Source organism: Mytilus edulis, chromosome 9 (genome assembly GCF_963676685.1).
Source record: "Mytilus edulis chromosome 9, xbMytEdul2.2, whole genome shotgun sequence".
Classification (NCBI taxonomy): Eukaryota; Metazoa; Mollusca; class Bivalvia; order Mytilida; family Mytilidae; genus Mytilus; species Mytilus edulis.
In genome coordinates, this window is record NC_092352.1 from 14,397,761 (window position 1) to 14,534,490 (window position 136,730).

Here is a 136,730-nt window from a genome sequence, read left to right on the forward strand (position 1 = left end):
CTAATCGAATGGCAAAATCAAAGGATAAAACACATCAAACGAACTGGCAACAACTGTCATATTCCTAGTTCAAGTTTAAAGTTTTCAAATATAATTCGGTTGGTGGTTGATTTAGTTCAAGGTTTTTAGTATAATTCGGTGAATATTTTTAAAATATTATAAAGATCAATGCCGTTTTATCTTCGTTTCAGTGCAAATATAACCAGTGTATCATTTAAGTTTTTAACATCAATAATGACTTTCTATGTTATGTTACAATTACATTGTTTGAAATAGTAATATCTCTACCGACAATAGTATAAATCATTCATAATTTAACTCGATGTAACTGTATACTTTACGGTAATCTTACTATCTTGTGCAATGTCATACCACTTCTAATACCCATTTGCGCCAAAGTGGCGTTCAATATGATATCGTTGATGTCATATTTAAAATTTTTAGCATCATTTATAAGATGTCGTGCTGTAATTATGTTTATTTATATAAGTTTCGGATTTATTTGCCCCAGATTTTGCCTTTGTGTGAGAAATTTCATGAATTTATTAATTACATTCATATTAACGGGAAAATGTTAACCCTGGGTTTTATGGGTCAATGTTTTATATCTTCATTTGTCGATGTACGTTTCGTTAACGGATTCCTCGTTTGTGTACTTAAATTCGGGTTTCCGGCGGAGTATGCAGAACCTGCTCCACCTGTGACACCCTTCGTATTCGTCATAAAATTCTAATTAGTCTAAATCGGTAGGTCACATTCGGGTAAAAGAGTACGGCATATTGGTTACAACATAACGTAAGGGTACCCAAATTGCACCGAGTACCCAAATTGCACCTATTCAGAAAAAATAGCAACGGAAATCTTACAAGATTTTGTAGAGACTAAACAATTTGTATTTTTATGATTTGATACTATGCACGTCTTTCAACATAGGTAAACATATTTAGATAAACACAAAACGTTCACAGTATTTATCAACAGATGGACTGTTTACTGAAAAGGCAAAATGTACGAAAACGTCACCATGCGACGTCATCAAAACGTCATCTTTTTTAAAATTAGCAAATACAATATATTATAAGTATCCATTTCGTAAAATATGAAGAGTAAACATGGACTAATATCCAATTGTTCAAAATATTTGAATAAATTAAACAGAAGCTCGGTTATTAGACTTTTGACGATGTGAATTTAAGCATGGATGCAATTTGGGTACTCCTCATTACAGAATCATGGATAGTTTGGAGGTTGATTCAAACCCATTTTTTTATGACTCAATATGGATTAAAAATCAAACTGGTGTACCTATACAATAAAGAAGGATAGGGCTACAAAATAAACACAGTATGGACATTTTTTTCTTGATCATAACAAAACGTAGGTGAAAAAACTGTCAAAATAGGTGCAATTTGGGTACCGTCACGTTAGGAGCATTAATGTCGTCACCTGTAAAGTAGATATTCCATAACTTTTAATCAACTCGTTATAGCGGCCGTTACGAATGGATTATTTCAATTTCGTCACTTGGTAATCCTGATTTAATTACTTCCTACTTAGCAGCTACCTTCTATCAAGGAAATGAGATAAGAAATATATGCCCTGGTATATCGTATCAACTTAGAGATATATACGTCGTATGCAGGCTCTACTGGAATGATACTACATAGAAATAGAAAGTTCACAATTGGAAAGCTGAAATTATCTCTTTTGTCGTAAAATTTTGATTTCAACCTACCCTGATAGTCAATTTCTAGAAGTCAAGATATGAGGAAGACTTAACTGTTGTTGTTGTACCCTTTATCTCAACTTTGATGGGATAGTAACATACTAACCGAAGTTTGAATTATTTAGTGGAAAACATCATCTATATAGCGGAAAGTATAGTTCAAGGATATTGCATACTTCTTTTTTAATTCCTCAGACGTTTCTTTATAGCCTCATGGGAATAAAGGAACTAGTCGGCAAGATAAATGGCACATTTTTTTCCCATGGAAATGCCGATTGTCTGTTGAAAACACGTCCTCCAAACGTAACGAATATGCTGTCTATCAAGAAATCTAGCATCTTGATAACGATGGTTTCAGAAAAATTGTTATTTGCATCAGAGTGAAATTTGAAAAGTAGGATTTATTCCTCCCGAGAACAAGATACTTGTAGAATCGCATTCATAACAGTGTGGCTGTGGACATTAATTGATTGGCGCACTTTAATATCCCAATATGGGACATATTAGATGAACGTTCGTCAATAACGCCCATTGCTCAAGACGTCCTAAGTATAGACATTTTTAAAAACCGTGGGGTCACCAAAGGTTCTCAACGCCTAAATAAAATAATTCGAAATACTAATCAGAAGAATTTGTGTTTTGATTTATATTGATTAATTAAAGGCAGTTGCTATTTGTCCGGCCAATACAATGCGCATGTCACTATTTGTGTGTGCGTGTAATATTATCTTCAGCAGCACCAGGGGCTAGCAAATGTTTGTTATCTTTATTGTTAGGGCCCAATCTTGTTACTGGTAATTGAAATTGTTGTTTTCTTCATATATCTATTATATAATAGTCATTATCTATTCCATATTTATTACTTCATCTATGACTTAACATTGTAAGAACAGAGAAGAAATTAGTTGTAAAACAAACTCGGGTCGTGTTTGACTTTTGCATTTTTTTTTATATATTTTATTACTCCACCGTGGCTTTTTATAATCCTATGTCCACTTTTGTTAACCTCAATACCCGTGTTGCGTTAGTGGTTTGTGTAATGTTGGCAACAATTTACTTCATGACTTTTTTCAATCTTCCTGCTAAGGGTTGATACAGAAGGACGCATCAAATTTTAAAAAAATTGTATTTTTCAAGGTAGGCTTTATCGAAATTGAAAAGTAGAAAAACCACAAAAAAATATCACAATTGGAAAGGTCTGCTTTGAATTTGTGATTTTGAGAAGTCATGTGAGTTATCCTTACTGCTTCATTTACTACTTCATTCTATTGGTTTTGAAAGTGTCAGCGAGGTAATTGTTGGTAATTAAACAATAGTTTGAAATATGTTCAGAAGATATGTTTCAATTAAAGTCTTTTGTATTTCGTAGCTAATAGACATGGTCCAACTTTAAATATGTCCTGAAGACATTATAGTTTTCCAAAGTTCCCTTTTTTCTCTCCTTTATCACATCAAACTGATTTTGACAAAGCCCGCATTTGAAGCAAGAATTTTTCAACGTATCCATTGTTTTATTTTTTTACAGCACTAATAGACTTTTCTTCCCCGAGGGTATCATCAGCTCAGTAGTCAGTTCTTTGGTACTGACATGATTTAACAAATCTTTCTAAAATTGTCCGTTTATAAATTTTGAAATTTTAATGAGGCTAAGGTGTCAACTTCCATGCAATGTTGACCTTAGATTTTGCTATCTTTTAAGTCCTTTTTGGTTATATAGCTCTTCGGATGTTTTGTTTCTTGGTTTTCAAATTTTTGGCTTTCAGCGTTCAAAATTTTAAGCCTGTTATCTCTTATGAGGATATAATATTAGTGACACTACTTTGAGTTGAAACTTTAACAAGCTGTTGCTGATTTACATAATTGTACATGAGTGTTATTCATTATTTTGATTTTATGTATTAAAAATAAGGCATCATTAATATGCCGCTGTCCAAAAGTCGATTAAACACACAAAAAAAAGTAAAGTATTTTATTTATGTTGTCATGCATATAATAGGTTTAAAATAGGTTACTTTTCTCGTTTGAATTGTTTTACATTGTCTTATCGGGGCCTTTTATAGCTGACTATGCGGTATGGGCTTTGCTCATTGTTGAAGGCCGTACGGTGATCTATAGTTGTTAATGTCTGTGTCATTTTGGTCTTTTGTGGATAGTTGTCTCATTGGCAATCATACTACATCTTCTTTCTTATATTACAAGTATTTTCCTTAACGGATGAGTATTCAAAACAGAACAGTTATTCTACACATAACGCTATCCCTCGTGTATGTATTGCCTTATTTTCATAATTGTTTTACCGTTTTTAAATTTCGGATTTATTTTGGCCTTCAAACTGTTTTGATTCGAGCACTACTTATGGGTCTTATTTGAACAAACATACGCCTAGAGTACCAGATTATAAACCTGTTTCTTTATGAGTTTTTACAACAACAGGATAGATGCAAAGCGATTTTTAGCAGAGTAATGCAAAATTAATGACAGTTTTCCGGGAAATTAACATTGGCGTGAATATTTTTGCTAAACAATTCTTTGTATAAAATATTCTTTACTTTCAACAAAATCTCAATTGGCGAGGGGTGTCATTTAGAGTCAGGAAATAAGGTGAAAACAGTTGAAATTTGTAAAAAATGGATGGAAATGAAATATTTTCCTATTTTGGGCTAATATCTTTATAAATATGTGACAGATATACTTTATTTTCTTATTTTTCTTTTAACTATCCTACATTTAGCCATTAACATTTGATAATTAAAGGAGGTTTGAAAATTTTCGAATGATTCAACATTTTAGACATAAGATTTACAGAAATTACTATAACAAGGATATTCTGTTCAGCAACGATGCACTGATTATTAGGTAATATCAACAGGGAACATTCGAAACCATTTCTTTTCTAAACAAAGGAAACAACAACATTATCAAAATAGATTAAAAACATAAAAAAAAATCAAATGTAAAGTCATGTGATGTGCTAAAGTAGCAATGCACATATTATTGTTAGGACCATTTGATTGATGTCGGTGTTGAAATGAATGAATATCAATAATGTGGTCATTTTTATGAATTTCCTGTTTACAAAACATTGAATTGTTGGAAAAACTAAGGATTTTCTTATCCCAGGCATATATTACCTTAGCATTAATTGGCACAACTTTTTGGAATTTTGGATCCTAATGCTCTTCAACTTTGTACTTTAAATATGAGCGTCATTGATGAGTCTTTTGTAGACGAAACGCGCGCCTGGCGTACTAAATTATAATCCTGGTACCTTTGATAACTATATCTTAGGTATGTCAATGACCGTGCTTCAAAACCAGGTTTAATCCCCCTTTTTTCTACATAAGCAAATGTCTTAACCAAGTGAGGAATATGTACGTCAGTTGTTTTCATTCGTTTGATGTTTTTGATAATTGATATGGGACTTTCCATTTTAAATTTCTCTTGGAGTTCGATATTTTCTTATCTTTTTTTTTTTATTTTTTAATGTATTTTGTGTCACACCTCAGATTTCGTGGCAAACCCGATTAATCTAAGAAATTGAAAATGCAGAAACATTTTTTTCTAACAACACAGAACAATATGTAGATTGCTTACAGAACGACTTTTTGTGGATAAATCATTTAAAAGAATAGAAATAATCTTTATTTTGAAAACTTAGTTCACATAAAATGTCATATTAAATGTGTTGTTGTTGATTTATTAGTGCTGATTTCTAAAATGCAAATTTCATTTCTAGAAACTTACTGAATACATTTTTTTTTAAATGACATATCACTTGATTTCAAAGGAGTAACACGGCGGCTGTCGCATGTGGAGCACGATCTGTTTATCCTGCCTGTGCAACTGAAATGCTGTTGTTTGTCTGTTTTTTAGCCATGAAGTTGTCAGTTTATTTTCGACTTATGAGTTTAATTACTAATTTGGTATTTTTTTTTATCTTGAAAAGGGTCTTAGTTTTATTTCAGAATTCTTCATATTTTCTTCATATGTTTGTTCTAAATGCACAAAACATTTGCTTTCTCGAAAGCTAATATGAACAGCAATATTTGTTTTTCTCTTGATTTGGATATGCCAGTTTCAAAAGAGGAACACTTTATCAATATTTACACTATAACAGACGACTTTCGTTCTCTATTATTAATTTTCCTTTTTCAGACAATGTGTGAGTCCTTCTATAGTTTAATTATTTCCTAACTCGTTCTCTTATTCGTATCTGCATGTACGTTTTTGATTACAATGACGTTATATGTGCTTGACTGATATTTTAGTTCAAGTGATAGATTGTGTCGCAACAAGTTACTTAAACTTTAGCTTTCTGCGTTGTTTATGTTTCGTTTGTATATCTACAAATATTTGTCTTTTTTTGTCATGGTATTGTCAGTTTATTGTCGACAAATGCAATTGAGTGTCCCTTAAGTATCTTTGATGTCTTGATGTATATTTATCTTATTGTCGATTTCACCTAATCTCATTATTCTCATATGAGTTATGATACAAAGGCAAATGTATATTATAGTTTAAATATAATCCGTGAAACATAAGAAAACAATGAAACAATTGAAACAACATTCATTTGAATATAAACTGTTTGTTACTTCAACGTCACAATTGATTTAAAAAATGAATGAAATTAAGTTTTACAACAAACATACCAGCCGGCGCGACGTGTATTTCGGGAATAACTTTAACAAGGAACGTTCGAAACTTAAAGTTAAGAGAACCAAATCCTTATACCGTGTGAAGACATTCAAACTGGAAAGAGTCGTCAATCATTTAAATAACTAATTTGTTCAGTAATTCTTCAGCAAAGCGTGCCATTTCATTCAAACATTCACACTGTGCTTTGTATATATGCAGGTTGACGATTTTATTCAGGGTGTATGTGTGAAGTAGATTGACCTCTGGAATAAAGAACACAGGCATACTCTGATTTTCAACACAGAAAAGCATTCTTCTAGTTATTTTGTATGCCCAAGCGGTTGCTGAATCCCCATCCGGTTCAACAGTTGAGTGTTCATTTGAATTGTATTGATCTAAATAAATTTCTAGTTCGTAGAGAAAGCATGATTTCAACATGTATGTAGTAAGATATTCTACGCTTGGTTCATCGTCATCGTCTTTGTCCCAAACAGTTGGGAAATATTCGGATTTGTGTAATGCTTTCACCAGAATGTACCCTTTTCGTATTGACGGTGTCATGCTTCTTATGATATCGGCCTCGACGTCTGCTGTCGATATTCTGAGAAGTATATTCCAATCTCTAAACACCTCCGAGGCAGGAGTTTTGAACACAACTGAATAATTTGGTTCCAAATGTAACTGATTCATTAAATTGTTGTGCAAGTTTATGGTTTTTGGTAGCCATTTTGTTGGTTCTACAACAGGAACAATGTCTACAGATATATCAAGATCCTTAAATGATTTACCAGTCCATCGAAAATTTATATTAGAAATCGAACCTTTGTGTAGATCAAGAAAGGATTTCAGATAAAGATTTGTACTTGTAAGAACATCATTATTCAACAAAGCCAAGTTTATGGCTGAATACAAGCTTCTGACGACCTTCATGCTATCGATGAAGCCATTTTCATCCACGTATTTTTGTAACAGCTTACTATTTGCACCACCTTTTAGCTTGAGTTTAACAAAACCTTTCGGAAAATCGGGAAGCTCTATTGGCTCTACGTGTTCACTAAATTTTAGTAGATGCCATTTGATATCAAATTCGTCATTTTGTCCTATCTTTGTTCCTTCTTTTCTACTTCCTGACAGTGTAACATTACATTCAAGAATAGGGTTTGTCATTTTCACATACTGAGCTAGGCTTTTCATAATATTTTCAATAGATAATGCAATATCATGGTTTTCATCAGTGTAATAGTATAACCCCATGTCACAAGAATCGCGAATTAAACCAGCAAATTTGCCAAAAGCGTCCTTATGGTCTTGTAAATGTAATTTCCATTCACTGATATTTAGTTCATTATCACAACATTTTAATATATTCAAGAAAGGGCACCCGCCAAATATGTTTTCTTTGCATATACATTCTCTGTTTTCAAACTTGTTATCCGTCATACGCTCATGTGTATGTTGCACATGGATAATGTTATATGGTTCTTCTTCGGGCATATTCTGACTTTTACCGAAAGCCTGAAGACAGACTCCAAGGTCGCTTGCACTTGCACCTGCAGACTTATAAGTTTTATATGGAGTAATCAGTTGATATAACATATATTCATAATTAAGGAATTTTGCATAATCTATTGGATTTCTACCGTCTGAATTTTCAACGACAGGATCGAATCCTCTGTTTAAAAGCATTGAAAATGAACCATTATCCTGATACCATATCGCCCAATGAAAAAACGTAGAGCCAAAATTATCCTGGATGTTGACAATACTAGAACAATGTGTTTCCAATATAATCTCTAAAATTTCAGGATGTTTACTCGCTATGTGACATGATGTTTCTCCTGTTTTCGCTTTAGCAGTTGGATCTGCGCCAAGTTTCAATAATATCTCAACTAGATGCTTTCTCCCCTTTTGAACAGCATAGTGTAAAGGTGTCAAACTTTGGAGATTTGTCTCGTTTACATTTAATCCTCGATTAACAAGAAACTTGACAATTTGGATTATTTCGTTATCTCTTGATTCGAGTTCATCGTCTTCAGCGTTTTCGATTGGGTCATCTGGAGGTGACATAATCATATGAAGTACAGTGGATCCCATTTTATCCCTTTTCCTAAAATCCATCCCTTTCTTTAGCAGGTGTTGTACATGATTCAGTTGGACCTTGTCGGAAAACATTATCTGATGGAGTAAACTTTGTCCAAAACCATCCTCCATGTTTACATCCAGTCCATATTTCATTAGACAATCAATTGATTCTTTGAAACCTTCATAACTTGGATTTTCTGACAAATAATGAAGTGCTGATTCATCATAAATATTTACGTCATATGGGTGTGCTCCGTTTTCTAATAAAAAATATATTGCTTGGTCACAACATACTGATGCAGCATAAATAAGCGGTGTCATTTTGGTTAAATCTTTACTATTCACAGATGCACCCGCTGTAATAATCGCTGCAAAAAATCTACGCAATTATGATTTTCACTTTTAGATGACTGTTCTTCTTCAGAAGGATGAATGACATGTATAAAGTGAATCGGACATTTCCCTTCCGGATTAGGAGATAAAACATCTTTGGAGAGTTCAAGCAGTCTACTGATTCTTGTATAACACCTACCCTCTCCAATCGTTGTACAGTCTTTAAAAAGACTCAAGAGAGCATTTTCACCCGACACGTTGCAAAAGTTCACGTCTGCTCCATGATCAATTAAAAGTTCAAATATCTTAATATCGACATCGTCGTAGAGAGCCATGAATAACGGAGTTTTACCATCTTTATCTGGAATATTAGGATCGGCCCCATGTCGAAACAAGATGTTTACTATTTCTATTTCGTTATTACATACGGCAACATACAGAGGTGTCGTATCCAATCCAGATCTATTTTCGGCGTGATTTACATTTGCCCCGTCATCTAATAACTTACTCACGTCTTTTCTTCTTCCTTCCACAACTGCATTAATAAGGCTACACTCCTTACTTTGCATGGTAATTTAATTTTAATTCAGCTTCTCAAATCTAAAAATAGAAATTTAAATATTTATAAGAGAAAAAGTACTGAATTATATATAATGAGTCTTAATACCTTTAATAAAAGTATCATGTCAAACTTTGTTATTTTACTGAAGAAATTGTTTTTGACCTCATGCATAAATTAGTTCAGTCATTTGTAATATGAAATAGAATTCAATTCTAAAAACTTATATCGCAAAGCTTATGTTTGTTACCTACATTCGTTTTCATCATCTATTTAGTAGATAAGAACATCGATGAAATACAGGGAAAACGGTACTATTTATTCTGTCATAGGCGACAATATTAACATTTTCTAAATTTACCACTTTTTAAGATAAAAACCTGGTTAAACAGTTATATGTTGTGTAAGTACTTTATTATTCTGTTTTAAAAATTAAAGCCAAATAGTATCATGACCAACTTCCAACGGAGTTTGTTTATGTTATCCATGCCCACCGTCATTTTGCACCAAATTAATGAGATTTTGCAAGTCTTTTCGAATAATTCTCTTGAAAATATTTCAATAGGTTTCAAAATGTATATGGTAAATATACACATTGCAGTTATTCATAGATGAATAAAAAATATATTGTACCCTTACATCCAATCACAGCGCTCCTAATTTGACTTCCTTCACCTGCCTTGGGTACACAAAAGGCCTATAGCTAATGCTGGGAAAATTTAATACTACCGTTTTCCCTACAATCAGTATGTCGTTTAAAAGAAAATAGTAGGAAAATATTACGGGAACATTAAAAACTCAGTAGTGAAAAACTGACAATGTCATGACAATTAACGAAAACCTCAGACGAAAACGCCGAAAGGATCCACAACTACATGAAAACTTAAAATCTAGCAAAACGAACCCCGCCAAAATCCAGGGTTGAACACAGAGTGATCTGCAAGGGTAGACTGTCCTTGTTCCGATAATTCTTATTCATTGATGTCGCAGTCGAGGATTTTTTTTCTCAAGAGGACGGAATTGTTTGTACGGCAATTTGAACATATTCGTCGTATTATCTAATATTCTATAACGGCCAAACAGGTCGTGATGTCATTCGGAAAACTTTCGAAGCGATGACTTCAAATTCAAAATTTGGAACGCTTGGTTAAATAACTTACTAATGAGTCTATCAAGAAAATCATTATAGGAAACACAAGCTGGAATATCGTATCAACTGGGAGATTTATACTTCATATGCAGACGCTGATGCAATCTTGGCTCTTGCTACATAGAAATGGAAAGTTCACAATGGGGAAGCTTAAATCATCCCTTTTGTGGAAAAGTTTTGTTCTTAATAGTTATCAAAAGTACCAGGATAATAATTTAGTTCGCCAGACGCGCGTTTCGTCTACATAAGACTCATCCGTGACGCTCATATCAAAATAGTTATAAAGCCAAACTAGTACACAGTTGAAGAGCATTCAGGTTCCAAAATTCCAAAAAGCTGTGCCAAATACGGCTAAGGTAATCTATTCCTGGGACAGGAAAATCCTATCCTAATTGTCAATTTTGTATATGTATATGTAAGTCAAGATATAAGTAAAAAATCTTTCGATTTAGACATATAAGGCATAGATTCCCATATACTAGTTGTAGATGATTAAATACATAACCGAGACACCCAAAATTACATAAACAGAAAATACACTAGAGATACACACTCATAAAAAACAAGATACTCATAATTACTATAAGGACTGTAATATTTCATAAAAAAAAGATTTCATGCTTATGATTTGTACACCAGAAGCGCGTATCGTATTCATATGACTCATAAGTGACGCTAGAATCAAAACAGTCGGAATGCCAAATCAAGTACGGAGTTGAAGAGCATTAAAAAAAAAGTAATAAGAATGTGTTTTAGGACACGATGCACCCGCTCAAGCTTTGCAATTTTCAGAGTAAAAAAGGAGTATAACTCAAAAGGGGTAAACGACTCATTTTCCGAACTTTGTCTGTATGGTGTGGTTCTTGGCATTGTGTAAAAGTTTAATTAAATTTGGATCAAACAAACTTTTGTTAGAATGCGGAACCTAAACAATTAGCAATTTCCCAAGTTATAAAGGGCATAACTCTAGAACTGTAAATGACTTACTGGCCAAATTTACACTTTGTCTGTGTGTAATGGTTCTTAATATTGTGTATGAGTTTCATAAAATTCGTTTTTAAAAATTATCTTCAAAACTTTCATACTTAGACAGAAAATATTGTAAAGGCAAACATAATAATAAATCTTGTAACATTTGGTCAGATAAGGTGAAAACAGTTCTGAATGAGCCTGGTATAATTAAGACTAAGTGTAATCTATTTTAAAACTCATATATATTGGTTCACACAAAATAAAAATAAAATGGATCACTTACAGTTAAAATAATAAAGCATGCAAACCAAGAGTTTAAATGCCTTGCTTGCAAACTTTGTTTGGTTGTTTGCTTAGGCATTGTAATTAAGATTGACGCCTAATTTCAATGGGAAGGTGGAGTATAACAGTCTGTTTACTAAACACAAAGATTTTATTGGTCAATGAATATCAAAATTGTTACACTATAATATCCATTGTCCAATCAACTCTTTTTTATATAGTAAACAAACTGTTACTCCACCTCTCCATTTCATTTAGGTGTTAATCTTAATTACAATGCCTGAGCAAACAACCAAACAGAGTTGGTAAGCAACTTGAGGCATTTAAACTCTTGGTTTGCATGCTTTATTAGTTTAACTGTAATACTAACTAGGCGAGTATTACTGTTCATGAATACTTATATATAAGGAAAAGTTTACATGAATTGAGCAAATACTATATGAAGTATGTTCGTGAGACAAACTTTGTTCTTCAAACATAACATAGAATGAAAATAAGACTTTGTAAATGTTATGTGTCCGTAACGCTTTTCTAGAATTTTATCTTCAACTGGAATGTCCAAACCTTAAATATTTGAAAGCCGATGATGAATAAAAATGTAAATACATGAGGAGCTTTTATGGACCATAGGGACCTTAATCTATTAGCCCAAACCACATAAGTCAACTCTGCATGAGGATGTTGAAACATCCTAGTGGGTAAATGATTTGAAATTGGACACCGGAAAAAATAAGAAAGGTGTGTTATTAAAAAGGGGCATAAGATACCAGGGGGACATTCAAATTCATAAATCTAAAATAAACTGACAACGCGATGGTTAAAAAAGAAAAAGACAAACAAACAAACAATAGTTAACAAAACACAAAACACCGAAAATTAATGAAGCCACACGAAACCCACCAACAACCAGGAGTGATAGCAGGTGTTCCGGGAGGATAAGCAGATCCTATGTCATTAGTATGAGCCAGTGATATCCTCTGTGAATACAAGTATTCCGCCTTCAGCGATACAGACTTGTTGCCGAAAATCGTTGGTTTTCTACTGGCACTAGAACATGAAAAAACACATATATATAAAGTTGATGGGTTAGTAAAATGTAAAATAACAAAAATACCATCGAACTCGGAGGAAGTTTCAAAACAGAAAGTTGCTTATAAAATGCCACAATCAAAAGCTTAAACACATCAAACGAATATAAAACAAATGTCATATTCGATGCGCTTATCTTAATAAACCTTCATAAGGCAAGCTTAAATCAAATAATTTTAAATCTATAGATGATTAGATATTCGAGTAATTACAAAATAATTGAGCTATATGACAAATAGTTATCAAAGGTACCAGGATTATAATTTAGTACGCCAGACGCGCGTTTCGTCTACATAAGACTCATCAGTGACGCTCATATCAAAATATTTATAAAGCCAAACAAGTACGAAGTTGAAGATCAGAAACAGAACACACAAATCAAGCTCAACTTTGAATGAGGAAGTTTTAGGATATTTATATTAGTATGTTTTGAATTTTTTAAACAGACATATAAATTACTAACTTACCAAACTGTTTGAACAGTATAAGGGAAGTTCCTGGTTTATTGAATGGTTGATTTACTTCTGTTGTTTAATTCAATGGCAGAATGTCAAGATTACCTGTACAGTTTAAACTGCTTTATACATAGTACGTACTATATATATAGATTAGAGGAAGTGAATTCATGAAATACTATTATATAAGAGAATGAAAATTGGAGGACACTTGAACAAGATGTTTTGAGCTAGATGTGCACTTGCTTATCTGCTAATAAAAGTAAAATCACAAAAATACTGAACTCCGAGGAAAATTCAAAACGGAAAGTCCCTTATCAAATAGCAAAATCAAATGATAAAACACATCAAACGAATAGACAACTGTCATATTCCTGACTGAGGGGGGGGGGGGCCTCCTGACTTGCTACAGGCATTTTCATATGTAGAAAATGGTGGATTGAACCTGGTTTTATAGCGCTAAACCTCTCACTTGTATGACAGTCGCATTAAATTCCATGATATTTACAACGATGCGTGAATAAACCAGACATAATAGGTCACATTGTCATAATATGGGTATACATACCAAAATGTGAACAAATAATGAAAACATATGATCAGCAAAATAAGTTCTACAAATAAACTCATCATAGATACCAGGACTTAAATTTTACAATTACGCCAGACGCGCGTCTACAAAAGACTCATCAGTAACGCTCGAATAAAAAATATAAAAAAGGCCAAATAAATTACGAAGTTGACGAGCATTGAGGACCAAATATTCCTTAAAGTTTTGCCAAATACAGCTAAGGTAATCTATTCCTGAGGTAGAAAAGCCTTAGTATTTCAAAAATTCAAAGTTTTGTCAACAGTTTATTTATTATTATGAACATATCAATGATAACTCAAATCAACACAGAAGTGCCGACTACTGGGCTGGTGATACCCTCGGGGAAATAAATCTCCACCAGCAGTGGCATCGACCAAGTGGTTGTAAATAAACTCATCAAAGATACCAGGAATAAAATTTTACACTTACGCCAGACGCGAGTTTCGTCTACAAAAGACTCGTCAGTGACGCTCGAATCAAACAAAAATTAAAAGGCCAAATAAATTACGGAGTTGAAGAGCATTGAGGACCAAATATTCCTTTAAGTTTTGCCAAATACAGCTAAGGTAATCTATTCCTGAGGTAGAAAAGCCTTAGTATTTCAAAAATTCAAAGTTTTGTTAACAGTTTATTTATTATTATGAACATATCAATGATAACTCAAATCAACACAGAAGTGCTGACTTCTGGGCTGGTGATACCCTCGGGGAAATAAATCTCCACCAGCAGTGGCATCGACCCAGTGGTTGTAAATAAACTCATCATAGATACCAGGACTAAAATTTCACACTTACGCTAGATGCGGGTTTAGTCTAGGCTAGGCTTAGGGAGGGACAAATCATAGTTTGTAAATAAAATAAATTCGATTCAAACAAACGATTTTCTGTAACTGACATTATCAATTACCTTGATTGACTACACATTCGTTACGTTTTATGGCGTGTTTTCAACAAGCAATATGCATTCTAATACCAATTGTGCTACTCTTCTTTTACCTATATGGGGCTGCTTCATACATGAATTTCTTAGGAAGAAAGAACAGAAGTTAGCAGTAGCCTTTTTCTTCACTCTCTTCTATAAAGTTGATGTTCTCTCACTTAATTTGGTGACTATATTGAACGCATCTATCCCGTCAGGCTTGAGATAAAGGATGCAACAGAGACAGTTAAGCCTGTCTCATGCTTTGGCTAATATCTGGAAATTGAGAATGAGGGTCTGCTGAAAACAAAAGTTCATGACAATTGAGATGATATAACCTTCCCAATTGTGCACTTTCCATTTATATGCAGCAACAATGTAACAGAACCTGCATACGGAGTATACATTTTATTTGATACCGTTTACGATATTCCTGATCTTCAATTGTGGCAACCACAATCCTGAGGTCACATATGTTTTTGTGGTGGTCATATTGTTATGTCTCTAGTTTTCTATGCTGCAATTTGTTTACTGTTGTTTGTTATTTGATCGGGTTTGATGTTTTGCATGTTAAATTTGTTAAATTTGAGGATGGGAATATGTCAAATAGCCAACAACCCGACCAAAGAGGAGACAACAGCCGAGGTTGTATATTTTTTGGTGGGTTTGAACTATACCCCTACTGGAAAATTGTCATTTTCGGTGTATCTTCGATCATAATACGACCTTGAGAGGTTAACATTGATCAAACTGTGTTTATTTGTCATTCGTGTAAAACCTTATAGTTACAACAGTCCATCCATACTGGCTGGAAGTAAATGTGACTCGAGTGTCTTTCTGAGAAATTAGTATTGGCAAGCTAGGTCTGCCTAAATGTACGTTTTTACAGATTTCTGACAAATGTGTGACCTAGATTTAAGACCAGATTTCTTTTGGTCCTACTTTACCTCCTGGTGTTCCTGTACCATCTATACATGTATTTAGGATAATAAATAATACCTACAGCTCATACTGGAAATGTTGGCTATCAAAAGACTCCCATCCCACCTGATTTTGGCTGCTTTTCACATGTTTCTGATTTTGAACAATAAACATGCTAATAAAGTTGACATATTTTAATATACACACGTCTGATAAGAGTTATGAACTAGGAATTTCATGGTTCGTGTCCATGCTGTCAAGACAGTTCTGCTGGGGCAGTTTTAAACTAGAGGCTTCAAGGAGCCTGTGTCGCTCACCTGATATTTGTGTTTACAATTGATACATGAAATAATGCAAGCATTATACTTTTGCTTTAGTTTCAGAGTTATAAGCCAAAAACTGCATTACTAGTATACCCTTATGTTCTATTTTAGCCATGTTTGCCATGTAGGTTGGCAGGCAGGTTCATCAGGCACATTTTTTAAACTAAATACCCCTATGATGATTGTGACCAAATTCGGTTAAATTTGTCTCAGTAGTTTCAGAGGAGAAGATTTTTGTTAAGGATTACAAAAATTTACAAAACTTGTTAAAAATTTACTTTTAAGGGCAATAACTCCTTAAGGGATCAATTGACAATTTTGATCATGTTGACTTATTTGTAGGTCTTACTTTGCTAAACTTTATTGCTGTTACAGTTTATCTCTTTCTATAATAATATTCAAGATAATAAGCAAAAACTTTAAAATTTCCTTAAAATTGCCAATTCAGGGACATCAACCCATCAACAGGTTTTCTGGTTTGTATGAAAATTTTAGAGCAGATAGATCATGACCTGAGTAATGATTTTATCCTAGTCAGCTATCCTGTAAATGCTTTGGTTTCAGAGATATAAACAAAGATCTACATTTTACCCCTATGTTCTTTTTTAAGCCATGGTGGGCAGGTTGTCAGACACATTGTTTTTTGAAATAGATACCCTCATGATTATTGTTGGCAAGTTTGATTAATTTTGGCCCAGTATTTATTGAGAAGATTATTGTAAAAGTTAGCAGATGACAACAACGTACGACGGACACCAAAGGTGATGAGTAAAGCTCACTTGGCCTATTAGGCCAGGTGACCTAAAAGTATGTTGGGTTATACAAGCCATCAAAGAATGGTGGTCTCCTAACAATTCTACAGGTGGGATTGTGGGAGAATGGGCTAATGCCCCCAATGCACCATTTGCCTGTGTCAGGGGCAGACAACAAACAATAGCAGAAGGTTATTGTCAATACAGGTAGGTATTAAATATCTTGAAATTTACGAACCATTTTGTTCAAAATATTATGGATTTAAATCAATATACTGTTACTCAACCATATGCAAGATTGAGACATAATGTATAACCCATATCTATCTTCCAAGAATTTTTTTTTTGATTATCTGTGTCACTAGGTTGCTATCTCATTGACATATACCCAAAACCTCCTTAAATGTTTATTTATTTTTCTTGACAATATTGATATCACAAATTTTAGCTATGTATATTATTCCAAATCATTCATTCTTTGTAACAGTATAAAAGATAAAATAGCAGTAAATAATCTGTTGATAAAATGTCAACTTCAAAGATAACAAAAAAATATTCAAAATGTAAAGTAAAAAAAAATATATAGAAAATTTATTTCAAATAAATAGACACCAATACACCTTATTGCTATTTGTACACCATTACTGGACATCATAAAGGTTCCCGTAAAATGTTGACGTCACAATAGAAAAGTCTGACACCTCAAACAGAAAGTGATTGCTGTATGATGTCAATAGTTTAAGTGTCGTAGATTATCTGGTCAAGCTTTGCAGATTCCCAAATAGCTATATGGTCTGTTAAATACTTCCTTGAAGTCCCAGTAGGGTGTAACAAGAGGTGCATGTGCAATCAATATAAGTCCTAAGCTTTTGTAAACTAAGCAAAGTCTACATCAAAGTCGTTTCTTAAAATCTTCAATCATTGTCCTCCAAGTTCCATCGGTCCAATTGTTTAGGCGTAGTTTATCTCCTTTAACTTTCATATTTTGGTTATTTGGGGCAGTAAACACGACATGTTTCCATGAAGGATTATTCATTGCACCTAAAAACATAAAAATCAAATAAATTTAATCTGTTAATATCTAAAAGTTTTTAAATGGTGAAAGCAATCAATAAAAGATCAAAGGGACATGTATTGGTGGCTTACTGTTTGTATGAATATAATCATATAGTGACCTCTTCTTTCTTTTTTTAAATGTGGGAATATGATGTTATTTTTTCTGGAATATTTTTCATTGTCTTCAGTTTAATAAACAAAAAGAAATTGAGAAGATTTTCCACTTTTCAGTATTACAATTAACATGTATAATATCAAATTCTATTACTGCTGAATATAAAGATTTCTATATTTTTGACAAAATCTTTTCATACATAACACAAAACCATCTCCATTTGTAAAAATTAATTGGTATTTTTTAATGAGCATATTGTTGTGGAAGAAATAGACTAAACATAAAAGAGACATCAAACTCAAATAAACTTCTACCCGTATAAATAATGGTTTACTTTTACAAATTGTGACTTGGATGGAAATTTGTCTCATTAGCACTCATACCACATCTTCTTATATCTAGATAAAAACTCAGGTTGTATCACTATGTGACTTTGTAAAAAGAATCTGGAAATACTGAAATGTGTTCTTTTTGTTTGATATTCTGTAGGTACGGGTGCCTTTTCTTTAAACGAGTACATTTGTAAAATCCAAGATCAATAGAAAAGCAAGTTGGTGTAATAATTCAATAACATTGTATATGTAACAGCAATGAGAAACTATGAACAAGCAAACCCCTCACAGTATATCAAATTAAACCTATCAAATGCAAAAAAAAACAAAAAAAAGGCAAACAAACCACACATTGTTCATCAAAATAAAACCAAAAGAGTGATTGTATTCTTAACAAAACCATCTTGAGACAACTATCCATGAGAGAACAGATGATGAGGATGTAAATAACTGTAAAAGTCACCATACAGCTTTCAACCATGAGGGGCCTGATGGGTTATATTCGTTCTTCATGATCGGTGCATTTTTGCTATCGTGATCCTTTTTTCTACAGATTTTTATTTCTTATATTTTTCGTCATCCGTGATGATGGAAATTTATTTTCGGTGAATCTTGATTGACAAAAAAATCAACTTGTGAATAGTGATGAGACCCCCCCCCCATCAGGCCCCTCAACCATGATAAATAAACTATTTAACATTTGATAAGCTTTAAAAGGTACATTCATGAAAAATGTAATTTTGACAACCAAAAATAAAGCTGAGAATAAAAAAATTCAAACAATATGTTCTTATAAATATCAACCAATTAAAAGCTGAGAACATTGAACCAAACCATATTTTTCATTGTTTATTTAAGTTAACCAATGAAAACTTAGAACATCCACATGTCAGTAAGAATTATTTCCAGAAAGGTATATGTCCTCACATAATATTGAGAAGAAATAAATTAATCAGGTTAGTTGAGGGTTGTGCTTACATGTTTCACCCCACCACACTCTGTATGTATGTGTCTGTCCCAAGTCAGGAGCCTGTATTTCAGTGGTTGTCATTTGTTGATGATTGACATATTTTGTTTTTCATTCATTTTTTGTACATAAATAAGGCCTTAAGTTTTCTCGTTTTATTTGTTTTACATTTGTCATTTCAGGGCCTTTTTATAGCTGACTATGCGGTATGGGCTTTGCTCATTGTTGTAGGCTGTACAGAGACCTATAGTTGTGTCATTTGGTCTCTTGTGGAGAGTTGTCTCATTGGCAATCATACTACATCTTCTTTTTTATATGTATAGAGATCGATGAAGCAGAACTTACCTGTTATATGGATCTTGTCATCAATCAAAATATCTCCATTAATCATAGTTTTATCTCTCGTTAAAATCAGTCTATTTATCCAATCTGGTCCTAAATGTTTCTCTACCCATTCATACTGTAAATGTAAGACTTTGTTAGGTCAAGTTAGTCTTTAATCTTTTTCATATATTGATTTGATGAACGGGGGTCTCCTTTAGCTTTTCTGTTAGGGTTAAACCTCAAACCATCATTAATGCTGTGTAAACAATAATGAATCAATTATTATCATCAATTTTTGATTTGAATAACTTTATATTTTTGACTTTTTTGCTACAAATTTAAATATGTAGAGGATTTGTAGTATGGCCCAGTATAGTAAAGGAAAACCCCAGAAAATTCAGTCATGCATGAAAAAAGCATTATACTCACTTTTTCTGGTGCACTGTACTTGTACTGAAATAGTGGACTAGAACAAATGAAAACTTCAACACTGAAAAATAATTTCAAGTAATAAATTCTCAATTCTTGTAACAGTCCAGATTTTTCTTCCAGAATTATCAACCGTTCTTTGACAAATTCACTCAATATAGAAAGCCACCAGGATTTCTTTACCTCAGCCAGTATAAAGTTGTTGATAGGAGTTCAGTAAAGAGTGTTTAAAGGTATCAGTCTTGCTTCACCATTGGATTTCTACATGATGTGTTTTTTTTGCAATTTCATTAAAAATTCATGAATATGGAAATTTTGCCCATGAACATGGTGGGTTTGCCTTTTTACTTGTAATAATTTGTAACCCTCTTGGTATCATCTTATTTTTTTAAGTTGTATATTTTAAGCAACTTTAATTAAAGATAAATCTATTTTATCTGACAAAATATTACTTGTATTAAATTTTATTTTCAGATAAAGCTCAGGCATAGATTTATTTGACAGAAATTATAAAAAGGGAGTATAATCAAAACTTTCACTAAGATAAAATAAATGCTGAGTTTTCACTCAGAAAAAATAAATGCTGAGTAACAAAGTTTGAACAGCATGATCTTCAAATCCATTCCCAGATCTCATCTATAAAAAGTGACTGGAAAATATATCAAACTAGCATTTTTTCAGAATTACAACATATTTTTATTAACATTGGCTAAATCTCATAAAAAAGTTGCCTCATTTTTTAATTTGTAAATCACATATACCTTTCAAAGTGTAGTCAAAGAAGATGTTGGCTGTACATCAATGAGACAGTAAATATATACATCAGATATAAAACAGAGAAGGCTTTATTTCTTACCCTTCCATTTCTGCCATTTCCTTGACAGCATCACATCCACCTTCTATTTCTGGTAAATCACGGAAAAAGTGTTCACTCCTGTAAATCTTCTTTAATTCAAGCTATAAACAAATAAAATATTTGTTAGTCCTCTTAACAGACTTTCAAGATGCACTTGTAATTATTCTTTATGAGATTAAATTTAATGCATTAATTTCACCTATATGTATTATCTTCCTTTTGAATGTGTCAACAGAATATTTCATTTATGTACAATTTCATCATAAACTACTGCAAAACCTGTGACTCTGATGATAAATTTATTCTGTAATTTAGTACATGTACCGAAGTTAACAAAATATCGACACTTGGATGTCCACAGATGAAATTGTTCAATTGTTGTAACTACAATCCTAACCATTTTTCCCTAAATCAGACTTATCACAGAGTTTGTACTAACATGAGCCACACAATGACTGACAACGTGTGGAGCAGGATCTGCTTGTTCTTCTGGAGCAACTGATATCAACCCCAGTTTTTGTTGGGGTTCATGTGGTTCAATCTTTAATTTTCTATGCTATGTTTTGTGGAGCTGTTGTTAGTCTGTTTGTCTTTTCCTTTTTTTAACCAGGTCGTTGTCGGTCTGTTTTAAATTATGAGTTTTAACTTAAGGTCCCTTTTTTATCTTTCACCTCATTTATACTGACTATTTTTCACCATTGAAGCAACATATAAGATAAAATGAGAAAATGGTTTTTATTTCTTAATACAGGGATCACTCACTCTAACACTATCATCTGTAAAATTCAATTTATCATACTGATCAGCAATATAAAATGTGTTTCTCTTCTCTACTGGAATATATGGTTCATTAGGATATTTTTCTCTAAACTTGATCACGAAATGCTTTTCAAATGCTGCCAATGTCTCATCAAGATCTATCAAAACCATCAACGTTCTTTGTGCCATACTTCCTATTCCTCTCCTTGCTGCCATTGTTTACTATCTGAGACTAGTCTTAGTTACTATGAATTATCAAAAAGTGTCAGTCTGAAAATATAGGTGTACAGTAAAAAGGCATTGCTACATCTTTAGGATCTCTATCAAAAAAATACTTTGAATCTTCTGTGAATACTTTAAATTTTGTTATTGTTTTTTTTTTATTCTCTGTGCTATTATTTCAAATCATTTCATATGTAATGGCTGTCACCACATGTTCATGTATCTGTCCAAAGTTAGCAACCTCGTAAATGGTTTTTTTTCTATAGGTGATAATTGGTGGATTTTAATAATATGATGAATTGGATATTTATCTTTTAGGGTTAGTCTGGATTGGATGATTCTGTAAAATTGTAAAACAATGAATCAGCATAATTGTTCTCAAAACCCTACACTTCATAGCCTTAAAGCAGCAAACCCTGTACAGTATTGTAAGCTAAACGAGGCCTTATTCATTGTGAGAAGAGGACATGGCTAACAGTGTGCCTTCTATCCAAATTAATTCAGACATCAAATGTTAGTGTGTCTTGATAAAAGAGAAGTGGAAGAATACAAAGGAGCATTATAGTTGATGACAAACTGATAAAGCCATGTAAAAAAAAAGAAAAACAACCAAATCCCAGAAATCAAGTGCTTGTAAGCACTGAATGGTAAAGATTGCTTTAATTTATCAGTTGGAAGAAAAATTTAATATTGCATTGGTTGTAGATGTTTTAACAGCAATTCTAGACAAAGGAAGATAACTCCATTTTTTTTTTAAAGATGACTTTAACAATGGCATCATTTATATTCTTAGAACAGGTATAAAATTCATGCCCTTTATAGCTTGTTGTTCGGTGTGAGCCAAGGCTCCGTGTTGAAAGCCGTACATTAACCTATAATGGTTTACTTTTTTTTAAACTGTTATTTGGATAGAAAGTTGTCTCATAGGCACTCACACCACATCTTCCTATATCTACCTAACAAAAGTTATGTAATTTTCATGACAAGTGTAACATCATTTTGTGCCTTGAATATCTGAGCATATATTACATTGTTAAATTTCTGGAAATGTTCATGGACAGGATATATAAAATATTATGATCAATACACTATAATATGTGTATCAATAAGGTTGTGATAAGTCTTGGAAGAATTGATATCAAGTCAATCCCATAAGGTTTTGATTGAATTTCATGCAATCTTTACCTTTAAAATTATGACATAGAAAAGAAAAGACTAAGCAACAGACCCACAAAAAAAACAAAAAAACTCTGGTATATTTGTATAGATTATCGGGTTTTCTACACATTGATATCGTTAAATATCAGAGCGAGCCACAATGCGAACCTTTTTGGCGAGTGAGCGTAGCGAACGAGCTAAAAAGTTTCACATTGTGTCGACCGGCTGATATTTTACGATATCTATACGTAGAAAATCCGATTATCTGTTTATCGTTCTATTAATGGTATTTTTTCCTCTCCCTAAGACAGTTTTAAGCTTGACGAAAGCAAGCTTGATAACTTCTCCTCTCGCATTGTGACGTCGCTGATAACTTCTCCTCTCACATTGTGACGTCGCTGATAATGCCTGGTCTCGTTTTGAAGTCTTGATACGAGAATTACTGAGCGACAGAGCAGGGTGATATAGGCGTAGGGAAGGACGATAATAAGATTTATTGGGATAAAAGACAACTTCAGAATAGCAAAATAATGAAACTTTGAGACCAAATGTCATTTCCCAAAAATGCAATTAGAGCAAATTGAGTTAATCATATTAAAATAAATAGGTAATAAAAAATTAGAAATTATGTGTTTTTGGTTTTTTGATCTTTAAATCCTGATCCATTATCTCTATTTTTCCAGATTTTCTCTTTGGAGTAGTATCAGTAATGCCCCAACCTTATAGAATAATAGGTTATGCAATTGTGATAGTTGTGGTTTTACCATCAATATAGTTTTAGTAACAAATGTGAATTTAACTAAGTTTCTGGGCTCAAAGTTATCAGAATTTTCTCAGAATTCTTACCTGTGTTTAGTTTTATCTCATTTCATTAGTTACAAAGGTTTTAGGTTCACATTTGTTTAAAGTCTTTAAGTTTTTATTCATTTTATACTCAACTGATTTTACCTTCAAACCAGAAGTGGGATTTAGCTTGTGCAGAAGCACAAACTTTTAGTAACCTAATTTCATTGGTATATTGATAATTATTTCAGTCAATCAGAGCATGATATGTTAAAAATTTTCAAAGTCTTTCAGGAAGATAGTTATTTCATATCCTAAAAGCTAGGTATTTTACAAAGTAAAACCTATGAACTGTAAAGGGTTCATTCAAGTTAAAAAGGTCATACTTTTTTTACCATATAAGTCTGTATATTCCTTATATTCATTGGTACATTTTGTACATGTCTAAAGGCGACAGGTATGTTACCCAATGGAATTGTATTCAATTCTAGTTTTTGATACCATTTACTTAGATTAGTATTAGAGAGGACTGTTTCAATCCATTATGTTGGTATTCAAACTTGAGCAATTTTGTGGTCTATAAAGAGTTTTCTTTTTTTTTTGTTAGATGACTTTTTGTTAGGACGATTTTATAGATGGCACTGGCTACAGTTACATGGAAATGTAACAATAATAAAAATATTATTGTTACATTGGAGACTAATTGCCGGAATGCAAAGTTGGGTAAGGAACCGATTAATTATGAATGTAACAATAATTATTGAGGCTACGGTTACATTGCATTATTGTTACATGAAAAACAGCAATGTACGCTAGATTTATTAAACTTAAATCTTCTATTTAGTTTTGTTGCTTAATTCATTCAGGTCTACTAAATAATACTTGTTATAATAATAAATATTATTATTCAACAAATGGTGTTTAAATAGTTTTAGGTATTAATGGATTTGATGTTCTTAAAGATACTAGGCAATATAGGAAAGGTGTACCGACATAAGTAGTCTCTAAACACATTAGCTCCAAATGGAGCTTTCGTTAGTTCTTAAAGATACTACTTCAAATTAGTAGTGCCAAAGGCAAAAAATATAGTTCAATGGTTTGTTGTTGAAAACTCAGGCTGAGAAAACTGTTCACTTTTAAGTATTTAACTGCACACCTACTCGTATTACTGTCATTATACTTTGAACAAAAGATGAAGAGATTCCTATTACCAATTCTGTTTGGGTGAAAAATTTAAAACTTGCATGGGATGCGTTTGAAACGAAACTGAAACAATATCAAGACACAAATTTCATACCGCTATACAACGCACTTACCAAAAATTGGTACATCAAAAAGTTTGCTGACTGTGAACTAACACTGTGAACTTCTGTATACATGTATAAAATTGAGAATGGAAATGGGAAATGTATCAAAGCGACAACAACCCGAACATAGAGAGACAACAGCCGAAGGTCACCAATGGGTCTTCAATGTAGTGAGAAACTCCCACACCCGTCAGAGGCGTCCTTCAGCTGGTCCCTAAACAAATATGTATACGAGTTCGGTGATAATGGACGTCATACTAAACTCTGAATTATACACAAGAAACTAACATTAAAAATCATACAAGACAAACAAAGGCCATGCAAAGGCACCTGACTTGAGAAAGGCGCAAAATTGCAGCGGGGTTAAACATGTTTATGACATCTCAACCCTCCCCTATACCTCCAGCCAATGCATAAAAAACAAACGCACAACACTACGCATAGTAAAACTCAGTTTAAGAGATGCCTAGTCCGATTTCAGAATCCATGGAGGACGTACTATAAAAAAATCAAAAATTGTATGTTATACTTGTATGTATTGTAAATATAAGATAATGTCTTCAACTTTTATTATTTAGTACATATTACTAGTCCCATCGAATATTGCTGTTTTTCATGAAACAATAACGCAATGTAACCGTAGCCTCAATAATTATTGTTACATTGGTAATTAATCGGTTCCTTATCCAACCATGCATTCCGGCATTTAGTCCCCAATGTAACAATAATATTTTTATTATTGTTACATTTCCATGTAACTGTAGCCAGTGCTTGCTTTATAGATACTTCCAGTAGGTCAATTGTCAAATCCTGGTTTCAAAGTTAGATAAATAAAATAAATAAGTATAACTTGTTTGATATTGTAAGCTGATTAAATTTTGTAATTTGTTATAATAAAAGTTGTGCTTTAAAATCTTTGTTTTTCAAAGCCTATACAAGCATCTGATGATCTGAGAGATACGAACCAGGACAGGTACTTACCAGGACAGGTACTTTACTACACGGTCCAGGACTAGTCCCAATCGAACCCCACAGTATACTGGGACCTGTTCCTGTTACACAATGATCTAATAAATGCAGAGATGTGTTTTGTGCAGTTGCTTGAGGATTTCAAGACTCAGGCTCTATACAAATTAAAACAGGCTTTCAAGTTTTTTGAAATAGTTGTTTTTTAGCTTCATTAAAATTCCTAAGTTTATAAAGATGTCAGACGTTTGTTCTATTTTGGAAGAAAGATCCTTTATACATCAACCTATTTTAAGTATATTAAATAGTTCATATTGTTTCACTTGCTTTATGAACATGTATATAGAATAGAATAGAATAGAATAGAATATATATATACCATCTAACGTCCCATAGACTGTCGTTCTATTTAATGACCTATTTGTTTATTACCGCTTAAGATCATAAACAATTGACATGCATTAATTTTGATATGATTTCCACTCATTTAGTTTGTAGAAAAAAAACATTTTGAAATTTGGAATTTCAGATATTATTTTTAAATGTATATTTACAAGTCATAAGGCTTTTTAAGAAAAAAATAGATATTATCTTATTGTTGTAAGCGACAACTGAACATTGGTGAAAAATCCTGCTTCTAGAAAAATATAACAGACTATGGCCTCAGTCTTAGAGCAGTATGTCAATACAGTACAGAACCTGTCTTCCCAAGGTATAAGAAATAATTATTTCAGCATTAAAAATTAAATTCAATCAACTAGTGTAGACAAATCTTACAGTTACATGACATTTGAACCCCATCTCCTAAAATAAATGAAAAAAAATCATCATTTTACTCTGTCTTGTTGAGTGGGTCCGGGGTAATTCCGTACACTTTCGGTCCTAAATGAATATCATTTGGTTCCCTGTTTGATACAACAAAGTTCAAGAAGGAAACCGGTAACTAGATTATTCGTAGATTGTAGACGTGTATGACTTTTTCTTTAGCAATCAACAAAAAATACCAAGAATGACTAAATCGTACTGAAAAGTCACAGTAGGGTAAATACGTACGCATGTCGTGTATCTTCGTACACCATGATGTGTAATTCCGTACAATTATATTACATCGATATAATTCAAAATACTGTTTCTCTTTGGAAAGAGCTTTCCTGATTTTTGTCGAGCCTTCGACTTTAGTCGAAAAAGCGAGACTAAGCGATCCTACATTCCATCGGCGGCGGCGGCGTCCACAAATATTCACTCTGTGTTTAAAGTTTTTGAAATTTTAATAACTTTCTTAAACTATACTGAATTTCTACCAAACTTGGACAGAAGCTTGTTTATGATCATAAGAAAGTATCCAGAAGTAAATTTTGTAAAAATAAAATTCCATTTTTTTCCGTATTTTACTTATAAATGGACTTAGTTTTTCTGCGAGGAAACATTACATTCACTCTGGTTAAAGTTTTTAAAATTTTAATAACTTTCATAAACTATCCTTGATTTGTACCAAACTTGGACAGAAGCTTGTTTATGATCATAAGATACATTTGTAGTATCACGAAGAAAAATTTGAAAAAAAAAATTTCCACTTTTCCGTATTTTACTTATAAATGGACTTAGTTTTTTTGCCAGAAACAAAACATTCACTCTGTCATGTCTGTGGTTTAAATTTTTAAAATTTTTATAATGTTCTTAAACTATCCTGGATTTCTACCAAACTTAGACAAAAGCTTGTTTCTGATCATAATCACTTTTTCCGTATTTTACTTATAAATGGACTTAGTTTTTCTTCCAGTTAACATTACATACAGTCTGCAGTTAAAGTTTATAAAACATTTATTAGATTCATAAACTATCCTGGATTTTTTTTTACCAAACTTGGAAGCTTCTTTCAATCAAAAGACAGTATCGAGAGGGAAATTTTTATTGATGTTTTTCCTCATTATTGTTGAGTCTGCGATTAACAACAAAAGTAGGCGAGACACTGGGTTCCGTGGAACCCTTACAATTTTTTTTTTAAAATAGAACTTTTTCCAAAACTCAATCGGCAGTGAATATGGATAAAATTAAAAGCTTTATTGCATATTATTTATAAATTAAAAAAAATGCAGGCATGGAATTGGATCATACAACGTTTTTTTTCTTATAAAAAGTTAAATCAACTTTGTTGACCTCTAGTTGTTAACTTATAGCTTGGTTTATCTACTTTAGGGCAGCAATATGATCGTGAATAGTCTTTACAGGAACTCCATATTTCATGGAAGATTTTCTTAGTGACATATTGTTGTGTTTGACATCATTTACAGCTTTTTGCAAACTTTCAGTGGTATAGCTTTTACGTTTTAGGAGAGTTTTCCTTTTTTTGGCATAACTGAAAAAAGAGAAGACAAAAGTTAAAGAAATTGATAAATATTTTATTAATTACAATTATCTCAAAGAAAAAGTATGTTTAGTCAGACCAGGACTGGTATTCAAACTCATCAGTTGTTTCTAAAAGTGTCCTCAAATTTTCAAGATACGGATGTATTCCTACAGGTAAGTTTGATAATTGATGATGATGAACCAAACTTCGCACTTAATAAGTTAATGGTAGTTCTCCTACTTCATATGATGATAACCATTTTTTAACAACATTCAATGCAATATTTCCAATGGTTTTATCGGAAAGCTAATGTACAATGCAATCAACCACAAAGTATTGCTTGACTTCATGAAACATTGGCATGTCTAGTTTCATAAGCTGCCATGCAATTAGGGAGGAGTAGTTGTTATGTATACCAATATCTCTGTTCATTAAATATATGACAACTGAATGTTGATTCATAACTGAAAAATATAAAGAATGGTTTCTTTTTTTACAATTTATTTCGTTCTACGAATATTGTTGATGCCAGTTAACTTTGTATCTTTTTTTTTTTTAATTTGCTTCTCTTATTTCAGTTCTGTTTTAATTGATAGACAAGTACAGAAATCGTTACTCACCTTTCCCACTTCACCCGCTTATTACTATACACAGGGTCAAATTTTGTAACATCATTTCACGGTGAAATAAAACAACGTGAAGATAGTGTCTGTATTTATGTTTATTTTTTGCGTAAAGTTCACTGGTAAAAGCAAAGGTTAGTAATATATAACGTTTCATTTTATAACATGATATTTCATATATCTGAAAACTGAAGTGTACGATATTAGACTACTTGCATTTTAATGTAAAATATCACAAAGGGTAATACCGTACACCCACTCCTAGTCATATTTTTGGGAAACATCTTCACAAATACTACATAAAACAGTATATGTCAATTGTAAAATATTCAGGGCATTCATTTGCCATCAATTTTCTTAAATTTAGATGCAAGTAAAAAATTCTTACCTTTAAATATCGAAACTTGGTTACTAGCAAAATCTGGTGACTTTTTCCACAAGACTAGCTTTCAAAAAAACCTGCAAATCAAACTTTCCGATCAATCGTGATGCGTATATATTCTGTGGCCATTTTAACTTTAAAGCTTAAAAAAATAAGGTCGTAAATATTTAATTATCTATATACAACACTAAAACACACTTTATTAATCTTATTTATTATAAAAACAACAGAAAAACAATATGTACGGTATTAACCCGACTGTACGAAATTACCCGGACCGACTCTACCATATTAAAACTAATCATGAATATTTTACATTTAACAAACTTTAAATGATGTTGTTTGTCAGTTGGAAGAATTTTTTTCAATTTCTTTGGTAGTTTTAAGTGTATATATAGTCCAAATAATTATTATGCCTTGAACTGCAGTTCTTTTACAATTGTACATTTACATTATACTTCTACCATATATATACATTTAGTGACTGCCTTCAACAAATTGAATATCATTTCATTGGAGGAAACTTACAACAAGACAGAAATTTATATATACAAAATTAAGGAATACAGGAAAATGAAAAATGCTATGTATATTATAAAGTTTGATGTAATAGTTGAGGTAACATAGATGCTTAGAAATTGAAGATTTGAACATGTTAAAAGATTCAGCAGGGTTTTTACTAAGGCGAGTCCTTGAGTCCTGGACTCGTGAAAATTTGTCAAAACTTGCGAGTCCAACATTGTCCAAAGATGCATCAAGATTGAAATATTTTTCTATAAACTGAACAAGTGTAAAGCAAAATTATATCTGGGTGAAATTTGATCCGGAGGAAAAAATGTCATAGTAGTTGTTGTTATTTTTTTATCCAGAGGAAACTTATTTCCCTGGGATATGTTTTCCTTTGCTGTGGAATTCTATCTGGGAAGTTAACTTATTAAATAGATGATAGTTATTAGAAAAAAAAACTTAATCTTTACAATACAAATACTATGAAATAATAATCAGTGATACAATGTAATACAAATGTAATGTATTTGAATTTATAGAGCTAAAATGTTACAAATTATCATTGAAAAAATTTCAAATGTCCAGTGATTTCCTGCATGCCATCTAGCTAAAAATTAATTATTTAGATAAAAGAAAGGTTTTATAGTACAAAAGTTATTGAATTTGAACCAAACAGACTACCAAGCATGCAAAGCAAAATTTATTTCAATCTGATTTTAATTTGACTTAAATGAAACAAGTTTTATCTGATGATGTAACTTTTTTAATAGAAATTGTCTAAATATGGTTAATCATCAGATTGTAGTTATAAAGATAATCTTGAACTTATCAATTTTAATCTTTTCTGTCCCTTCAGAATACTAAAACAATTACAAGAATGATTCTATTTGTGTTACATTGCCGATATAACGAAATCAGGTAATAGATGATATTACTGGCCATGCAGACACCAGAGATTCCACTGTATATGATTTTTCTGATTTTTATTATTTGGACTTGTGTTGCTTTGGGGAGAGAAGTTTTGCCCCAAAAAGGACATGAAGGATGCATATGGCTGTTATATGATTATATTAATATTGTTATTTCTTGAAAATATGAACTTTGTTGCATATATTTGGGATAGTTTTGTTGAATTTAAATTTGGAATAATAAAAAAAGTAAGTGGGCTTTGAATTAATATTGTATATTTCAATCAACTTTTTATTTTAAAACTCGCACATAGTGTTGTACTTTACACTCATAGTCAAACACTAAAACACATAGATGTGGTGTTTCCCATTCTTAACAAATTTAATTTACTTCTGTTGTAGGAAATTTTTCTCAGCTGTGTGAATTCATTGGAAAAAGTGCAGATGCCCTAACCAAAAATGCAAGTCATTTGGACAATGTGTTAGCAACATTAGATATTCAGCAACATTCTCTAGGAATTTTGGGTATTTTGTAAGTAAACATATTCAGATTTCTTTTGTTTATTTTGTTAAATGATTTTTTACTGTCAGTAACACCACAAAAGACAGATAAAGATGTTCAATATAACAATTTTAACCAGTTAAAAATTGGTACCACCGCAGTTATTTTCTTACTACATGTAACATAACAAAAATAGATACATTTCTTTTAAATAAATTAAAGATCTGACATACAAACCTTTAAAAGAAGTTTATTTCTACGGTTCATATGGATGTTTTTATTTTACTTATGCAGGTATCAATGAGAAAGAATACTTTTCCATCTTTAGTTGTATCTAAAAATGTATAACAAATATGTTTAACAAAAAGGAAACTGGTCACAAAGAGGATACTATTTCATATATTTATATCATTATTTCTCAACAAACCAAATGACATTGGTGTAGAGATAATTTCTGATTATTGATGTAATTTCTGTTGAATTGTCCTACATTAACCATAATGTAATACCCAATGATGTATTGTTTCAGATGTGTTAAGTACAGTTTACCAAATATACCAGATTTTGAGATTTTATTTATACAGACTCAGGAATTCATCCATAATTGTAATGGAGAGCATGTCAGATATGCCACAGACAGTTGTAAGTTTATACAACAAAATAATCTTTATTAAGACATAGTTGCCAATCTCTGACAGTGTCTGAGCTACCATTGAAGCAACAACACACTTGGCATGCTCAAATGAAATGACCAAAAACAAAATTCATAAAAAATCATAACAGTCAAATTTTTTGCCTTGCTACTATTGGCAACTTTGGTGTGCACATCATTATAAGTCTACCTACAACACTGTCTGACAATGACAAATCAAGTCAAAAAGCGTGTGAAAACATGTGACATAAATACAGACTTTTTAATATGAACATTGGCATGACACGGGTTATGTTCTTCTCATATATGTTATGATGGTATGATACTAAACCCCTAACAGGAAGGATTGTGCCTACATTTTTTATGGATTGTTTCAAACTATTGATTAAAGTTGCTTAACTCTGAGGCTATTATACTAATTTCAATATATTATGGCCCAGCTTAATAACTTTTATATTTTTTTATGAGAAACACTGAATTTCATACACAAGATAATTTTTAATTAAATTGTAATAATGATATATTATAATTTCTTTACATTTTCTAAAATAATTTTTTTTTTTAGTGCTAGATATTTAGTTGGAATAAGTTTCTCACAAGAACCTTAGTAAAACTTAAACAACTTTTAATTTCAAATGTTACTTTAATTGTATTTTTTTTACTCAAATATGAATTTTACTCAGATATGAATTGAACAATATAAAAAGAACATTATTTACATATGGCCCTTTATACTATTGTAAAATCCAAACATTGTAGCGCACCGCACGAATGAGCACTTCTCTTTCAAATCTCACCACTTCTCCCTATCAGTTTCAAAAAGAGAAGTCACTTCTCCCTATAATTCTGAAGTAGTGTGAGCCCTGGTTTAACCCCGCCGCATTTTTGCGCCTGTCCCAAGTCAGGAGCCTCTGGCCTTTGTTAGTCTTGTATTATTTTAATTTTAGTTTCTTGTGTACAATTTGGAAATTAGTAAGGCGTTCATTATCACTGAACTAGTATATATTTGTTTAGGGGCCAGTTGAAGGACGCCTCCGGGTGCTGGAATTTCTCGCTACATTGAAGACCTGTTGGTGACCTTCTGCTGTTGTTTTTTTCTATGGTTGGGTTGTTGTCTCTTTGGCACATTCCCCATTTCCATTCTCAATTTTATTATACATTTTTTATATTAAAGTATAATTCTACTGTAAACTTTTATTGCATTCAATAGTCTGTTTTGCTGCATTCGCAACAACACAACTAGGCACATATTTCAAAACATCTGGCAGTTTATTTAAGGTGTTGTCTTATCTTCTTTCTTTATATATTATATACTGGTATGCATTTAAAAGTATACCAGTGATATAGCAAATATAATAAAATGGAGAAATTACATAAAATCTTAACAACAAGAAACACAAATGTTCAGAAATGATGCAGTGCACAAACTTTAAACCCTAGCCTAAAACCCAAACATTATTTTAATCATCTACATACTGACGAAATTTGTTACAATAATCACTTTGATGAGTTTTGTGAATTAAGCTATAATTTTCCTGAAAATAACCCATATCATGCCTTTTTACTAAGATATGGCCACAGACCACAATTAATTCCTCTATCAGTTCTTTATAACGTTTTGCATCATTAAAAAAATTGCACCATGCACTTTTGTCAAATTTTGTGTGTGTAATGTATAGTCCTAGTCCAAATATATATCCAAAATTCAGAAAGATTGAACCAATCACTTTTACAAAGGAGTAGGTCCGGTAAGGACCGATTTTGGCCTCAAATTTCAGGTTCATCTGACGAAAGATTTTGACCACTTTTTAAACACTTAAGTGTCTATTTTATTTGAATTAATTAGTTTATGTGAAAGATTTTAACAGATTTAGTCATTAAAAACGATCTGAATGCTCAAATATGAAAAATCTACCTGATATGCCAAAAAATGTCACTTTTCAGATGTTTTTTCGTAAAAATGAAAGTGTTCATCCTTAACCTTTATATATGTTATGTATTATCATAAAATACAACTTACATTTCAATATTAAGGATGAACACGAATGCGTCCACTTTCGTTTTATACGAAAACCGTCTAAAATTTAACTAAAATGCTAGAATTATGTGGATTTCAGTAATTTAGCATGACTTAATGGTGCTAGTACCGGATATATGTGCATTGTATTGTCAAAAACAGCCCATATTAATGTAGCAGAAGCATTCTACTATCCAATAAATAACTAAAGGTTTACATTTTAACAGTTTTGTAAAACTGCTATATTTTGGGGCCAAAAAGGTGTCTTACTGAACCTACTCCTTTAGCCAATACACATGCATACCCCTATTGACAAGCTAAGAGATGTTCCGAAAACTGTAAATATTACCTTTTTGCACTTGGCCTAATCACTCATTCCATATCAAAATCAGTTTAAATACAACATCCAAAAATTTATTTCACCTCTCTTCTTTCATTTCCACCCAAGAAAATCTAAGAATTGAGTGAGGAAGGGAAAGAAAAATTTTAAGGAAAAATACACTCTAATTAAAAGGAACTATATTCGTGGACAACGAAAAGCAGGGTAATAAATTGTAGTCTTGGGATGACAAAGTAATTTGTTTTGGATGAATGGTTGGAGCGGAAAAATATTAAATGGATATGAGTTGATTTTCATGTCTCTAAGATACATTAGCTGACTTTTGTTTAGCTTTCTGCTATCTATTAAATCACTATTGGAATTCTAGCTTATAAAAATTCCATAAATTTATCAAATAATTTACTTTTATGATTTACATGTTGATATGTTAAATTGTCTCCCATGATTATATACCATAATTTATGTTTAATGATAATATTTTTTAAATATTTTTTTCTCTTTTCAGTTGCAGATTTATGTCATAGATTTACACAAAATTTGGTAGAAAAGAAACAGGTGAAATACTTAATTCAAATATTTTCAAATGACCTTAAATGTATAGCCTTAGTTTAAACATATTTATTAAGTGTGGATTGGGAAACAAGTTTGTTGCAACTTATATTAATCCCTTTCCACTTTGCCGATGCTAGTGCTGTCTTGTAGTGGCATTAGCCTGCTCTTTTTCAAAATCTACAAGGGTGTCTTTTACGTGCAAGAGATATTGATCTCTCTTAACACAGGCCAGCCATGTATTGTTTCCTTCCAACAGACTATCCTAATTTCTCAAGACCATGTTAGCAAATGGTGTCAAGAGAAAGTCGAAAATTCAGTCCCTGAAATTTTCTCGCCAGAACAGGGATCAAATCAGGAACCTTTGTGTTATTAGTGTATAGCCTTAAATAGTGGATATTGGATTTGAGTAAACAAATTTAAAAAAAATATGTAGAGCTTTAACCATTGTTTGAAAGCACAATACAGCTTGCCTTTTAAATACTATCTTCAAATTAAGTAGAATTTTACCCAACTCAAGTCCAATCTTAATTAACTAGGATTGTCAGTTTTCCTACCTAAGGTCATGTACATTAGATTTCACTGAATATGGAAATGTGATATTATTAGCATGGCATTTTACCTTATAATCACATATCTTCATTATTTTTTTAAATCAAAATGATATTCCTTTTTTTATTTATTAAATTATGTACATTGTTCTATTGCAGCCAATGAGAGGCATCAAACTATTAGTGAATGCCATTGATAAGATTCAGTTATTTTCAGCTCAGTTAACATCAATTCATGCAGATCTGTGTCAGGTAATTTGGGAATGAATAAAGAAATGGTCATGTTTGACAAGTACTTTTGAGTACTTTTATCCGTGGGGTTCCAATTTTTGTGGGTTTTTTTTTATGGAACCCAGGAACATGTAAATTTTGCTAAAACCATGAAAATTGATACCCATGAATAGAAGTACTGTAACAGTATTGCTTTATAATATATCATAAACATTAGGAAATGATAAATGTCAAGTATTATTTCCTGTTTGCATGCTTTTCACAAAAAAGTTCATCATTTTGTTGATCATGTTGATAATCAATTAATATCCAACCATGAATTGAATTTATGTGTGGAAAGATATAAATGAGGAGATGGGTATATTGCCAATGAGACCACTATCCAATAGAGTTAAAAAAAAAGATGTAATAAGCAATTATAGGTCACCACATATGGCCTCCAACAATGAGGAAAATTAACATATCGTGTAGCCTGCTATAAAAGGCCCTGACATAAAAAATGTGAAACAATTCAAAAGATTAAACTAACTACCAAATAAATATCAAAACAATTTATAAAAAAAAATGGAAAGACATGAACCAGCAATAACCACTGGACTACAGGCTCCCAACATGGTACTGGCACATAAAGGATATGGTGGTGTTCATCTTCTCAGTTCAAAAGCCATAACAGATATGATAGTATTTGATTATTAACCAGTTTATGTTTTTTAAGGACATTTTTTTTCAATACTTATGTCAATACCAGCTCCTGATTTGAGATACCACATAGAAACAATATAAGATTGAAAAGTCATACAGTGATAAAAAGACAATAATGAAATAATCAGTTGAAATATTATCCTAGTACTGCATTACTGGTTAAAAATGTTTAATTTGACAATATAAGATATATTTTAAGTTTGTCATATGTTTTGTTGTTTTGACGTCAGACTTTGTAATTATGACTTTTTATCTATATTTTAGTTGTGTTTATTGTCCAAGAACATGACATCAGCAATACCATTCCTAGATGTGGAAATCAATGAAATAAGTAAAGAGGTAACACAATATTAAGATTTTGTCTTCAAATGAATTTATAACTGATTTCATTGAACATGTAGGCAAAGGTAATATCTTTGGTTAGCTTGCTTGTTAGCTGAACCATGAAGTCAATATTTGGTTAGGTAAAGTACCCTCCTTTTTAGAGTAGACTAGTCTGATAGATAACCAATCTATCTGTCTATTGGACTAGGCTACTTCGAAAGGAGGGTAGTATACCTGACCTAATAATGACTTCATGGTTCAGCTAACAAGCAAGCTAACCAAAGATATTACCTTTGCCTACACACTCAATGAAATCGGCTGTAATGTTAAATTACTGTTAACGAAATACATTTTGAATTGTATTTATTGAAGTCAAAGATAAAAAGGCAAAAACTGTGGGTTTTTTATGCCCCACCTACGATAGTAGAGGGGCATTATGTTTTCTGGTCTGTGCATCTGTGCGTCCGTTCGTCCGTCCATCTGTCCGTCCGTTTGTCCGTCGTACCGTTCGTTCGTCCGTCTGTCCCACTTCAGATTAAAGTTTTTGGTCAAGGTAGTTTTTGATGAAGCTGAAGTCCGATCAACTTCAAACTTAGTATACATGTTCCTTATGATATGATCTTTCTAATTTTACAGCCAAATTAAACTTTTGACCCCAATTTCACGGTCCACTGAACATAGAAAATGAAAGTGTGATTTTCAGGTTAAAGTTTTTGGTCAAGGTAGTTTCTGATGAAGCTGATCAAGTCCAATCAACTTGAAACTTAGTACACATGTTCCTTATGATATGATCTTTCTAATTTTAGTCAAGTTAAATTGTTGACCCCAATTTCACGGTCCACTGAAGTTACTGAACATAGAAAATGAAATTGAGTTTCAGGTTAAAATTTTTGGTCAAGGTAGTTTTTGATGAAGTTGAAGTCCAATCAACTTGAAACTTAGTACACATGTTCCCTATGGTGTGATCTTTCTAATTTAATGCCAAATAAGATTTTTTACCCAATTTCACGGTCCATTGAACATGTAAAATAATAGTGCGAGTGGGGCATCCGTGTACTTTGGACACATTCTTGTTTTAGCTTAAATTTTTAGAAAGATACTCAATTTACATTTTATAAAAACTGGTGGTATTTCAATGCTGTCAAGGAAATGATATATATAAAGTCAAACTGCATATTCTGATTTTTTTGCATTGTTTTTATCAAATTGTGAAAGATTCCCAAAAATATAAAAAAAAATATTGTTTTTTTTAATAGTTCAAATGATGCATTTCCCCAAATTGCAATAAAAAATCTCGTATTTGTGTCCATTGTTCAACAATCCCAATAAAAAGATGTATGCAAAATGTTTGAAGTAACAGTACTTAAATGTTATCGATAAAGGGATGATTTTATTTCAGGGTGGCCATTTTGATGCTAAAGATTTATTATTGTATTATTACTATGGAGGAATGATCTACACTGCACTGAAAAACAATGATAGAGCATTGTACTTCTATGAAATTGTAAGATATTTATTGGAAAAGTTTTGATGGATCCTGAAATAAGTCTTTTATTATTCCATGTGCCTTATTTATACAAAATATTTTTTAAATTTTGGATGGTATTTAAACTACTGCATAATTCAATTTTAAATATTGAAATTCGTCACACAAGGTTTATTTGTTGATATTTGTGTTTATGTTTCATTAATGCTGATTAATAATAGATGATGTGTAAATATAAATAGAAAGAGATGAGAGACATACCTTAATGAGAAAGTATGCCAATAACAAACCAAACATCCTCAACCACATTTTTACGGAAAATATTAGTTTGAGGTTTTCATTTCATAATTTTTTCAATGTCACAATTTTCTCAATGTCATAGTTAGTTACATAAAATGTAGTAGTATCATAGTTTTCTCGATGGCATAGTTAGTTAGTAGAATCATAGTTTACTTTTTTACCAAAATACAGGTTGAGATTGACAATTTCAGTAGGTTCACCATAAACAATATGGAGATTTACACCTCTGGACTGAGCATAACTTACTGAAGAACATGTTAAGAATACCAAAAAAAATGATTGGTCTTAATGATAAAAGATCCATAATGTTAGCAGAAGTTCAAATATATTTCTTTGTTTACAGGCCATTTGGTCTTAATGATAAAAGATCCATAATGTTAGCAGAAGTTCAAATATATTTCTTTGTTTACAGGCCATTTGGTCTTAATGATAAAAGATCCATAATGTTAGCAGAAGTTCAAATATATTTCTTTGTTTACAGGCCATTACCACACCAAGTATGGCAGTCAGTCATGTAATGTTAGAGGCTTATAAAAAGTATATTTTGGTAGCACTTATAGTCCATGGAAAGGTAAGTTGAAGAGGAATACTATCCAGTAACAATTTTTTTTTCAAGCTGCCAGTTAGGAATGGAATATAGATTTTGCTTGTTACTTAGTCAAAGACCAAGGTCAAAGTTACTAAAAATATACAAAAATTGTTCAGAAAAGCAGTTCAGGATGCTTAATCAAATACAACATATTGGATTGATCTTTAATTTAGACTTTTGGTCACATATATTGAAAGGAAGATCCTTTTTAATTTTGAAGTAAGTCACTTGGTCAAAGATCAAGGTCCCTGTTAATAAAAATGGAATTGTATAAGACAATATTACTGTCTTAAAACTTGAAAAAAGATCATAGATTGAATTAAACTTTGCCATCAGGTCCCTGTAAGCGTTTTCCTTTTATATGTATGGTGCTGGATATGTGAACTTGCTAACTGAAGGTTCTTTTATTATCTTTCAGGTACCAAATTTACCAAAATATACATCACCTGTTGTTGCTAGATACATTAAGGTAAGTGTTATAAAGTGAAACTTTTTAAGTTCATCAAATACCGGTACATTGATAGATTTTTTTCATAGAAACTATAATTTACATATGACAAATCGGTTATATTACTACAAAAAATACCAGGAATTCACACCAAACAAAACCATGTAAATTGCCACAGGAAATAAATAGTGAAAATTGTTCAATGGATAGAAATAAACTCAAAAGGAAAAATGTAGAGATTGACAGCCACTTGACTGTCTTTTTTAAAGACATACAGATATCCATGGCATGTGTTGGATAAGATTAGTTTTATAGGTCCTGGACATTCTACCTCTTATCATATACCTTATACAGTTATCAGTACATAACAGAAAGATGTGGAGTGAATTTAAAATAGCACTTCAACCAATTTAAAGAAAAACATTTTCAAGAAGATGTTCAAGGGTTGATTGATATAAAAAAAAGTTCAGAAAATTGTAAGCAAGAATTCCCATGCAGTAACTTTTGAATGCAATGAAATTTAATGCAGTTGATTTCCATCTTGTAGAGGTGTATTTCTTGAGGGGTATGATTTCAGATCAGAGTATATTTTTTGGAATGCAATGAAAGTTGGTTGATACAGTTGGGTATACATTTACAATTAATTCTCCATAGGCCGTAATGGTAACGTTTTCCTCCGTTGCTCAGTCCATATCGTTTACTTGAACATGTATGATGGCTCATATCGAAGCTGATACATTTATACATGTCTGGTTAAATTTTCGGGGTGGCAAGTGAGATTACTTTTTTCGCAAATTGATGGACCCCGGAAGATGGTGAAAAATGTCAGTCTCCTCATGAAATAATCCCAAAATTCTGATCATAAAATTCAATGAAAAAATTGTCCTTTCTAATAATTTATTTCAGGTCAAATCTACATCTTTCTTTTCTCATCACACCAGCTCTATAAAACAGTTCTTATTGTTCATTTATGTCCATTTTTAAAATCACAGCATCCACAATTGTATGGCGGACTAATATTTTTTTTAATTACGTCATCTGAGTTCCTCATCTCAAGGTCTATTAGGGATCCTGACCCATATTGAAATTCATACTTCTGATTTTTCCAAATATTTTTATGTGATCTTCATCCGTATAACATTCTGAATAAATCTGTGTATTTTTGTCCATTTCTGAAAAAAAATAAAGTTGTTTTAGCACTATAAGGTAATGACACTTTCGTCGCTATATTCATTTATTTTGAATACAATGTGTTTGTATAATTAATTTCTTCCAGAATACCTTCACTAGTCAAAACAAGGACAAAACTTCTGATTATAACCTTTAATTACAATACACAGACCCTGTTAAAGCATTCTATAAAATTTTCTTGTGCCTTAAAGTGCATTTTGACAGAGAAATTATGCAAAAATGAAGATTTTATAAAAAAACCAACACCAAAATAATTATTCTTACTAGTGGAAATCTGGTATTTAAAACTGTGGAAAGCACTCTTAACTACTTGGAAAGTCATCTTTATCATATAATTAGAGTGCAATATAGTGCAAATTTTCAAAACTTGTCCTTTCACATAATTCTATTTGAGTAAAAAATGTTTTTAACATGTATTTCAGTGAAAACCTTTTATTAGTGAGAAATCCACATGAGGTTTTAAAGGAAACATTGTGACATCACATGTATTATGGCGTCATTAAATAACGACAGATCAAAATAGAGCTAAATATAGTTTGCAGTGTTACGTGAGAAACAGTTGCCGCAAGATTTAACTCGAAATATTGAGTCGAAACGATCTGTAACTAAGCCTTTTCATTTAATACCAAGACCATAGCAACAGTTTTCATATTTGCATATTTTTAACATACCGACTGTAATTTCAATTGCATAAATACCATAAATAAACAATTTAGAGCTTGCCTAATACAGCAAAATGCTTACCAGTTATTCAGGACTTTTTAAAACCTCTAGTTTGCCATCTCAGGTTAAAAAGTAATGATATGTCTGGAACTGAAATAAGACAAAAAAATTACTCAGGCTGTGTTATCATTTGATTTAACCCTTTCGGTGCCAAAGCGACATATATGTCGTTTGGGGGTTGACTGCCGAAGCGACAAATATGTCGTTTGGGGGTTGACTGCCGATGCGACATATATGTCGTTTAATTGGTTTTAATAAAACAATCATATTTTATTTCTTTTTATCTTTTATGCTTTTGATATTCTTATATAATATATACATTGTTGTTTTGAATTCATTATGACGTAATACGTTAAGTATATATGACGTCATAAATGTCAAAAGATCGTCTGTACTGTTCCCGACATAGCTATGGAAGACAGTGACGGTGACATAACAGACATAGTAACTTCGGGCGACGAAGATTCTGACGATGCTGATGTTGAAATGCCAGACAATGCTGCAAGACAGCCTAACCCTTGGTTTTCTGTGGTAGACAAAGAAACGTTTGAGCTAGACGTTAATCGTGATTTCGAAGAACGGATTGGGCCGTGTGGATTTGAAGCCAATTTTTCACCGGTGGATTACTTTGATAAATTTTTGAAAACAGAAGATGATGACTTGATTGATCGCATTGTAGATGAAACAAATAGGTACATTATTGGTTTTATATGTTTCAAATTATAACGTTCTTAATTTTCTTTGAATGTATATTTATATGTTTCCGTAATATAATTGCGGTCTACAAATCAATTTTCAAAGTATTCTAATAATTAAATAACGCTCCAAAAGATAGCAGAGACATTTTTTCACAACATTAATTTAAAAGTTCTTGCTACCCTCCCACCCCCCCCCCCCCCCCCCCTCATCCAACAAAAACACCAGTAATCCTGTATATCCAATAACATATAACTGGTTTTGTCAACAGGTATGCCAACCAGTGCCAAACTACAGAGAATCCAACAAGACATGCCAGATCAAACGAATGGTCACCAGTTAGCTATGCTGAGATGAGAGCCTTTATTGGTCTTGTTCTCGCGATGGGTATCGTAAAGAAATCCTCCATTGAAAGCTATTGGGAAGCGTCTGGTATCTCTGAAACCCCAAATTTCAGGGATGTGATGTCCAGAAATAGATTTCAGGCAATACTGAGATATCTGCATTGCAGCAACAATACAACAGCAGTTCCAAGAGGTCAGCCAGGATACGACCCCCTCCACAAGATAAATCCAGTTGTTGAATTCTTCAATGAAGTGTTCGAACTTAATTATAGGTAAATGTCAACTCAAATATAGAAATATACACAAGCCATTACGCGGTCATGTTTCCATGTTAAAAATAAACATAATTTATTGCTGGAACTGAGACGAATTTTGTCCTAATCATATTTTCCACTGCATACTAACTGTCATTGATTTAACACTGGTACCTCTTGTTTCGGGAAAGATAAGAGTAAAAAAAAATCAATGTAATCAAAATTGTACAATCTGGTTATGTCGTTCATTATAAAATTCTAAAATATACATATTATTTTTTAATGTATTTTTTTTTTAATTGAGACAAGACTTGTTGTAAATAGATTTTACGGATTTTCAGACTATCTCAAAACATAGTTGTGGATGAGAGAATAGTTGGTTTCAAAGGGCGTCATGTTTTGAAACAATACATTTCAAACAAGAAGGCACACAGATGGGGAGCAAAGTTGTTCGTCTTAGCTGAATCCAGAACAGGTTATACCCATCAGATAAATGTGTACAAAGGGAAACGAAATACAGAACGCCATCCCAATGGACAAGGGTAAGTGAAAAAAAGGGGGTGGTAACTCTGGATTTTCAGGTTTAGCGAAAATGCCAAAATAATATCGGCGAGATAATTTTTATGAAAATACCTTATCGGAAAAGAACACGAAAAATATTACTTTAATTGACTCAAATTAACATGATTGTTTCTGTAAATCGATGGCGACTGTATTGCGAATGAATATGACAATCCATGAAAGTAGACCAAAATTTACGCACATCTCCAGGTTTATACAGGGTATAACTTAATGACGCTGTTAATTAAGAAATGCCTACTTCTTATAATCAAGTAAGGCCGAATATAAGACTCGCATATTTAACATTTTGACTTGATAAAAAGTTCTAATTCTTACCTATTTCTATCTAATCGTTTCATTTTGTTATTGTCGGTTTTCCTTTTATTTTTTTTCGTCATGATTATACATGCAATATTTGTGACTGGACAAACACTCAAGCAATCAATCAATTTTTTTTATAGATATAAATCGGTAATGGATTTAGTACGTCCTCATTTTGGCAAAAACCATCATGTAACTATGGATAATTGGTTTTCATCACCTAAACTGATGAACGACCTAAGGAACCGGGGAACAAATGCAACAGGAACTGTAATAGCAAGACGGAAGGGCTTACCTGCAAGTTTTAAAACAGCTCGGCTTCCCAAAGGAAGTGTTGTTGTTAAATCACAGAGAGGTCTTTTGGCTATTTTGTACGTAGATCGGAGAAATGTGACTTTCCTGACAACAAGTGAAAATGCACGGTAAGTTTCTTGTTTTTCAACCCAGCTTTGTCCGATAGGCCAATCCCTATATAATTTGACAATACTTGACTTTTAAAATAAAAAGTTATTAAAATACAACGTTGTCAAAAAAATACTTACATCGTGGAATATATGAAATACTTTCTTACACAATGTCAAAATTAACTATACAACAAAGTACAAGCTTGAAGTAACAGTCATGGCTAATAAAATTATAATATCACCAAAGTAAACATACAATAAAACAAGTCTTACTTAATATACTTTTCAGAACTGTGCGAAAAGTTAATAGTAAAGGTAGAGTTGTGTCTGCTCCAAGTGTTGTCCACAAATACAACCAGACCATGGGCGGTGTCGATCTTGGGGATCAGCTTTTGCTTAAATTTGAGCCACAATTTAAAGGTGTGAAACTCTGGAGAAAAATTCTCTTCAACCTTCTTACTACAGCTACAGGTATGTCTCATCTTAAACATTTGCAAGCTTTTTTAGTTGTCAATTCAAAGCCTAACTAAAAGACTATGTGCTTATGTTCAGTTGCAAATATTTCATGCATTGCCTAGAACAAGGATAAGTTGATATAAGTACCACGTATGATTTTTTTCACTCGTTCCCGTTATCATTTCTTATCTAATTACAAGTATATAGCTTACTGTTTGGTGTGAGCTAATGCTCCGTGTTGAAGGCCGTACTTTGACTTATAATTGTTAACTTTTTATACACTGACTTGGATGGAGAGTTGTCTCTTTGGCACTTATACCACATCTTCTTATTTATATATATGTATATAATAGATTTGCACGGACTTAAACAAATAAACTTGCACTTAATATTTTTTCAGTAAATGCATATATATGCTACAGAAACTGTTTTCTTGTCCAGAGGAAATTAGACCATGTGAAATTTCAAAACGCAGTAGTTCGTGGTTTGATCGGGGATTTTAGAGGAGGCAACAGAAGGAGGGGGAGAAGACCAGACAACATTCCTATTGCAAATGCAATAAGGATGCATTTTCTTGATGTTATTCCTGATGGCAAGAGGCGAAAATGTGTTAAGTGTTCAGGTTATAACAAGTACAGGAAATCCCGTATATCAACATGGTGTTCTGTATGTGGCGTGGGTCTTTGTGTTGGTCGGTGTTTCAGAGAGTTTCATTCATATGGACAGGAAGAGTAAACAGTTGAATTTTGAAATATTATTCATGTAAAATACAGTGCAATAATAAAGGATCTTTTAAAAAGATTTCATGTTGTATTAAACAAATGAGTTAAAAAAAGTCAAGGATTTTTTTTTTCGCTGAAAATTCTTTTGTGTTCTCTAAAAGTTAAAAGAAAAACAAAAAAGATTTATGATTATTTCAAAGCGAAGAAATATTTTTAAAACATTTCTGTGTTTGTTGGTCCTCATTTCATGAAATTCTGTCAACGAACGACTTCGTTTTGATCTTTTGAAAACACGAGTTTTTGTATAAACTTTTGACGTTTTCACAACGACGGCGGCGATATTTTATTTTTATTTGGCTGTAGAACGTCACTCGGTGAAATCTTTATGGTGACGTTTCTAACGTCGGGAATTTGAATTCGGCACCGAAAGGGTTAAACACATAAGTACTATTGAGAGAGAAAAATCTAATTCTTGAAAGTTTAATCACAAAGAAAGACAAATGCTTCTCCCTTGTGGCTTAGTCACCTTCATTTAAACCTTTTATTTTAGAAGCAATGGGTAGTAGCTAACTAGCTTAATAGTTGAATAGGTGCAGAAATATGGTTTTCAAAAAGGTTTGACCCTCCCCCTTTTTCACTGAGAAATGACAATATCTATTGTTTTGCTCAAGCGCATTAAAAATATTAGTTCTTGATTTTCTTAAAACATGTACATGTTTTTTCTGTTTTTTTTGCATATGATATCTACTGACCAGGGGTCAAATCATTGGATAAAAGCACATGCGATGATGTATCTCACTTTACTCGTATGAAGTGTGTTATCTCCCTTGATTATCAGGTATTCCTGTAGACCGAAGTGATAATTACATAACAAAGACTATATTGTGTCATGTTTACTTACAATTTAATAATATTTAAAAGTTGTTTCTTGCCTTTTTCAATATAGTAAACAAATTCCTTTCGGATCTCTCGGAAGTAAACAAAGTGATGATTGTGCCTAAAAAAAGTGTTCAGCCCCGTGCCAGTAATGCATTTTAAAAGCAAAGTTTCATTGAGTTTTTGCTGATCTTTATCAATAATATTTATCTTAAACCATTTATAATAACTAGGTATAAATAAAAAACTACTAACCATCATTTTCGGTGGTGTACAAGGTGAAATCATCCATAAATCAGCCTGAAAACTTCCGGAATTAAGCTTCTAATTTGGGTATACATTTACAATTAATTCTCCATAGGCCGTAATGGTAACGTTTTCCTCCGTTGCTCAGTCCATATCGTTTACTTGAACATGTATGATGGCTCATATCGAAGCTGATACATTTATACATGTCTGGTTAAATTTTCGGGGTGGCAAGTGAGATTACTTTTTTCGCAAATTGATGGACCCCGGAAGATGGTGAAAAATGTCAGTCTCCTCATGAAATAATCCCAAAATTCTGATCATAAAATTCAATGAAAAAATTGTCCTTTCTAATAATTTATTTCAGGTCAAATCTACATCTTTCTTTTCTCATCACACCAGCTCTATAAAACAGTTCTTATTGTTCATTTATGTCCATTTTTAAAATCACAGCATCCACAATTGTATGGCGGACTAATATTTTTTTTAATTACGTCATCTGAGTTCCTCATCTCAAGGTCTATTAGGGATCCTGACCCAGTTGCTGTATTTCATGGACATTTTTTTCAACCATGAGCAATTTGAAGACAGCCTTTTGTTTGTTTGGCATTATAGCCCATGAGACAACTATCAATCATAGACCAACTGATTTATGGATGAAAGCAATTGTAGGTCAAAGTACACTTCAATAATGAGAAACATTAATATTGTATAGTAAGCTATAAAAGCTCCTCCTCATGACAATTAACACTTCATTACATTTTTAGCAATTATTACATAATCAAATCTCTAAATTTAGATACAATTAAGACTAACGGTAAATCATAAAGAGTATCACATAATATGTTATAATACCTTAGCATACTAGCTGTTGCAAAAAGACTTGTTTTTACCATCTATGTACTCTAATGATTTAGCCTTTAAACATTACCCTATTGTTCCTTCGCACTTAAGCAAACAAACAACCATCGTACTTATAAAGCATGAGACACCATCGCACTTAAGCATAGACCATCACACTTTTGAGTACCATTGCACTTTAGAGTCCTAAATATATGATTGGTATTTTATTTAAATTAAAAAGTGGGAATCTGAATTATTTTGTTTGTTTTACAGCCATTATGCCAGCCATATCATGATCTTGCTGCATCTTATACAACCAATAATCCATCAGAGTTACGAAACACTGTGGGTAAACATCAGGAAACGTTTAATAGGGTAGGTAACTCTTGCATTTCATTGCTTAACATACAATTGCATGAAATCACATGCAAGTCATTTCATTTAGTTTCCTTGGTATATATTAATTTTCATATTTGAAATATTTTCTCTTTTGAGGGTATCTAAACTGATTAGTTCATAAATCATGTTCTAAGATTTTTGCAGACTTATTGGGGTTTTGTTAGGTTTTTTTTGGTATTTACACAAAAACAAAGTGTATATTTGTCTTTGATTCTTAAAAAAAGAACTTTATTTCATCCTTAAAGGGAAACTTCGCAAAAAAATCAAAGATTGATATTATGTTCATTCTGTATAAAAATGCTCAAATTCATATATATTAAAGTTTTATTCCGCTAGATAAGCGATCACCATCGATTTTAAATTTAGAGTATCAATTCTCTGCATTCGGCCATTTTGTCTTCTTTCTCGATTAATAACAACGATATGTCTACAAACCACAAAGGAACAAAACGACAGTAACCGATGTAGTCGTAATTGCGTGTCGATATCTTGTCACTCGTACGGTTGTTTTATCCGACTAATAACTTGATACGGAAAATATTCTTATTTTTTTTAATTACCATGGTCTGTTGTTTTTAAACTGTTAATATTGGAATTAGGTAAAAAGTCAAAGTTGAAATCATAAATAAGTGTTCCGTGAAAATTGTTTTCGAAAATCTAATTTGTTCATAATTCTTTAAAGTAATAAACTTTTTTCAAATAAATTCTGATCTTCCCTCATCTGATCACCAGCATGGCTAAAGGTATTACTTCCAAAGGTATTGTGAGGGGTGTGAGGTGACACGTCCAGGTATTCAAGCAATTTCCTGTCGGGCTTGCAAGTTCATGCATCGTTTCACTTCTGCAGGTATTGATCAGTGTACACGGCCCATAACTTATAACTTTCCATTTTGAACTATCAGATGTATAATATACAAGTCTGTCTTACTTGTCATTACTAAACTCATACGCTTGTTTATAAATAACATTTCTGGTGTAAAGAATATTATTCATACAAATATAAATAATACCCCAAAAAATAAGATTTGATGAAAATTTAATTAAAATCTATTTAAATATTTTTTCCAAGGGTGAATTTGGGAAAATGTAATATATACTCGTTGTCAATAGTGAAGGACAGAGTGGAACATACCAGAAATATTGATTTAAAAAATGAACGCACTTGTCGACGATTCGTTTATACGACTGGGTAGAAAGTTACGGAACTATAGCAATTTAAAATATATACATGTATACATTGAACATAAGAAAAAAAAAATATTTTGAATAAATTGGGGTAAAAGTTTTGTAAACAACAATATGTAATCATCGAATGTCGATAGACTATTGTATACCAAAAGAAGAAGAAGAGAACCAATTTGATTTAAATACAGGTCGATGTATAACTTGCTTTGGTTCATCGAAGTTGTGGACATAGTAAAATCACAGATTTATATTTCAATAAGATTGTTCTTGAACAAAGGAAGGAATTCGTCATCACAATTGTTATATATGCCACTGGACGGACACTAATTATAAAAATAAATTGCTTGTCCGCTAAATAGGGGTATTCTTGTCAGATAAAAGACTTTTAGTTATATTAAAAAAATAGGGAAATATGACTTAAATTGGTTCTGTCTTTTTTTTTTAAACATCGTTAAAAAGATGTGTGTCTAAGGTGAACGCCACAAGAACCCTGTAATACTAGTACGAGAGTATAGCATGTAAACATTCCTTTTCAATAATATGGTTGTATTGGAAATCTTTTCATACAGATTGACAACTCATGGTCCTATATGCATGTAATATTTGCCACATGACGCCCATAGTTCTTTCTACCATCATCATCTTATTCTTTAATATTGCTGTTAACATTGATGGTTCACACCCAAACAAAATGGGAGTGATGTACCTTCAGAGCTTCTCCGTGTTATAACTTGTGAATCTTAATATATAGACGAAATTTCGGTATTGAAATGAATCTACATCTCACAAACAGGATGTTTAACTGATAACGATTTTGAGTAATCCCCTAACGAACCAATATAAACGTATGGCAAGATATAACCATGATTGAAGGAATTTAGTTTTTGTCAGACGCAAGAACTCATCACTATCATAAACGTATACGTATATATGCATGCAGTTTCAAATATCAAGAACAAGCGGTCGATGTTGATAGTCTGTTTTCTAACTGTTCAGAGTTAGACATGTCACTTGTTCATTCTTGGAAGCCTTCATATTCCCCGTCCAACGATTGGAACTCTTTCTGGTTGTGTTGACTATATATGCTTGTATGGTTATTCTGTCGATTATTTGTACAACTGGTTGCATTTCCTTTCCCAACAAACAAACTAACGAAACGCTACTAGTCTGCTTTCTCTGGAGCTCATCCTCAATGGCGCTTATACGTCGGGAAACTTGCATGTATACTAATAATGATTGTTTCAAGAACAACGATGTAGGGACGAACTATTCTAATTTCGTCAATATCAGTTATGCATGACTAAAATATAAGTTTTATTACAACAACTGTATTTGGTCTCGAATGTATGTAAACTAAATAATGTGTTTTTATAGACTAGCTCAAATCCTCATCCAAATAATATAATCTATATGTAATAATCGTTTCCTACCACACCGAGATTTAATGCCAAGCGGTAGACATATTTTAGGTACTAATTAAGTAATTAAACGAACAATATTATTGATAACAATAATTAATCATTAATGTGCAAAGATTAAAAAACAACAGTAGTTTTTCTTTATTTGTACGTATTATATTCCGCTTCGGTAGAGTTATCTTCAAATAGTTTCAGATATTAATTAATACATGGGTTTCAAAAGTCTAAATGTAATAATTCTCGTACATTTTTTTGCCTAATAAAGACAATCAAAAAGCTATTTCTAATTTCTAATTTCTAAGTTCCCCTTTTTTATGAGACATAAATCAAGGTGTATATCATTTCGTTCTGACACATGAATTAAGTTTCCCGTCTTTAACCGAAAATTGTTTATTTCTTAGTAAATTAATTTATTTGAATTCAAATAAATAATAGCACCAAATATAAATAAATAATTCCAAGGCGATCTATTTTCATTTGTCACCAACTTGAATATGTATTTTAAATGTGTGTATTAAATGCTCCCTTGTTTTTTAATCCACTGATCCGAATAGACAGTCACATCTGGCAAGGTGTGCCCTAGAGGCGTGGTTAACACGATACCAAAGTGCAAATAACAATTTACCTTTTAACAAGCCATCTACGAATTTTGCCACAGAACCGTGAATACACACATCGTATAAATCTAGTCATAGCAGAGACAGTAAAAGGTCAATAAGAGTACACCAACATATTGTCTTTACAGATTATTGTACTTTAATTTGTTCACCTTATCAGTCCGAAAATGCATTAATTAAAAATAAATTTATAACATTTTGTGTTGTCTAAAAAATTAATTTGAATATATACGTTTAACATAGAAAATTTATCTCATGAATATGTTCAATTGCACGTCTGTGCGTTTTATCTTCTTATTATTGGCTGGTTATTAGATAAAGCAGAAGTCATCAACACGCTTACGATTATGTTAAAATATGATTAAAAACCAAGACTTTTAATGACTGTATTTTAAATCCCGGCATGCAAAAACCAGGAGAAAACGTCACGACCTACAGGAAGTTGTTAATATTTTTTCATTGATTATTGAATTTCTCCTTTATTACTGCAATTATAGCGATAAAACTTTGTGAATATATATATTATGTCATAATGAACATATTTAAACCATAAGTAAAAAATCGCGAATTTTCCCTTTAAGCTTGTGTAAATTAATGGAACTTTTAATATTTTTCATACCATTATTCAGGGTTTTTATTATTAAAAACTAATGTTGTATTTTAACAGGACAGTAACATGGGACTAGTAAAGCAGTGTCTTACATCATTATACAAGAAAAATATACAGAGACTTACAAAGGTTTGTGTTATTGTTATATTTTAGACTTATTATGGTAGATGGTATTAAATAGATATTCATTTGAGTGCACAATCAACTTTGAAGATTGTTCTTTAGATAAAAAAAAGAAAATGACTTAAATATAGATTTCTGTTCTAGAAGTGGAAAGTCCGTGAAACTTTTTGTTATTGATAAAACTTATTATATAAAAAAGAAGATGTGGTATGATTGCCAATGAGACAACTGTCCACAAGAGACCAAAATGACACAGAAATTATCATCTATAGGTCACTGTACGGCCTTCAACAATGAGCAAATCCCAAACAGCATAGTCAGTTATAAAAGGCCCTGAAATGACAATGTAAAACAAATCAAACGAGAAAACTAACGGCCTTATTTATATAAAAAACGAAAAAACAAATATGTAACTCATAAACAAACAACAACAACTGAATAACTGGCTCCTTATTGTTAATTTTATCACCTAAAATAATGAAGTTACAGTCCAAAACTTCTCAAAATATATTTAATCAATTGTATGTATTATTTCAGACATTCTTGACTCTATCCCTGTCTGATATGGCTAGTAGGGTACAGCTATCTGGTCCCAAGGAAGCAGAGAAATATGTTTTACACATGGTGAGTCAGTATATTTTTGGTATACGATTTCTTTTAAGCAATCTGTAGACTTATACCATTGACTCAGGGCCATGCTCTCACGTCAACAGTTTTATTCTAAACATCAAAGAACATCTTAGATTCTTGAGATTGTCATGCTTTAAATGGTATAAAAAACAAAAGGATTGAATTAAACAACTGTCCTATAATGTTCTTCTCATAATCTTCATGTTTTCATATTTCCCTTGACTTGTGTGCGTGTTTTTAACAACACAGAAAATCAGAATTTAGCAGTATTTATATTTAGTGTTTTTATAGATTTAGAAACACGTCAGAGGGAATTCTCCAGTTTTGATAACATGCAAGAGTTCTCTGAATTCTGATCGATAAATCTATTTCTGTCATATAAGAACTGAAGTGGAGTTTTCTTATATGTCACCGTTATGAAACTGATATTTAATATTGTACTTCCATAAAGAAATGGAGGTCGTTTAATTAACATTTAATTTACATCCTTGCTACAAATCACAAGTCTAGGGTTTGTTTAAGTTAGTATGTGCATGCGTATAGTTTTCTTGACTTGAAGGGGTATCAGATTGAATGGTTTCTCTGGATTCCCCACTCCATTGATTAATTTGAAACTCACAAGATCCTTTCTATGTCTGTCTGCTATTGAGGGTTATTGTTGTTGCATAATTTTAAATCATATGCATCATTTAAATTAAGATAAATGTAGTCCACAATGTAAAGGTGTAACTAGAACACCCCTTCAGCAAAAATGGAGTCTTCCATATTATCGCTTTGGGTTGTCTCCCTTCTGTAAGTAACTTTCGTCAAACGACGATGCGTCGAGAAAAATTAATTGGTTCTGTCGATAGACATTGTATTATATTAAAACTGATCGCAATTTAAACAGAGGGATGTGTACGGAAAGGATTCATGCCCACTGACCCAAGGAAATTAAATATTTAAAGCGTTAGGAATGGGGATCCACCTAGAATTCACGTAGGAAAATAGGTGATAAGGTACGAAGTGAAATACCTTCTCTCACTCTTAGTGACTGCTGTGGAAAGTAAACTTGGAATTGATAGTACAATAATAAAACACTTTGTTCATACACTTGTATCGAGGATTGGCTATTTTTAAAGTTGAATAACTTTTCAGATTACGTAAATTACATTTTACTAGCATTTTACATGTGCAGTTGAATTATTTTTGAAAATAATACTAATTTAATACATGTATCAATGAAAACAATGGCAATCGTATCCCTCAGAGCAATCTGCTCCTTGATTATGTCATTATAACAGATTTAGAAATTAAATTTTTCAAAAGCATTTTTTTTGTTGATATCACCATTAACATTGTTTACTGTTGATTTGTTTATATTTGTGGATTGAGGAAAAATAGTACTTTAATGGATATTTGAGGCATGATTTAAAGAAGATGTGAGTCAATGAGAAAGCAACCAAATTACACAAATACTCAAAAGACATCTAGTTAGATTTCAACATGGGTAATTGTGAAATTTAAGCAGGTATAACTATAATATTGCTGCATGAATAAATACTATAAAATGAAAATGATCAATAAAATTTTAACAGATTTTATGAGGAAGATTTTTTTCAATTTTTTAAAATGAAAATAAATATCAAAATTTTATGTACCGTATTTAATCATCTAATAAAATTTGCTATATGTATATCATAATTTTTTTGATTTTGACTCTTTAGATTGAAGATGGAGAAATATATGCCACGATAAATCAAAAAGATGGAATGGTTCGTTTTCATGACAACCCTGAACAATATAAAAGTGCAGCAATGTTACAGCAATTAGACAAAGAGGTAAAAACCTAATCTTGATAAGATTTTGATGAAAATTTGAAAGGTGGCAGGAAAGGAGGCTTTATGCATGAAATTAAACTGTATAGGTCAAAGGAAAAGGTTTCTCATTTGAATTATTTTTGCATACATCAACACAAGTAGTATTGTGTAAATAAATGATGCTTTGAATATCCACTTTTATTTAAAGAAAAACATATCAATCATCCATTAAAAATAATTATGAGTAGTCTTTATTTCAATTTGATCAAAGAAATTGACCATTATACAATCAAAATTTCTTTTTCCAGCTAGATATACTTTTTCTTTGTAGATGCAAAAATGTATCCAGTTAGATGAAAAGTTGAAGGAAATGGATAGAGAAATAGCAGTAAATCCTCAATTTGTACAAAAGGTAACACATATGTAACTACAGTCCAGATCAGGGCTTCCAAAAAATATTTGAGCCAGCCGGACATTTTATATCTGATCCTGATTTTAATCCCTTACGACTAAGTCACTAAAGGCAATTATTGTAATCAGATGGCCATCCCAATTATTGACATTTATATATCTGGCTGCCTTATACTCTTTATTTGTGAAAAATGCCATTGTCAAAAACTTTACTTTCGTTTTGAAAATCACATTTTTCTAAAACCAGATGTTGACTTGACAATGGTAAAACATGGACCAGAAACGGATATGTAAAATCCGTGTATGTTTACAAAGCACGACTGGGAAAGAAGCTCTTTCCACATTATTTCTTCAACAAAACACTTGAAATAAATGTTAGATACAGGTATCAATGATAATTTTAACGTTTTTGAAGAAATGTAGGATGCATAATTAAATTTCCCACCTGCGCACATGCGCACACATGTTCTAGTTCATACTATGTAGTTCTGACGATTTTTCATTTAAAACTTTTTAAATTTTTCATCAAATTATGTTTATAACGTATTTCTTATAAATTTAATCTTTTGGAATAAATCAATTAGATACAATTTTATGTCAAACCGCTGAAATGTAACAAAATAATTGTGAATAGGCGGATCAATTTATACGATGTCCGGTACTGAAAATAGTTTACCTGTCACCTGAACAGGTAGATTTTAGCTGCCCAACAACTATTAGCCTTGATTAAAGTTAGAAAGTATTGAAGTAGGTGTTGTTTTGATAGTAATTTCACTTTTATGACTGGAAATATGTGGCTGTTAAAGGCAAAAGGTTGGGTCAAAAAGATCGCGATTTATGTTAAAATGACTGTCTCACAAGAAAGCCTTGAAAACTAAAAAGTATATGACCATTTCATGCTTTACCATGCCAGACTTTTACCGGAAATTATACAATTGTCCGAAATATATGACCGTTTTGGAAGCCTTGGTACAGATCTTTCTGTCATAATATTGTGTAATGTTGTTTATTATAGTAAATTTGAGTGTGATGATGTGCAAGTATGCTTCAGTAGATACCAGTTTCATGGACACTTAAAAAGAAATTTATATTAATATGGCTTAAATGAAAAAATATATGTGACTTTTCAGTTAAGCTGACTCATATTTCTCTGAATGTTATATCTAGAAAACATATTATTCTATTCATACACTTTTTTCAATGGGAATTAAAAAACAGATTTTCAATCAAGTGACTCTCATCCAAAAGGTTATCAGGAACAATTTTCATATTTTCAAAATGTGTTTATAGAGGCTTCCACATTGACACCTGTTGAGTTTTGTGCTTACATTTTAATGATTTAGTACTTTAGTTGTTGTCACATTTCAGAGTTCACCAAGCAATGATGACAACCTATGTTAATTTTTAAGGTCATGTTGAGTTATGTATATACATTTAGTAACATAGTTTGTTGTTATATTTCAGAGTTCATCAAGCCATGATGACGACCTGCCAGGCAGCTCCTCTAAAATACAGGGATATTGATGATAGCTTAAGTGTGGCAATAACTTTACAAAGTGCTGGATCTTATTTGAACATTTAAACACAGGAGATTTTTGTGAACTGTGATAGTGACACTGATGCCATTGGAATATTTGTATTACCATAAAATTAATTAAAGAAAATTGCAGTCAATAAAGTTATATATAACCAGAGTGCACATGCTGAAATGTCTTGCCTTGTTTACTAACCATTGATATGATGTTGAAAGTCTTAAATATAAAGCTTTACTACAACTATCATACACTTCACATGATACAGAAAATGAAGTCAAGGTCAGATAAACAAAACTGGAAATACACCTTACAATCATTCCATACACCAAAAATACTTTAAATATACTGTAAATTCAAAAATTAATGCGAGGTTTTTATTATTTCGAATAATGCGACAGAGTTGTAAACGCAATAATTTTAACTCGCATTTTGAAATGTTTTATATGAATTAAACAGGATTTTTCTCAAAATCGTAAAAATAAAAATGGCATTTAAGTCTAAAATAACAAAATTGCAATGATAAATGCACGCAACAATTTCTGAATTTACAGTAGTTGACCAATTGCTCATCCAAGAAACCAACTTACCCAGGAAAACTTAACATTGATTAATGAACCATGAAATTAAGGCCAAGGTCAGATGAACCCTGCCAGACTGACATGTTCACCTTACAATCATAACATACTTCTTAGAAACAAACAAAACCAGGAAAACTTAAGATTGACAAAGAACCATGAAAATGAAGTCGTGGTCAGATGATAATTCCTAGACAGACACATACAACTTACAATCATTCCAAACACCCCAAATATAGTAGATCTATTGTTAAAAGTATAAGAAAAACAGACCAAAAAAATCAAAATTTGACATCGAGTAGTAAAAACCAGGTTAAGGTGAAATTAAACATGACAGACTGAAATGTGTATCAAAAAATATTTTCATATACCAAATACACTTGACCTATTGTGTTCAGTATAAGAACAAGACCAAAACACAAAAACTTACTTAAACCACTGAACCATGTTTATGAGTTCAAGGTCAGATGACACCTGCCAGATGGACATATTCACCTTAAAATCATATACAACAAATACAGTAGATATATTGCATACAGTATTAGAAAAACAAACCAAAATACAACCAGATGCTCCGCAGAGGTTGAACCCTGAACGGTTGGGGCAAGTATGGACACAACATTCAAGCTGGATTCAGCTCTAAATTTGGATTGTGATTAAATAGTTGACACAGAATGAATGTGGTCTTATACACTTAAATTTGTTTTGCCTTTGAGCAATTCACTATGCTGTTGAATATTAATCCTCTCAAAAAAATGTTTGAAGAAATTTTCTTTTTATTTATGAAATCTGAAATGAGAAAAATTGACCCCCCCCCCCTCCCCAATTTTTTTTTCACATCCCCCTTTCCTTTATTCCAAAACCGATTTCAATTCAAATTTCTAATGGAGTTTGCAACAATAACTACTCATTTAAATACATCATAAATTATTAAAATGTAAAAAAAAGTGCTTGTTATCACTGAATGGTAAAGATTGTTTTAATTTATCAGTTGGTAGTAAAAGTGAATATACATTGTATATTGTATAAAACAATGATTTAAGTTGATTCAACTACTATTCTGGACAAAGAAAGATAACTCCAATTGAAATTTCTTGCTATTGCACAATATTGTGCAATTACATATTTCTTGCTATTGTGCAATGCTGTGCAATTGAAAATAATTGCTATTGCACAATACTGTGCAATTGAAGATTTCTTGCTATTGCGCAATATTGTGCAATTGAAAATTTCTTGCTATTGCACAATACTGTGCAATTGAAGATGTCTTGCTATTGCTGAGTACTATGCAATTGAAAATTTCTTGCTATTGCACAATACTTAATATAATAATTTTGGATCAACTTGAAAACTGGGCCCATAATCAAAAATCTAAGTATTCAATTTTTGTTAAAATCAAACTAAGTTAAATTTTGGACCCTTTGGACTTTGATGTAGACCAATTTGAAAACAGGACCAAAAATTAAGAATCTACATACACAGTTAGATTCGGCATATCAAAGAACCCCAATTATTCAATTTTTGATGAAATCAAACAAAGTTTAATTTTGGACCCTTTGGGCCCCTTATTCCTATGTTATGGTGCGAAAACCAAGAAAAATGCTTATTAGGGCCCCTTTTTGGCCCCTTATTCCTAAACTTTTGGGACCTCAACTCCCAAAATCAATCCTAACCTTCCTTTTGTGGTCATAAACCTTGTGTTTAAATTTCATTAATTTCTATTTACTTAAACTAAATTTATTGTGCGAAAACCAAGAATAATGCTTATTTGGGCCCTTTTTTGGCCCCTAATTCCTAAACTGTAGGAATTAAAACTCCCAAAATCAATCCCAACCTTTCTTTTGTCGTCATAAACCTTGTGTCAAAATTTCATAGATTTCTTGACACTTAAACTAAAGTTATAGTGCGAAAACCAAGAAAATGCTTATTTGGGCCCTTTTTGGCCCCTTATTCCTAAAATGTTGGGACCAAAACTCTCAAAATCAATCCCAACCTTCCTTTTGTGGTCATAAACCTTGTGTTAAAATTTCATAGATTTCTATTCACTTTTACTAAAGTTAGAGTGCGAAAACTAATAGTATTCGGACGACTCAGACGATGACGCCAATGTGATAGCAATATACGACCGAAAAATTTTCAATTTTTGCGGTCGTATAAAAACTTTACTATAACCACTGAACAAATGAAAATGAGGTCAAGGACAGATAACACCTACCAGTTGGACATGCACACCTTACAGTCCTTCCATGCATCAAATATAGTAGACCTATTGCATACAGTATAAGAAAACCAAACCAAAACAAAAACTTTACTATAACCACTAAACAATGAAAATGAGGTCAAGGACAGACAACACCTGCAAGTTGGACATGTACACCTAACAATCATTCCCTACACCAAATATAGACCAATTGCTTATAATATCTGAGCTATGGATTTAACCACAAAAACCTTAAACTTTAAACTTAAACTTAACCTTGTTCACCTATCCATGAAAGGATGTTAAGGTCAAGTGAAAACAGATTAACAGGCATGAGGACCTTGCAAGAGGGTAGTAATGCCCTTTACCATCAGGTGTCAAACTGTCATTTTCAGATACCGTTAGCGTCAAATTGATTAAATTTTTACCGTGATTCGTCAAACTATCCTTATCATTATTCGTCAAAATCAGTCAATTTTATTATCATCTAAAAGAAAGTGTACATTTTATCGTCATGCATAAAAAGTTACGGTTAATGCTTTTGGCAAGAATTTTTACCCTGATTTGTCATGGAGGTACCCCCATTACCACCCTCTTACAAGGTACACACATACCAAATATAGTTATTCTATTACTTATAATAAGAGAGATATAGTCACTGAACCATGTAAATGAGGACATTATGGACATATGACAGACGGAAACTTCATAACATAAGGCATCTACATACAAAGTATGAAGGATCAAGGTCTTCTACCTTCGGAAATATCAAGCTTTTTTAAAGAGGTAAGCTAATGCCACTGCCGGATCACTATCCCTTTGTCCATCTCCCTGCGACAGAGTCTGAATAATTTCTTTTGTTACTCAGAACAAAATGCTGCAGATTATAGGATATCAGCGTATAAGACAACCTTCAAATTTGCAACATAAAATCTCATAATTTCAGCATGTTTTGCATTAGACTAAACAGAAGTGTGAATATAGTAGAGATTAGAAAAAGAGATATACCAGTAATAAGACACAAACGTTATATGATATGACCAGTCAACAAATTTCTTATTCCTAATGCCTAAGTGGCAAAATGGGCCAGACACTTGGTCACAATACACCAATGCAGTTTATTACCTGTTTTAAGGCTTTTTTCCTGAACAAACAAAAGTACTGCAAAGCCAAGCACCCTTTCAAATTTCAACAAGATTTAATAGCATTGTAACTAGAATGGCAACTTTGAATCTTAACTTAATATTCCGCATCATAAGCTATAGGATCTAATATGATTATGTATATATAACAGTAAATATAAACCAGATGCTCCGCAGGGCGTAGCTTTATACGACCGCAGAGGTTGAACCCTGAACGGTTGGGGCAAGTATGGACACAACATTCAAGCTGGATTCAGCTCTAAATTTGGATTGTGATTAAATAGTTGACACAGCATTGGTTTCTGACACAGAATGAATGTGTTCTAATGAACTTAAAATTTTTGTTTTCTCTTAGAGCAATTCACTATGCTGTTGAATATTAATCCTCTCAAAAAAATGTTTGAAGAAATTTTCTTTTTTATTTATGAAATTTCAAATGAGAAAAATTGAACCCAATTTTTTTAATCACATCCCCCTTTCCCTTATTCCAAAACTAATCTCAATTAAAATTTCTAATGGAGTTTGCAACAATAACTACTCATTTAAATACATCATAAAATATTAAGATGTAAAAAAACTGCTTGTTATCACTGAATGGTAAAGATTATTTTAATTTATCAGTTGGCAGTAAAAAGTGAATATACATTGTATATTGTATATAACAAAGATTTAAGTTGGTTCTGGACAAAGAAAGATAACTCCAATTAAAAAAAAATCTTGCTATTGCACAATATTTTGCAATTAGATATTTCTTGCTTACTATTCTGGACAAAGAAAGATAACTCTAATTAAAAAAAAATTTGCTATTTCACAATATTGTGCAATTAGATATTTCTTGCCATTGCGCAATACTGTGCAATTGAAAAGACTTGCTATTGCACAATACTTAATATAATAATTTTAGATCCTGATTTGGACCAACTTGAAAACTGGGCCCATAATAAAAAATCTAAGTACATTTTTGGATTCAGCATATCAAAGAACCCCAAGATTTCAATTTTTGTTAAAATCAGACTAAGTTTAATTTTGGACCCTTTGGACTTTAGTGTAGACCAATTTGAAGACAGGACCAAAAATGAAGAATATACATACACAGTTAGATTTGGTATATCAAAGAACCCCATTTATTCAATTTTTGATGAAATCAAACAAAGTTTAATTTTGGACCCCGATTTGGACCAACTTGAAAACTGGGCCTATAATCAAGAATCTAAGTACATTTTTAGATTCAGCATATCAAAGAACCTAACTGATTCATTTTTTGTCAAAATCAAACTAAGTTTAATTTTGGACCCTTTGGACCTTAATGTAGACCAATTTGAAAACGGGACCAAAAGTTAAGAATCTACATACACAGTCATGACAGTTAGATTCGGCATATCAAAGAACCCCAATTATTCAATTTTGATGAAATCAAACAAAGTTTAATTTTGGACCCTTTGGGCCCCTTATTATGTTGGGACCAAAACTCCCAAAATCAATACCAACCTTCCTTTTATGGTCATAAACCTTGTGTTTAAATTTCATAGATTTCTATTTACTTATACTAACGTTATGGTGCGAAAACCAAGAAAAATGCTTATTTGGGTCCCTTTTTGGCCCCTAATTCCTAAACTGTTGGGACCTAAACTCCCAAAATCAATACCAACCTTCCTTTTGTAGTCATTAACATTGTGTTTAAATTTCATTGATTTCTATTTACTTAAACTAAAGTTATTGTGCGAAAACCAAGAATAATGCTTATTTGGGCCCTTTTTTGGCCCCTAATTCAAAATTTTGAATGAGTTGCAATTGGTGGAGAGCAACACTAACAGTCAACTCACTGTAAAGCATTTTTGAGTTAATGTCTGACATGTTGACGACAGACAGACAACAGTATACAATAATATGTCCCTTAAACGGGCGCATAAAAATGAACAAAAACAAATATGTAACACATAAACAAACGACAACCACTAAATTACAGGCTCCTGACTTGGGACAGGCACAAACATACAGAATGTAGTTGGTAAAAAACATTTTAGCGGGACTCCAACCATCCCCCCTTTCCTGGGAAAGTGGTGTAACAGTACAACATAAGAACGAACTATAAAAATCAGTTGAAAAAGGCTTAACTCATCAGATGGATACAAATACAAATACTACACATTGTGGATGTGGCTGGGTACTTGTATATCTCTACAACAAAAAGACACTTAGTACAGATCTGAGAGTACTCGCAGTCACTGATATCTAGTTCAAAGCTACTTACAACTAATAAAAAAAATCATGCATCTAAGACTAAATTATCAACTAGTACATATCCAACATGCAATGGATTAAGTGTAAAGACGTCATAAGGTAGCACTCCACAGTTAGAAAATAAAATTAAAAATGAGCCACAAAATGTTTTATCATCTCCTATTCCTGGATTTTTAATACATTAACCTAACTGTTTGGGTTGTATATGTGCATATGTATGTAATCAGTATCTTCCATAGATTTGATTTTCAAAAGTTAACAGGGTGAAAAATAATTCCTTTTATGTGTATCCATGGCAACATTCTGTATTTATTTGCCATAAAATATTGCAAAAAGGGGGGTAAACATGTCACATATCCCCAAAATTTGGATCAAACTAGAATTTCAATACCTTTGAGTGATACCTGTTCAGAACTGTTATCATAAATCTTCCTAAATGATCAAATAAAAAATGGGTGTCTTTCGCCTCATTTTTTCGTAAAATCTAATCACAAAGTTTGTGCGACAAAAAGTTGGAAAAAAACATTACAATAATTGCCAGACCAATGCATGGTATGGACATACAAATACAGACTGTCATACAGAAAACAGCCTATATTACATACATTATATGATCTTGATGTTCATATAAACCCAATACGAAGGCTATTTAAATACTCAGCTATCCAAAAATGAATTTTATTGCACACTAGCTCTTATATTTGAAAAATCCACAGGGGCCAAAATACGAAACTACACACCTAACTGTGGAGTGCTACCTAAACAGTCAGAGAAAAACCTGACCTTGTGCAATGCCAACATATTAAATTTTGAAGAGTATTCAGCAAATTGTTCAGTTTAGTGTGTATCTATAAATAATTTTTTAAAACCGCCATGTTGCTCTCTTTCTAATGTAATTGTTTCTTGTACGAAATGTAATGGGTTCTTCATTTAGGAAATTAGCAGTAAGAGCAATCTTGTTGACTTGAAAATTCCATTTCCTGCAAAGTGTCACCTTAGAAACTAGCTTGTTAAAATCAGGCTCAGGTGGCTCTAGTTCAAAGCATAATTAATTTTATATCACATTAAGATGTTTTAATCCTTATATGCATGCAATATTTTAGCCACTAGATTCTAGGCTCCATCTTACCAATTAATATTGAATAATGGATAAATTGGTAAGATGTCTTGGAAGATTGTTTGATATGAATCTGTTGTTTCTGTACCATCAAAACATTTTGGTTTTATTTTTAATTATTTTATTATCATCATGAGAAAAAATCATATTCATCTTCAAATTTGTCAAAGTCTGTGTTAGAAAATACAGTGGAATTATCTACAGGTTCCATCTTTTCATCATTTTTGGATAATCTTCCTTTGTTGTACTTCAAAATCTAAAAAAGCAATACAGTATGACATTACATATAGTGAGGACTCTTCAGGGTTAATTAATTATCTGGATTGAAAGGCTAATCAACCTTCTTTTCCCAGTGTAGAAATATTGTCTCACCAATCTTTTGAGCTCAGCCATTTGTAAGTGATTTTTACAATTTTTATCAGTGGCGGATTCTGAAATTTTCATAAGTGGGGCCCACTGACTGCTTAAGAGGGGGCCCGCTCCTGTCATGCTTCAGTGATTACCTATATAACCAACCAAAATTTTTCCCCCCTCAATCCACCTCTGCTTCTTTTGTTGTGTTAACCAAGGTTAGGAGCAGGATTGAAGCTATAAAACAATTTTTACCACACCACAACCTTAATGTGCCTGTCCCAAGGTAGTAGCCAGTAATTAGTTGTTGTTGGTTCTTGTTGGTTCATGTCGGTCATATTTATTTTTATTTATTATGACGTTTGTTTGTCAAAGCATAGAACTTTTGTAGTATTATATCTGTAAAATTCCTAGTAACTAATACAAGATTATGCGATCTAAGAGAATTGACCTTGCCACTATATAACTGTGCGATATTAATCTCTCAAGAGCAGACTGTAGAACAATGCCAGACACAAAGAGCATGATGCAACATTTAAATATATTCCCTAAACACTGATTATTGAATGTATGATGAATTTATTACCAGAATATCAGTCTCCATACTCATAAAACATCACATCCAAATTATTCATAATTAAGTGCTTTCATGCAATTATTGAACCAAAAAAAATGCCAGAACTCCTGCAAAAGTCATCAAATCTAAATTAAGGTACATTTATGGTCATTGATAACCTCATATGACGACAATTTCACCAAGTATGAAAGCTTCTACACATACAAATTGAAATTTTTGTAAGAATAAAATGAAACTTTAGAAGGCGTTTACTGTAATCAAAAGCCAATAAATGGCCTTGAAGAAAACATGAGATTACTTTAAGGCATATAGATATTAAGTCAAAAAATATTGTTCAATGTTCCAATGACAATGCAATGAAGTACCAAATTCAAATTCTAAAGCTTGTCTTCAATCCCAATACCAGAGATAAGTTTGAAGTAATTTGATCCAATGGGGTAAACTAGAGGTAGTAAATTACAATTAAAAAATCTCTTTTCTTTATCTGATCGTCAATCCAACTCAAGCAATTATGTAAATCAATCAACAAAATAAGATAGGATAAGATAGGATAAGAGCCTTTATCCTTAGAGCAAAAATAATTTTACAAAGTGTTGATGGATATTCTGCGAGTCGTTACAGACAAACGTTCACGTAAATTGTCCCAGTCAATGGATGAATTTAATGTGTCAATCAATGGCCACAGCCACACTGTTTTGAATTTCATTCTATTTCGACAGGCATATAGAAATAATTGAAATACAATAACTTTCACAAAATAGGTTAAAAGTATGATCAAATACAAAAAGTGAGAAGCTATTTTATTGAGTATGAAGCGCAATGATAAATGCAATTTGGTCAGAATTTTTAATAAGTTGCAATAGGTGGAGAGCAACTCTAACAGTTAAATCTCAGTTAATTATACCTAGCCAAAAATGGTCAACCTCTAATAACTTCCATAAACATTATGGCACTGAGTATGAATCAACTAAACATGATGACAAGCAATTCTACTGAGTAAGAAATCGTTTAGGATAAAGGTCCCATAGGATTAATGGTTACAAAGCTTACAGATATTAAAAACATAAAAAGACTATTACTATTGTGATGAGCGATAATTACTGCACAAAGAAGCATGTAATGATTACAGTACCATATAAACAAATGAATACTACTGATCAGAGTATCTTGACAGATGACCTTGCTTTAAAACACCTTGCAAGTTCATTTTACTTTCTGTGTTGTCAGATATGGTTTATTTGTAATTCTGGCTGGCTAAAGAACAGTCCCTGGACTTATTGCTATGCTTTTCCTATTCAATAGACCATTTAATATATTATCGACTTTTGACTCCAGGTTCTACAATTATTCAACAGGTCACCTACTCTGTGATAGGACATCCTGGTACTCAGTCAATTATGAGCAACCAAAAAAAGTAAAATCAAATATATGATCGGTGCAATTTGGGGGAAATTAACTATTTTCTGATGAATTAGTCATGTGTAGAAAGCATCAACACTTATCTTTTCCTCAAAATTGTACATATTAAAATCTTGAATTTACTTATTTGCATTGCTCCTGCTTGACTGAATACCAGGATGTCTTACCACAGAGCAGATATTACCTGTTGAAAAATGATCAATTCTGGAGTTAACAGTCAGCAATATGAAAATGGACTACTGATATTGAGGTATAGAGGTGATTTTCAGTACAAAGTTGTATAAATAATAGAAACTAATCAATGTTAAACCTGTATCTTTGGCAGAAGGAATGACATCTATACTTACGGTTTTAGTTGTTTGGCTATCTGTTTTGTTAAACTTTGATAACTTTTGTAAAAACTCTATGCTTTTTTCTGTTCTATCTTCAGTCTGTCTGTTTACTGTAAAGCAAAAATAATGGAAGTTATATCATTTCTCATTAGAAATTTGAGGTTTTAGCAATTGAAACCATACAAAAGACAGATTTAATGAACACAGATTTTTCCATACAGTAATTGCAATGATATGATTTCAGTTATGAAGACAATAAAATTCAAACTAATTCCAAGTAAGATTTTTTTTCTCAATAAAAGTGGGTCAAAAACATAAGAGAAAGAGGAATGACATCTTGTAAGTTAATTATGCTTGAAACATTTTATAACAGGAGTCAAACGAAACAAAATAAGCAATACTTATTACTTTTGTATACAATGATGACCATATAGGTTTTCATGAACTAAAACACATTTCAGACCAATAATATTAAAGCTATGAGTTGAGTAAGGGCTTTTAAGTTGACACTGGAGCTTATTTCATTTTTTTTTTTTTATCTATCTGTGAAGTATTTGATGACAGACATAGAAACTGGGATTTGGCATTCACAGGACCAAATTGATGATTCTTCAAATTTTTCTCAGGAATGTATTACAAAATTAACAAAAGTCTACATGACCGAATATATTTTTACAGGACATGTTCTGTGGGTCCTCTGCTTATTTCGAGGACTGTGATGAATTTCAAAGAAAAGGGTGTGGATCAGGGTTCGCAAAATAGATATCATGGCCAAAATATATTTAGATTAGAAAAAAATAAAAAATAGAGTATAATGAGGTGCTAAAATATAAAGAATAGAGAGTAATTGGCAAAAAAATATATAAAATAAAATGGCCTAAAAAATTTAGAAATGAAGGTTCAAATATTGAATGGATATTGAATAACACAAAATGTGCATGTAAAATGAACAACATTTATTTAGTTCTCCAGTCTAGCTAGCAACAATCAGTTATGGCATACCATTGATAGACCAAGTAGAGTTAACCACATATTACATAAGTTTAACTAAATTTAAGTTTACACATTTAGTTGGTTAACCTTCAGCAATATTCAATATGGTGATACCATTCTACTTATTGATATTAAAAACAATAAACAGTAGAAAGTCTTTATCAATGTGCTGTACAAACTTGCAATATTGACATGAAAAATGATTTTCTTTTCAAAAAATTCATTTATGTTATTGTATAAGTGGCAGGTTCATATATTACAAATTCCATAAATTACCACTTCAGTGCATTTGCCTATACATGTAATTGTTATTAATAATTTGCTTTCAATTTTGTTAAAATGATAAATTCGCCAACAAATACAAAGAACAAATATGTCTGAATGCTTCATGCTTGCTAAAATGTTCTCTCTTTATAAACCATTTATCATTTATATATACCAATCAATTTATCATTTTCTAGTATCTATATGAGTTTTATCTATGGAGACTCAGCTGTCATAAAACATACAAGATTAAAAGCCAATTTAGTTATTTGGCAACAATTTTCCTCTCAACTCTTGCTGTTAAAACTAGCTGTATCTATTAGATTCCAAGAACTTTTCAATCAACAGCTATGTTATCCCCAAAAATCTGATGAGATTGATTTACCCAACAAGCACAATCTGAAAGCAGTGATGTAATCTATATATATATAATAAAGTGAACAAAAAAAATCTGTAAGCAACAACTGAGAGATAACCAATGGTCTAAAAAATTCAATGAAAATTTTAATCAATTTCAAAAACAGGGTTTTCAGTTTATGATCTGGAACCACAAAATTTTGAATTTTCCAACAACTTACAGTACAATAACTCTGGGATATTAAAAGTGGAAAAACAACAAACATTGTACATTTATTCTAACAATCACACTCCATTTATCCGGTAAGCACCAAGTTCTTAATTTTTCACACAATTAAGTACCATATGTAACTTATAAAAGGTAAACAACAAAAAAACAACAAAAAATATGTAACTACTGTCTTAATGTAATGGTTCAGAACATTCCCTTAAAATTTCAAATAATTTAACCAGATGCTCTGCAGGGTGCAGAATGAATTCTGACACAGAATGAATGTGGTCTAATGAACTTAAAATATTTTGTTTGCCTTTGAGCAATTCACTATGCTGTTGAATATTAATCCTCTCAAAAAATGTTTGAAGAAATTTTCTTTTTATTTATGAAATCTGAAATCAGAAATATTTACCCCCCCCCCCTTTTTTCACATCCCCCTTTCCCTTTTTCCAAAACTGATCTCAATTCAAATTTCTAATGGAGTTTGCAACAATAACTACTCATTTAAATACATCATAAAATATTAAAATGTAAAATAAAGTGCTTGTTATCACTGAATGGTAAAGATTGTTTTAATTTATCAGTTGGTAGTAAAAGTGAATATACATTGTATATTGTATAAAAAATGATTTAAGTTGATTCAACTACTATTCTGGACAAAGAAAGATAACTCCAATTGAAAATTTCTTGCTATTGCACAATATTGTGCAATTAGATATTTCTTGCTATTGCGCAATACTGTGCAATTGAAAATATTTGCTATTGCACAATACTGTGCAATTGAAGATTTCTTGCTATTGCGCAATACTGTGCAATTGACAAAATTTCTTGCTATTGCACATTACTGTGCAATTGAAGATTTCTTGCTATTGATGAATACTGTGCAATTGAAAATTTCTTGCTATTGCACAATACTTAATATAATAATTTTGGATCCTGATTTGAACCAACTTAAAAACTGGGCCCATAATCAAAAATCTAAGTACATGTTTAGATTCAGCATATCAAAAAAGCCCAAGAATTCAATTTTTGTTAAAATCAAACTAAGTTTAATTTTGGACCCTTTGGACCTTAATGTAGACCAATTTGAAAACGAGACCAAAAATTAAGAATCTACATACACAGTTAGATTCGGCATATCAAAGAACCCGTTATTCAATTTTTGATGAAATCAAACAAAGTTCAATTTTGGACCCTTTGGGCCCCTTATTCCTAAACTGTTGGGACCAAAACTCCCAAAATCAAACCCAACCTTCCTTTTATGGTCATAAACCTTGTGTTTAAATTTCATTGATTTCTATTAACTTATACTAAAGTTATTGTGCGAAAACCAAGAATAATGCTTATTTTGGCCCTTTTTTTTTGCCCCTAATTCCTAAACTGTTGGAACCAAAACTCCCAAAATCAATCCCAACCTTCCTTTTGTGGTCATTAACCTTGTGTCAAAATTTCATAGATTTCTATTTACTTAAACTAAAGGTATAGTGCGAAATCCAAGAAAATGCTTATTTGGGCCCTTTTTGGCCCCTAATTCCTAAAATGTTGGGACCAAAACTCCCAAAATCAATCCCAACCTTCCTTTTGTGGTCATAAACCTTGTGTTAAAATTTCATAGATTTCTATTCACTTTTATTAAAGTTAGAGTGCGAAAACTAAAAGTATTCGGACGACGACGACGCCAATGTGATACCAATATAAGACCAAAAATTTTTCAATTTTTGCGGTCGTATAAAAATGGGTTCTCTGTTTATCTTTTTTGGAAATCAAAAGTGAGATAGACAGACAGATGGACAAGTCAAAGGTATATACCCAGACTCTGTTGAGTGGTGCTATAAAATATAAAACTTAAACTAGAACAATTAATTTTGTCAAAGTTCTGTTTATAGTTTTACAAAATGAGTTTGATAGATATAGTCACTGGACTCGGATGTCAAATATTGGTAATATTACAGAAACCTCACACATATTTTATATCCATCCCCAACAACTTTAGCTGTGGAGTATTTCTTCTCTTTTCTTTCTTTATAAAATTCACTGTTCTTTCAGATCTTTAATGTTAAAATTTAATCAGATTGGAGAATACCACACATCAAATTTGCTTACAGATATAAGAAAACATAAAAGCTTTGTTTAATTAAATTGATTATCAATACCAAAACTTCTACATCTACTATAGCATCATGTTGCTATCACTTAATTGAATTATGAGGATCTTTACTTAGGAAATTAGCAAATTATATAAAATTTGATCTGGCATGCAATAGCAACAAGTTTTAACTGCTTTACTCAGTATCCTACAGAGAAATAATCATTATCTTCCTGTGTTAATGAATGTTGTTTTATATGCTTCTCTACATCAATTATTATCAGTTCCAATAATTAGTATAAAGGGATGATGTTGTTTACCAGAAATGTACTTTTATATGTCAAATATAATCACAAGGACAATGATAAAGCTCCTTTCTTAGGTAACTGTTTAAAATAAGAGTGCACATGTGAACCCCGCCAGACAGACATGTGCATATCAAACCATCATGACCATTTCATAAACCAAATATAATTGACCTTTTGCTTAAAAGATTTGAGAAATATATCAAACCACTAAAAATAAATATTGTCCAATGAACCATATAAATGAGGTCATTTTGAAAACTAGTGGCACAATCATAGCATTGGCGCAAATTGTCTTGACACAAAATGATGCATTTAACAAGAGAATTTATCCACCAGTAAGTATAACTAACATATCAACCTTTTTCATATAAACAAACTAGAGGCTCTAAAGAGCCTGTGTCGCTCACCTTGGTCTATGTGAATATTAAACAAAGGAAGCAGATGGATTCAAGACAAAATTGTGTTTTGGTGATGTTGATGTGTTTGTACGTCTTACTTTACTGAACATTCTTGCTGCTTACAGTTATCTCTATCTATAATGAACTTTGCCCAGTAGTTTCAGTGGAAAATGTTAGTAAAAATTTACAAATTTTATAAAAATTGTTAAAAATTGACTATAAAGGACAATAACTCCTTAGGGGGTCAATTGACCATTTCAGTGATGTTGACTTATTTGTAAATCTTACTTTGCTGTACATTATTGCTGTAAAGTTTATCTCTATCTATAATATTATTCAAGATAATAACCAAAAACAGCAAAATGTCCTTAAAGTTACCAATTCAGGGGCGGCAACCTATCAACAGGTTGTCCAATTCATCTCAAAATTTCAGGGAAGATAGATCTTGACCTGATAAACCATTTTACCCGATGCCAGATTTGCTCTAAATGCTTTGGTTTTTGAGTGATAAGCCAAAAACTGCATTTTACCCCTATGTTCTATTTTTAGCCATGGCGGCCATCTTGGTTGGTTGGCCAGGTCACCGGACACAATTTTTAACTAGATACCCCAATAATGATTGTGTTCAAGTTTGGTTTAATTTGGCCCAGTAGTTTCAGAGGAGAAGATTTTTGTAAAAGATGACTAAGATTTACGAAAAATGGTTAAAAATTGAATATAAAGGGCAATTACTCCTAAAGGGGTCAACAGACCATTTTGGTCCTGTTGACTTATTTGTAGATCTTACTTTACTGAACATTTTTGCTGCGTACAGTTTATCTCTATCTATGATAATATTCAAGATAATAACCAAAAACAGTAAAATTTCCTTAAAATTACCAATTCAGGGGCAGCAACCTATCAACAGGTTTTTCGATTCATCTCAAAATTTCAGGGCAGATTGATCTTGACCTGATAAACAATTTTACCCCATGTCAGATTTGCTCTAAATGCTTTGGTTTTTGAGTTATAAGCCAAAAACTGCATTTTACCCCTATGTTCTATTTTTAGCCATGGCGGCCATCTTGGTTGGTTGGCCAGGTCACCGGACACAATTTTTAAACTAGATACCCAAATAATGATTGTGGCCAAGTTTGGTAAAAATTGGCCAAGTAGTTTCAGAGGAGAAGATTTTTCTAAAAGCTAACGACGGACGACGACGACGGACGACGGATGAGGGACGCCGGACGCCAAGTGATGAGAAAAGCTCACTTGGCCCTCTGGGCCAGGTGAGCTAAAAACAGTAAAATTTCCTTAAAATTACCAATTTAGGGGCAGCAACCCAACAACCGGTTGTCCAATTCATCTGAAAATTTCAGGGCAAATAGATTTTGACTTGATAAACAATTTTACTCTCCTCAGATTTTCTCTAAATGCTTTGGTTTTTGAGTTATAAGCCAAAAACTGCATTTTACCCCTATGTTCTATATTTAGCCATGGCGGCCATCTTGGTTGGATGGCTGGGTCACCGGACACATTTTTTAAATTAGATACCCCAAAGATGATTGTGGCCAAGTTTGGATTAATTTGGCCCAGTAGTTTCAGAGGAGAAGATTTTTGTAAAAGATTACTTAGATTTACGAAAAATGGTTAAAAATTGACTATAAAGGGCAATAACTCCTAAAGGGGTCAAATGACCATTTCGGTCATGTTGACTTATTTGTAAATCTAACTTTCCTGAACATTATTGCTGTTAACAGTTTATCTCTATCTATAATAATATTCAAGATAATAACCAAACACAGTAAAATTTCCTTAAAATTACCAATTTAGGGGCAGCAACCCAACAACGGGTTGTCCAATTCATCTGAAAATTTCAGGGCAAATAGATCTTGACCTAATAAACAATTTAACCCCCATGTCAGATCTGCTCTAAATGCTTCGGTTTCAGAGTTATAAGCCAAAAACTGCATTTGACCCCTATGTTCTATTTTTAGCCATGGCGGCCATCTTGGTTGGATGGCCGGGTCACCGGACACATTTTTAAAATTAAATACCCCAAAGATGATTGTGGCCAAGTTTGGATTAATTTATCCCAGTAGTTTCAGAGGAGAAGATTTTTGTAAAAGATTACTAAGATTTACGAAAAATGGTTAAAAATTGACTATAAAGGGCAATAACTCCTAAAGGGGTCAACTGACCATTTCGGTCATGTTGACTTATTTGTAAATCTTACTTTGCTGAACATTATTGCTGTTTACAGTTTATCTCTATCTATAATAATATTCAAGATAATAACCATATAACGGCAAAATTTCCTTAAAACTGCCAATTCAGGGGCAGCAACCCAACAAACGATTGTCCGATTCGTCTGAAAATTTCAGGGCAGATAGATCTTGACCTAATAAACAATTTAACCCCCATGTCAGATCTGCTCTAAATGCTTCGGTTTCAGAGTTATAAGCCAAAAACTGCATTTGACCCCTATGTTCTATTTTTAGCCATGGCGGCCATCTTGGTTGGTTGGCTGGGTAACCGAACACATTTTTTAAACTAGATACCCCAATGATGATTGTGACCAAGTTTGGTTAAATTTGCCCTGTAGTTTCAGAGGAGAAGATTTTTGTAAAAGTTGACGACGATGGACGATGGACGCCGGACGACGCGGGACGCCAAGTGATGAGAAAAGCTCACTTGGACCTTCGGGCCAGGTGAGCTAAAAAGGTTTTAAAAGAGTAACAGCAAATAAATAATATTCTTTAAGAAATTAGGTCAAAAGTATGTCAACTGGAATAAGATTTGTAAAAGAGGGGCGAAAGATACCAGAGGAACAGTCAAACTCATAAATAGAAAATAACCTGACAACGCCATGGCTAAAAATGAAAAAGACAATAATAGTTCACAAGAAACAACATAATTTATCTGTGACTATCTATTACACAAACGGATTATTTGATAAATATTAATTTAATCTATAAAAGCTTCAAAAACTACCATAAACTGGTTAAACTCAAGACTCTATTTTTAGTAATGGCAGGTTAGAATGTGAGATGTGTTGATTGCTAGAAACTTCATGAAACAAATTTCAACAATGTGTATAGACAGAACTAGACACCCTAAGGATGATCATATCTCTGTCTGATTTTAAATCATCTAATGTTGTAGAAAAGATTTTCTTCTTCAAATTTACTAACAGCAATATTTATGGACAACTGACGCACAGCAGATTCCAAAAGATGACAATAATTCACAGCCAGGCATGCTAAAAATGTATATAGGTAATTTAAAATCCCAAAATAAAGCTGTCTTGTTGTTTGAACTGTTGGCATTATCAGAACCCAAACCAAATTGCCTTTATTGTTCAATTATAGAATTTCATGTCAACACTTGGAAAATTTACAGATAAAATGTTATATATAAAGCAGCTGTCAAGAAGGCTGTGAACAATTATAATTGAAAACCATACAATATTATTTCTCCTACACATCAGGCAATGCTCTAGTGAGGTCTTTTATTATACAATTTATAGAATATTATTCTATTTGTGATAAAATCTCCACCAATATTTTATTATTTTAGTAGACTTTGTTACATAATTCTTCCAAGGAAAAACCTGATGAACCCATGAACATATAAAATACTTATTTTTAGCAAAAAATGTTATTAAATTAGTGGTTGATCTAGAAGTTGGAAGCTTAGAGAGCTTATACCTAGAAAAAATTATCATTTTGAATACAATCATAAAAAAAAAGTTAATATTTTGGACAATAACACCCCCTTTCCTTTGATCCTGCATCCACCCCTGGGAATATTCTTGTTATTAGATAGACATTTCAAATATTGCTATATTTGATATTCAATTTCTTATATCTTTTATTGTGATGTCCAAATTTTTTAAAAGAAAATCCTGCTTACTATTTGGTACTTTGAACAAATTTCTGTAACACTCCCTCAGAATCTGTAGGTGTATATGTATAACAGTATTCAATAAGTAAAAACAAAACCATCATCTATTTACAATAAACGAAATATTAACTTACTAGGACAATTAATTCTGACTGAAAGAATATCAATAAATAAAACCTGAGTCAAGGTCTTCCTTCAACAAATCTGACTCTATTGGGTTTTCAATGTCTGTTTAGTTGTCAAATTAAATTACAGGATTGTCAATACAGATCTGATTAAGTTTAGGTTAACAAAAGAAAAATGTCACAGAATAAGATCCGATTTCAAGAAGCAATACAAGAGCATTAGCTTGGTTGAAATCAGAGTATTTTGAAAATAGAAAATCTAATGGTTTTTTTTGTAATTATTATATGACAGCAAAATTTAAAGGGTTTGTTTTCTATATCATATCAAATATTGATTTGGGGACCCTTTTTATGTACCCAATCTAACCCTAGGGTGGGTATCTATAACCATTAGTATTGCTTAGAGAAGAGAATAGATATAAATTATGATATTTTGTTTTCAAAATAATCTGTATTTGAATTAATGTCTTAGAAATGGGCTTTCAATCGCCCTTTCAATTCCATTGACATTTATTACTTTTTTACTTTTTACACTACACTCGCAATCAATCTTAGCACTTGCAATCGAAACACTTTTTGACATCTCCAAAATATAACAGATAAAAGAAGATGTAGTATGAGTTCCAATGAGACATACAATTTGAGACAACACACCAAAATTAATGTCAAGGTCAATATTTCAAATTTGTATATCCCTCTTGGTTCATTTTAGAGAAAAGTTAAAAAAAAAAAAAAAAAAAATAATGCACTGATTATAAATTAGCATATTAAATCTTAATTTCCAAACAGTTTGGTCAACAAACACAAAAATTAAAGATATGTATACAGATAGAAGACAAATATTCGTTACAGTAGTAAAACAACAAAATCTGCATGATTATTCTCAGTCACATGTATTTTAAATTTTACATAATATTGTAAATTCAGTTTATTTTGTTTACTGGGAAAGAGTTGCAATTAAATTGCTTTCGTGGTTTTAATATCTACCCCCACATTTACATCAATGGTACAGCAATCAAACCATTAAAACAAAAGATTTATAGGTATTTTCAATCTATTTGTTGCTATTGATGAATTTTATAATATAGTACTCCAAAAGAAAGACTTAATCCACAACAACAAATTAATTTAAATTTACCTAATTTGGTGATTTGAAACAACATTAAATATAACAAGAGGCTATAACAGGCTATTATTTAAAGTTGGAATTATTTTTAATTATGGAATTTGTTAAATTTTCTGTGCTGGAAATTTTTAATAAATTCCATGTTTATTTGGTATAACAATGTTTTGAGCGGTTCATAACACTTTCCATATAATGTATTTTGTATAGATAGTGTTGTGCGCGGCACAGTACATTCTATTGAAAATGTACTATCTTCTTTGTAAAAGAAAGTGTTGTGCGCAGCACAGACCATTGAAGTACAGAATAAGCATGGAATTTACTAGAAATTTCAAGCACAAGAAATTATAAAAATTCCATGATTAATAATAATTCCAAGTTTAAATAATAGCCTGTTCTATGCTGAATTGCTCACATAGTAAAAATATGCCATTTTAATAATCATTTTACTATTACTGCAATCAGTTATGGTCTCTTATTTTTAAATATTAATAATGTTAGTGGCATTTCTGAAGAGCTTGTATTTGTGATAATTTTTACTGTGAACAGTTTATACTCATCAATTAAAATTTTAGATAGAATTGGAAAGCTTTAAATATAATTAGTTAAACAAAGTCATTTAGGGGTATATAATCCTAAATGAAGTCAGACATAATTGTAGATTGTATTGTGCTTATTTTTTTGCTATGTGCTGTTCCTAATACATATTACCTATTCTTTTCAGTTGGGCAGAATACACAGAAAAAAGTGTAAAAAAATTCATTCAAAGGGCAATAACTTGTCTAAGAGTTTTTCAAGGATTTCAACAATATTTACTTATTTGTAGATCTTATTGTGATGAATAAGTAATTGCCATTTCTCCCTTTCTATTATAGATTCCACAAAAAAAAAAAAAATGGGTAACAACCATATTTCAAGGGCAATAACTCCATAAGTGGGTCAATTAAGGATTTCAGTCATTTGGCTTATTTGTAGATCTTATTTCAATGAACAACACTGATTTAACAATTTCTCTCTATCTTCTATAATTTCTGTATAAACACAAAAAGTAGTTAAAAATGTCTTTCAAGGGTCATAACTCTTATGAGGAGTCAACTGATGATTTTGTCTATGCTGACTTATTTAAAATTGAAAATCTTACTTGATTTACATTTTTTATAAACGATGGTACCTTTCTATCGACTATGAGGGGCATGATGGGTTATTTTCATTCTTCGTGATCGACACATTTTCGCTATCGTGATCTGTTTTTCTACAGATTTTTTTTTTATTATATTTTCGTGATCTGTGATCATGGAAATTTATTTTCTGTGAAATCGTGATTGACAAAAAAATCAACTTGTGAATCGTGATACCCCACATCAGGCCCCCCATCAGGCCCCCCATCAGGCCCCTCGACTATATTTTACATAAAAAATACAACAATGAGGAACAAGGAGGATGGACACAACTGAAGTAAACAGTTAAAGTATATTTTTTATCATCGATTATACTAAGTTTTACTGTCTGTCCATTACTTAATCATTGTTTTCATCGTACGGCTGTCATTTGAGGCAATAATAACAATACTTTTGTGGTGAGAACCTACACAATTATTGATCACTTTCCTTAACATTCCCGTCTGTTTCAATGAACTCTTCAGAAACCTTAGCACCATTTACATCTGCATCACCCTGCGTACATAATATCTGGCTTGTCAATTAAGTATACAATCAACTGTTGAAAACCAATCATATTGCTAAATATTCACCATGTAAATGACAATAACTGGAGATTTCTTGGACAATTAACTCATAAGGATGTATAAATCGGTAAGACATTTTTTTATTCATTTTAATGCATTTGTATTTCTGTTGTATGAGTAATTACTATGATATATTTTAAAATTTTAAATTGTACAATGTACTTCAGAATTAATTTGATTAATCTAGATAAGAGGGGCATAACCTGGCTCTCTCTTAAAATATTTTTTATGAAATTTTGCAAGTAGCTTATTGTAAAAGATTAATGTGGATGCAAATGTAAATATTTGATGTAAATATTTGTTCAAAATTGATAATATAAAAATGTAAATGTATAGAATGCACATAAAAATAAAAGAGAAATTTAAAAAAATTTGATTTAAATCCTATGACTATTTTAAATAAAGAAAAGACATTTTATGCTATCAAAATTCTATTTTACTGGTACATAATTTATAGACGATCACCAACCATAATATAGCTATATAAATCAGTTAAGTATGAGTTTCCTGTCAAATAATATCAATAAACAAGAATGTGTCCAAAGTACACGGATGCCCCACTGGCACTATCCTTTTCCATGTTCCATGGACCGTGAAATTGGGTAATAATCTAATTTGGTATTAAAATTAGAAAGATTATACTATAGGGAACATATGTACTAAGTTTCAAGTTGATTGGACTTCAATTTTATCAAAAACTACCTTGACCAAAAACTTTAACCTGAAACTCCCACTTTCATTTTCTATGTTTAGTGGACCGTGAAATTGGGGTCAAAAGTCTAATTTGGCTTCAAAATTAAAAAGATTATATCATAAACAACAAGTTTACTAAGTTTCAAGTTGATTGGACTTCAGCTTCATCAAAAACTACCTTGACCAAAAACTTTAACCTAAAACTCCCACTTTCATTTTCTATGTTCAGTGAACCGTGAAATTGGGGTCAAAAGTCTAATTTGGCTTTAAAATTAGAAAGATCATATCATAAGCAACAAGTCTACTACGTTTCAAGTTGATTGGACTTCAGCTTCATCAAAAACTACCTTGACCAAAAACTTTAACCTGAACGGACAGACGCACAGACGGAGGCACAGACGAACGGAGCCACAGACCAGAAAACATAATGCCCCTCTACTATCGTAGGTGGGGCATAAAAAAACTATTGTGCTGCACCATGCTGTTAGGCTAAAAATAACTCTTAATTAAGCTTCAACAGGAGATAAAAAACAAATAATATGGCAACAATATGTAGGAGGGGGTCTTTCAGTTTGATCTTATTTTATGGCAAAGCATGATAAATTACATTTAATGACATCCTTGTGTTAGCCAGATATCCAATTAAATTTGACCTTTTAATGACATCTTGATGTTAGCAAGATATCCAATTATATTTAATGACATCTTGGTAGTAGCAAGATATCAAATTACATTTAATGGCATCTTGGTAGTAGCAGAATATCCAATTTCATTAAAAGACATCTTGGTAGTAGCGGGATATCCAATTACATTTAATGACATCTTGGTAGTAGCAGGATATCAAATTACATTTGTACATTTAATGACATCTTGGTAGTAGCAGGATATCCAATTATAATTGTACATTTAATGACATTTGTGTGTTAGCAGGATATCCATTTACATTTAATGACATGTTGGTAGTAGCAGGATATCAAATAACATTTGTACATTTAATGACATCCTGGTGTTAGCACCATATCAAATTACGTTTGTACATTTAATGACATCTTGGAAGTAGCACCATATCAAATTATATTTGTACATTTAATGACATCTTTGTGTTAGCAGGATATCCATTTACATTTTATGACATTTATGTGTAAGCAGGATATCCATTTACATTTAATGACATTTTTGTGTAAGCAGGATATCCATTTACATTTTATGACATTTTTGTGTTAACAGGATATCCAATTTCATCTGTACATTTAATGACATTCTGGTGTTAGCAGGATATCCAATTACATTTGTTCATTTAATGACATCTTTGTGTTAGCAGGATATCCATTTACATTTAATTACATTTTTGTGTAAGCAGGATATCCATTTACATTTTATGACATTTTTGTGTTAGCAGGATATCCAATTACATTTGTACATTTAATGACATCCTGGTGTAAGCAGGATATCCAATTACATTTGTTCATTTAATGACATCTTTGTGTAAGCAGGATATCCATTTACATTTAATGACATTTTTGTGTTTGCAGGAAATCCATTTACATTTGTACATTTAATGACATCTTTTTGTTAGCAGGATATCCATTTACATTTAATTATATTTTTGTGTAAGCAGGATATCCATTTACATTTTATGACATTTTGTGTTAGCAGGATATCCAATTAAATTTTTACATTTAATGACATCTTGGTAGAAGCAGGATATCAAATTACATTTGTACATTTAATGACATCTTGGTAGAAGCAGGATATCAAATTACATTTGTACATTTAATGACATCTTAGTGTTAGAAGGATATCCAATTAGATTTGTACATTTAATGACATCTTGGTGTTAGAAGGATATCCAATTAGATTTGTACATTTAATGACATCTTGGTGTTAGAAGGATATCCAATTAGATTTGTACATTTAATGACATCTTGGTGTTAGAAGGATATCCAATTAGATTTGTACATTTAATGACATCTTGGTGTCAGAAGGATATCCAATTAGATTTGTACATTTAATGAAATCTTGGTGTTAGCAGAATGTCCAATTACATTTGTACATTTAATGACATCTTGGTGTTAGCAGGATATCCATTTACATTTGTACATTTAATGACATCTTGGTGTTAGAAGGATATCAAATAACATTTGTACATTTAATGACATCTTGGTGTAAGCAGGATATCAAATAACATTTGTACATTTAATGACATCTTGGTGTTAGAAGGATATCAAATAACATTTGTACATTTAATGACATCTTGGTGTAAGCAGGATATCAAATTACATTTGTACATTTAATGACATCTTGGTGTTAGCAGGATATCAAATTACATTTGTACATTTAATGACATCTTGGTAGAAGCAGGATATCAAATTGCATTTGTACATTTAATGACATCTTGGTGAAAGAAGGATATCCAATTAAATTTTTACATTTAATGATATATTGGTGTAAGCAGGATATCCAATTAGATTTGTACATTTTTAACATCCTGGTAAAATCAGGATATCCAATTAGATTTGTACATTTAATGACATCTTGGTAGAAGCAGGATATCAAATTGCATTTGTACATTTAATGACATCTTGGTGAAAGAAGGATATCCAATTAAATTTTTACATTTAATGACATATTGTTAGAAGCAGGATATAAAATTACATTTGTACATTTAATGACATCTTGGTGAAAGAAGGATATCCAATTAAATTTTTACATTTAATAATATCTTGGTAGAAGCAGGATATAAAATTACATTTGTACATTTAATGACATCTTGGTTTTAGAAGGATATCAAATAACATTTGTACATTTAATATTATCTTGGTGTTAGAAGGATATCAAATTACATTTGTACATTTAATGACATCTTGGTGTAAGCAGGATATCAAATTACATTTGTACATTTAATGACATCTTGGAGGAAGCAGGATATCCAATCACATTTGTACATTTAATGACATCTTGGTGTTAGAAGGATATCCAATTAGATTTGTACATTTAATGACATCTTGGTGTTAGCACGATATCAAATTACATTTGTATATTTAATGACATCTTGGTGTAAGCAGGATATTCAATTACATTTGTACATTTAATTATAACTTGGTGTTAGTAGGATATCGAATTACATTTGTACATTTTATGACATCTTGGTGTTAGCAGGATATCGAATTACATTTGTACATTTTATGACATCTTGGAGGAAGCAGGATATCCAATTACATTTGTACATTTAATGACATCTTGGAGGAAGCAGGATATCCAATTACATTTGTACATTTAATGATATCTTTGTGTTAGCAGGATATCCAATTACATTTGTACATTTAAGGACATCTTAATGACAGTAGATATCCAATTACATTTAATGACATCTTGGTGTTAGCAGGATATCCAATTTTATTTGTACATTTAATGACATCATGTTAGCAAGATATCCAATACATATTGGTATTAGTTTTCGTGAAAACTTTTAATCATTAAAATGCACAACTTTAGTTGTAGTCATAAAAACAAGATTTTCTCAGAAGAGTACTTTCATTTTAATATGAGAACAATAATAAATCAATTTGAACTCAACTTTTTAATGACAATTCTCAAAACCATAAAATAAAAAATAAAATTGTCACCGGCAAACTGGAGTATTGCCATTTTTTAAGGTAACTAAGGTACATAACTCTTGAACAGTCTACTTAAAAATAAACATGAAAAGCAAACCTGACCTGTTTACTAACTTAAAACAATCTAATTAAAATTATTCTCCCCACTCGCTCATTTTTATGTGGCTGTGTCAGCGACCAAGCATAAAAAAATGAGCGAGTGCAGAGATTTAATTCTAATTAGATTGAATTTAAGGTTTAATGACATTGTGTTCAAGTTAAATAAGATTTGGTCAAGTGGTATTTTCATTATCATGTAGAAACTGAAAAACAAGAGTGCACACGCTGAAATATTTCTCCTGTTTTACTTATAATTGAATTCATGTTGAAAGTCCGTAATATGAAGGTTTGATTATTTCCTATTGAACCATTGAACAATTAACCATGAAATTGAGGTCAAGATCATTTGAACCCTGCTAGACAGATATCTTCATCCTTCATTCCATACAACAAATATTATTGACCTTTTAATAATAGCAACCGATAAACTGAAAAAAAGTTACGAAAATATTATCATTGACCATTGAATGAACCATGAAAATGAGGTCAAGGTCATATGAACCTTACCAGACAAACAGGTTCAGCTAAAAATTGTTCTATACACTAAAAATAATTGACATATTGCTTATAATATCTGTGAAATAAACCACAATTTTTCTAATGAACAATGAAAATGAGTTCAAGGTCAGATGAAACCTACCAGACACTCAGGCAGACATACATGTACACTTGACAATCATTCTATACACCAAATATATTAGCCCTATTACATTATAGTATCTTAGAAATAGACCAAACCACAGAAAGTAAACATTGTTCAATGAACCTTGAAATTGCAGCATGTTCAATGTGCAATCCAAAGTATGGGACCCTCGTAGTTGTTGTCATTTATAATATCTTAATGTGGTGGGTTTTTAGTCTTAGTGTGATTAAATCATGAATACCTTGAGTTGATCTATGAACATCTTTTAATTTTGTTTGTTGTTGGGTTACTGTCTCAGTCGTGTAAATCACACATCTCCTTTCATTCATATTACCAGCTATAAATAATATAGCTGAAACAGGTCTAATAAGTCATCATACAACACAACACATTTTTATTCTTTTCAATATTTATCGATCTTATCACATCTTTCTATAAAATGATATCCTCCCTGATGGCATTCACCACTAAACCTACTCGGTTTCAGGTTAGAGAAGATTTAACTTAATCTAATAGCGTCTTGTCATGCAGATCAATAATAAAATGTGCTACTTTCCATCTGTTATCACGCAATGCTTATGTAATACAATAAATATAACACAGTCAGCAGATATAGAATACCATTCCTGATCTCTGATAAGACATGAAATTATATAATAGAATGATTTTATATGAATTCTGAGCAGCAAAAGCAATCTAAACAGATGACTTTTGAAGATCGTTATTTGGCAACAATCGTCTAAATTTTTTTCTACATGTCATAGATTAACATGTATTAGAAACACTGTATTACCAACAGAAAAACTAATATTATAATAACATTCTCTCCAAAATTATTAGCTGAAGAATTTGTGCAAGACATTGATGTATTTAATTTGCTCTTTATTGAAAACCTTAAAAGTTAATATTGACTAATGAACCATGAAAACTAGGTCAAGGTCAGGTGATTTCTGTTGTATATATCTAACAATCATTCTATACACCAAAATATTACTTCCTACTTACATTTTCAGAGAAATTAGCATAATAATGAACTCTTATTTTTGCCAATGAATAATGAAAATGATGTCAAAGTTAGGTTAACCCTGCTGTCAGTCTGCATGTACACCTTCTAATTATTCTATCAATCAAATATAGTTCATTTATAACTAATAATTCCTGAGAAACTTATCTAACCCTAAAACTTAACATTGATGCATGAACCATGAAAGGAGGTCAAGGTCAGATGGAAATGTAGAAATGAAAATAATTTTAAAGATAACATATGGTTCATCTTTTATTGATTATATCTGATATACTGGGGTTATCACAAAAATTAGCATTGACAAAAAACTATTAAAAAGTGGTCAACCCACCTTTAATGTCAGCTGTCAGATGAACAGGTAGCCCCTACAGTTAACCTATTAGGTACAGTTCCAGGAAACTTAGCATTTATCACTGAACCATGAATTGAGGTCAAGGTTTGATGAATGATTTTAAACATACAATAATTCTGATTCTTTTAAATCAAAGTATGAGAAAACAAGTCTCTTTTAAATATCTGTCTTTTTGTCTGTTATGGAGAAAATCTTTAAATTTAATCACAATTTTCCTGGGCTATAAAGAGCTTGCATTGGTAAATATTGTATAAAAATTTGTCTTTTTGTAGAAAATGTATGATGATCACCTATTGAGATCTTTTGAGGTGGGTTTTTGGTAGATAGGTTGTTATCTTTTTCTGAAATATTAAACCACACATCAACTTTTATGGCTATGAAAAATCCTCCTTTAATAACAAAAATATAAAATTAATAGAATGAAATTCAAAACAGTGTGGCTGTGGCCATTGATTGACACATTAAATTCATCCATTGACTGGGACAATTTAGGTGAACGTTTGTATGTAACGACCACTGCTCACTATGTACTTTTTAAAGACACTTAAACTATGGGGTCACCAAAGGTTCTCAACACCTTAATTAAGTGATTAGAAACACTAATCAGAAATAACACGATGTTTTGATTTATATCAATTATATAAATTAAAACATAAAGGTTATTCCTGATTAATTTTTTGAATTTTTTTATAATTAAAGGCGTTAAGAAACCTTTGGTGACCCCACAGTTTAAATGTCTATTGTAGGTACGTCGTGAACAGTGGTCGTTACAGACAAACTTTCACGTAAATTGTCCCAGTCAATGGATGAATTTAATGTGTCAATCAATGGCCACAGCAACACTGTTTTGAATTTCATTCTAAATCAGTATCATCTAACATTTCTATATTTAAAATTGTATCATCTAAGTGTTGTCCAACATTTCTACATTTGGAGTTGTCATATTCAAGTATAAATACATTGTACATATTAAATAAATTTCTCAAAAATCCATCAATCCTTTCAAAAATTTCTGATGAATTTCTTCCATCTCAACCTTCATCAAAAATATTCTAATAACAAAAAAAATATTGACAATTTGAAATCTGATATTTTTCCTCAAATTAATTTAATAAAAAAATGTTACAGACAGATAAGGATTGTGCCGGAGACAATACAACAATTGTATCACATCAATAACAATAATTGATTATAAATTTGAAAAGGGCAACATAAGCATAGAAACATTTCAGCATCATTCTGTACCCTCATGCCACATAGATTTAATATAATTAGTTAGAATAAGGAAACTGCCAATGAGACAGCTTTCCAACAGAATCTAATGTTGGAATAAAAATTTCTGTTTTGGGTTTGTTTGTTTATTTGACGTTATCCTTTGATTTTAAGACCTCAAAAATGATAAGTGATTCATCAGAAAAATATTTTGTATGTTTACTTTACATTTTGTCCAATCAATCTGTTTATAAGTTTCTATGGCCTTACAACAATTAAGTCATTAAGGATGTCCCCATAGATGCATTATTGACCCAAATTTGGTCAATATAAAAATAAAGAGATGTGGTATGCTTGCCAATTAGACAACAGTTCAAACTAGAATGATGCAAGCAGTTATATGAAACTTTACAGCCTTTGACAATGAGAAAAACCCACACAGTATAGACAGCTATAAAAGGCCCTGGCATGAAAAAATTTAAACAATACAAACAAGAAAACCAACACCTTAATTTATAAACACAAATAATTTGTGAAAAAAAAACTTGACAGACATGAACCAACGACAACCACATTGATTTATATAAAACTAAGAAACTACAAGATCAAAGTCAAACATAAAATTATTTATGTTATAACATTATTTTGACATCTAAAATTTGACAAAGTCACAAACTGGATATTAAGTTCATGGTCAATACATCAGAATAGCCACTAGCTAATCATGTAGATTTTTGCATTACTAAATATGTCATTATTGTAAGAAGAATTTATCCCTGTCGTACACATAAATATAATATTCAGTGAGACAAATCTCCTGTCTTACACATACAATAAATGTAATATTCAGTTAAACAAATCTGTATGTAAATAAATATTAAAGCTGTACATGGTTGAGTCTGTAAAATCAATGACAAGGGTTGAACTTATTAACAAGGACTTAACCTAGGTAAATATTATATATAAGCACATTTTTTTTGCATATGTCAGATTCCATTAAAATGTCAGATAAAACTGTGACCATTTATTCAATTTTACTAAGTCAATTACTGTGTATTATGCATTCCTGAATAAACAATCAACAGTCCCAGATTTGTACAAACTTAAAATATTCAATGGGATAATTTGCTAATAAAATTAGTTAACTTCATTATCACTTTTAAATTAATTGATCTTGATATATACATTCATGGAAGTATTATATTTATATTCAATATAATACTTCCATGATACATTGTATAAAGAAATTTTTCAGAGAGATCCCCAAAATCAGGACTGAGAAACTGCCTTACAACAATAGCAAATGATAAAAATATTTTAATTTCTATGAATATACCAGTAATGATTTATAAAAAAGGTAAAAATACCAAAACTGGATGCATATGGTGCAATGCATGTGTTGCTAGCATTTACAATTGTTTAACCAATGATATTAAAACATATTAACCAGAGATGAACAAGAAACCATAACTGCATTTGCAGTACTTATTGCTCACATTTATTTCTCACAGACAGAGAAAAGAGCAGCAATCAATCACATTTAGACTTGAGTAAGTCAATTTCTAACAAAAACTTAGATTTCATCCCAAAATCACCTACCTATAGGTTACAGATGCTTCATTTTACATTCTTATTTTGATTTCTCATTGTAATGTCCAAAGGTCTATTGGGATTTCTAATGCAGTAATCAAAACTAAGTGTACTTTTAAACAGTAAAGATAATTTTAAAGTAATATGTAAAAGGCTGTACATGTGATCATGAAATATATTGTAAAAAGTTACATTATAAAAAAGATGTGGTATGATTGCCAATGAGACAACTGTCCACAAGAGACCAAAATGACACAGACATTAACAACTATAGGTCACCGTATGGCCTTCAACAATGAGCAAAGCCCATACCGCATAGTCAACTATAAAAGGCCCCGATAAGACAATGTAAAACAATTCAAACAAGAAAACTAACAGCCTTATTTATATAAAAAAATGAACGAAAAACAAATATGTAACACATAAGCAAACGACAACCATTAGGCTTTATTTCAAAATAATACAAATTTTATTGAAAATTCAAGACAATTCTACCTAAATGAAAATAATGGATGATGTGTGGGTTATAATACAATCATGTCAATAAGACAGCATCCAAACAACAACAAAAATTGAAAATGACATCAAGAGGTATCCTTTATTCTGATTGAAAGATCTTGTTTTTTTAACTTATTTGTTTGTTACCTTGAATGTTTTGTAAAATATCATATTCCGTACAAGTATGTGCCCCCTGGTGATTCAATTTGGAATTTAATGCATTGTATTGTATCATATTGATAAGAAATATTAATGAAGACACTCCCATACTATAAAACGACCACATGACAATCTAAGTCATGTAATAAACCGTATTTAGATAACAAAATAATAGAAAAACCTATAATATTAAATAAATATATTAGGTTAATCACTCAATGATAAAGATTATGAGAAAAACATGATATTGAACAATAACATATAATAATTTCCATTTGATATATTTTCAGGAAAACTATAATTTTCTTCACCACATTAACTAGGCTTTAACAATAATCAGTCATGTTATTACAAAATAATGTCAAGTAATTGACTCTGTGAACAAAAAGTAGTTGGTTATTGATTTCAGAGGCTAACAGTAACAGTACAGTTTGATATCGAAATCACAATTAACAGTAGGGATAGTCAGACTGGAAACTAATCCAACATGCATTTAAACCTGTTCTAAACAGTTGGATAAACTCCTGATGAAACCACACCTTGATTCAAATGTCAGGTGTGATTCCCACCAATATAAGAGGCATGATATAAAAAGCCATTATTTTTGGCTCCTGAAATTGCCATGACAGTAAAGTTATTCAAGCCTTTCAAAATAATGTCAATTTATTGATAAATGAACATGTTGCTATACATTTTAGTGCATCTGTTAAGTAACTATCATATCAAAAGCATGTTGATATGGACATATTTGACCTTGAAAAGGTTACCAGTATAGAAAGGCATGATTAGTGGTGAAATTTAATTCGGCTGTATAGGTTGCATTTCTGTAAATATTGACAATACAATTTCCCATAGGAATTCCTTTTATGGCTAAAACTGTACCACTTTTACTATGAAGTTTTGAAATCTTATCCTAGAATTGAAAGTTTATATGCATCACAATTTTTTTCAAAGGTCAAAACATAGGGCTGTGCGGCATATTTTCAACGTTTATATGCCCTGAACTTCTCAGAGTTTAAAATAACACTAATTTTCTTAACTACCCCTACCTTGAATGAAAGGTTACCACAGATTTCAATATACAAAATGCACATGTATATTTACTGGTAACATTCCAAAGTTATGTCTCTGTGAGATGGAACACAGAGAGCATAACTGGGAACCAGTATGAAAACAAAATAAATTTTCTATGAATATTCAAGATCTCCCCAAAAGCGTGTTTTGAGAAACAGCTGTATTTACAAAGTGCAACCTATACAAACATTTTTTCAAATAGAAAACTCTCTAAAATCAGTTTTTCTCACATTAATACTCATTTATCAGAATTATAGCCTTAAAGAAATCACTGTGTATACTCTAAGTTTTTCTTTACTGTACATTTTATACCCCCTCCCCTGTTTGAATTTTTTAAAGAATTTGAAAACAAGATTTTAATTATTGCCAGCTTACCCTATTTGCATATTTTCTGATAAAAAATGCCTAGAACCTGTTCAAAACTGTTTTGATAACATAATCAAAGCATATCAGAATACTATAAATGTAGTGTTTAGCATTCAATCATTACAACATTCAAGATTTTATAAAGTATCCAATCCAGCCTCTGTCTCCAGTCCACATGTATGCCTATTTGTCAATTAAAGTACACATTTTCTGCCTCAAATGGTCAATTTAGAATTCTTGTCACAACAGTATCATTTGTCACCATATATCTGACACAATTTAGCTAATATATATAATAGAAGTGTCCAAACAAAGCCATATATGCAATAGTTGTATGTTTGCAGATACCAGTCTAAGATATAAATTCACTTAAAATGTTATAGAGATGACTGCTAACATCTGATTTTTGCATAACTTCCAAGCATAGTTATTGTTTTCTATATCAAGAACTTTGAAATCATAAAATCATAGCATTTACAAGTTAAATTATTTGTTTTATGATCCAGGGGGTAGGCAATTTTCTATGTTTTTTGCCCCTGGGGCCTCAAATTTCCTAAATCATTCTGCTGTTTCTAGCAGTTTAGAATATTTAGTACATTTTCAGGATAGAACACACTATTGTTAGTTTTGTTGAGATATTTTTGTTTTTCTAGCTTGTAAATGTATCTATTATGTCGTGGTGACAAAAAAGCAGATTTAGGTGTTGCGGCTTACTTTTGGGTTATTGAAAGGACACAAACACCCCATAAAAAATATTCAGGAAGGATCTATGATTTTCAATGACTGTGTAGAGTAAATATAAGCACTTCTTAACATGATAACTTACAAATATGCAAATATTATGAATTAATTTTGTATGCAGGACTTTAAGTAGACTATGCATACTGTAAACTGTGAATTTATGCTGAGTCATCATATTTAAGGCCCAGGATTCTATCAATCTTCATTAAATATTTATAAAACTTCATATTTGTGTTAATTTCTTTAAAATCTGTGAAATAAAGCAAATTTGGTTAAGTTCTAAATGTTCCCCTTTTTTCACCCTATATATGAAGAGTGAAGGGAGGAGTAGTACTGAATTTTAGTTTAAACTCTCAAGAAGTTTGGGACGTATAAATGTTGAAAATATGACGAACCTCCCTATATTATGACCTTTGAAAAAAATAGTAGTGCATATGATTTCCCATTCTATGATGTGATTTTTTTATGAAACTTCATAATAAAAGTGGCACTGTTTTAGACAAAAAAGGAGATCCTTTGGGAAATTGCATTGTCTATATTTACAGAAGTGGTCTTGTGAACATGTGTCATTTGGAAACATGCAACATCAGACTCAGACTTCTCTTGAACTGAATTTTAATGTGCGTATTGTTATGCGTTTACTTTTCTACTTTGGCTAGAGGTATAGGAGGAGAGTTGAGATCTCATAAACATGTTTAATCCCGCCGCATTTTTGCGCCTGTCCCAAGTCAGGAGCCTCTGGACTTTGTTAGTCTTGTATTATTTTTAATTATAGTTTCTTGTGTACAATTTGGAGCTTAGTATGGCGTTCATTATCTCTGAACTAGTATATATATTTGTTTAGGGACCAGCTGAAGGACGCCTCGGTTGTGGGAATTTTTCCCTGCATTGAAGCCCTGATGGTGACCTTCTGTTGTTGTCTGTTCTATGGTCGGGTTGTTGTCTCTTTGACACATTCCCCATTTCCATTCTCAATTTTAAAAATGAAAATTAGAGTAACTCATACTTGTTCCCTCAAAATTTTGTTAAAATTACATTTAAACTTGTTTAGGGGTTTCTGTAATACATCATTGGGGTTGCTATAAAGTTTTTCATTTTATCTGCAAAATAAGACCCTTAGTAATCTTGTGGCAGAGTGCTAGTGTCAAGTGCAGGAGATTGTTGACTTAATCATCAACTGGATCATGTTATATTTCCTGATAGACTTTCAGTATTTATCAATACATTCATAAAAATATAACTGTAAAGTGACTTGAAAAATTTCCTTATCTGGAGTATAATTTTTTATGAATTTAAAACAATCTCATTTAAAGTTGGACACAAAAAAAAATCAAAGTGTTTCCAAGGTAAATTAAAAGTTTTCCATATTATTAGTTTGTGAATTTCAGTATAATATCATCAAGCATCTAGGATCAAGATGATTGGTTTAATACATGTATGCATCATGGGTCATATAAAAATAAATGACAATAATTTAATATGTCACCATAGTCATTTTCAAATCTTGTCATATAAAAGTTTGTCAATAAAATATGTTTTTATTTTTATTCTGAATGTAGGCTTTGGTTGTCATAATTAACATGTTCTGATTGATAAAAATCAGTGTACTTCAAATAGCGTTTAGCTACATGACCTAAATATTTTTTCTACTCAACCATTAATTATACAGAATCATGTATATTTGACACTACATTCTTTATCTTATCTGTAAAAATAATGAAAGATAATTGTAATTACCATCTTTGTTATGTCTTTTCTTTCTAGGGTTTGTCTTTTTCTTGTACCTTCCTTTCTCTAGTTTCCCTGTACTTGAAGCTTTTGTTTTCTTTTTTTGATCACCTGAAACATTGGAACAGAAACACATGTCAGATTTACTAAAACTTTCTATTTTCAAAATAATATGAAACTACGCACAAGTTTCTGCAACTTACTTAAGCTGATTTATAAAGGGAACTTTTGTTGAACATTTTTGAAGATGTAAATGGTTAAAATAAAAAATAAATTAAACTAGGACAATTTAGGCATTTCAGACATTTATGGTTGTATTACTTCAATACTCATGATTGAAACCATAGAACATTACAAATGACCTTGCTTCCTTCCAAACATTAACACGGGACCTCTGTTACAAGTCAGTCCTCACAATCTGATTGAGCTAAAGAAGCACATATGTAACTCAACTGCTTACCAGGCCAACAGCTGTCTAAGTATCTACTATTTTAGGGCATCAAACCAGTCACACTTAACTTCAATTACAATATTCTAACAATAGTCATTCCATTTGGCAGATACATTAAACATGTTAAAGGGAGAATACTGATTTACACATGCAGTTCTCTAAACCTGGTAGATCCAATGGTTTTAACCAGTATAAATCATTGCCAAGTGCTCTTAATTCATGTAATTGTGTGTTTTGGCATTACCTACCTTTTTAGTCATTTATTAATAGCATTTTCTCTGTCTATTTTATATATTGCAATCAGTTTTCCATAAAATATATTCAAACTTTAGACTTTCAATCAAATATTTTAAACTCACAGTTACTAAACAATAAATATATTAAAGCAAGATGTAATCAATCAATTAAACTCAGCTTTATTTGCAGTCTGATTTAATGAAATTTGCAGACAGTGGCAAATAAATCGTTGAGTTACACTCATTTTTATTGACAGTTTATTGAATTTTGTTGTCTAAAATTCTAGAATGTCCAACAAAAATAGATAATAAACTAATTATATTCATAGATTGTTCAGCTCAGATAATAGACACCTTTTAATAAATTTGTGTGAGGGCTTAAGGGGAGAAAGGACCTTTTTCAGGTCATCTGGATTGTGCCTTTTTTTTTTGCTGGAACTAACCTACATGTACGTAGTGTTTCAAATGCCAAGTCTTTGGACACATGATAAAGGAGTGGAGGAAAATGAAATATTATGATTAAACATCGGTTCATCTCATATGTAAAATATTGGATACACATAATTCAACCATAAGTGGTTAAATAAAGGGGAAAATTATTAAATGTATACCTGGTGTAAGGGTGGGGAATTATAAGAACACATAGGGAGATAATATAAATGAAAGGCTTCTTGTCTGTGTTTATGATGTGTTTTCAATTTTCCTGTACTCTTTCTTCATACATATATGTCCAAAGCCTTTGTATTTGAAACACTGGGGAGGTTAGTTTTGATACAAAAAGTTTGGTTTTATAACTTTTAAATCCTATTTCACCCTTCTTTGCTAAAAAAATGTTATTTCATAGTCACTTTTTAGTACGATCAAAGAAACATTATTTTCATACATCTGTTCACAGATCATATTATGGTATACTGATGTCTGTTTGTCTGTCTGTTGTCAATGGGTACCACTGTGTGTGCATATTGGGGTTGGTTTTTTTTTTTTGGGGGGGGGGGGGGGGGGGGTTGGAGTGTAGGGGGATAATTTTGGATTTTTTTTTGTGGAAGGGGGATTATCTGAGCAGCACTCACAGTTTTCCTGGTTAATATAAATAATATATATTCATTGAAAGGATTAAAAACAAGTTAAAAGACAAAAGGCATGTCAACGTACAAAATGTACATTTGTTCCACCTAACAGAAGTTCCACTGGAAACTTTGTTATAAACAATGTCATAATACCTATTCCAGTTGGAACAAATATTCTATACTATTTATTCCGTTAGGAACATATATACTGTAATATTTATTCCTGTGGAAATAGTATTCCAGAATATTATTTCCTTTTGGAACTTATATTATGAAGGAGCTTACCGTATATTTCTTAACAGGCATACATGTATCATGTGCTCAGGATGCTGTTCTTTCAAATATATTTTTAGAAATATATACTATATATATATCAGCAAAAAATGTTAAATCTGCAAATTTGCAAAGGTTCTTCCCTCGCCAGGATTTGAATTTGAGATAACACCAGCTGCACTGTTTCTAGCGCTCTGGACCACATGACCACCTAGACTAATCTAATTATAAAGTTTTTATTTAATTCTTTGACTTATAACAAAAAAACATAACTTGATGATAGCTTTTTTGTTTGTGTACATTAAAAATGATGTTTCAACTAAAATCCCTAGTATTATAGCATATATGACTTCCCATGCTTATTCAATTTTTAACGTTTTCAAAGGCAGTTTTGGGGAGAGTGCAGGGTCTCCGGGCCTATCCCCCCCCCCCTTTTGGTTCTGGGAAAATTTTGTTGATTATATAGGGAATCACTGAAGCATGACTATTGTAGGCCCCTGTCTTAGTCAGTCAGTATGCCCCCACTTTTTTTCTGAAAATTTCTGATTCCGCCACTGGTTTTTATACTGATATTTTAATCTTTTTTATAATAATTTTTTAATGCGGATGGCACATTAACAGTGAAAAAAAAAAGAATGTGTCCATAGTAGACAGATGTCCTACTCTCACTATCATTTTCTAGGTTCAGTGGACCATGAAATTGGGATCCAAACTCTAATTTGACATATAATTAAGAAGGATCATATCATAGAGAACATGTCTACTTAGTTTCAAGTTGATCATGTTGATTGGACTTCAACTTCATCAAAAACTGCCTTGACCAAAAACTTATATTTGAAGCCGGACATAAGGACGAACGAACTCTTGGAGGATTTGTATAGTGAGACCCTATACGAATCCTTGGTGGGGCATAAAAATACATAAATAGCAAAATAATTAAAACGAAAATATCAGAAATAAATAGAAATAGTAAATAATGCTTCTGAGGTCATATGTTTTAGGACTACTATAACCCCTAACAAAAGGACCAACATGAACACCCACAGGCACTAACTAGTGCCAACATTGGAGAGGTTTCCTTATTTATGGGTATGAATGTGTTTACAGTCATGCTGGCATCAAACGATCATTTTCGGCTACCATTAGCGTCAAATTGGTTAAAAGTTTACCTTGATTTGTAAAAAAATCCTTGTCATGATTAGTCAGTGGTCCCAAATTATTATTAATTGTTACCGATATTTTAATGAAAAATTTAACTTGATTTGTCAAAATCAGTCGATTTTTTATTTAAAGTCAAAAAGAAAGTATTATTTTATCGTCATCCACAAAAAAATACTGAAAATGTCATTTGGCAAGAATTTGTAATGAAGTTTTGTCATGAGGGTACCGCCATTACGACCCTCTTATAATTTTTAAATATATCTTTTTAAAGAAGAAAAATAATTTATCATCCCATTTCACAGGTAACACCTGCCTCATACTATAAATATGTGTTATGTTTATCTTTTTAATACTGGTTAATGAAATCATTACAGTGTGTACTGGCGGGTCATTATCGCGTATGATACGATTTTGACAAGCCTACATAGCTAATGAATATGCATGACTATAGATAAGATCAGCATGTGTAGCCATAATGTAGAGAGTTGTAGATTTGTAGGATAACTGTACATATGTAGTTTTGAGAATATAGAATAGATACAAAAATGTTGTATTTAATATTAATAATCCGAGCAAGTAAAACACAGATCTATCATATGGTAAAAGTCCGAGTTTGCTATAGGCCGAGTTTGTTTTAGGCCAGGTAAATCCAGCAGCGTCTAATATTTAGGTATCACACCACCAATTACTCCCTCCAATTTAGAACGTATGTGAAAGTAGCCCTACTCTGACACAAAATAGTGCTTTTGATGTCCTTGTTTACTTAAACTAACCAACAAATTTGCAGAAATGAAACTTTTGGTGAAAGAGAAATATATCTAGACCATTTTGAGCCAAAATTTACTTGTCTATGAGTTTGCATTAAAAATTGAGGATTAATGCACTCCATAGTATACTAATTTAAGATTTCCAGAAAATCAGGGCTTATTTATGGAGTACCTCTGTTCCAAGGTGCTTTCGGGTCGATCCGGCCCCACGTCGATCCGGCCCAAGTCGATCCGTCCCACGTCGATCCGGCCCCACGTCGATCCGGCCCATATGTAAAGTCGATCCGGCCCCAATAAAAAATATATTTATAAGGAATAAAAATAAAGATATATATTAATTGTAATTCATAAATGTTTATGATTTTTATTATAATGTAAAAGAAAAATAAAAATAAAAAGGGGCTTTGAAAAATATTTTCTTTAGATGAGTATAAAACAACTAGGTTGATTAAGTTTTTATTACAAGTTTTCAAGATTATTGTATAATTATATTGAAACGTATATAACAAATAGTTACATACACAACGGTACAAGCCGATCCCCAAGCTGATACATACAAACTTTGTTTTTTTTAAATTTCTTTAAATTTCTAAAATGTTGTTTGATTTGCCGAATCCTGTGCATTTAATGTCATGTTATTTTCTTGCAATAAAGCATAATGGATACTCATATAACTTGTTTTTATTTATCTACACACAACTATTCAAAATACTGTCAACTTTAAGAAAAATATATTGACTATATTCGATATTACAAAAAAAAAAACAAGTGTTATAGAAGCCTCTGATGTTACCTGAAAAAAAAATATACAATTAATACTTATTATTTATACCAAACAAAAGATCAAACTATAAAGACCTTGTTGATTACGTACCTTTAATTAATCAGGCTTTGATTGAATTAAGTGATTACCAGTGGCATTACCTCAGTTCACAATCATCAGACAATTGTTGAATAAACAAACCAATTATAGACTAATGATTTGGTTTTACAAGACATTATATATATATGATGAGTTAAATTTTGACGGTTCCATTGGACTGTAAATATTTATTTAGCTACTTTGTGTGAGAAGTAAAAAAAATAAAAATCGCCATGACAATCAAAGTCAACATGGAAAATATCTTCAAATTTTAAAATGTGTTGGAGCTACTATACACACAGACACAATAACATTCAGTTTCCAGGCGCGTAGCTACGTTTACGTCAAAACGCACAGGCGTACACTTGAATTTGATAAAAAGATATTTTAATCTAAATAAAATAAAAGGAACACGTAAAAGCACATCACCAAAATAAAATTTAATGCAATAATTTCTTCATTGACTTGTAAGTTCGACTAAAAGTAACGACATTTCCCTTCGTATCGATTTAAAATAGTTCTTTAACTGGTACTCCAATACTTCACTTATCTGTTGTCGTCCATCATAGACACTATTTGCAAATTCCGTGTATACTGTTCAAATTTGTGACAAATTCCTCCATAAAGTGAATATAGTTTATTCATATTTTATTATGGGGCCGGATCGACTTGGGGCCGGATCGACGTGGGCCGGATCGACTTGGGCCGGATCGACTTTGGGCCGGATTGACTTGGGGCCGGATCGGTTTGGGGCCGGAACGACCGGATACCTTCCAAGGTCAGTTATTCTGTTAGAAGGCTTTAAAGGTATGGTGAAAATTGGCATGTAGAAAGCTGATACATGTACAATTCAGGATATACCTGGTTTTTATGAAGTTAAACTTAAGGTAAAATATTTAGAAAGCTATGAAAATTGCAAAATTTGGTTGAACAGATAGGGACTTTTAATTGGCGGTATGACACCTTTAACACGTTGGTAGATCCGCATTATTTTTCTTGACTGCACCAAACATTTATAAGGACTTAAAACTTGTTTCTTATTCTTTATCTAAATTGTTGTCTATACTTTTCACATCACTGAAATCGTTAATACCTCTTACTACGTCGTCTTCTTCATTGAAAAGCTCTAAACTTCTTTTTAGAATTGAGGAACTCATATTTTCCACTGTACCAGCTGGTTTTGTGTTATATATATTTCTGTACTTTAGACGCTTTGAACAAAGTATTCCTTATCTTCAAACGTTTTGTAGATGCTGTCTATCGCGTTGAGGCTATAAATTTACCAATGCCTTGTTGCTCATTCCTTCCTTAAAGTATTTTTCGTCTTAAAGAATATGAATAATAGAGCCAAAATTAATCATATAAAACAAATTTAGATATTTTCAATAATTTAACTTTTAGTTTTGAGAGTACACAGAAAATATTTTTGGGGAGGCAACTCTGTTCAAACCGCATGAGATTTTTGTTGTTACACACCAATTTGTATGCTTTCTCTATTTTTCTACACTAATTTAGATTTTCTGTTTATCAAAAATTATCACTCTTGTAGTAAAAAATATAAAACTGTAATCTATATATTCTAACTTAACACGAAACCAAGCCCATCTACCTAAAAATGTACTCTTGCTTCATCAACATCACTTACACTGTTGGACTAATATATATAATTTCATACTTTATTTGTTGACTAATTAGACAGACAATTTTCAATCTATAGTTAGAACTGCAGATTGAAAAGTTGCCTATCTTTGGCATGCTTAAATTTGAAATTCTGCCACATACTTGTTGAATTATGAATATAATTGCCATTCATGAAAGACTCCCATAATTTTCATGTTTTAATTCAACTGAACAGCTAAAGTATTTGCAAAGCTATTCGACTACAGAATCACTCTTTGATTGAGTAAAACCATGGAAGTATTATATTGACAGGAACTACTACGACTCGACTTCAAACGTTTCATCTGCGATGCCACGCCCAATTTAATGACATGTTAATTAGCTTGAAACATGGCACGTTATTTACACACCAGCGTGTGGTGCCCTACAATATAGTCATTCTCGGTTGCTTTCGGGATTACGGAAATAAACGAAGAAATCGAAAGTTGTGATAAATTCTTAGGAAACAGCAATCGGCAAACCTCGTCAGATTCCGTTACCCTACATCTGCATATGTGTGCCGATTGAGTGATTGATGGATTAATGCGAGTCATCATTAATTCTATAGAAAAAGACATTGACGATGGAAATTTATACCAAATTTATTGAATAAATGCCCAATTTTTATTGATTTATTTTTGGAAATTGGACTATATGTAATATATATCGCAAGTTGTGATTACATGTTTTCTCCACTGAGTGGCACACATTTCCTGCATATTTAAGACGATTGTAAATTATCGTTCTGATAAAATCAAAAGAGCAAAGAGATTTTAGATAAATGTAGGAATTATTAAGCTTCGCTCTAAATCCAGGGTAAGATCATTGGTTAGTATAAACCAATGTTCAGCTGAACCCCGATGTGTTGATTTTTTTTTAGTACTGCGACTCAAGGATTTGTATAGTGACACGTTAAAAATTCTTGTGCGACTGTTCAATAATATTTACCAGTATCATTTGGACGGTTTCGTTTGGTCAGATAGTGATAACATATTTTAGGGGACAGAAATGTATTATATAAATAGCTATATAACGTAGTTAGATCTCTGTTTTGCTCTGCTGTATTTTATTGATTGGTACTTGCTCGATTAATTTTCGTATTGTAAACTGGAAATTTCTACTTTCCAGGATTATCCAGTAACTTAACCATATATATTACTCTAAACTTCACAGTTTTAATATTTATTAAATATATTTATTGTTAACCGGCGGTAACCGGAACACACCTTAATCGCGATTTAAACTTTACCCACAAACTTATGAAATAATGTCACTCACTATTTCAAATCGTTGTAGAATAATTAATTCTGGGCCGATTTTCATTTTTATGCATCAGTCGATTTGTTTAAATAATTTGTTCACCAATAAAGGTCTACCGACGCGATAAGCTGTCTCGATAAAAACCATGTGATTGATAAGAATATCTCTGGTCAATTTATGACCGCGGCATCGCAGATAGTCACAAAAGAAATTAACGACAGCATACTAATTAGATAGTTTCCATATCTTTTCTACAGGGCTACCCGGGTTATAAATAAATGCTAATTAATCGTTGTAGTTCCTGTCAATATAATACTTCCATGGTAAAACAAACTACTTGGATAGTAAATTGGCAGTCATTGATTGCTAATATAAAACACATAATGTTAATCAATGTTAATGAATGATGTCACTCAAAATTTATCGGTTCAATATGTACATCTAATATTCAACAAAAAAATCTTCCACCAATAAAAGTTTATGTACAACACACTGTATCCACTAGATTAATGTCTCTAAAGTAGATAGTTATTTACACTCTTAACTTTAAGTAGGGTTAACACTTTAATGTAGATCGATAGAAAATAAGACCAAGAGAGTCTACATATAAATTAACAGGTTGGGAACTAACACCCTATATGGTGATGTATGTACCTGCATGGAGTGTTTACCCTTCTTGAACAGAAATGCAGGCCTCGACAATTGTCCGATTGTCCGGTACCAGAGGTAAAAAAGGTCGGACAAGTAAAAGCTATTCCAAGCTTGTCCGATGGGACAAGTAGAATCATTCTGCAGAAAATAAATTTTAATCCAACTTTGATGAACAAAGTATAATTATTAACAAAAAAACAAGAAAAGAAGATTTGTTTGACATCTTTCCTTTTTAAACTGAAACTAGAAACTTTTTATTTCTCAAGACCCCTCAGACTTGCAATCGATAATTTAAAACTGGTTCTTTGTCAAGTACTTTTAAGAGGTAAAAGGCACACTTTTCTCGGAAACCAGTCTTACCGATCCCATTCAACCATGCGCTTTTAGGTAAGGCAACTTTAAAAGACAGTTCGTCACCAGCTCGGAAATGATTCGGCTCCAAGTTTAATAGACAGTTGGGCACCGTAGGAGACATTTTTTCATAGACATGATTAATTGACAGTTTGGCAATGCAGTAGACATTTCTGGCCCAAGACAAATCAGAACCTCTTTTCCTACCTTATTTTGTTGCTTTATAATAATTAATACCAATGTCCATACCGTATACATGTATATATTTTAAATAAGAATGAGGAAATTATTTACCATAAAAATCATCAAATCATGTTTGATCTTTATGTAGAAAAAACAATACTTGCAATGCAGTGAGTGTGACCTATAGTTGTTAATTTCTGTGTCATTTGGTCTTTTGTCTCATTGACAATCATACCTCATATTCTTTTTATTGATTGCATTTGAATAAACTTTTTTCAACTTTAAAAAAAAAATAGGATAAAAATCCAATGAGTGTACATTTAGAGGCCAATCAGATGGTGCCTCATGTGCAAAGTATGATGAGACTTTAGCATTGATAAAAACTAGAACCTAAGTCCTGTGACACAACTAAATTCAGTTGTTCATGGCTCATACCTTTTAAAAGTATTTCAAAGGATATAAATCAAATTCTGTTCAATTTTTTTTAATTCATTTTGTTCCTTGAATAAACCTGAAATGCAAAAAAGGTTATTATTAAGATTTTTTTTGGACAAGTTACAATTTCATTCAGACAAGTAAGTTTTGGTATGTACTTGTCCTACTGGACAAGTTGAAAAAAAAGTTATTGTAGAGGCCTGAAATGGAGTAATTAATAAGTTTTTCATCAAAAATTGAAGATGGGTTCTTTAATATGTTACATTGTACTTCTAACAATATACTTAGATTTTGCTGTCTCAAATATTCAAGTATATAAGAGCTGCTTTAAACTTAAACTTTATGTTTATACTCCTTCAACAGTTCACTTGCACAATCTGCCAAATAATCTGGTTTGTTGTCACTCTGACAGCCTCTTGTTATAAGTAAGTAAGTAATTTTTATTGTTATACAATTGAAAAAATTTTGGTCGTATATTGGTATCACGTTGTCGGCGTCTGCGACATCCGAAGACATATGGTTTCCGGATAATAACTTTACTATAAGTATTGAAATAGAAATCAATAAAATTTTAACAGGATAGTGTATTGCTCAAAAGCAAAAAAACAGGGTCAATTTTATTTAGGAGGGGGAGGGGGTTAATTGGCAACAGCATAGTGTATTGCACAAAAAGCAAAATATATTGAATATAAATTCAAATCAATTAATCAATTTTTAAGTTATTTGACTACAGTTATTCTGTGGCAGAAGCTTATTATGTGTCAAAGCGTGAATATTGTGTCCATTTTTACCCCAACTTTTGTGGGTTGGACATATGCGGCCATATCCAGCTGCGTTCAGCAAAGCATTTTATTTTTTATATTTATTTGATAACCTCCTCCCCCTTTTTTAAACAATAACCGTAGTTTTTATTTAGCTTATTATTATTTTACATATATATTTGTTATTCTTTTACAACTTCTTAATTTAAGGACACTATTATTAAGAAAGACTTAAAATAACATGTTTTTTTAAATTTTGAATGGATATTCTATATCAAAAGCAAACAAACAATTACCCTTTCTCTCAATAAGTATTATAATGTTATTATATATGTTAAAAACATTGCTAACATACTACAAGATTCATTTGGTAGAAATCTAATTGTTTACCCGAATACAATTCTTTTTAAAATTAAATTTTTTGAGGTGGTTTGTAAAGACCATATCAGGTATTTGTGAAGTTGATAGGAAATATTTATCAACAAGATCTTGGTATCTTCTGATGTTTTTGTTTTTTTGAAATAGGACAAGACGTTCTTTGACATAACCCTTGTAATCAATAAAAATGTTATTTGCCAAATGAAACATAAAATCCTATAAAGATTATGGTTCATGAACTTTATAATATTTAAATTATTGCCACCAGAAATATATGACAAGATTTGAGTATGTTTTTGTAACACATGTTTGTAACACCTGTTGATATCACAATTATATTTGATAGTAATAATTGTTCTGACATTTAGTTGTAATTTATTTAACATTTCTCTAACACTGTTAGATAAGCTGCAAATTAGATTTATCATCAGGAAAGCAGAACACTTAATGAATCTAGTTTTTAAAGCAATTGCTTTTATGCCGTCGCGTATGGCCATCTTTGTGACCCAGATCAGAGACTCCGCCCAGATCAAGCCATAGTATTTTGTTAAACAGGCTCCTGGTCAGTCATTCTTTAACACCTATGTATGTTTTCTAATGCAATACATAGCTTGAAACTTTAAAAAAAAGTTAGTGGATTTAAGAAGTTTTAGAATATGTTCTTGTAGATGTATTTTTGTATTTAAAGGGTCAACCGTTTGACTATCAAATAACATAGAAGTCCGAGTGAAAAAAAGTACATTTTTATAAATGCGATTCCGTTTTCCGCCGTTCGTACGATGTTTCAACAAAATATGGATTCATTTCAGTTGTTGTTTTAGTATTGAAAATTTAACTGAATTATCTCCTAATAAATACGTTTTTTTATGTTTAATTTGTGTTTCTTTAAGAGGTCAGGTGCTCTTGTTCATTCATAAAATTATCGTTCATTCATACATTTATCGTAAAATCAAAATCACTACACAGGTTAATGCGTAGTGTCAAATTATTACCTGTAATCTAAAAATAGACAAACTTTATTTGCGCAAATAATTTAGCGGAACGAAACCCTTGTTGAAAACACATAACAATAAGTTCGTTTTCCTTTTCTGTCAAAACTCCGTAATATTTATCGATCACCTTACTAATGAAATGGACCCGTCCAAACGTAGTAGATGCCAAGTCGGTCCAGATGAAGAGATATTTACAATTTGGAATTTTCTAGTTTATTAATACATAGATTGAAAAAAAGTACGTCTTTTTAAATATCATGATCAAAACTGGGTTTGCATAACAAATGTCAGATGAAACCATTATCCTCGTCTTTTCAGTGAACAAGTCTACTACGTTTGTTGACACTCGACGGTCCATTTCACATGTTTTCGAAATATTGAAGATCATTTTTCGCAATATTTCCTGAAAATTGATAAATATCAAAGCAACGTAGAGCTGTTTGTTCTTGTTCGTATAATAAAATTGAGAATGGAAATGGGGAATTTGTCAAAGAGACAACAACCCGACCATAGAAAAACATACAACAGCAGAATTAAGGTCACCAACAGGTCTTCAATGCAGCGAAAAATTCCCGCACCCGGAGGCGTCCTTCAGCTGGCCCCTATACAATATATATACTAGTTCAGTGATAACGATTTAATGTCATGTTTGTCTATGATGACCACCCTTTTCGGGATTGCATGAGAATTGTAGTTATCTCGTACCCACATGCACTTGTTTCTATCCATAGGAAGGTCGACTATCCATATAAAACTATTTATATGGATAATAGACCTTCCTATGGATAGAAACAAGTGCCTGTGCTCGTATCGCATCAGAAGGACACATATCAACTGAGCAATAATGTTTGGAACTTAGTTTTAAAAATGATGACAAAGTAACATTATGAAAATATTTTTATTAAGCTGAAATATACATTTATTCTTTACATGCTTATGTCTTGTAAGATATTTTATTTCTTTCCCGTTTTTTAACATTTGCGTCTGGAAAGTTGAAATGTTTTAACTTAATCATTTGTGTTAATGGTTAAATATAAATTAATAATGAAAATTGTTAAAATTAAATCAATAAAGGAAATTATTGCCAAGGAAGTTACAAACACTACCAGGGGATAATCCATGATGATTTCTTTTTGAGTTATATGTTTCAGCACATGTATATTTGACCCCAACTTTAGCCTGGTAAACGTGTTGTCTCCTTGTGAAATATAAAACATATTAAAAATGACTTTCTGCTAAAGTCTTTTATTTATATAAAGTTAAAACCTTCTTACTTTTAACTAGACAACACTCATGTCAGGTTTAATTCTTGTATATATGTGGATGAAAAATAAAAGTCCCCAAACATTAACATGGCAGCAATTGCTTTTACAGCCTTTAAGGCTTTGATTCTAGCAAACTTTTTCATGAACCTTTTAGAAAATATATTAAGTACTTTTATAACACTTATTACAGGTTAAAAGTACATTTTGAATCAAAAACCAGTAGATAGAATATCTAGTTTATTAGAATTAATAAATTTCTTGCTCATATTTCAGATACATAGAAGAATGTCTGGTGAACTTCCACAGAGTCAAGCTGCTAACAATGCTGTAATTGCAGGGTCACCCTTAGGACAACATAAATTCCTAATTCCTAGTCCTATACCAACCCGACGAAACAGGACATATTCACAGTATGTATTATTGTCTAATTCCTAGTCCTATACCAACTCGACGAAACAGGACATATTCACAGTATGTATTATTGTCTAATACCTAGTCCTATACCAACTCGACAGAACAGGACATATTCACAGTATGTATTATTGTCTACAAGGTTGTAAAACACCTTTCAATATCAATTTACTAGTTTTTCTATAAACATGTCCTGAACAATCTATTCATATCCGATTTTTTTTTCAGCAAAAGGAATTTTTATGCCCCTCCATAGGCATCTGGGTTAAACCCATACCGAATAGTCTATTTAAAAGTCCCCGAAAAGTAAAACAATTCAAATGAGAAAACTAACGACCTGATATATGTACAAAATGATGAATAATCTGTATATAATATTTGCCACTGGATATTAAGCCCCATCTTGCAATCTCTAAATTTATGTATTTTATGTTTATATATAGAAATTAATGCAAAAAACTGTAGTGTTCTATTTATAACTTTTGTTTAGATCAGAAAAAGCAAAGGAGGGCCCAACATTGAAGGGGAAGGTAGAAGAGTTCTGTCGTCAGAAAGGCCATGGTTTTATTATTCCAGAGGATGGATCAGGACATATATTTGTCCATATATCAGAGTAAGTTCTCTAAATTATTTGTTACATATATAGAATGAAATGATTTTATCTTCATTTTTCATTCTGATTAGTTATCCTTACACATATCTTCTTTTCCAAAATATGTGTACAAACCAAAAATTATGTTTTGAAGTAATTTTGCACCACCTACTTAATTCATGTAGAAAAGAAGCTAAATCATTCCAGGAATAGTCTATATATAGATATTATACAATTATTGACTTTTGATGAGGTTGATACAATGATTTATCAACCCCAGAGATGTGATATTCACCAAGGCCAACGGCCGAGGTGAATATCACATCTGGGGTTGATAAATCATTGTATCAACTGATATCAAAAGTCAACAATTGCTTTATTATATGACTCTTTTAGTTCTCAGTGTCATTTTCATATTTTTAGATTGTGAAATATATCCTTGGTTAGATAGTATTTTGCCTACTGTTTTTATTTTATGCTTGGGTTTGATTTTTAGGCATATTTAATTCTGCATAATTAAAACTATCAAAATCTTCTTAATTTCCTCATTATTTAACGATGGAAAGCGTTTTTCAGTAGCTACTTCTGCTGCTCCAGCCATACTTTGTTGCCGGAAACATGTAACTGTCGTCTGTTAGATCGAAACGATTTTATGTCGAGAGCGCTGATTGGTTGATATTTATTCGGTCGTCCAATTAAAAACCATTTTATTTATACATCCCTTAAATAGCTAACAAGAATTCCCCGTTTCTATATTTAGGTACACGGACGCTGTTCCAAATCTTATATTAACCTCTCGTGATTTTTGACGCGGTGAATATAATGTTTTATCAAAGAGGATTTCCTATGCTTTTAGCCAATGAGAAAACAGAAAATTTATAGTCATATAATAAAAGAAGATGTTGTATGAGTGTCAATAAGACAACTCTCCATCCAAATCACAATTGGTAAAAAGTAAACCAATATAGGTTAAAGTAAGGCCTTCAACATGAAGCCTTGACTCACACTGAACAGGAAGCTATAAAGAGCCTTAAAATGAATTGTGTAAAACCATTCAAACAGGAAAACCAACGGTCTAATCTATATGAGAAATGAGAAAATTTTATGAACCACATCAACAAACCACTGATCAACAGGTTCCTGACTTAAACAGGTGCAAACAAATGCAGCAGGTTTAAATGTTTAAACAGGCTCCTCCAACCTTCATCCTAACCTGAAGAAGTGGTGTAACATTACAATATATAGGAAGACATAAAATATCAAGTGAAATGGCTTCACTCAATAAAAACACATACATGTATCAATAAAAACAAGTAAACATACACTGAACGAATAAATATGATCTATGACACAATTTTAATACAAAATTAATTTTTAAAAAAGGGGGCAAATGTAAAACAATATTAGAAAAACAACTACAGCCTTAGATAAAATGACGTTAAATAAAATGAATTACACAGGTAACTTTAATAGTTTTGTTGTAAGGAGTACATGGAGTATTGAAATATTTTTTTACAAAATAAATGCAGTTGTTGTAAAAATACTTGTTTATTTTTTCCTATAAACATAATTTTAAACTGCAGTAAAACAAGAGGAGTAACTTTGCATCATTTATTTATGTTTAGATACAAAAATATAAACAGTTAACGAAAATAAATATGGTAAACAGCAACCATTGAATTACAGGCTCCTTACTTGGAATAGACCCAGAAAGAATATTGCAGAGCTAAATATGTTGTAAAAATTCAGTTGGAGAGGGCTTGACTCATCAGATATAACACAAATCATTAAAACTTACAGACAAACCGCAAAGTGCCAATCTAAAAATCCTTGGTTATTGAAATCAAGTTCAAAAACAATTACAACCAATCCATAAATTGTGTTTACCTAGACTAAAGTATCAAGCTGTACACATCAAACTGATTTAGTGTAAGTTAATTTTGATTTTCACACATCTTATATTCTTTGAAAATTAAAAAAACATTTTATGATGAAGTTAAATTTAGTGAATTGGCATAAATAATTTTTGTTGTATTTCAGCGTTGATGGAGAATATGTACCAAAACCAGGCGATGATGTCACATATAAAAGAATAAAAATACCTCCAAAGTTTGAAAAAATGCAAGCTGTCCATGTCCAGATTACCCACTTAGCTCCTGGTGTCTCACATGAAACTTGGAACTCTTCAGGTCCACAGACCTCACCAAGATCCTAGTTAATTCTTGACTTTGGATTTGAAGCAGTCTGTACTTACGTGTTGAAAGTGAAGTAAGGGTGAATTGATGATAGAAGACAGTGACTGTGCAGTACATAGCAAATTTATCAAAACAATGTTTGTGTCACACTCCTTTTCTGTAACACAAAATATCATTTATAATTTATAAACAAACTTACTTAAGATGGTCCTTACAAGGATTTCTTGTGATTCATGTGGACAACTGTCATTTGAAAAAGATAATGGGAAAGAATCTAATCATTGAGGCTGTGTTTTAAAAGAACTGTAACTGTTGCTGCTTATGTTTGAAAATGTGAAGAGGACTGTAATTGTAGGCTCTAAAATATTTCTAAATTGATACTGCATATGATTATTGAATATTTAAAAAAAAATTCACAAATTGTAAGCTGGCACTGGTTTATTTCTTGAAATCATGTACCGTTATGTTTATTTGACACAATTCTATTAATTAGTGTAAAACAGTTATAACTACCGCAAGCTATGTTAGATAGACTCTATATAAGGATTACAAAGAAAATCTTTTTTTTAAAGATTTGATAATTTTATTAAGCATTTGGACACAATATATATATGTACTAAGGTACAAACAGTATTACGTAATCATGCTTCGATAGAACTTCTATATTTATAAGTGCCATAGTCTGAACTTTTACATATATGTTATATGTTCAAGATCATAAAGTATAAAGTATGTATTACTCACATTTTTCTGGGCAGATTTTTTAATTTCATCTTAAAAATTAAAATCTTTGAAATTGTTTACAAAACTAATAAGAAATTCAAATTTGGATAATTCTATTTTTAATAAGTTATACCGGTACACCTATTTATATAACCTACATTTTATCTGCATTGTCATTGTAAGAAATGTCAGTAGTGTGATTTATATATTATGTATGTCTTAATGGTACAATTCATTTCTTGGCAGCTGTATTAATGCAGTATTTTATACTCTATTTATAAAATGTTTTACTCATATATTTATCAATAACTTATTTTTGTATGGCAATACAATTTATTATCTGTAAGAACATTTTACAAGACTGTGTTTTACTCTTTCAAAAAATGATCGAGAAAACTATTTCAAATTACGAAAAAAACTTGGACTGAAGTATTTCAAAAACTTTCCTTTTCCTTAAAAACTTTGAGGACCTTCAAATATTTTTTCAGCAGTTACGATTTATATGAATTAAGATATGAATCTTTAAATGCTGAACAAAAAAGATGTTATAAAGATCCCTATAACTGGTACATTGATTTATTATAACTACAGCATAATGTTGTGGAATTTTTCTCTTTTTTCAAAGGTACTCATCAAAATTTTAATAATTGTTTCAATGAATGATTGATATATCATTAAAATTAAATATCACTGACAATTCAGGTTTTTTGACATTAGCTTTTACAATTAATGTAATTAATGTAAATTTAGGACCGAACTAGAGTAATGAAAATGACACATTTGAACTTCGATTTAATCATACCTCTGTTTCCTGTGTATATAATGTATAAAGTGTGCATGTTTAGTCAGATTGTTATTATTCAGCTTATGTCCATTTTTATAAAAACATTATTATGTTTCTTGCTTTGCAAATGGATTTACATCATATTTATTGCAGTGGAAAATATTAAACAGGATTGAAATATCCCTGCTTATCATGCAATTTGGCTACCTTGACAGATGATATTAGCCCATATTATCTGAAGACAAAACAAAGATCAGAATGGTGATTAATGTTGAAATCAGGACACTTAAGTATTATACAATTTTTAATTAGATTTCACAGGGGATATGGGCTCAAAATTCCCTGTTTTTGGTGCAAATAATTTGAAGTGCAATTAAGTTTAAAGAATAGTGCTATCTTGTTACATTGTTTCCATGAAATTTCTTGTTGGATCATTTTATAAAGTTTAATCACTAGCTGATATTTGCATATCTTATAGTGCTCAAGAAACTATTAAATGCTGCTCTTTGAAGAAATATATATTGTGCTTTAGTTCAATGTTTCTTCATTGTATTATTTTTATACGACCGCAAAATTTGAAAAAATTTTCGTCGTATATTGCTATCACGTTGGCGTCGGCGGCGTCGTCGTCGTCGTCGTCGTCCGGCGTCCGAATACTTTTAGTTTTCGCACTCTAACTTTAGTAAAAGTGAATGGAAATCTATGAAATTTTAACACAAGGTTTATGACCACAAAAGGAAGGTTGGTATTGATTTTGGGAGTTTTGGTCCCAACATTTTAGGAATTAGGGGCCAAAAAGGGCCCAAATAAGCATTTTCTTGGTTTTCGCACTATAACTTTAGTTTAAGTTAATAGAAATCTATGAAATTTTGACACAAGGTTTATGACCACAAAAGAACGGTTGGGATTGATTTTGGGAGTTTAGGTTTCAACAGTTTAGGAATTAGGGGCCAAAAAAGGGCCCAAATAAGCATTATTCTTGGTTTTCGCACAATAACTTTAGTTTAAGTAAATAGAAATCAATGAAATTTAAACACAATGTTAATGACTACAAAAGGAAGGTTGGTATTGATTTTGGGAGTTAAGGTCCCAACAGTTTAGGAATTAGGGGCCAAAAAGGGACCCAAATAAGCATTTTTCTTGGTTTTCGCACCATAACGTTAGTATAAGTAAATAGAAATCTATGAAATTTAAACACAAGGTTTATGACCATAAAAGGAAGGTTGGTATTGATTTTGGGAGTTTTGGTCCCAACAGAATAAGGGGCCCAAAGGGTCCAAAATTAAACTTTGTTTGATTTCATCAAAATTGAATAATTGGGGTTCTTTGATATGCCGAATCTAACTGTCATGACTGTGTATGTAGATTCTTAACTTTTGGTCCCGTTTTCAAATTGGTCTACATTAAGGTCCAAAGGGTCCAAAATTAAACTTAGTCTGATTTCAACAAAAATTGAAATCTTGGGGTTCTTTGATATGCTGAATCCAAAAATGTACTTAGATTTTTTATTATGGGCCCAGTTTTCAAGTTGGTCCAAATCAGGATCTAAAATTATTATATTAAGTATTGTGCAATAGCAAGTCTTTTCAATTGCACAGTATTGCGCAATGGCAAGAAATATCTAATTGCACAATATTGTGAAATAGCAAATTTTTTTTTAATTAGAGTTATCTTTCTTTGTCCAGAATAGTAAGCAAGAAATATCTAATTGCAAAATATTGTGCAATAGCAAGATTTTTTTTTAATTGGAGTTATCTTTCTTTGTCCAGAATCAACTTAAATCTTTGTTATATACAATATACAATGTATATTCACTTTTTACTACCAACTGATAAATAAAAATAATCTTTACCATTCACTGATAACAAGCAGTTTTTTTACATCTTAATATTTTATGATGTATTTAAATGAGTAGTTATTGTTGCAAACTCCATTAGAAATTTTAATTGAGATTAGTTTTGGAATAAGGGAAAGGGGGATGTGATTAAAAAAATTGGGATCAATTTTTCTCATTTGAAATTTCATAAATAAAAAAGAAAATTTCTTCAAACATTTTTTTGAGAGGATTAATATTCAACAGCATAGTGAATTGCTCTAAGAGAAAACAAAAATTTTAAGTTCATTAGAACACATTCATTCTGTGTCAGAAACCTATGCTGTGTCAACTATTTAATCACAATCCAAATTTAGAGCTGAATCCAGCTTGAATGTTGTGTCCATACTTGCCCCAACCGTTCAGGGTTCAACCTCTGCGGTCGTATAAAGCTACGCCCTGCGGAGCATCTGGTTTTTCCTATTTTCTCTAAGACTTCGTACTAATTGGATACAATATCTCTATACTGTTGCCATGATGTGTTCTTGGTTATTGAACAAGCTGTCTTTAGTTTTAAATTATTGATTTAAATAGTAACACATTTCTACTTTTACAACAAAAATCTAATGAAACTGTTTTTGATTACCTCTCTTGGATAATATATAATGTTTCACATTTAATTTTTTGCTGCTGCAATATGGACATAGTAAATGTGATATATTTATGTGTGTATAACTTAAACAAACGTGATTTGTTTTTTCTATCTTCATCTTTTAATTCTTGAAAATCCAGATTTTTTTTCAAAATGATGAACAATTCTAATTATACATCATTTTGATGACTTCAACTGACTTCTTCGTCCAAACTTGTACAGAATGCTATGGTCATACATATTATATATCGCACCAGAATTTTTTTAGTGTGTAATGAATGATAATCTTGTAATTTGTTCCTTTTTTTAAATCAACAGTTTGATCAGAGAGTTAAATTTCAGGTTTAAAAGATTGAGAAAGATATAACTATTGTATAAGAGAAAACGTTTGGGTTTTTGTCGATTTTTTGTATACTCCTTGTTACATGTATAAGGAAATTTTAGCTGTCTATTAACTTGAATTATCCATGATATATTATTAGAGATAATAATTGCTCATTGAAAATTAAGTTTACAAAAAAAAACTGCTGTTCAATTTTCCTTTCTTTTTTACATTTTTACCTTCTTTTTTTTTACATTTTACTTTAAAAAAAAAACCAGAGATCTTTAAAACTTTGAAAGCTATTCAATAGTGAAACTTACATCAAAACTACTTCAATCATCTATTATAATTGTTAGTTAAGATTATACTGTAACACTGTATCCTCCCATCATGATACTGTATATATAATACTTGTTAGTTCAACTGTAATACTGTCATTCTTGTTTCAATACAAGACATATATAATTTGTTTAATAAAAGAAAACATTTTCTGAATAAATGCTGTGCTATTTATAAATCTGGCCAAATAGCATGAAGGTCCTCTTAACTATCCACTCACAACAAAAAACATCCTCATTATGTCCTTAAAATCATAGAAATGAGAGTCAAATGTTGAAGGTTATATAATATCTTTGTGAAATAAACTTCTTGTAACACTTAAAAGCTTCATTTCATCATATCGTCATGGAATAGTTTCCTTTAGAGAAGAGGAACCTTTTGTCTAACAACTAAACGTGTCAGAACTTCATTTCAAAACCACAATTTGATCAACCATTGTACATGAGTTGTACATAAACCACTTTTCTATTTAAGCCTATTTTCAACAAATGTTAAAAGTCATGTAGGATAACATCATTCTTATGGTTCATTACTCAATGTAAAGTTTTTGTGTTATGGTCAGTTTTTCTTGATATATCAATTATATTTGGTGTAAGGGATGATTATAAGGTGTATATATCTGCTTGGCAGTTATCTGACCTTGACCTCATTTTCATGGTTCATTGATCAACTTTCAGTTTCCCTGGTTAAGTTTGTTTCCTAGATACTATTTACAAAAGGTCAACTATATTTAACCCATTGAATGATTGTGAGGGCTCTTCTGACCTTTACCTCATTTCATGGTTCATTGGTCACAATCAAGTTTTCAAGGTTTGGTTTGTTTCTATTCTTGTATACTATCAGCAAAACGTCAACTATGATGGATGTATGGAATGATTGTAAGGTGTACTTGTACTTATTGCTTAGTTTATCTGAATTGACATCATTTTCATGGATCACATTAAATTTATATGATACTTGTAGTAAACATTTAGATTTAGGATTATCAACAGAAAATCAATGTTAAGTAAAGCATGCAACAATTTCACCATGTGCACTCCTGTTTGGAAGAGCTATTTGAATTATGTTGTCAAGAGGTAAATGATTATGGTGTCATTGTTAAATGAATTAGAATTATCGTAAGGCATTTGCAATAGTTATTTTAAACTAGTAGAAAAACTAATCAGAGGTTACAGGTACATGTCTCTCTCCCATTTGTATAGACATGGCACAGACATTATTTTTTTCTGGACAGGTAAGGTAACAATACACAGTTAGGAGTTTAGTTTGGCATTTTGGCCCCTGTGGATTTTTCAAATAGGTGTTATTGTGTAATAAAATTCATTTTTAGACAGATGAGTGCTAATTTAGCCTTCAAAGATGGTTTATAAGAGCATCAAGATTATTTTTTACATGTTTTATGGGCTGTTTTCTCTTTGACAATCCGTATTTTCATAGCTAGACCTGCCATCGGTCCAGAAATTAATGTACTGTTTACAAACACTCTTTTTCTACACGAAGTTTTTGACGCAATTTTACAAAAAAATGAGATGAAAGACATGATTTTCATTGGATTTGCTGAATGATATATGTACACAGTTTCAGAAAAGGTATTACTTCAAGTGATTGAAATTCTACTTTTAGCCAAATTTTGGGGAAATATGTGACATCTTTCCCCCCCCCCTTTTTGCAATATTTTATAACAAATAAATGCAGATTGCTGCCATGGATACACCAAAAAGAAATTATATTTTACAATTTTATATACTGGATATAAAATCTATGGAAGATTCTGATTACATACATATGACACAAACAGTAAGCTTGATATTGCAAGAAAGCAATGAAAGGGGGATGGTAAAATTCATAAGGGCAAATTTTAGTATTTTTTCCTAACTGTTTATTGCTACCTAAGGAGTCAATTTGATAAAGTGCACATCACCGTTACATTGAAATTAAGCCACTAGTTCAGAACGAATTGCAGAATGTTTAGAAGAAATTGTAGACACATTGTGAATAAGGACAAAGAAACAGATAGAATCACTATATCTATGCTTCAATAAAAAAAAGTATATTAAGCAGATATTTAAACAGCAAAGAAAACCATGAATCAAAGCTCAAACAAGCTTATCTGTCAAATAAGTTTTGTAAACATGATATCTCAATTATTTTATTATCTCGATAACTAATGTTGAACTCAACCTTGTAAAGCAGGTACATCATTGAAACCAGTTAAAATTAAAATCAAACTAAGCAGCTAAGCAGATAAAGGTGTTTTTGATTTCCTTTTCCGTCCTGAACATGCATGAAATATTTGTCACTGGACATTACAAAAATCAATCAATCAATCGACATCCTTTTCTGCTCTTTGGTCAGGTTATTGTCTTCTTAACACATTCCCCATTTCCATTCTCATTTTTTATTGCATGCTTTTGTCAAATGAACAAAACAGTGTTGTCAGATAGCTGATTGTATATTTTTGTATGAGTCGTGAAATTGGAAGTTTGTAAAATATAATTGTCTACAACACTACAACTAAAACTTTTCTCATTGACTTGGCTCACGATACCTACAAGATGTTTGCTATGCTAATTAAGCTTTTTGAAGCATGAGATCCGAGGTATGTCCAAGCTTATATAACACATCTATATAGTAGTTTCGGGTCCAAGACACAATGTAGTTTCAATATGCACCTTTTCTATATGTGTCATAGCAAATATTAGCCGTCGATATAGATTCAATGGTGTCAGACAAATCTGGCACGTTTCTTTTCGTTAAACTGTTTAAATTGTCGATATTGACAATGCATGTTCCGAATATTTGTCTGATACATTGCGAGCATGTTAGTTCACCGAACATGAAATAAATTATAAACTATAACCCCCCCCCCCCCCCCCAAAAAAAAAACAAAACAAAAAAAAACAACAAACAAACAATAAATATCTATGTGATGTTTGTTTGTTATGGGTATGGATTTGGCAGTTTCGGAAGGGAATATTTTTAATGGCAAAGGTTCATCTTTGCCTTAAAGTATTTAAGACTATGTGGGTAAAGAAAGAACGAAAAAACAGCCCCATGTATATGAAATAATTTATGAAAATCGTAGCCCCAAAACAGACTGTCTTGTCTTTGTGTCTGACTATGCTAACAAATCTTCTATACTCTACAGTAGCTGTATATAAGCCGTGGTGAATTTCTTCGATCCCTACGAATCTGGCGTCACAATGTAGCCGTGGTGATTGCTTGACGTTACCGTTTTGGAGAATGGCCTGTCCGAATGAGGTACACGATGTTTTGTTTAGTAAAGCTCGAGTTGTGTTGAATAATAACGTCAAGCGTCTGTGGTTTAAGATTAACCCATTCCTAGAAAGGAAAGACACTTTAAAAGGATTCAGTCAACCAGAGCAGTTGAGTAAATTTGTGAAATTATTGCAGTCAAGTGTTGGTTGTGAGCAGTATTTTTCAGACGAGTTAACAACATTCCAGGATGTCACCGTAGGTTAGTAAATCGTGAATTTGAAACTTTATCATATTAATAGCATCATAAATACTGTATACATAGGGTAAACATTAATGAAATAACAAAACTAAATACTGTAAAAAAGGAAGAAAAAATTATGTATAACTTTAAACAGACATTGCGGCATTGGAGGCCTTGGATTGTCTGCTCTTTTGTCATGTTCAGTATTGTCGCTGACACTTTTCCAGTTTCAATTCTCAATTTCATTGTCATACTAGTCTTCGACTCAGTTCCACTTGAAAAGCTACTTCAATGACTTCTCAAACTAGACACATTTGACATTATATTGATTGGTTGATTGCTAGTTGGTTATCGTCCAGTGGGGAGTATTTAACACATGTAGAAGACGACATGGCATTAGTATTACTTCTAGGTCGATCAAAATCATCTCTGTATGATAGGCATATCAGAGTGATAATCGAGAGAGGATCCTCACGTGAAGAACCGTAAATGGTAATTAAAAATATAACTGCAAATTTATCTGCTCCAACTTATATAGGACTGTTTTCTCTACTGCATGAGAAAGGTAAAAATGATCGATGTACGTACTATATAACTGTGATAAAATGAATAAACTGTAAATTGTCTTAGCTGCCAGTACCAATACTTAGAACTTAATTAGAAGATGTGGTATGAGTGCCAATGAGACAACTCGCCATCCAAGTAACAAAGTGTAAAAGTAAACCATTATAGGTTACAGTACGGCTTTCAACCCGGAGTCTTCAGTGGCTCAAACCGAACAGCAAACTATCAATAGAGTGTGTTTCAGCAATAAAAGATTACCTAAGTTTTAGGCTTCCTTTGGATCCATTGAATAACAGTCTTGTTCATGGACTGTTATGTATCTCAGTGTGTGACCAAACTCAGCAAATACCCGTCTAAAATTTAAATACTGTTACCGTTACTCTGATACTATTTTTGATGCTGAAATTTATCAAAGGGAAGACGATTTTTCATCCGAATTATAAGATACTATATCTAGATAATAAGATATATCTATAAGTATTCATGCCAATGCAATTACCAAGACCTGAAACAATGAGCATAACCCTTACTTTATATTAAAGCTTTGGCATAACCAAACGTTGTGCATTTACCAAAAATTTTACAGATACATTCAATGAAGCAAGAGCTTTTGAAGCCAAATACATGAATCTGTGTGAGGACCGAAATCATAGACATAAACAGAACAGTCGAAACTTTTTAAGGTCAACATGACCTTAGTGTTGTTAACCTTGTAACAAAAACCAACTTCAATGAATTGAAAATGGAAACTGATATCACATCAGCAGTGGTAATCTGTGGTGTTCGTGGATGTTAGACAATATCATTAGTTAGTTTGGACCTATAAAATATATAGCAGTTATATGCCCCCATTCTTTATTTACAAAAATATTAATGTCATTAATATCTTTCAAATAATATATGAAATTATTGATTTATCATTTTTGACGAAATATATATGTTTGTTATTAGGAATTTTCTTGGCAGAAGTAAATAATTTAAAGATATCTTTACACTTAAATCAATTATAAAATGTCAGAACAGACATGATTGCCATTTTCAATTCTTTCATCTTCTTTACCTAACAATGTGCGTGTCAAGTAGAATGAAGTTTATATTTGCATGTTACTTAAACTTAATGACGTGAAGTCTATATCCGTATACAGATGATTTTTATTGTCATATTTCAACGATCGAGAAAGTTATACTACTCAAATTCTTAAATGTATTATGATGAAACCGTTGGTTGTGTATTCTTCTTTTCGTAAGTACATTTTGCTTTAAACTTTTATTTTCTTTCTGTAATCGAATCTTGTTCTCTTTTTGAAATTCATGCATGCTCCTTTTAAAATCTGTATACATTTTCTGCTTTCATATAACTGACGACGAGGGTTTGGATGGGGGTTCTTAATTAATTTCCATATAATTCTTTAAATCTGAGGGCATTTTTCTTTATCGTTAAAAATAACCGTTATTCTATAAAATTCTCATGGAAATGATTTTGCTATTGGAATTTTCCATAATTATAAAGCTGATTTATGTGTGCTGTACATCCTTAATTTCTGTAATCACTTTTGTTTAACTGATTCGTTTATTTTCTAAAGTTACTCTTTATGCCAGTACTTTTACACTCCATTAGTTTCTATTCTTTATACTTCATGCTCATTCTTTCCAATATTTTTTTATCATTATTCTCCATTCTCTAAGCCCATCCCAGAACCCAATGATAAACTCATCATAGATACCAGGATTGAAATGTAACCCCAGTTTAAGCGGATATCATGGTGAAAATGTTCCATACTTTGAATACATATATTTAAGAAAAATAACTATCAGATTATAATAGCTACACTATTTAAACTTCAATATCTCTGATTTGATTTTTCAGAAGAGTTCTGGGATTTCCTGTATTCTGACAAATGGTCCCATGGCTGTTCTATACGGATACTCGAAGGTCAACTGTTGGACTACCTCATCACAGCTCTGTATGTCCTGGAGAAGACAAACATCATAGGACATCATAATACATTTGCTTTCGCTAGGAACCAACGAGAAAGACGAGGCTGTTATAAACTATCCAATGAAGAACAGGTATTGTTGAAGTTATATATGATTTCTGATATGGTAGATTTGTTTAGCAAGGTGAAAAAGAAGGGGACATCATTGATCCATAGAATACGAATTTGGCAGAAAGTTTATTTTTATTAGGTTCACATATAACAATACAAACATATGCTCTCGAGAGTATTTTATCTATTTGGTTCACATAAAAACATGAATTATTGTATCATGAACTTAGAAAGATTCGCCAATTGTTTTATAATTGAACAGAAATGACTAATAATGTTAATTGAGCCGACTTCATTCGATCCCAAATGGACACAGGCACTTGTCTCAGATTTTTTCCCCTATATACCTTAATATTAAGGTATAAAGGGGGAAAATCCTGAGACAAGTGCCTGTGCAAATGGACCTACAAGAAAACGGCTAAAACTATAGACTTTATAGGTTACTGATTTTAGTGCAAATTTGAAACTGTTATCTTAATCTTAAGCTTAGCGAGATTGTTTAAAGACAACTCTGAAATGTAAAAACATCAACAAGAACTAAACTAGATCAACCATATAAGCCGGCACTAATACCAAATAGCGAGTTAATACAATTTACAAAATATTTTTTCAGATTCTGTTTTATTTTATCAATATCTTCTTATAGGGGTGTACACTAATAGAGGAAACCTTGTTATTAGAATTTACGTATTATGGACGAAAAACCGAGAAGAAGTCTAAAGACAAGCCCTCTTCACCACACGAGACAACAACTGATTCCACATTTCACACTATCACAGAGGAGGACGAGGAGGAATCAGACGATTTTGCCACAATGCAAATTCTCTGTTAGTATATATTGATATTTTTTATATAATAAAATCACATTTTAGAATATGTTGGAAATAAGATTGTCTAAGAGAACGTTTTGGTAAAAAGGTTTATTGAATTCTAAATCAAAGGAATCAGCATATTTAGCGTTAGTGCAGAAGTATGTGCCATTCCTTTCGCAAAAGCTGTTCATTGCTTTGCTTGTTATGTTTGCTTTGTCTGTAGACGTTAGGCCGACCAATCAGCAAAATGTTATGGTTAGTCGATTTTACATCTATTGCATTTCTCAAGGTTTATTTTTAATTTTCGCTCCGAGAATTTATTTATTTTTCAGACGCAAATTAGAGGTGGATTAACGGCAAAATGTATATATGTTTCCTTGATTATTTAAAAAAAATATTCCTTAAAAAGAACAAACACATTTTTAGGAGGGTAATTAGGGATCGCCCTGTCCGGTTTTGGTCCATGTACCTCGTCAGGGCAACTCTGTACTATCAATACTGCAATATGTGGAAATAGTATCGCAATAGTATATCATTTTGCGAACTCACTCACAGTTCTAGATTTGACATCCTTGGTTATACTTATAAAATTTAGATGCACATCACCAAGGTGGTGTGACGCATATTGAATGTGTCCTTTTACACAGTTCTAGTTTTGATCTTATTGGTTAAACTTATAAGATTTATATGCACATCACCAAGGTGGTGGGTGTGTCGCATATTGGATTTGGCCTTTTACAATCGGTGACCTTTTGAATTTCAGTGGAAGTTGATCTATTTTGCGATTTAACTTTTTTCGACTCCAGTCTATAAGCAATATGAATATAGTAGCCAGACAGTCGGATAAACTTGGTTTTAGTTTTGAGAATCTGTATCATATTCTTATGAGGTTCATTAGGCCTTACTATTTTTTCGTATTGCATGTTTCTTTTAAATTCTAGATCTATATGGTGACTGCCTGTCACTCGGTAGGGCTTTACATCATCCTATATCGGCGGTATGTGGTGGATAGTTGTCTTGTTGGTCATCATAACACATCTCCTTATTTTGTATTGTCATTGGCGAAAAGCTCAAAATAGGGTTTTCATGTTTACATGAAAGAAAGAAACACACAATAACATTTCAAATGTATTTGATTTTTATAGAGGACATGCTAGTTTAGTAAATATTTTTATATATATTGGGTTTTTTTTTTTTTTACATCTTTCACATTTTATTTCTTTTATTAGCTCGGTCAAGGAAAAGGAAGCAGAGTATATTCCATTACAATTTCGACCCATATTCATCACACTCCTTCAAAAGAAATTCTATGTTTGTATCATCTGAAAACAAAGAGGAAATGAATGATATTTCTAGACGGTTAGAGTACATGGTAAAAACTGGCTGTGTAAAGAATGACCCAGATGACATAAAAAATACTATTAGGAACTGGAATGACCAGGAAACTCGAAATAATGGAGACAGCAGGTCAGAAAAAACTACAACTGGTAATGCATCGGACAAACCAAATGTAGAAATCATACCACAGATCCCACGTGATGACCCGAAGTCCAATCAAAGCAGTCCGGATAATGAATATAAAATGAAAGCAAGAGTGCGCAACTTGGCAAAATTTGGCTGTACTGAAAATGATGTGTTTGGTGATGGGTTAGATGTGCAGGTGGTAGATGATGTCAAAACTTTGGAAACATTCGACACTGGCCAAGAATTCTATTTAGGAGAAAACATAACAAAAGCTCTAACAGAAGATTTGAATGTTGAAGATAAGCTAAGATCGAAACTCAAAGAAAAACAGAAAATGCGCGAGGAGAAAAAAGCCATAGAAGTAGACTGGCAGAAGCACCATCAAGGTTTGCCGAAGTACAAAGAAATAGATTTTAGCCTATACGCAAATACGAAAAGAGTCCTAAGAATACCACCGCGAGTTCCAACATTTGAAGAATTTCTACATATCCTAGAAGAAGAAGAAAAGTACGATCCAAGATTTCGACGAGCTAAACAAATGTCCAAGAAGGTAGCAAAACGTTACAATATCCAAAGGGAGGCATTGAGAAGTAAAAGATCTAATAAAACATTAACAGAAGAGATGAACCCGGACGATTACAACAAATTGCCGCCAATTGGTATAAAACAAGGACAATTAAAATATAGGCAAAATACCATAGGATTTGCTGAAGAAGTAGGTGGCGTGACAGACTCAAAAGCTTGCGAAAGATGGGTAATAGATCAACAACAAGGGTTAAGAAAAAGGTCGCCGAGCAGACGCTTTACTGCATTTTCGGATGAAGATGAACGTGAAAGGTCTGTTTCTTTTGAATATGAGTCTACATTATATGATTTTGATTTGCTCAGACGAGGATCGTCTGTTGAATCTGACATCCCTCTAGTTTTTCTGACTTCTGCGTCAGGAACACTCACAGAACTTCTCCATGAAGAAGAGGCGGAAACTGTTGAAAATATAACGCCTCAAAAAAACGAGACAAAAATGACCATATCTACACTTTCATCTCCATTAATAGTAAAAAATAAGTTAATGACTAAAAAAAAGTCAATAAAAGAAACGAAATCTAAGAAGCCATCCCCTTTGAAAAAAACTCTTCCAAAGAAATTGGAAGTCCCATCTCCTGAAACTGAAACAGACGAAGAACCAGAAAAGGAATTGTTTGATACTAAAAAGCTGGATTTAAAATACAGTTTCGAAAAGTTAAGAGGGAAACAAATTAAAAAGAAGGAGCCGTCATTCATTGAAGTACTAAAAAAATACTACAAAATTCAAAAAGTGGTAAACAAATTCACATCACAAAAGAAAGGTGGTAGAAGGAGGGGTATATTTGCGCGGTTAATGAAGTTACCTATGGAAGAACACAAAGAAGATTTACCACCAATCGGAACATTAAAGAAGTTTGATTTTTTAAATCACAAAGCTCCACCATTGAACCAGGGAGAAAACGTTTCGTTTGCTACAGTATCAATGCTCGATTTCACAGCAAAAGTTCTTAAAGCTTTAGATGACTTTGTTGTTAGGAAGGAACAGGTAGTTTCGGATTATTATTCCAAGACTTCTATGACCATCACGTTCACCAGAAAATCTGTTTTCAAGATGAAACAAGATTAATTTCAAACTTTATGGTCGGAAACCCGAAATAGATATTTAGGAGAAAAAAAATATAATTACATTGTATTCGTTTTTTAAGTGATATACAAATATTGTTATTAAATTGAATTAAAGTTTTGTTTTCATATTTATATACAAGCATAACATGCTTCCTAAACTATATATATGTGCCGTTATTTTTTCTTGTTAAAGTTAGATGGCGTCCTGTTGTGCGTTTTGATTTTATGTTTTAGTTTTACGACATTTGGTCTAGATATGCAGAAAGAGGATGATTGTGCTCAAGTAAAACTGGTTTAACCACCTCAAATGTTGTGCTTGTGAATGTGCTTAAGTAAAACTGGTTTAACCACATCGAATGTTGTGCTTGTGAATGGATCAAGTAAAACTTTTAACCACACCAAATGTTGTGCTTGTGATTGTGCTCAAGTAAAACTGGTTTATTAACATCAAATGTTGTGCTTGTGAGTGTTCAAGTAAAACTGGTTTAACCACCTCAAATGACGTATATATGAGTGAGCTCAAGTAAAACTGGTTTATCAACATCAAATGTTGTGCTTGTGATTGTTCAAGTAAATCTTGTTGAACCGCATCAAATGTTGTGCTGAAGTAAAACTAGTATAACCACATCAAATGTTGTGTTTGTGAGTGTGCTCAAGTAAAACTGTTTTAACCACATGAAGTGTTGGGCTTGTGATTGTGCTTAAGTAAAACTGGTTTATTCGCATCAAATGTTGCATCTGTGAGATTACTGAAGTATAACCGGTTTCATACCATCAAATATTATACTTGTGAGTGTGCTCAAATGAAACTGGTTTAACCACATCAAATGTTGTGCTTGTGAGTGTGCTCAAGTTAAATTAGTTTATAAACATCAAATGTTGTGCTTGTGAATGTGCTTAAGTAAAACTGGTTTAACCACCTCAAATGTTGTGCTTGTGAGTGTGCTCAAGTAAAACTGGTTTATCCACATGAAATGTAGTGTTTGTATGATGTGCTCAAGTAAAACTAGTTTATCCTCATCAAATGTTGTGCTTGTGGGGGTTCTCAAGTAAAACTGGTTTAACCACATCAAATGTTGTGCTTGTGAGATTGCTCAAATAAAACTAGTTTAACCACATCAAATGGTGTGCTTGTGTGATAGTGCTTTAGTAAAACTGGTTTATCCTCATCAAATATTGGGCTTGTGAGTTTGCTCAAGTAAAACGTGTTTAACCACATCAAATGTTGTGCTGAAGTTAAACTGGTTTAACCATATCAAATGTTGGGCTTGTGAGTGTGTTCAAAGATAACTGTTTTAACCACATGAAGTGTTGGGGTTGTGAATAAACTCATCATAGATACCAGGACTAAATTTTATATACACGCCAGACGCGCGTTTCATCTACAAAAGACTCATCAGTGAATCTCGAATCCAAAAAAGTAAAAAAAGGGGCAAATAAAGTACGAAGTTGAAGAGCATTGAGATCCAAAATTCCTAAAATTGTTGCCAAATACAGATAAGGTAATCTATGCCTGAGGTAGAAAAGCCTTAGTATTTCAAAAAAATCAAAATTTTGTAAACAGTTAATTTATAAATATAACAATATCAATGATAATTCATGTCAGTACAAAAAGTGCTGACTACTGGGCTTGTGATACCCTCAGGGAAATAAATCTCCACCAGCAATGGCATCCACCCAGTGGTTGTAAATAAACTCATCATAGATACCAGGACTAAATTTTATATACACGCCAGACACGCGTTTCATCTACAAAAGACTCATCAGTGACGCTGGAATCCAAAAAAGTAAAAAAAGGGGCAAATTAAGTACGAAGTTAAAGAGCATTGAGATCCAAAATTCCTAAAATTGTTGCCATATACAGATAAGGTAATCTATGCCTGAGGTAGAAAAGCCTTAGTATTTCAAAAAAAATCAAAATTTTGTAAACAGTTAATTTATAAATATAACAATATCAATGATAATTCATGTCAGTACAAAAAGTGCTGACTACTGGGCTTGTGATACCCTCGGGGAAATAAATCTCTACCAGCAGTGGCATCGACCCAGTGGTTGTAAATAAACTCATCATAGATACCAGGACTAAATATTATATACACTGATTGTGCTAAGTAAAACTGGTTTATTCGCATCAAATGTTACACATGTGAGATTACTGAAGTATAACCGGTTTAACACCATCAAATGTTATGCTTGTGCTCAAATAAAACTGGTTTAACCACATAAAATGTTCGGTTTGTGAGTGTGCTCAAGTAAAACTGTTTTAACCACATGAAATGGTGTGCTTAAGAGTGTGCTCATGTAAAACTGTTTTATCCACATCAAATGTTGAGCTGTGAGTTTGTTCAAGTGAAACAGGTTTATTCGTATCAAATATTGCACCGGTGAGATTACTGAAGTATAACCGGTTTAACATCAAATGTTGCACTTGTTAGTATGATGAAGTAAAACTGGTTTAACCACATCAAATAATGGGATTGTGAGATTGCTAAAGTAAAACTGGTTTATCAACATATGTTGTACTTGTGAGTGTGCTCATGTGAAACTGGTTTAACCACATCAAATATTGTGCTTGCAAGTGTGCTCAAGTATAATAAACTGGTTTAACCACATCAAATGTTGTGCTTGTGCATCAAATCATCTGACAGGAACAATATACGAACTTGATCTGTAGCTTATGATAAAACAAAACACCTGATATCAAATCAAATATCTCCAAGCACGAAGAAAAAAAGTGGAAAACTAATAGATGGACAGACAAACTGAGTACAAACCAAATAAGTTGGTAGGGGACTAATTACATTTCTAACATTAAAAACAAAACACCAAGTTAACAAGTTCAAAAATTGTCCCTCAAATCACTCTCTCTGGCTGTTTATTTATTGGTGAAATTTGTAATTGTATTTGTTTCCTTTAATCACTGCTTCTGTTCTTTTTTTTCTTTGGATGAACAACAATAAGATCATTTTAAGTTAGAAGTACCAGTTATTTCGCTGTTTTTTCTGTGTTTGGTTTTTTTTTCAGCAATGCAGGCAAACAGTAGTTTTTATTATTATGAGAATTTTGTGTCAACGACAGATCTATGATGTTTCTATTTAATTTTATTCACAACTGTTCTGTACTCATGGCAAATTATATCTTTGTATATTGTATAGATACTAATTTATTGGTGAGAGACAGTGTGTTGCGCTGTAGATGATTTTAAGAGTTTTTTGTCTTTGGGGTGTTATCTCATCAAGGTATGCCTGACAACTCCTTGTATTTATACCAGTCATTCCTGTGCATTAAGTATAGTCTGAACAAATTCATAAAATATTTATTTATCAAATGTCCATGAATACCTGTTCCATTATATTTTTTTTACTTTTTTAGACATAGAATAGATTGACACACACACTATGGCTATCATTCTTGAATGTTTGGTCTGTCTATAAATTCTTAATGAAATATCAAGTGTTTTCCTTCCCTGTGATGGGAAAAATAAAGTTTTTGTATTAAACGCTTTTAAATCTTAATGAAGCTTCAATGAAAACAAGTACAGTAAAATTCAACAATTAAGGATAGTCACTCCTATAAGTCGTCCTTCCAGTTTTAAGTTTGATGTACATTCTGCCCCAATCAGAGTTTCTCAGTCTGTAGCTGTTTTCAAGATAATACTGTGGATTCATTTAATTTCATGGGTACCAATTTTCGTGGATTTGGGAAAACATGCATGTTCGTGGATATTTAATTCGTGGTTTTGATGAAATCTACATACAAACCTGTAGAAAATTTTGTCATTCCTTGAACATTTAATTATCTGGTTCACCTGTACCCACAAATCCACGGAAATTGGTATCCAAAAAATAATAATAAATCCAGTTATAGAAGAAACTTTTATTTTAACCCATATGTTCTATTTTTAGCCTTAGCAGGTAGGATCATTGGATATATCTTTTTTTAATCTAGATACCCCAATGATAAATTTATAGAATACAACAACAATGGACACCAAGTGGTGAGAAAGGGGCCTAGATGAGCCAAAAATAAGCAGGCAAAAGTTGTTTAGGACTGCATCATGGTCTATTCAGTCACAAGATTTAGAAAAGATTTTTTTAATTTTAATGTACATTGATATCTATTGTGAATATAAGTATCAGAATACTGTTTTAAATGACTTCATACCACAATATTTACAACAAGTATAACATATATATGGTGTATTCATTAAACTGTCCAATAGTATAACTGGCACTGGATCAAATTGTCTACTTGTAGAAAACATAATTAAACAAGGCAAAAATATGAACCAAAAAAGATGTAAATATTTGATATGTATAAATAAGTTATACAACCATTACTTATAGAAAAGTTTTCTCTTTTTTATTTTGTCACAAAGGATTTATTCTAATAAAGCTCATGTTTACGGAAATAAACAGTCATAAAATAAATGAATTCCCTATCTTTATATCCAATATAAATGTTCACACTAAGTACAAATGAGAAATGGCAGATTTTACAAATGTATTACTAAAACAAACAAAACAAAATGAAAAACCAAAACATTTGCATCTTAATTTTTTGTAAAAAAGGGGGGTATACAATATTTCTCAAACACATGATGATTTGTCGTAAACATTTTTAGTCAGATTCATTAAAATAAATTATCACAGTTATTTATTAGATGTGAAATCTGTTCAGGTAGCATATTTTCTGGTCCATTCCCGAGCATTCTGCATGTATTTTTTCCTATCAGTCTTGAATAACTTGGCTATATCAGGCATTAACGGATCGTCTGGGTTTGGTTCTGACATTAAGGCATGCAGTGACAATAAAACTGAAAAGAAATAACTAAACTTTGCTACACATTTTTCTTAATTTTTACTTATGCTTAAACAGCATATGGAGATTTATTACTATTCTAGTGCATACATTCAATCAATTTTAATTGTACTAAAAGTATATACATACACTAGTAATTTTTTGGGCCCTTTATAGCTTGCTTTTCAGTGTGAGCCAAGACTATACCTTGGCCTATAATGGTTTACTTCTACACTTTTTTACTTGGATGGCGAGTTGTCTCATTGGCGCTCATACCACATCTTCTTATATCTATAAACATACTATGGACATCATAAACAGTGAAAAGAAGAAGACCAAGTTTTCTATTTTCAACTCATATTAATGCTTAGCCACACCCACTAGCCCAGACTTGTCAAATTACTATTGGGACTGTAAGAAATTCTTCTGCATGCCACTAAAATCTTTACAGAATTTCTCCCCAAAATGACCTTTGGATTTTCTTGAGAAAAAAAATTCTAAATGTTTTTGTATGCATGTAGCTGGAAACCAGATGAAATCACCACCTAAAAGTATTTATTTATATGTTTCACCTTGTTCAACTAAGTTTACATTGATAATTGTAAATGTCCAAAAAAGTAATACACACATCATATTCAATCATAATAAACAGTGAATGTCAGATATAATGGGATGCAAGGAATTTCACTCAGTAAATATTTCTTTATGTTTTATGCAACCATTGTGAATGAAAAGACATACTGAGCTGAACATTGAATTATTCCATTGAAAAAAATAGTCAAATTTTTAAAGCCTGCACACTACATTGAAATGTAATGAAAAGAGTTAACTTTTTGTAAAATAGCACTTGACTTACTTTTTGATACTGTTAATGCTGGCGACCATTGAGATCTTAGAATATCTAGGCATATGGCTCCACTACTATTTATGTTTGGATGATATATCTTTGTTTTAAATCCTACCTGAAAATATAGAAGAAATTCATAATAAAATGTACATTTATTTGAACTGCCTGACCTAGCTAGGACTTAATATTGAGTCATAAATTTTAAGATAATAAACAAACAGGTTGGTATGATTAGAATTTTTTGGCTACTTGACAAAGGTCTAAATTCATGAGGTGGCACAACACTTTTTGTAGAAGTTGATAGATGTCACCATCTTCTTTGGATAGGGAGGCAGGGCTCACGCTACCAGGCGACTTGGGCGAAGAAGTCGCCCTCCCGACCGTCACTTCGCTTTCCCCGACCCCCAAAAGCGAAAACACGTCGCCCTGTTCTTGACGAAAGTCGCTTTCAGTCGCTTCCGTCATCGGACATTTTCAATTTTTACCAAGTTGATGAAACATCAATTTTTTACTGATAATTAAAGAAATTCAGACATAAACTATTCATTATCTTTAGAAAAGAGGTTGAAACATTGTCTTCGCAGTGTGTATCAGGTTATTTGATAAAAATACAACTTTTTATCACTTCGTGCATTTTCGCAAGTTCCAGTGCTTGTTACTCGAAAACGTACATCAACCTAAATTTCGGCGGCAAAATAAGTTTGTTACTTCATTTAAACGTGATAAAAGTTGCCTCCAGTTAATGTTTAATCCATTTATTGCATTAAAACCGTCATGTTCCTTTCCAAATAACTTGTCAAACATCGTTTATTTTTGTAAATTTTCTTGCATTCGTCCGCCATTGACCGATTTCTAAACTACGGATCTGAACCGGACCAGCTATGACCGAAATCCGTACTTTTACAATAATTACTACGGACGCACGGATGGAACAGCTGACAGAAGAATATTGATCCCAAAGGGAAAAATTACGCATCCCACACGCATTAAGAGACTTTTGGTTACATCTAATTGATTGGTGTATATAATTCCCTATATTTTTTATGAATGTTTCAAACTATTGATTAAAGTTGCTTAACTCTGAAACTATTATACTAATATCAATATATTATGGCCCAGCTTAATAACTTTGATATTTTTTTTATGAGAAACACTGAATTTCATACACAAGATAATTTTTAATTAAATTGTAATTGATATAATTTCTTTACATTTTTTAAAATATTTTTTTTTTTTTAGTGCTAGATATTTAGTTGGTAGTTTCTCACAAGAACCTTAGTAAAACTTAAACAACTTTTAATTTCAAATGTTACTTTAATTGTAATTTTTTACTCATATGAATTGAACAACATAAAAAGAACATTATTTACATATGGCCCTTTATACTATTGTAAAATCCAAACATTGTAGCGCACCCGCGCGAATGAGCACTTCTCTTTCAAATCTCACCACTTCTCCCTATCAGTTTCAAAAAGAGAAGTCACTTCTCCCTATAATTCTGAAGTAGTGTGAGCCCTGAGGGAGGAGGATGTTTTCATAGGATAGAACTGAAAGCCCAACTGAGGGTCATAAAGGATTATTATTTATTGTAAAGTGCTTCCTATAAAAAGAATCATTTGCTTCCCTGAACAACGGTGCAGCACTGCTAAAAAGTCTAAATTTGTGTACCAAACACATTACTTTCATCATTTCCATTGACATCAATCATGAATATACATATACTATATATATATTTTAAAAACTTAACAAGCTGTAACAGTTAATCATTGATCCATTTATCATATTGTGATTCATGGCATTTGACACATGAACATGAACAAATAGTAAAACTTAATTTCAAATCAACATTCAAAACATTGAGAAAACCCTTCAACATTTTCTAAAATGACTTCTGAACTTCACAAATTAAAACAAATAAATATACAAATATCCAAGAACTTGTATAAACATATAGTACAAACATTTTGTAATGTGGCTACAGTATTACACACTGTTATGTAATGATTGCACTTACTTTTGGTGGCTTAAAAGGATAATCTGTAGGGAATTGTACTGAGAGGAAAAATATGCCATCTTTATACGGACTGTCTTCCTGAAATTATACATAAAACTTATAGTAATCGGTCTTACCTGTGGCTGTATCAATCTGATCAACTCTTCATCAAATCTCATATCATATTGTTTGATAACAACGGAAGTTATTTAATGTCAATAAACATGATTAATAGTAAATGAGCCTTTAAAATTAAATAAAGAGATTTTCTTTAAAGCAATAGCCATTTCACACTAGTTGTTACACCTAATTTTCGTATGGTAAAAAGAAAATTCTGACGGAATACTTCCTATTTTGTAAGCTCTTCTTCATATATATGTCTGCTTGAGATTTGAGAATACTGTGACAGACTCTAGATTACTGTAAAATCAGATGTTTTCAAGCTTTTAGTATGCTTCAGAATAAACAAAAACGGTGTGTATGATATCTATGTGGTACAATTTTTATATCCAGTATATTTCATTTAAAATTTTAAACGTGAAACAGCAGATTACAAAGATTTACATTTCTATGTACATGTATGCTGCAAAATAGTTTGTAAAAATACTTACTGGACCTGTTAATGATGCTTCCCATTTGAATACTAAAACAAAAACAAAATAAATACATAGATTATAAATTAGTTACATATTTAATTTTCATATAGTGTATGGTATATTGCTTTACATTAGTTAAACAATAATAATGAAGGTCTTATTTATATCCTTTGAAACAATACCACTGAAACTTTCAAGTTTTTTTTATCAATGTATTGTCATGGTTAACTATCTTACCTTTACCAAAATACACCCAAGAATGAACTGGTTTCACAAAACACCTGAGAATGTACTGGTTTCACAAAACACCTGAGAATGTACGGTTTCATACCGTCACATTTTACGTGTTCAGTGAATCCCAAAATCAGGATCAGTACTTTAATATTTAAACTCTACCTTAAGCCTACAAGAAAAGACTTTTCTATTAGAGAAGACCAGCTTGAAGGCCTAAATTAGGCCCTAAATATTAAACCGTATTGTATCCACCATAAAAACCATTATATAAAATATGCCAAGATAACAATAATAAAATAAACAAATACACTTTTTCTGCTGTCTTTTTTTTGCTGGCAAATTTTAAGTATCAAGTTTGTTTTGTTTTAAGCCAAATAAGCTTTTTATGGGTCTATATATCTAACTCCTATAAACTAAGATTATACTCCATGACCAAAAACAAATTTGTAATACTAAAAGGAAGATGCATTTGGATGTTTTCACATTCCAATAAAAAATGATGTTGGTCTTAGATACATGATTTTTTTTAATTAGTTGTTAAAGCCTTCGACCTAGCTTTCAGTAACTGCAAGTACTTTGAGATCTGTACATTGCATCTTTTGTGTTCTTGTTTAGTTTTTTCTTTTGCTATGTATTGATCTGCTGAGTTTGGTCTTTTTCAACTGATATCTGTACATGTAGTTTGTTCTTATGATATACTTTTATTAATGTTTATTGTACAAAGAGCAAGATATTTAAGTTTCATATTGTAATTTATTGTAGTATCTTGTGAAGTATTACAACACAACAGAAGATGAAATGCCCTCCAATCAACTTTATTCTGATTCAGCCTCTAGTTTTTTTCATAATACTTACAATCATCTCCTACTGGTCCTGCAGAGCAACCTGGTGGGGGGTCTGTTGTTATATCTTGTAACTCCTGCAAAAAAATATAATTATTGGCTTAATTATCAATGAAAAATTTTGCAAATGTACATTTTGTTTTTATTCCTTAATACATGCATATCATGCATATGTAATAAATGATTTCTTAAAACATGTTAAATAAAATGAATTGTGTATAATACTGCAGCCTTGAAAAAAAAATATCAATACATGTACTAAATACAGAGCTCTTTCTTTACTGGACTTGGCAATATTAGCTACCATCACATTGTGGATATAGTGGTTTGAAGGGGCATCAGGTCCGTTCACGCCCAATATACTTTCGCACTCTGCATGTTCGCCCTCGAAGATCGTTCGCACCCTACACTTTTGCACCCAATTTGTATTAGAATTTCAGTTGAATTATTAGAGACATATATATACACATGTCTCTGGAATTCATCATATATTTTATTTATCATCAATTTGATGAATTATTAAATGTTAATTATGTATGATTACTGCTAATTGGTATTTATACACAGCCTAATTTGGTGTTATTTTTTAGTGTTAAAATATCATGATTGTTGTTTTAAGTCTTTTAACTTGCTTTGGTGTACATAACTGCATATATCTAGCTTAATTGGTATGCCTAAAACTTTGAAGATATTAAATAAAAAACAAGAAATATAATTTTTTTAACAGCTTGTCTCCTTTGATTTCATGTGTGTTTGGACAAGTATGACAATATGATGACTAAAAAAAATATTTATAGCAATAAACTTTCAAAAACTTGTTTACAAATTACTTAACACAAAACCAATAAAATTTTGACTATTGTTATGTTTTACAAAAAAAAGTAATGAAGATACAATGTACGATTTGTATTTCAAAGTATACATGTATGATAATTTAATAAAATTTGGGCACAAATGTGTAGGGTGCGAACAGACTTTTGATGCGAACATGTAGGGTGCGAACGTGAAAGGGGGCAAACATGAATAGACCCAAACGTGATTGGGCACGAACAGACCCGGATTTGTTAAAGGTCAATACATGTATGTCCTGGTTTAGTTTACTATGCTGCGTCCAAATAAAGCTTATCTATCATTATTTATTATGTAAAATCACATAATGTGCCATATATCTAGCAGCAACAGCAGTGATAAGGAGAGATTCCAATGAAATTTCATTTGGTAAAATCTCTCTGCTGGCTTACAGACTTCTCTTTCACAACAGGGGCGCATACCATAAATGTTTTGCCTTGGTACCAGTCTACACGGTTAGCCACTAGTCCGATGCCCCAGACTGGTAAAATTTCATTCGGACTAGTAAGTTTTTGCAAAACTTTGTTTGGGCCAATAAGAAAAATGTCAGAATATTATTGGTCTTCGGACTAGTAGTTGAAAAAGTTTTTTGGTGTAGACTGTCAGGTACATGTATGCTTTAAACGTTCTATTAATAGCACTATTAACACAATGTCTAACTCATACCTTTGATTGTAATTAGTAGGTTCAGACCATAACTACAAAATTAACTTAAAACGAAAAATGTAAATCATTCCAATTGCAAGTATGTTGACAAAAATGTCATCCATTACTAAAGGTGGGGAACACTTTTATGAAAATTTATATCCATTTATTCCATCTTGTGAATATATTATTTTGTCTAATTTCGCCATTTGTTCTTATTCAAACAATGAGTCGTAATATTAAAACTTCCGTGATCGTGACGACCGAGTTCAGTGACGTATGCTAATCAATCGAGAATGATCTGCCATTACCTAGTCATAGAAACTACATTATTTTGGGGAAATTACTAAGCTATAGTATGTTTTCAAACATGAATTCGCCTCTCCTGTAGGGATTATATGTTAATATACCTTATTCAAACGTTTTAGAGCCATCTGTTTACAGTTATGAGTTGTTTTGTTTTGACTTTGTTCTCAGTGATCTTTGTCGATATTTTTATTTTTATCTGAAACTAATTACGGAACGTATCGGAAATAGAATTTTAAAAAATCCGGATTTTTGTAATTTCAGATGTAGAAAACTCTGAATAGAATAGTCAAATCCAAGACATAGTATACAATCTCAAGTTAAGACTTATAAATTTTATATACCATGTGTCTTACTCATTAACATATTTAAACAAACTCATCCTTCGGATTCGTTTGTTTAAATATGTTAACTCGTAAAAACCATGGTATATATAGTACTTGTCCCTCTTTGTTCTTTCTAGTTCAATCACATTATGTCACCAATAAATACTGACGATAAACATGTGCACACGTGAAACTGAGACTACTAGTCACTCAAGGCATACTAGATGTATAAACTTATCAATACAATTATAATATTATTCTAATCCGGAGATATGATATTTTATTATATGTCTCTGTTCTAATAAATCATTACTGCGGAGAACAATACTGCAAAATTATTTAATTTTTTTTTTTATAAAATCATATTTAGAAAGTAATTGAAAAATACACGGTGGCGGATCAAGAAATTTTTATAAGTGGGGGCCCACTGACTGACCTAAGAGGGGGCCGCTCCAGTCAGGCTTCAGTGATTCCCTATATAAGCAACCAAATTTTTTTCCCAAACGGGGGGGGGGGGGGGGGCGGGCCCCCTCCCCCCCCTAAATCCGCCTCTGAAATAGGGTTGCTGACTTTCATTTATCTCTGTAATATTTGTAGTCGAGCATCTACCAGAGAACGGCTATTTTAGACAATCTGTCAGACATCTTTGGAAAATAAACAATCAGGTAGCAAATAGATCAGGATCATTTCGGTCCGAAATCAGTTCATTCCGTGACGGTACTGAGGAAAAATTATAACTTGTCAAAATGCCGAATGGCTCGTCTTATGATTTAGAGTATCTCTTCAAAGTACTGTAATCCGTTTGTATTAAGCTTCACTCAATGTGTATTAGTCAACCGACGGAACCAATTTATGTATCTCTGTTCATAAAATAAGCGGAAATGCGACGTGAGTGCCAATAAGACAACTATCAAACTGAGAGTCATTCAACAACGGACAAAACCCATATCTTATAGTCAGCACTTTCAACTGATTTAATGTAAATATTCATAAACAATTTACCAATTATAGTTTACATACATTCATAGATTATGCTCATTGGAATCTCAAACTTAATTACACAAACGTGCATCATAGTAGGGAACGAATAAACGGTACGATACTAGATTCGTCTATATTTGTTAGAAAGAGTCGAATAGTTTTACTAGCTTTCCTTCTACTGTGCCGTGAGCCTCATTTGCAAAATTCGAAAAGAAAGGCCGTACTCGTGAATTTAGATACGATTCATGTTATCTTGTCGATCTTTAAATAAATCTATTCAGGACCCCCCCCCCCCCCCCCCCCCCCATTCAGGAGGTTATTAAATTAACATCGTTGATTTTTTTATCAATATAAAATTAAACTTGACATAACTAATTTGTCTTGCTATGCAGTTTTAACACCGTATGGTTCTACATCTTGTCGATACTTATATACTTTGGCATTATACAATACCATGCTTCTAAGTGGACTGTCTTTAAACTAAGTACATTGGATGAGGTCTGATTCAATCTCATTAAAATGGAAATACCGGTATAACCTTGCACATTTACTTGTCGTAAGAGCATCAAGAAATTAGAGATTTTTATGTTTTGATTGGATTGTGTACTGATTTATATTTGGTTGGAAACTTGTTTTTTTTCTCTCACAGTTTTATAGGCTTTGAACTAGCTTACAGTAACTGCGAGTACTCTCCGATCAGTATTTAGTCATTTCTTTATTTATTTTTGTGTTTATACCGATCTGATGAGTTAGCTAGCCCTTTTCAACTGATTCTTATGTTGTGCTGTTACGCCACTGTCCCAGGCTAAATAATGTGACCGCCGGCAAAATATCAACCCCTGCCACAACCGGTATATTGTATAACGGTAAGGGGATGTGGTATGATTGTCATGAGACAACATTTCAACGGAGTGTTCCTGTCCCAAGCCGTGAAGGAGTCTATTATTTAGAGGATGTCGTATATTGCTGTAAATCATACGTGTTTTGTTTTCCGCGATTGTTTTTTTGTTCATGCACGACCATGCAGATCGTTGGTTTCTCGTTTGAATTGTTTTACATTTTTTCGTTGCCTGTAAAAAAATTCTGTACGTTTTTTAAATGTTTTTTTTTAGGTCTTACGTTGACCTTTAGTTGTTTTTACATCTACGTTAATCATACCAAATCTTATCATTTCATACTATCTGTATTATAACAGTCAATTCTAAAAGGGGCGATATTCATCACGGTTCTATTTACATTTAGAAACAAGTATTTTCATCTCTCGGTTTTGAAACGTTTATGTTGCGTTTTCCTGAGTTAAATAGCTGTTTCAAAAAGATCGTATCCTAACCCAGGCTAGGATTCGTTGTTCAAAGTACTAATAGTAAGAGTGTTGTTTCATTATCACTTTGTAAGTGATCATTAGAGGTAAAATTTGGGCTCATTCAAACGACAGACAATGTTATTAAGTCGAATGTAAATGTTTGAATGCATATACGCCCACTTATATGAATACTTCAGATGTGTTTTTAGATTTTTTTTTTATCCACCGGGAAATAGGTGAAATAAACATTTAAAAATATCAATAGTAAAGAAATTTGGTACCAAATTAAATAACAAGATCTACTTGTCATACCATACGTGTTTAAACATTTTAAAAATTGTGGGTTCGCCAGAAGTTCTATCAAAACACCTAAATCACTGAAATAATACGAATAACTAGCGGAGGGCTAAACTTTGTGTGATAATTTTAATGTTGAATTCTTTCACTGTCTTGTTTTCCCTCGTGCACCTGCAGTGTAATTTACTTTTTTATTCTATTTAAATCCCCATTGGAAGGCCTCTGACAGACTGTGTGAGCCGATGACGAACAAGTTAAAGGTAAACAGTATTTTATTACCAAAATAAGTATTGCGGTTGTCCACGCTGTTATGCCAATGATTCTATATGTTTTCATTAATTTTATTTCATTCAGGAATAAGAAGATATGGAAAGAGTGCCAAGTGAGACAATTTTCCATCCAAGTCACAATGTGTAAAAACTTTAACAATTATAGGTCAAAGCAAGGATTTGTATAGTATACTATACAAATCCTTGGTCAAAGTATATTAACGTATATTCAGTTTTGACTCCAGATGAAGAGTGAGACACAAACATGGATCCGAACAGGATAAATCAAAACAAAGACAAAAACAATGTTCATTCTAATTTTAAAGCACATTATAACAACCTCCTTTTATAGTTTCCCGCCGCGTTTCTATCACACAAGGTTGGGTTTTACAAAATCTAAATTTGCACAATTTGTAGCTTGAAAAAAAGTCCTGTGACAAATACTTTTAAAAAATCACGATAGCAACTCCATTGCGGTAATTTATTCAAAATAATGCTGATTTACGATTATGACCCCCATCTACCTTATTAAGTTAGACAAATAACAATCAATCACTATTTTATACAATGGGAAATAACTCTAAATGTCTCAATTTGTTAAACTGGACCCCTGTTGTGTTCACTTATCGCTACACTGACAACAGGTATGGCCTAAATCCCGTGGTCAGAATTCTGACCACGGGATTTAATAATTCGACGAGACTAGTACATCATGGACTATGTTTA

At 31.7% G+C, this 136,730-nt stretch overlaps 9 protein-coding genes and 1 long non-coding RNA gene across 12 annotated transcripts; 4 read left to right on the forward strand and 6 right to left on the reverse strand.

Moving 5' to 3' along the window:
* Window positions 1–5,434: 5,434 nt before the first annotated feature.
* LOC139489537 (uncharacterized) lies at window positions 5,435–13,435 on the reverse strand. 2 transcript variants are annotated; one of them, XM_071276047.1, is made up of 3 exons: window positions 13,299–13,435; window positions 12,643–12,789; window positions 5,435–9,379 (listed from the first exon to the last, which is right to left on the reverse strand). In XM_071276047.1, exon 3 carries the CDS (start codon window positions 8,765–8,767, stop codon window positions 6,500–6,502), a length of 2,268 nt encoding a protein of 755 aa, XP_071132148.1. In that variant the 5' UTR covers window positions 8,768–9,379; window positions 12,643–12,789; window positions 13,299–13,435; the 3' UTR covers window positions 5,435–6,499. The 2 variants fall into 2 exon arrangements, with proteins under 2 accessions (XP_071132148.1, XP_071132149.1); XM_071276048.1 differs by lacking the exon at window positions 12,643–12,789.
* On the reverse strand, window positions 8,788–9,348 carry LOC139489836 (2-5A-dependent ribonuclease-like). The gene has a single exon (XM_071276681.1). The coding sequence runs from the start codon at window positions 9,346–9,348 to the stop codon at window positions 8,788–8,790; it is 561 nt and encodes a 186-aa protein (XP_071132782.1).
* Window positions 13,436–17,361: 3,926 nt separating the features above from the next.
* On the reverse strand, window positions 17,362–21,900 carry LOC139489538 (5'(3')-deoxyribonucleotidase, cytosolic type-like). Its single transcript, XM_071276049.1, has 5 exons — window positions 21,634–21,900; window positions 20,872–20,972; window positions 20,016–20,076; window positions 19,608–19,722; window positions 17,362–17,833 (listed from the first exon to the last, which is right to left on the reverse strand). Exons 1-5 carry the CDS (start codon window positions 21,844–21,846, stop codon window positions 17,685–17,687), a joined length of 639 nt encoding a protein of 212 aa, XP_071132150.1. The 5' UTR covers window positions 21,847–21,900; the 3' UTR covers window positions 17,362–17,684.
* Window positions 21,901–26,656: 4,756 nt separating this feature from the next.
* Window positions 26,657–56,062, forward strand: LOC139487684 (COP9 signalosome complex subunit 3-like). The gene is made up of 15 exons (XM_071272654.1): window positions 26,657–26,778; window positions 31,236–31,365; window positions 31,865–31,977; window positions 34,850–34,899; window positions 35,604–35,696; window positions 36,642–36,716; window positions 38,101–38,205; window positions 38,969–39,058; window positions 39,495–39,545; window positions 47,435–47,536; window positions 51,448–51,519; window positions 52,051–52,137; window positions 53,850–53,963; window positions 54,274–54,354; window positions 55,818–56,062. Exons 1-15 carry the CDS (start codon window positions 26,724–26,726, stop codon window positions 55,875–55,877), a joined length of 1,278 nt encoding a protein of 425 aa, XP_071128755.1. The 5' UTR covers window positions 26,657–26,723; the 3' UTR covers window positions 55,878–56,062.
* LOC139487685 (uncharacterized) lies at window positions 40,140–46,853 on the reverse strand. Its single transcript, XR_011655855.1, has 3 exons — window positions 46,328–46,853; window positions 41,460–41,528; window positions 40,140–40,696 (listed from the first exon to the last, which is right to left on the reverse strand). It is a non-coding gene; the product is annotated as an uncharacterized lncRNA (long non-coding RNA).
* On the forward strand, window positions 41,729–45,275 carry LOC139487683 (piggyBac transposable element-derived protein 4-like). Its single transcript, XM_071272653.1, has 6 exons — window positions 41,729–42,130; window positions 42,406–42,750; window positions 43,074–43,274; window positions 43,755–44,036; window positions 44,308–44,489; window positions 44,875–45,275. The coding sequence occupies exons 1-6, from the start codon at window positions 41,850–41,852 to the stop codon at window positions 45,207–45,209; spliced, it is 1,626 nt and encodes a 541-aa protein (XP_071128754.1). The 5' UTR covers window positions 41,729–41,849; the 3' UTR covers window positions 45,210–45,275.
* Window positions 56,063–63,261: 7,199 nt separating the features above from the next.
* LOC139489540 (active regulator of SIRT1-like) lies at window positions 63,262–97,186 on the reverse strand. The gene is made up of 4 exons (XM_071276053.1): window positions 97,046–97,186; window positions 91,145–91,246; window positions 65,858–65,952; window positions 63,262–63,419 (listed from the first exon to the last, which is right to left on the reverse strand). Exons 1-4 carry the CDS (start codon window positions 97,107–97,109, stop codon window positions 63,294–63,296), a joined length of 387 nt encoding a protein of 128 aa, XP_071132154.1. The 5' UTR covers window positions 97,110–97,186; the 3' UTR covers window positions 63,262–63,293.
* On the forward strand, window positions 77,262–109,146 carry LOC139489539 (calcium-regulated heat-stable protein 1-like). 2 transcript variants are annotated; one of them, XM_071276050.1, is made up of 4 exons: window positions 77,262–77,406; window positions 104,161–104,297; window positions 104,789–104,911; window positions 106,931–109,146. In XM_071276050.1, the coding sequence occupies exons 1-4, from the start codon at window positions 77,395–77,397 to the stop codon at window positions 107,103–107,105; spliced, it is 447 nt and encodes a 148-aa protein (XP_071132151.1). In that variant the 5' UTR covers window positions 77,262–77,394; the 3' UTR covers window positions 107,106–109,146. The 2 variants fall into 2 exon arrangements, with proteins under 2 accessions (XP_071132151.1, XP_071132153.1); XM_071276052.1 differs by lacking the exon at window positions 77,262–77,406 and adding an exon at window positions 97,364–97,434.
* A 5,772-nt stretch (window positions 109,147–114,918) lies between these two features.
* LOC139487686 (uncharacterized) lies at window positions 114,919–121,834 on the forward strand. Its single transcript, XM_071272656.1, has 4 exons — window positions 114,919–115,196; window positions 117,610–117,812; window positions 118,437–118,617; window positions 119,832–121,834. Exons 1-4 carry the CDS (start codon window positions 114,962–114,964, stop codon window positions 121,715–121,717), a joined length of 2,505 nt encoding a protein of 834 aa, XP_071128757.1. The 5' UTR covers window positions 114,919–114,961; the 3' UTR covers window positions 121,718–121,834.
* Window positions 121,835–125,794: 3,960 nt separating this feature from the next.
* On the reverse strand, window positions 125,795–133,073 carry LOC139489541 (ubiquitin-conjugating enzyme E2-17 kDa-like). The gene is made up of 6 exons (XM_071276054.1): window positions 132,933–133,073; window positions 131,042–131,105; window positions 129,968–129,999; window positions 129,378–129,455; window positions 127,373–127,478; window positions 125,795–126,532 (listed from the first exon to the last, which is right to left on the reverse strand). The coding sequence occupies exons 1-6, from the start codon at window positions 132,954–132,956 to the stop codon at window positions 126,393–126,395; spliced, it is 444 nt and encodes a 147-aa protein (XP_071132155.1). The 5' UTR covers window positions 132,957–133,073; the 3' UTR covers window positions 125,795–126,392.
* Between the last annotated feature and the right edge of the window lie 3,657 nt (window positions 133,074–136,730).

What these genes read in the sequence shown, in the direction of transcription:
- LOC139487683 (XM_071272653.1), top strand. Translation starts at nt 41,850, where the DNA reads ATGGAAGACAGTGACGGTGACATAACAGACATAGTAACTTCGGGCGAC. An exon ending in ATTGTAGATGAAACAAATAG is followed by an intron (nt 42,131 to 42,405) that starts GTACATTATTGG and finishes TTTTGTCAACAG; the next exon opens with GTATGCCAACCAGTGCCAAA. An exon ending in CGCCATCCCAATGGACAAGG is followed by an intron (nt 43,275 to 43,754) that starts GTAAGTGAAAAA and finishes TTTTTTTTATAG; the next exon opens with ATATAAATCGGTAATGGATT.
- LOC139489540 (XM_071276053.1), bottom strand. Translation starts at nt 97,109, where the DNA reads ATGAGTTCCTCAATTCTAAAAAGAAGTTTAGAGCTTTTCAATGAAGAA. An exon ending in AGAAGACGACGTAGTAAGAG is followed by an intron (nt 91,247 to 97,045) that starts GTATTAACGATT and finishes CCAATGTTTCAG; the next exon opens with GTGATCAAAAAAAGAAAACA. An exon ending in GAAAAGACATAACAAAGATG is followed by an intron (nt 65,953 to 91,144) that starts GTAATTACAATT and finishes TTTGCTTTACAG; the next exon opens with TAAACAGACAGACTGAAGAT.
- LOC139487686 (XM_071272656.1), top strand. Translation starts at nt 114,962, where the DNA reads ATGGCCTGTCCGAATGAGGTACACGATGTTTTGTTTAGTAAAGCTCGA. An exon ending in ATTCCAGGATGTCACCGTAG is followed by an intron (nt 115,197 to 117,609) that starts GTTAGTAAATCG and finishes TTGATTTTTCAG; the next exon opens with AAGAGTTCTGGGATTTCCTG. An exon ending in TGCCACAATGCAAATTCTCT is followed by an intron (nt 118,618 to 119,831) that starts GTTAGTATATAT and finishes TTCTTTTATTAG; the next exon opens with CTCGGTCAAGGAAAAGGAAG.
- LOC139489541 (XM_071276054.1), bottom strand. Translation starts at nt 132,956, where the DNA reads ATGGCTCTAAAACGTTTGAATAAG. An exon ending in AAGCATCATTAACAGGTCCA is followed by an intron (nt 129,456 to 129,967) that starts GTAAGTATTTTT and finishes GTATAATTTCAG; the next exon opens with GAAGACAGTCCGTATAAAGA. An exon ending in AGCATTAACAGTATCAAAAA is followed by an intron (nt 126,533 to 127,372) that starts GTAAGTCAAGTG and finishes ATTTCTTTTCAG; the next exon opens with TTTTATTGTCACTGCATGCC.
- LOC139489537 (XM_071276048.1), bottom strand. Translation starts at nt 8,767, where the DNA reads ATGACACCGCTTATTTATGCTGCATCAGTATGTTGTGACCAAGCAATA.
- LOC139489538 (XM_071276049.1), bottom strand. Translation starts at nt 21,846, where the DNA reads ATGGCAGCAAGGAGAGGAATAGGAAGTATGGCACAAAGAACGTTGATG. An exon ending in GAAATGGCAGAAATGGAAGG is followed by an intron (nt 20,077 to 20,871) that starts GTAAGAAATAAA and finishes ATTATTTTTCAG; the next exon opens with TGTTGAAGTTTTCATTTGTT. An exon ending in AGTACAGTGCACCAGAAAAA is followed by an intron (nt 19,723 to 20,015) that starts GTGAGTATAATG and finishes TTACATTTACAG; the next exon opens with TATGAATGGGTAGAGAAACA.
- LOC139489836 (XM_071276681.1), bottom strand. Translation starts at nt 9,348, where the DNA reads ATGCAAAGTAAGGAGTGTAGCCTTATTAATGCAGTTGTGGAAGGAAGA.
- LOC139487684 (XM_071272654.1), top strand. Translation starts at nt 26,724, where the DNA reads ATGGCCTCAGTCTTAGAGCAGTATGTCAATACAGTACAGAACCTGTCT. An exon ending in AGAAATATGTTTTACACATG is followed by an intron (nt 52,138 to 53,849) that starts GTGAGTCAGTAT and finishes TTGACTCTTTAG; the next exon opens with ATTGAAGATGGAGAAATATA. An exon ending in TACAGCAATTAGACAAAGAG is followed by an intron (nt 53,964 to 54,273) that starts GTAAAAACCTAA and finishes TTTTCTTTGTAG; the next exon opens with ATGCAAAAATGTATCCAGTT.
- LOC139489539 (XM_071276050.1), top strand. An exon ending in CGAAACAGGACATATTCACA is followed by an intron (nt 104,298 to 104,788) that starts GTATGTATTATT and finishes ACTTTTGTTTAG; the next exon opens with ATCAGAAAAAGCAAAGGAGG. An exon ending in ATATTTGTCCATATATCAGA is followed by an intron (nt 104,912 to 106,930) that starts GTAAGTTCTCTA and finishes GTTGTATTTCAG; the next exon opens with CGTTGATGGAGAATATGTAC.